Genomic DNA, 144,179 nt, shown 5'->3' on the forward strand with positions numbered 1-144,179 from the left:
GACAATTAAAAGGAATTAAAATATTGATTATAACATATGAAACTAAACATTCTTCAAGTTTGCCACTTGAATTCATCTTTAACTTCATTTGTATCTCGACGGTTACAATCTGCGTTCAAATCTTTCATGATTCTTGAAACCTCTCAATTAAGAAACAACTGAGAAGATGAACCAACCGCACTTCATCTATGGAAGAAAAGATTGACGCATATAGTTATGCACCTGAAAACTCCTGGACCCTAGGTAAAAGTTTAACACGTGTCTGTGTTAGCTCCTTTGGCATTGTTATTACCAAAAATAACATTGCAACTCTTTTTCAAATTAGCCAATTTTATCACAGCTTCAACAAATCAACTTCAACTTCCATTCGAATTAGCCTTATTATAACCTCGATATATAAGTTTGTCTGTCGTCATCGTTACCGGAGAACCGTTTATATTTCACCACATTAGCAGTAAAATTACCAGCAACTTCAATAAATTTGGACTTTCCGAAAAATCATTATATTCATTGAAACCCCATCTTGTATTCATCTATACCCTGTAACAATAATTGCCATACCAATTACCGGGAATCATTAAAATCAGTATTTCAAATCTCGTAGCATTTCTACATCAATAGTTATATATATACATATAACAATTATCTCCTAGGATTACGATCTTTAATTCTGAAATTTTAAAATATGAAATCTTGTGGTCTATTAAAATGATGGAAATGATTATTTATGTTAAACTAATGAACTCACCAACCTTTTGGTTGACACTTTAAAGCATGTTTATTCTCAGGTATGAAAGAAACCTTCCGCTGTGCATTTGCTCATTTTAAAGACATTATTTTGAGTCGATCATTGCAATGGAACCAGATGTTGGTGACTTCGTCCAGATGGATTAGGACGGGGTATGACAATATATATATATATATATATATATATATATATATATATATATATATATATATATATATATATATATATATATATATATATATATATATATTCTTTTTTTTAATTTTTTAACACTTATAATAAATAACAAAATATTTTTACATAATAAGAAATAATATATTTTTACAAAAATATATTTTTAACAAAATATAGCGTTTTAGCGTCCCCGGCAGCGGCGCCAAAAACTTGATGTGCGAGCGGAGGGGTACAAAATACTATTATTGTTTACTACGAAATACGACGAAATATTACACAAGTTTTATTAATTTACGGATGGAATATACCTAAACCTTGCTACAACACTATAGGCAGTGTACCTAATCGTAGAGTAGTATAGTTTTTAGTAAGTCCGGTTCGTTCCATAGGGAGCTAGTGATTACGTACTATATATATATATATATATATATATATATATATATATATATATATATATATATATATATATATATATATATATATATATATATATATATATATATATATATATATAAAAGTAGTAATATTATAAAAGGGGGGGTTTTACCATTTAATGACCGGTTTGTCGATTTTTAAAAAAGCATAAAGATAAATGACGATAATTAAAGTGCGTAAAATAAATAACAATGACGATATATAAAATTGTGAATAATAAAATGACAATAATTAAAAGTACGATGAGAAAGATAATAAAAGAATTATGCTTATTTAAACTTCCGTAATCATGATGTTTGACGTTTTGATTTTAATTTATTACTCTGGATTAATTGTCCCTTGTCCTGGAATTATTTGAAACCTATCTGGTTTTTGCCCATAATAGTCCATCGGTCATAATTATAAAATGCTCGTCAAATTAACCTTATTCCCGAAGTCAAATATTCCAACTAATTAGGGATTCAAACTGTAACAAGGTTTTAATACTTTGTTAATAATTACACCAGGTTATCGACTGCGTGTAATCCAAGGTTTTAATACTTTGTTAACAATTACACCAAATACCCTTGTATGTAATCCACCCCTGTTTTAATGAGATATGAATATTAATTTACCCACTTGATCAGTTTGAATAATCAATTACCCAACCCGAATAATTAATTAAATGATTGTAAAGGATGTCGTATAAACGTCACTAAATAGGACATACATAATCATTTAATAATAATTAGATTAACTAATTTGAAGATAGGTTCGACAGATTCCAATGAGTTGTCATTCGATTAGACAATACCCCCCATCTATTAATGGTCCATAGTTCAATGTCCACAAGTGTCGGTCTTTTGTCCAAACCCTAATTATGGTACAAAATCCAATAACCCCGTCTTAATATTTAGTCCAACATCACGATTACTTCGGCTCAAATAAGCATAATAATAACTTAGTTACGAGACATTAATTTAAAAAGGAAGAACATAGCTTACAGTGATTATTTATCGCGTAGCGTTACACGGACAGAGTTTCGACTTTAAAACCCATAAAACATTTCTTACAATAACCCAACTAAACCATAACTTATTATTAATCTTAATTATAATTAAAATTATACTTATAAATATATATTACATAGAGAGAAAGAAAGATTGAAAAAGGTGTTTGTTCTCGTCAGAAAACTGGCCAATTATACAACTTTTTTGGATCCTGAAGCTCATGCACTCGCATGAGATTTCAGTGTATTTCCCATGCACTCGCATGGGCAAGCTAGCCAGCTCACATTGATTTGTTTTTTAGTTTGTCGACATAATATTTAATTATATAATATAATATATATAATTTTATATAATTTATATATATATATATATATATTATATTATATTCATGTACATAGTTGACTTGTAACTTTAGATCCGTTGACTCGCGCGTTGATGCTCGGTTCATGTCTCGGTTTTGGATTTTCGAACGCCTTTTCGTATGCTTAGATATCTTGTACTTTGCATTCCGCAACTTATACTCTTGTAATTTTTAGACGTTTCTCATCAATAAATTGAACCACTTGGATTGTAACTTGTACGTTTTAGCTTTTTGGTCATTTGCGTCTTCAAATCGTCGTTTTCTTCTTTTGTCTTCGCACTTATTTATTTAAATGAATATTACTTGAAAATAGAATAATTGCAACTAAAAGCTTTACATATTGGAAGGATATTGATACTAAATATATGTTCATTTAGAGCACTATCAATAAGATTATCAATAGGATTGCTAAAATCTAATGTACATCACATAAAGCCTTCTCTTGATTATACCTCAGCAAGGTCCATAAGTATTCCGTTGACATTTTATGTTGTTGGGCTTTAATTTTAAATGACAAGGGTCAAGGAAACATACATGAAATTAGGTTGTAACCTCTGGTGTTAAGAACTTAAAAGTCGAATAGTTTGACAAATTATATAAACATGTACATACACCATATAAAGCCTTCTATAGTTTAGAACTATTAGTTTATTTTGAAGAATATGTATTGCACAGGCTATAGAGAACTTGGCCAGAAAAATTTACAATGTTGTAAAGATTAGAAAATATAATTAACACCTACATCTATGTACAAAAGGACCAAAACCTTAACAGATTACAACTCCAATTGTAACTCCATTTCAACATCAAGACATACCAATGTGTAACATATTACTTGTGTTATTTTATATATTTACAGGCGCACTTTAAGGCCCAATATCTGTTGGAACAGCAAGTCAAGCCAATTTGTAAATAGTTGCTTACAAAATCCCAAAGTTTAAAAGCATGCATTATGTGAAAACTAGATCAGGGATACACAAGCAAACTGTAGCAATACTTGTTTTCGTTCAAGCTCTTCAATAGGTGCAACACGGTTGTCCTCGAGCCACTTGGTCATGTCAGCAATGGCATTCTTAATTTCCTTAATACTATTTGATTCCACTTCTGATTCGTTCTTGATATTGTATTCATTGAGTTTACTCTTCATGTTGTACACGCAATCCTCTAATGCATTGTACGCATTCATCTTTCTCATGAATTCTTGATCCTCAAGTTTGTTCTTCTCAGCATCTATTATCATATTTTCAATCTCTTCCTTAGACCATCTCCAGTTTTCATTATTAACGACGAGTTTCTGTTGGTGCATAATCCCGAGTTCTATCATGTAATAAGTTCTATTGGTATTATCGTTTACATTTCAGTCGTGTATAAACATAGTCATTGATACTGTGTGTTTGAATTGATTAAGCAATGACGTAAAATGGTTCGAGCTGTTTGGTTGGCAGCTCAGACCATCGACCGATGGTAGAGACCATCGGTCGAGGGACTATCACCATCGGCCGTAGGTCAGAGACCACCGGCCGATGGTCGCTGTAACTATATATAAATATGGGTGTTGGGTTACATTGTTAGGTTACACACCCTACACCCTCTAGCCGTCGTTATTCGCTGTTACTATTGTCCCAGACCATACCTCAACCGAATACAATCATCTAGGCATCGATTATATTAACAAATAGTTGGTTAGATTGATCCCAAAGTGAAACTCGTATTCGAGTCATCCTAGTTTATTGTTTTTCGCCCTTAATCTAGGTATAGCGTTTGATCTATGGTCCCAGATCATCTACAAAGTGGTATCAGAGCCTAGGCTTGCTGATCTAAACGTTTTTGAGTCGAATTATTTGTTTTCAATTTTAGGGTTTTTGGTCAAAACGGGTTTTTGATTAAAAGTTGATATTTTTACGTTCAAATCTCGTGTTTTTGTGTCTTTGGGTGTATTTTCTAGGTTTCTACCGGTTTGGTTTAAGTCTAGAACGTCAAAATTTGATCAAAATTGAAGTTTTAGTGAAAACCCTAGTTTTTCCTGCCAGTATTCGTAAGAACTACCCTCGGCCGATCGTCTTTGACCATCGTCCGTTAGTCCCGACCCTCGACCGTTCGTCAGACACAATCGACCGATCGTCTCATATTGAACTGGAGGACAGTTTTTCATATCATAGAACCGTTTGTCTTTACCATCGGCTGTTCGTCTCATGACCATCGACCGACCGTCTACTACCATCGACCGATAGTAGCTTCCATCGACCGAAGGTCTTAATTCTAAGATTCAGTTCCAAAGTTAACACCATCGGCCGTTAGTCATAGACCTCCAACAGATTGTCCTAGACCTCCGACCGATTGTCTTGTCCGTCGGCCAATCCTCTTTTGAGACAGAATCTTATAACTACATTTAATTTAATACTCAATCAGTTAAAATGTCTGACACAAACGAACAAGTGACAAATGAATACAGTGCATTAGCTGGACTACAAAAACTATTACTTAATGAAAGTGAATCTGGTTCATCAAATAAAGTACCTAAACTTGACAATCTTAAAAACTTTTAGACTGGAAAGTTAGGTTTGTTATTTACTTAAACGGTGTCGATTCTAGACTTTGGAAATGTATTGAGAATCCGTATGTATGGCCATGCAGAGCAGATGGTGAACCCAAAGAAACTACACAGTTTAGTCCTATAGAGCATGAAGAGTACAATCTTGAGTGTAGATGTTATGCTCAGCTAACCCAAGCTTTGTCTAAGGAGATTTTTCAGCAATTTAAAAACAGAAACAAAACCTCGTATACTATCTGGTTGGCTCTTTAATCTGCAACAGAGGGTACAGCTACTTATCGTGCGACTAAGGGTAAGGTTTTGAAGGATGAATGGAGGGTGTTTGCAGCTCTTCCATCAGAATCTCTAGGACATACTTTGGAGAGATATCGGTTATTGGTTGCAGAGATGGCAGATTATGGGATTGAGGTGCCTGATGATAAGGCAGTCAGGGTGTTGAAAGATGGTCTTCCAGAAAAGTAGGATCATGAGATAGAAAAGATTCAGAACAGGTACAGTTCATCAGGTCGTACGTTAACACTGACAGCTTTTACTTCGAAGTTGATGGAGAATGACATTCAGGATGAAGCAAAGAGAAAGAGACTTGGTTCTGTAGCTACTGCGGCATCCATTATTGGGACATCTTCTGGTACTCATGCTCCACTATAGACAGCATACATAACAGCCAATGCTTCACAAATGTCTGCACCATCGTCTCAGTCCGGCTACTTTAATGCTAAATTACAAGCTCAGAATTCTACAATTAAGATGATCGAGGCTTCTCTGATTCAATAGACTCAGACTCAGACTCAGACTCAGACTCCTGTGTTTCAAACTGAGAATATCAAGAAGAGATCTATCGAATCTATTCAGGAAGATATGGCTTTGGCAGCTATCGTTGTTAACTCATACAACGATATGATTAGTAGATAAGTGCTTAATAGTCATCTTCAAAACAAAGACTATGATCAGATTGATGAGGACGAGCTTGAGAGGATGGATATACTCTACTGTATGGGTAGCATTGTGAGATGTGCTAGAAAGTACTTGAAGAGAACAGGACAAAGGTCGTTGAGTTTAAATCACGATTCAAAGTTTGGTTTTGACATGTCAAAGTTTAGGTGCTACAATTGTGATGAATATGGTCACTTTAAGAAAACTTGCACGAGACCACCCAAGCCCGGTTTTCATGATCCTTTTCACAATACAACCATCTCAGTTACTCCACAACATGTAATTGTAGAGAAAGAATCTTCGGGTTCTGTTTAATCTAAGGCTTTGACTACAACGTATGCTGATGAAGTATGTGACTGGTCCATCTTGGTAGATACACAGAAAGCTAACGTTGTGTTTGTAGGTAAAAGTGAAGCCGAAATTGAAGAAGAAAGAATTGTTCGAAAAAATGCAGGTTGTACTGGTAAGGATAATCTAAATTGCACATGCTATGTGTGCAAATGTGATGCTAGGTTGAAGAGAGCAGAAGAGCTTATGAAACTGTGCTTCAGGAAGAGGATCAGTTGTATGATAAGTTTTGCAAAGCTAAGGACTTATCAGATCTTGAGTTTACTACTGATTCGTCTGATGAAGAGGAATGGATGAGTTGTCATGTTGGTACTTGGTTCAGGAAAGAGCTGGAGCATTTGCTCAACTGTGATCTTAAGAGTGGTGATGAGAAGATTGTTACGGTTCAGAGTCCAGTTTGTTCATATCAAGGTGAGGGTAAAGGAGGTTATGAGGCTGATTACTAGGATAGTACGAGCTCAGAGTCCAAATCAAAATCAGATGCAGATTCTCAGGTTGGAAGAAATGACTATGCATTCATGGCTAACACGTCCGGTAATGATAAGGTATGTAATGACTCAGTTTCTAATTGTTCTGAATGCATTAGTTATGAACAGGAAATTGAGAGGCTTGAATGTATTATCAATAAGCTTAATGAGATATCTGTTACATGTGAGACCTGCCCTAAGCTTAGAATTGATCTTAAGAACCTAAGCTTAGAGAATCAGACTAATAAAAAGAACTATGAGGATGCACTTTTCTACCTTAATAAACAGAAATACTATGTTGATGTGATTAAGCCTTTAGAAAATCAGGTAGGTCACTTAAAATCAACTGTTATAGATGATGGAAAAGTGATTACTATGTATTTGGGACAGATAGAGACTCTTAAGGCAGAAAAGGATTCCTTTAAGTTGAAATATGAGTCTGAGAAAGCTAGGATTGACAATTGGCAGAGGATGTCTTTTGTGAAACAGACTCTTAATCATCCTAACCAGTAGGGTTTAGGTTATGACCAGGTTTCCCCACCACTTATGGGTGAGTATATTAACAAACCAGTTGAGAAATGTAAGGGTCCGGTTGTAGAACCAGGATATGGTAAGCCTAAGAAAACACCTGTTAAGAGTTCTAGTAAGGTGGTTGAGTCAAAGAAACCTATAGATGTTGTCTATGAAACAGAGTCAGATACTGATATCGACACTGAGAAAGACAGCAAACCTTTTAAGCTTGTCACTAAACCGATTACCATCATGAAAAATCCTGCTAATGCTAGTAAGGTGACTGAAAGTCAAAAGGCTCAGTCTAAGAGCACTGTGACTCCTAAACAAAATAAGCAGAAGAACACTCAAGGAGTGTCACCTAAGTTTGTCAGTAAGGGAATGTTAGACGGAACAGGTCCTAAGGTAGAACAACCACCAAAAGGTGAGAGTTCCAATTCTGGTAATGTGTCCAAATATGTTCCGCCTAGTCGTCGACAGACTTTAAGCAACAAGTCTTGTCACCCCCTACGACTAGACAACATGCTGAACCGCCTAGGAGACAGTATTCACCGATTAGACGCAAATTGTTTAATTCTCATGATTTTGATAATGTTAACTACTTCAATTGTGAGATGTTGGGACACAGGGCTGTGAATTGTAGACCCATTCGACAGACACCCAGAAGGAAGGTTGATCTTAGTCCAAATCGTTCCTTTAATAGGAGATCACCTTCACGAGTGTTTAAATCTTCTTCTGTGAAAACAAATGAAACAAAGATTTTTCAAACTAATGATTACTATAGAAAACCATTACCGAAAAACACAGTTTGGAAACCTAAATCAGAAGTTAAGGGTGTTCAAAATCCTGAAGGTCCTTCTGGATCTAAAGGACAATGGGTGGAGTTGCCAGTTGTTGGCGTTGATGGGAAACCCACTGCCATAAGGGCATGGGTGGCCCTTTCTAACTAATTGTAGTGACCCGAACTTTTCCATGTTTATATATATTAAATGAAATTGATATTTATATGATTAAGTGTTTCCAACATGTTAAGCAATCAAACTTGTTAAGACTTGATTAATTGAAATAGGTTTTATATAGACAATTGACCACCCAAGTTGACCGGTGATTCACGAACGTTAAAACGTGTAAAAACTATATGATGTCATATATATGGATATATATATAGTTAACATGGTATTATGATAAGTAAACATATCATTAAGTATATTAACAATGAACTACATATGTAAAAACAAGACTACTAACTTAATGATTTCGAAACGAGACATATATGTAACGATTATCGTTGTAACGACATTTAATTGTATATATATCATATTAAGATATATTAATATATCATAATATCATGATAATGTAATAATTTAACATCTAATTTGATATAATAAACAATGGGTTAACAACATTTAACAGGATCATTAACCTAAAGGCTTCAAAACAACATTTACATGTAACGACTAACGATGACTTAACAACTCAGTTAAAATGTATATACATGTAGTGTTTTAATATGTATTTATACACTTTTGAAAGACTTCAAGACACTTATCAAAATACTTCTACTTGACAAAAATTCTTACAATTACATCCTCGTTCAGTTTCATCAACAATTCTACTCGTATGCACCCGTATTCGTACTCGTACAATACACAGCTTTTAGATGTATGTACTATTGGTATATACACTCCTATGATTAGCTCTTAGCAGCCCATGTGAGTCACCTAACACATGTGGGAACTATCATTTGGAAACTAGCATGAAATATCTCATAAAATTACAAAAATATTAGTAATCATTCATGACTTATTTACATGTAAACAAAATTACACATCCTTTATATCTAATCCATATACCAACGACCAAAAACACCTACAAACACTTTCATTCATTAATTTTCTTCATCAAATTGATCTCTCTCAAGTTCTATCTTCATGTTCTAAGTGTTCTTCATAAATTCTATAAGTTCTAGTTTCATAAAATCAAGAATACTTCCAAGTTTGTTAGCTTACTTCCAATCTTGTAAAGTGATCATCCAACCTCAAGAAATCTTTCTTATTTATAGTAAGATATCTTTCTAATACAAGGTAATACTCATATTCAAACTTTGATTCAATTTCTATAACTATAACAATCTTATTTCCATTGGAAATCTTACTTGAACTTGTTTTCGTGTCATGATTCTGCTTCAAGAACTTTCAAACTATCCAATGATCCTTTGAAGCTCACTACAACAAAAGTGTACATATAGGACACCCAAATTGGTCATATAATGTCACTTTATAGGACCTTTTGGCCTGATAGGACCAACAGGAGATGTGTACCAACTAAGGCGGTCGTATAAAGTATAGACGCAAAAAAGTGTTCTAAAAGGTAATAAGATTATGAAACCAATTATCGGGTCCTATAATATAATTAACGACCACATAGAAAAGTCCTTACAAGTACATATCGAGTGACTTTTTTTTATTTGAGACATACAAAAGGGTCCCAAAAGTAAAAAAAGATTATATTAGTACCAACAAAAGGGTCCTATTTAAGTTTTATATTTCTTAAGGACTAACAAAAATGGTCTCATTATTATGTTAGTACCCAAATAAGAGTCCTATCATAAAAAAATACTACATTAGTACCAATAAAAAAGGTCATAATGTATCGATATCCGTGTTTAGTACAAAGAAAAAAGGTCCTAATATGCACAAATGTTACTTTAGTACCATATAAAAAGATCCTAATATAATAATTTTTAAGGTTAGCACCAGTAAAAAAAGTCCTAATATAAATATCTTAAACCTTAAACCCACAAAATGGGTCCTAATATATAATGATATGTTACTTTAGTACCACATACCGAGTCCTAATACAATGATTTTCAAGGTTGTTACCATTAAAAAAGGTCCTAATACAAATATTTTATTAAACATTAAAATCACAAAATAAGTCCTAATATATAGTGATACGTTACTTATATGACGTCCTATCAAGTCATAGTATTAAAACCACAAAATGGGTCCTATCAAGTCAGAGTAATTCCGAATAGGTTTCGAATCGATATTCGGATCCGATTCAGATATTCAGGTCCGGTTCGGTTTCTTTTACTATTCAAGTATTCGGATCGGTTTGATTATTTGGCCTCGTATCGGATTATTGGATCCATATATTCGGTCCTCGTTTTTATTTAATTCAAATTTTTAGTAGTTTTATCGGATTCAGTTTTTATTTAATATGATTATGGACATCCAATTAATAATTTCTACTAAAAATTAATATAAATTAAAAAATAATTATATTTTAATAAATTGTTCTCATAAATTAAAAAACATTAAATATTTATAGATAATCCAACATATCAACATATCAAGACTAAAATAACATTCGAGACAAAGAAAGCGCAAAAACACACTGCTACAACAGCTTTGCTTGCACTAAGGAGCATTAATGAAGGCATGCAATATCAACACGCAAAACATAAAAACATATAGGAGTACCAACTGTTGACTATAACCAATTGTTTTAAGTCAAAGCAAATCGATTCTAAAAAGATGTACACAATATTGAAACAAAAGCTTTTTGAGCCATTACCAAACCCACCCAAAAGCATACCCTTAACTGTGTGACGCATACACTACCATATTCTACAATAATGCATTAGCAGTTTGCCACAATATGTTTGATTTAATCATAAGATAAAAGAACACCTTTTGTTCCAAAACGACAGTGGTTACTCAAAAAAAAAATAAAAAAATAACATGTCGTATAAGTATATCATATATGATCTCTCCACCTATCAATCTATTATTGAGACTGAGAAAATGTAACAATGAAATTGGGACAAAACAATTCACTCTTATGTCAAGACCTTTTAATCCGAATGTTGCCTCTCTATCACAAACGAAAAAAAAAATTGACCCATGACCCAACACAACCCAACCTGAACCATTTGGACCTATTCAAAAATCTGACCTGTTTGACCCAAGACCTATTTCAACCCAAAATCATTTTTACCCGTTAGCCAACCTGACCGGTTTGCCAGGTATAGGTTCATATTATAAATAAACTAGTGAAGTGAACGAACAAGTGAATGATAGTGAGATAATGACGTACATGTCTATTATAAGTTTTATTATAATGCTCACAGCCACATCCCAGGATGGCTTTCCACAACTGCTACAAACTTATGTTTATATCAGACTGTCATTACATTAGCAATTGATGATGACCTTTCTAAACGAACTGCACTTATAACTTCACCTACTTCAACAAGATTTAAACACGAACTAAAAGTTAAGTTCGTAAAATACCCAGAAATTTACCCTAAAGAAAAGTAAAGAAAAAAAAAGCTTGTAAGGGAGTTATACTTGTAGTGCCGATATTGGAAAAGTGGTCGTGAACGAGGACTGAAGGTTGTCAATCGGAGAATCTTCCCTGCAAAACAAGAATAATTACAGCACTATTTTATTTACAATGAAGTTGATAATATTGATGACTATTAATTAAAAGTATCATGCAGCAGTACAAACAAGTATCAATATACAAGCATACCAAATCTAATTGGGGCCTATTTTGGAGTGTTTAGAAGATGTTATGGTTCTCAAATGGGCCCGAGCAGAGTCAGAATTGGTAACAGTTGTGAGTAATGAAGGCTGTAGTAGTAGTAGATCATGGTAAGGCATGTCTATGCTGACCGCCAAACAACTGTGGTTTTGGAACCACTGTGTCAGTTTGAATACAAAAAAAAACTAATAAATTAATATACTAAATCCATATCAATTTAGACTTTTAAGAAATCAATGGTGACAAACAATGATGGCGACAAATTATGCTTACCTTATTCATGTAGCGCTTTGGTTTGACATCTACGAAAAGGGAGCCTGCAAGAGGTTTTCGGCTATAAAGAACCTCAGAAAAACTAAAGTTCAACATTTCCCCAGTCTTGTTAACTCCTAAAACAATTGTTTCCCCTATAATATTACAACATATTGTTTAATCAGAAACATTTACAAAACCAAGTCCTGGACAAATTGTGTCATCCTGAAGTTTTTACCTAATTGGTATTCCCACGTTACCACAAATAAATAATTTGTTGAAAGATCTTCAACCCAAATAGATATGTTGACCAACTTTGACTATTACCCAACCCATATGAACAGCTACCAATGCCACAGACACAATTTAACACCTAATTTTAATAATACATTGTCAAAGAACATGCCACCTTACCCTATTGCCTTGTCTAAAACAGGATCATCAACATCAATCATATGATATACTTTTGGCAAAATGGTCTTTTTAAAACATGGATTTTGTAGCGACCCCGACAAATCGTCAAGTGACGGCGTCGTCTACGTAGGTCCCATTGCATGGTCATAAGTCTTTAAGACAAAGTTTGACCAAAATATGTCGCCTTCATTTCAAAATAAAGATTGTTTCCAAAGTTTACAAGAATTGTTCAACCAATAGTTAAGTTACAACGTTATAATACGAATGAAATCTAGGCGACACGGTTTAAAGTAAAGTCAAAAGACGCTCCATGAAATGCACGTATACTCGACATCCAATGCAAGTATCAAATAATGAGCGGAAGCATGTTTCACATATCGTGTAAGACCTGAGAAAAACATAGAAATCTGTCAACGAAAACGTTGGTGAAATCATAGGTTTAAGTAAGTAAGTGAGTAAAAGTAAGTAAGTCGAACCACAAGGTTTGCAAAGTTGAAATAATAGTAACACATTCTAAAAGTTAATATTCACGAGCACCCAATTATCAAAGCTTAACATTCCGTCCGTTGAATACCCCAGTAATTAGTGCTAGAACAAACACTGTTTCCCGAAAATATATTTCACCCGTAGACGGTAGCGAACCGTCAAAGATGAGGGTTGTCAAACCCATATGGCCATATAACATAAGTTCTCGCTTACACCATCTGATGTAACTAATGATAATCGGATTGAGGATTTTCGTTCTAAACTCGTATGTAGAATGTTTGTTTTCCCGTTCTTGTGTTCACTTAGTTCAAAAGAATCGTTTATGTTTTCTCATCCCAAAAGTAAGTTCAAAAGAGTAAAAAGTGGGACTATGATCTCACCTTGAGTGCAAGAGTTAATAAAGTACTTCGACAAGTACACGCGTGCAAAGACAAAGCTAGTCTTGACCTAAACATATAGGTTATATCAATAACGATAGTCACGAAGGGTCAAAGATGTTCAATTAGTCCTATGGCTCGACACGACTCGATTATGTAGCATGTGAAGAAAATTGTCAAGTTTCATGCAAGATACAAGTATGGAATCATGTTAGAAAGATTGCATAATTAATTGGTTAAGTTTGACAAAAAGTCAAACTTGGTCGGGTCAAAGTCAACGAAAAAGTCAACATGTTCGGGTCGGGTCCCGGACTATTTTTCTATGCTAATTATTCATATACAAGTATATTAGAACAAGTTTCATGTGAATCGGAGGTCGGTAGCTAGTCAAACATTTCACGTGAAATGGGACAAAGAGGTCAGAATCTGACCAGGCCAATCCGCGCGCCGCGCAGGGATGGGGCGCGCCGCGCCACCATCTGGGCAGAGAATTCTGGTCAGTTTTTCAAAGTATGCACGAACCAAAACCTTTTCCAACCCAACTCTTGACCCGCAAACACTTATAATGCCTATCATATATCGTTGGAAAGGTATTTTGACGAGGAATACAACTAAGCACTTATGGTCCAACAATAACATCATTTACAATAGCCGAAAGCTCATCAAGCGAACAATAAAAGTCCATTTTCAAAGTTTCAAGTTCATCAATTGCATTTTGAGTTTCGGGAAATCAATTCACACATATGATATGCCGTTTTGAAGGTAATGAAGCATACATTACTACTAAACACTAACAATTAACATTCCATGACATTCAAGCATTCAAAAATTCATGTCAAGAACTATCAAACCCTAGTCAAACATCTCAAAATCAATAATCATGTTTTTGAAGTTTTCTTAATCAACCTACACATCAATTTGAAGCTAATAATGCTAGTAACACATTTAATACATGAACTTTAACAATTAAACAACTTTTAATCATCCAAAATCAAAGATTAAGCAAGCAATTTTCATATTCAAGCTAGTTACACCAAAAACAACAAATCGAGCATACAAATTACATACACGACATCACAATGAGCCATAAACACTAATTAACACACTTTCAAGTCAAAAACACGAATTTAGAGAAATCTAGAGTTTTAGAAATGTTACCCAAACTTGATGATATTGGTATCAAAATGTAGAGGATGAAGAGAGGATCACGAAAATGTAATTTGTTTTGATGTTTGCTTCTCCAATCGGATTTAGATGATGATTTTATGTTTGAGGGTTTTGAGTTCAAAAATGGGAAGTAGAGAGAAAGAGGAGGATGAAGGTGGGAGGTGGAGATGAAATGAATGGATGTGGTAAGTGGGTTGACTAGTTGACCTAGTCAACTAGTTTGCCCATTTGGCAATCTCGGTCCCTCGAGTTTCAAAGCGGGTGCGGGAATTAACCCAACGAATATTTTAAAAACGTTCGAGTAACGGATGACTTTATAATTAGATAACGAGAATATTATAAACGTTAGTTAACGAAAGATACAAATTTGAATAACGAAAGATATTATAATAAAAAAAAAGACGGTGTTAAAATAAATTTAACGGAAAATCACGGGATGTTACATTATCCACACCTCAAAAGAAATTTCGTCCCGAAATTTAGTTGGAAGTAGTAGTCGATGTCTCTTACTCGAGACCTAGCGTTGTTCAATCTACGGAGCAGTGAAGATACATCCTTAGGCATTTCCACGAATCTGAATAGTCGGGGTGTTACGTAGTAGTAAGGTTTGGTTTTACGATCCACAAGTTCAGCCGGTTTTCCTATGAAGAGTAGTTTGTCATCAATAGTTGGTGCATCTAGAAGGATTGCAAGTTCCTGTTCCGCAGGACACGTTTCTAAGTTTGTTACACGAAATGTAAGGTAAACGGAAACTTAATTGAGTCGGCAGTTCTAAATGGTAGGAAGCGGCTCCAATACGCCCCAAGGTTTCAAAAGGTTCAATATTGCGGATATAACCTTCCTCGATTTCCCAAAATGAATTACACCTTTCCAAAGTGTGGTTTCCCAATACTACGCGGTCACACACTGTGTTTGGTGAGGTTTTCATCTAAGTTCGGCATAACTCTTCTGGCGACAATGGGTTGTCTCGAGCCCTTCTCGGACTTGAACGATCTCAATTGTTGTTTCTTGATGGAGTTCAGATTTCGGTGGTTGATGCTTTGGTTAAATGAACAGGGGTATGACATTAGCGGTCATATAGGGTTTCGGAAAGTGCGCGTGAACACACGAGTGGTAACTACTGTTGTAAGAGTGATCTACTAAAGGTGACAATACGAGTTTGTGACATGTCTTTCCAAGACGTAAATCGTTCGTTTGCTCGGTTCGCCAGTTTGTGGGTGGTACGCGGTACTCATGTCTAAGCGGGTTCCCAAGGTTCCTTGTAAAACTAGAAGTGAAACGAGTATTTCGATACGGAATAATTGACAAAGATACACCGTGTTGGAATAGAATCTCTTAAGGTACGTTTGAACAAGTTAGTTAGGGTTCGAAAAATGTTCGTTAGGACTATTCACCCTCGTGGCGAATACTAATGTAATATAAGGAGTTTCTCTATCCATGGAGAAATGTTACAAGGAGTTTCCTTAAACGGAAATGCGAGCGATAAAGATAGGAGTGAAATGAGGACCTAGAATAGGATGAGCTTACATCTCGAGGTTGCCATAACGTGCCTCTAGTTGTCAAAAGTTGAAGTCTGAAAGAGAAACGAGGTAGTACACGTAGTTGTATAGTTCGGGGTTGAACAATAGTTGACCGATTATCAGGAACACAAGGGCGTTAAGTCAAAGAAGGGTGAAGTATCGTTGGATTGTGTGTTATCTTAAATTCCAGTAATATCAGACGGTGATGGTGAAATAACAGAGGTAGGTAGTGTGGTACGGGATGACGAGAAATTGATTGGATCCACAATTTAGTATTTGAATTCTTCGTGCAAAATAACGAATTTTAGTTATGTTGATTTTTGAGTCGAGAGAGTATGCCTTTCGGCGTTCAAGTAGAAATATTTCCATGTTTGAGTTCCATCTGTTGCTATACGATTTTTTTTTTTTTTTAACTAGAAATGTTGGTGTGAAGAATCACGCTCAAGGTGCGAACACGAAGAGGTTTAAAGTTTTCCTTAGTGAGTTAACGAGTTTAAAAGTCGTGTAACACGAGAAAAGTCAGAAATGAATCTTTGGTAATAACAGACGAGATCTAAGATTTTTACGAATACAAGTCCGAGTTGGTAGAGTTTCCTGATTACATGTGGCTTGATTTCGAGATTGATTGTAATGCCTTGACCATTAACATCATGGTCTAGAAAATTGGACTTCGTTCAACAGAAATTCTCACTCGGAGAATTTGGTATAGAGTTGCTCTTTTCTCAAAAGTTCGAGCGCAAGATGGTGATGTTGTTCGTTTTCCTTCTTTACTTAAATAAGTTAAGATGTCATCCATAAATACGATAACAGATTTGTCTAAATAAGTTGCATACGTGGTTTAGGAGGTTCATGAATACGGACGGAGTCCTAAATAAATCGACGGTACTAAGAGAGATTTACAACTAACGTTACGAGTTCGGAAGATGGCTTAGGAGACATCGTCTCCCTTAACCCCCAATTGATGATAACCGGAACGGAGGTCGATTTGGAACATACGGGATTCGTGCAAATAATCATGAGGTCATGGATACGAGGAAGAGGGTATCAGTTTCCAACCGAAAATTACTTAGTTCCCAATATTCTATACATAACTATAGGGGAATAATTTCTCCTTAACGAATAGGTTCCGAGCTCCCTAATTCTATAGGTGTCAAGTCAATATTCTTAACGTATATCCTCCGATAGAATTTATAGACACACAATATCTTTCCGTTGGTCGCTTAAATTGCCTAAGTAGTATCTAAGGGAAAAAGGTGGAATGTAATGAGTACAAGTCAAAGTCTTGGTTGTAAAACGTCTAGCGGTAATTGAATCGAATAAGTATGAAACATACGGTTTGTTGTGAAGAAACGTACCCGTGACTAGTCCATCGTCGTCTCGGGCATCCTAGGCGTTAATGTTGAAAGTTCAACGGCGTGCGTTGGGGTTGATTTTCTTATTTGGGCATTCATTCCTAAAATGTCCCGTTTGGCCACATGCGTAGCAAGTGACCAACTTTCGTGGGTTGGGTCCCTTTTGAGTGATGGGGGTGGCACTTCCACAATGTTTGGCGATGTGACCACTTCCTTGGCGCCGGTGGCGGAACCTGCCACATCCTTCAAAGTGATGCTTGCGGCATTCGTTACAAAAAGGTAGTTTTCCGGTATAGCCTTTCTTGTCGTTGGAGGCGAAAGGCTTCTTGGAGAGGTTGTTGTGGTTGTGGTTGCTTGATTGAGAGGCTTCCCATGTTCTTTTATTGCCGCTCGATTGGTTCTCGACCATTGGTGCCGGCGTTTCCATTTCATTCGCCGTGTCTAAAGTATGGCGGGCCATTGTTAAAGCCTCTTGTAGGTTAGTGGGTCGAGGTGTCATTACCCTGTGTTGAATGCTCTTAGGGAGGCCATCCATGTAAAGTTCGACTCTTAGGGATTCGGGAGTCATGATATTTGGACACATTGAGACTAGTTCGGTAAACCGTTGATTATAAGCTCCGAGGTCATTCCCGACCGTTCTTAAATTCCTTAGACCCTGTTCGAGCCTTCGAGTCTCGTCGCGCAGAAAATATTCGGTGATCATTCTCTCTCTTAATTCGGTCCATGAGAGTGTGTGGGCTTCATCGATACCCACCGATTGTACGTACTTGTTCCACCACGAAAGAGCAATGCCGGTGAAAGTGAGGGTGGAAAACTTGACCTTATCTTGGTCTCAACAACCGCTTGTGTTAAAAACGGTCTCCATTTGTTCAAACCATCGGGTGAGAACAACCGGTCCTCCGGTTCCATCGAAAGTGGGAGGGTTGTACTTCATGAAGTTCTTGTAGGAGCAACCTTCGCTTGAATTACCGGCTCCACGATTGGTGTTGTTGGAAAAGTGATCGGCCACGGCCGTACCCACGGCGGTGGTTATCATTCGTTGAAGAGCTTGTTCTAGAGTTTCGAGAGGGGTATTGTGTTGACCTTGGTGAGCCATTGTTCCTTCATGACACAATAATATCGTTGGTTAGTATTTTCAACAATACTAACCGGAGTATGGAATAAGGATAGAGAGAAAATTTTCCTTGACTCGCCTTAAATTCTTTATGTCATAATGTCGGAACGTCCATGTGAATCACCGTAATATAATCCCGGAAATTATATTACCCTGATTCTCATGTGCATTTAACATTACTTCATAAAGTCAAGGTGGCGCATCAACAAAATTTATCAACGTAAGATCAAGATCGAATACGAGTTAGATATGATAGAAGAGTTCGAGTATAAATGCACAAATAGTCAAGTAATTCCTACTTTAGTCTATATGCCGGTTGTAGTCTAGATTCACCTATGTACCCTATGACTCGGGGTGGACACAAATGAACTCTAAATCCCTACAACCAAAGCTCTGATACCACTTGTAGCGACCCCGACAAATCGTCAAGTGACGGCGTCGTCTACGTAGGTCCCATAGCATGGTCATAAGTCTTTAAGACAAAGTTTGACCAAAATATGTCGCCTTCATTTCAAAATAAAGATTGTTTCCAAAGTTTACAAGAATTGTTCAACCAATAGTTAAGTTACAACGTTATAATACGAATGAAATCTAGGCGACACGGTTTAAAGTAAAGTCAAAAGACGCTCCATGAAATGCACGTATACTCGACATCCAATGCAAGTATCAAATAATGAGCGGAAGCATGTTTCACATATCGTGTAAGACCTGAGAAAAACATAGAAATCTGTCAACGAAAACGTTGGTGAAATCATAGGTTTAAGTAAGTAAGTGAGTAAAAGTAAGTAAGTCGAATCACAAGGTTTGCAAAGTTGAAATAATAGTAACACATTCTAAAAGTTAATATTCACGAGCACCCAATTATCAAAGCTTAACATTCCGTCCGTTGAATACCCCAGTAATTAGTGCTAGAACAAACACTGTTTCCCGAAAATATATTTCACCCGTAGACGGTAGCGAACCGTCAAAGATGAGGGTTGTCAAACCCATATGGCCATATAACATAAGTTCTCGCTTACACCATCTGATGTAACTAATGATAATCGGATTGAGGATTTTCGTTCTAAACTCGTATGTAGAATGTTTGTTTTCCCGTTCTTGTGTTCACTTAGTTCAAAAGAATCGTTTATGTTTTCTCATCCCAAAAGTAAGTTCAAAAGAGTAAAAAGTGGGACTATGATCTCACCTTGAGTGCAAGAGTTAATAAAGTACTTCGACAAGTACACGCGTGCAAAGACAAAGCTAGTCTTGACCTAAACATATAGGTTATATCAATAACGATAGTCACGAAGGGTCAAAGATGTTCAATTAGTCCTATGGCTCGACACGACTCGATTATGTAGCATGTGAAGAAAATTGTCAAGTTTCATGCAAGATACAAGTATGGAATCATGTTAGAAAGATTGCATAATTAATTGGTTAAGTTTGACAAAAAGTCAAACTTGGTCGGGTCAAAGTCAACGAAAAAGTCAACATGTTCGGGTCGGGTCCCGGACTATTTTTCTATGCTAATTATTCATATACAAGTATATTAGAACAAGTTTCATGTGAATCGGAGGTCGGTAGCTAGTCAAACATTTCACGTGAAATGGGACAAAGAGGTCAGAATCTGACCAGGCCAATCCGCGCGCCGCGCGGGGATGGGGCGCGCCGCGCCACCATCTGGGCAGAGAATTCTGGTCAGTTTTTCAAAGTATGCACGAACCAAAACCTTTTCCAACCCAACTCTTGACCCGCAAACACTTATAATGCCTATCATATATCGTTGGAAAGGTATTTTGACGAGGAATACAACTAAGCACTTATGGTCCAACAATAACATCATTTACAATAGCCGAAAGCTCATCAAGCGAACAATAAAAGTCCATTTTCAAAGTTTCAAGTTCATCAATTGCATTTTGAGTTTCGGGAAATCAATTCACACATATGATATGCCGTTTTGAAGGTAATGAAGCATACATTACTACTAAACACTAACAATTAACATTCCATGACATTCAAGCATTCAAAAATTCATGTCAAGAACTATCAAACCCTAGTCAAACATCTCAAAATCAATAATCATGTTTTTGAAGTTTTCTTAATCAACCTACACATCAATTTGAAGCTAATAATGCTAGTAACACATTTAATACATGAACTTTAACAATTAAACAACTTTTAATCATCCAAAATCAAAGATTAAGCAAGCAATTTTCATATTCAAGCTAGTTACACCAAAAACAACAAATCGAGCATACAAATTACATACATGACATCACAATGAGCCATAAACACTAATTAACACACTTTCAAGTCAAAAACACGAATTTAGAGAAATCTAGAGTTTTAGAAATGTTACCCAAACTTGATGATATTGGTATCAAAATGTAGAGGATGAAGAGAGGATCACGAAAATGTAATTTGTTTTGATGTTTGCTTCTCCAATCGGATTTAGATGATGATTTTATGTTTGAGGGTTTTGAGTTCAAAAATGGGAAGTAGAGAGAAAGAGGAGGATGAAGGTGGGAGGTGGAGATGAAATGAATGGATGTGGTAAGTGGGTTGACTAGTTGACCTAGTCAACTAGTTTGCCCATTTGGCAATCTCGGTCCCTCGAGTTTCAAAGCGGGTGCGGGAATTAACCCAACGAATATTTTAAAAACGTTCGAGTAACGGATGACTTTATAATTAGATAACGAGAATATTATAAACGTTAGTTAACGAAAGATAAAAATTTGAATAACGAAAGATATTATAATATAAAAAAAAGACGGTGTTAAAATAAATTTAACGGAAAATCACGGGATGTTACAGATTTGCATCAAATAAATGCTAAAACTTGAAACCGGAATCTTCGATAACACCACTTGATATCCTTTAATCACTTGAGAACTTCTTGATCTCATTCACATGATCTGGATGAAAACCACAAATAAATCAATGCACTTTAATGACAAAAATGCATACAAAAGCATAACATATTAACATGTTACGTACATCTTCTGCTAAAATTCTGTTAGCGTTCATTTTAGTCTTTTCTTCAAGTATTTTTCATAGCAAGTTAATTTTACTTAGATGAAGAGTTCACAAGTATTATAGTCATAAAATCCACGAAACGGGAAATTTAACAGATATATCATGACATTCGGATGGTATAAATATAAGAAACAAAACCAAGATAAATTGTTAAGCATTAAAACGAAGACCGTGCCCTTGGATCGGTTTCAAGGTTTCCTCCCGGGCAGCGATGGGGGCGGGCTTTATCGCTGCATCGGCATAGTCGAAACGGGAGATGATCGCAACGGGTGGTTAAAGTCCCCCACAGGTGATCCCAATCGCTGTTAAAAAAAACGAAGATGTGAATAAAAATAATGTAATGAATAGAATCGAAATCAATACTCAACTTATCAATATGATCGCCACATATACCCCAATTCAAATATTGGGTATCGCATATCGAATAGTTAACATAGAAAGTGAGATTGGTGCCTTTTGCATATCTTTAATTTAATCGAATCGCTATATGTATCAAATGTTGTGTCAGCTGATCGTTTAACCTTAAATCCTCAAAATATGTACAAATATATTATCTAAAAAAATCGTCTGTTAATTATAAACCCTAACATTAACTTTAACAAAAACAAAAAATTACCATGCCGAATTGAGATCATTTAATTGGAATACGGAGGTAGAGATAGGGTTTTACGAAATATAGAATACGGAGGCTGAAGTGAACCGACGAAGGTGGTGGAGGTAGGTGGTGCGATTCAAAGATGATGCCTCTGCTGAACGAGTGAGTGTTGGAGGCAAAAGTGTGGATTTTGGTGAATCTGTGAGGAGGTAGTAAGCCCGCTCAAAAAAGTAAAGGGATTTTTCTTTTCCCGCTAGGCTATTATCAAAAAATTTAAAATGGATGTACGCACTTTTCAAAAAATTTAAACTAGAAAGAGGTTTTTAAAATTCACATATTGAAATTTTTTTTTTTTAATAAAAAGAGACTCCACGAAGATGCTTCAAAAGTTAAAAGCGGTTTTGTTAAAATTTGTTAAAAAGTTTACAAATTCACGAATTTGTAAAAAAAAATTGTAACATCCACATTTTAAATTATTTGTACTTAACGAAATTTCTTCAAAAAAATATATTAGACTTTAATACAAAAATACAAAACTCTAGCAATAACAAAAAATGATATCAAAATCGATGACCCGTGTTTAAACGCCGGTGTTTGCTAGTTTTACAAATAATATAAGATAAAATCATAATCAAAATTATAACATCAAAATTATACTTATAAACTTATTTTGATTATTATTTACTCAATTGTTCCTAAACTTTGATATTTTAATAAACCACAATGATTACTACTACTATTATATATATTGAAAATTAACTAGATCTGGATCGGGCTCGCGCGATGCGGCGGGACCTTTTGGGTTGCATACTCATATTTAACATAGCGTTATGTATTTACATAATTAAAAACACGTTGATGCAGGTGTGTTTGGATACACGTGGGTCGTACATAGTATACCTAATACCCTGCGTGATTTTAACGCTGGGAAAATCGCGTAAAAAAGGGGGAAGGAACCATCGATATGATTTAGTTAGTTAGAGTTGTTTATTATACGTGTATATATATGTATGAAAGATAGCCCGAAATATTTAGCGTTTTTTTAAAAAAGCATCATCGTTTTGCGTGTAGTTAGTTGCGTTGTGATCGTGAAATTATTTCGAGTTGAACGGTGGCGTTAGATAAATTTAACTCGCGGCGAGCAGCAAGATACGGCCCGTTAAAAATTTGGATGAAGTTTGTTTAAGTTTTTTTATGTGAAATAAGAAATTTACATTATTTACCCCTCAAAAGGTGACAAATGTAACATTTTTTTGGGGTGTTTTGTAACTTTGTTGGAGTGTTGTTTGAGAAACATGAGATTGTCAGAATGACCAAAATTCCAAAGTGTTTTAGTATATAAGGATAATAATAAGCTTGATATATCTGTGTCTGTAATACAAGGGTCGTCGGTTGTAAGCAGTTATTGCTAAAAAGTTCATACTAACAAATAATCCTACAACCGCTAAATATAAACATGATTTGACGCAGGCATTGCTAAGTTCCTTTAATAAGTAAAGGTTTGACCAAAGAGCTACGGAATGGTATGTGATCTAATACCCTTTAAATGAATTTTTGTCATCGGGAAGAATAACATGATTTGGCAGGGACACCCTGACCCTACTCATCTTTAGAAACCATCAATCTCTAGACCCTAAACCCCATACTATAAGCTCTAAACCTTATACCCTAAACCCTAGACAATAGACCCTAAACCCTAAACCATAAACTCTATACCTTAAACCCTATACCTCAAGCCCTATACCTCAGACCCTAAACCTTAGACCCTAAATCCTATACCCTAAACCATAAACCTAAACCCTAGACCCTGAATCCTAAACCCTATACCTTAAACCATAAACCATAAACCATAAACCCTATACCCTAAACCCTAAACCCCAATCCCGAATGAATCCGGGAAAACCCCCCATATGGGTCAATATGGAGCGTTATATTTTAGGCAGGTTAATTAAGAGGGTGAGTTAAGCGAGACTCGAACTCACGACCTCAACCCAAATTCCAAACTGCATAATAGTTTAAGCTAACGAGTAAAGTGACCATTAGACGATAAAAGAATATTATCGATCTTCAATCTACCGTTTTTAACTTGATATATACCATTTTTTGATATAGTGCATATCCATGAATTTGGATGATCATTCAGTTTTAACAAGTATAATAACAACTTTAAATCTTCCAAATTAGTAAGGTGACGACAAGATGTTTAATGATTAATATAGTGTTTTAAATCTGAATTGTTCAATACTTAATGCTAGAGCGGATAATCTTTGCAGCAGGAGCACTAACATGTCTAGACCCATGAGTCCCAAATCTACCCTTAATCAACAAATCCACGATATTGGACCAAAACCATCACAAACCACCAACCATGCCCACCACCAACCACCACCACTACCCACCTCACATCATTACCGCAACCACCCGCAACCACCACCCGCAACCACCACCAGCCATCACCACCAACTAGCAACCACCAGCCATCACCACCACCAGCCACCACCACCAACCACCACCACCACCCATCACCACCAACCACAACCACGACAACCCACCACCCATCACCACCACCCAGAACCACCCAAACCACTTAAATTAAACAATTATTGTGGGACGGAGCAGTGTTGTAAAAAATGGCAGGTGAGTGTTTATTACGGAGTATTATATTATTATTTATTATTTACTACCGAGTAGTATTTTGCCATTGAAAATAAGGAAGGTAATGAAAAAAATGACGGGCTGGAGTATTTTGGTTTCCCTCTCAACTTTCGCTAACTAATCAAAATGTAAAGATTTTCCCTCCTCTCTTTACTGATCTCCTAAATTATTTATTCTAAACCTAATTGCAAAATTGATGAACTCCCAAAAAAACTCTGTAGAGTGCCTCTGAATTATAATCATGAAGAAAGTCTTATACGATTCTTTATACAAAGATTAATCTCTCAAATATGCAGGTTATTCAAATTATATTTCTTAATTTAGGTTAATTTTGTTCACTTCATTTTGTACTTTGTTGAAATTCAGATTTAGGGTTCTTATCGTTTGTATGACCCTATGTGTGCGGTTAGAATGTTACTAAGCTTTACCAGCTTTATGTTTATGTCTGGATTCAATTCAAAACCTAATTTTAGTTAAGAAACTAATAAAGTGTTTAAAATGATGATTAGCTATTATAATATGTGATTATGTTAAATGATTTAAATCATGATATAGTTGACTAGTGTCGATATATTTAAGAGGAAAAGAATACTGGATATATGTTTAATACAACACATATTTTTCTTGTCTATATATCTGAAAAAAATTGGGGGGATAAATTCCGAGACATCGTCTTAATTTATAAGTAGCTAGTGATGTTATCAAGCTTGCGAAGAGACTGGAGAACATATGCAAACTTATTTCGGTAGGCATTATTAGTCTTTGTTATGCTGTTATATATGTAAGTGATTTAAGGGTGTGAATATTTATACTTTGTTGGTGATTGTGATTTATAGTTGTAAGCTTTAATTGTATAAATAATTTAGGGTTCATATTGTTTGTCGATTCACTCTTATATCATTACTGTGAATTGACCATTTCCTTCAATTCAATCTACAAATCACAAACTCAAAAGCTCTTATAACACTTAATACACTCCTCTCTTGGGACGAATCCATACTATCTAATAAAAAGGAGTTGGTGATTATTTTGTTATATGTAAGTGTTAATCATGAATAAAATGATGTTGAGATAAAGATTTCATGAATATTTATATTATGCACGTCAACCGTGTGTTTAAATGCATGTGTGAGATGTGGCATTTTACTTTTGTGTGGGATATGTTATGCAACACTCTATATAACATATCTTGTGGTTAGCTCAACATCATTAATAGTTGTTATCTATATTTATAGGTTTTATGAAGATTGTTGTAAGTGAAGAAGGGTTAGCTCAGCATCATTAATAGTTGTTATCTAATTCATAATGTGAAATTCTTTATTCAGATTGTCAACATCAGTTAACGCACTTCACATTTACAAGGTTAGTGACCTAATATTCAAGATCTTTGCCATTTCTATTTTTTCATTTTTTTTAATATATATTATAAACTTGAAGCTTAATTATATCTGGGTATGTTTATATTTTGATTTATTCGAATAGGTGTTTGTTGAATTCTTCAATTGATTTTTTGTATGAACTCCGAGATTGTGACATTAATGTTGTAAATTCATACATGAAGTTTAATTTACCTATGTTTTTAGTGTGTTTAATTTGTATGTAATCTATGAATCACTATTATATAATCTACCTATTTGTAGTTGTAATTCTTCACTAAACAAGCGATATATATATATATTTCTGACTGCAGATCTCTCTTTGCTTGCTTCCGAATTTTTTCCGTATTCCGTTGACTTTCAGTCTTCTCATGAATCTCTTGTATGCAGACCCTAGTCGAGTGAGTATTTTCTAGATATTGCAATTATTATTGTGTATGTTCAATTAATTTATAAATAGGTTCTATCTTTTAATTTGTACAAATTTTTGATTATTTTGAATGTGTGGATCTTACGAGACATGTACTAACCGAATGTTTGTAATGTGAAGTTGTCACCGAACCTTGGTATATGCTCGTGTTACTACTACAGCCTGTTTCATATGAGCATTTTCATTTTGTTATAAGCTTCCGAGTGTCACATACTGCATGCACACATCTTTTAGGTAGATGTGCTAAAATGGGTAAATTTACAGCTCATGTCAAAGTAGTCAGGTCAGGTTGACCACTACTACTTTATCACCTACATACCATCTTTTAGATTGAAAGACCTTGTATCTGTTTACCCGTTAACCCATTTACCCTCTAGCCTCGACCCTTGGGAGATGTTATATCTTTGGGTCTGAGATAAATGGACACTAGATACAACTTTTGTATGGGTAATCACATCACCATCTGCATCTGGTATAAGGACATGTAACATGATAGGAAACAAAAAAATAATGTCTCACAAAAGAGCTCTTGAGGACCCCACTCTAAAAGTGTATATCATAATGGGACCCTAAATATTGTCTGGTCCTATCTAATTAGCTTTTACGACCCTATTTTACTAGGTCACAGGAAAAAAGGTCATTTAAGTGCACTTTTGTTGTAGAGGGTCATGTTGTTGGTCAATCTGCCCGTAAATTCATAAAATAACTGCTGCTCGTTTTTAACTTAAGGTACTTCCATTGGGTCGTCTTCAGGTAATTCCAATGTCTTGTAATCAACTGGTGTTCATTTTGGTTTCTGTTCTTTTGTTGCTGATCAAACTAATGTTAAATTTGGGTTATGTACTTTGTTTGTGATGTTAAATTCAGTACTGTTTTATAACTAGTAGAATACTTTGGAATTACTGTGTGTTTTGGATATTTTGTTTACAATCAGTATTATATGTTGTCTGATCTTGAAAAAATTTCAGTTGTAGTTGTATATGATGTATTATGATGTACTTTTATTTGTAATAAACATTTCGTGATCATTTGTACACAATTTGTACCATGAGAACTGTGGTTTGAAGGCTGTAATGTTGCATGTCATCCACTTTGCTGTATATACTCATATATTTATATATAAAAATCTAGTGGAACGGATGAAATGACAACGAACATGTAGAAGGAAGGGAAAGAATCACCGGAGGGTTCAAGATTAAAGTGGTGATGGAATGTACGGGGTGAATGATCGGGTTTGGTAGACTCGGGCGATAAATATCTCCTAACAAGTTGCTAATGGATAATACCAATGCTAGATATCCGGATTTTTCGGAAACCTCTATAACAAAGTTGATTAAAATTTAAACGGGAATTGTCCCAATCTTAACATGAATTATCAATGTAATGTATTTTATATCCATAATTTTATGATTTTAAAAATGTGTAAACGGATAGATCACTGAATTCGATTCTTATAACTCCTTTTTATAATATTAAGACACAAAAAAATTCATCCGTGTTATTAAACAATCAGCGTTCCTAATTGCTTACACTGATATGACTTACGTATCAAATGTCTTACTATGTTTCGATCTAATACGACATTCACAAACAAATGTCCTATGATAGTATATTTAATACGACTTTTAAATAAGGGGTCCTCTTAAAATAACACTTAATGTGACACCAAACCGTTAAATGTCTTATAAAGTCTCATTTAATGAGTCACTATTAAAGTGTCATGTGAAATCATATGATAATTAAGACCTAAAAAAAACTAAAAGTGTACTAATATTTACAATGATACGACATAAGTATGACATGTCCTATTAGCTTAAGAAATGATACGACTAGGACAAATAAATGTCCTATGATACTATATTTAATATATCTTTTATATAAGGTGTTCTATTAAAATAACACATAATGCGACACTACACTGTTAAATGTCTTATAAAGTACCATTTTATGATTCACAATTAAAGTGTCCTATGAAACCATATGATAATTATGACCTCATAAACTATAAGTATCCTAAAAATTGACAATGATACGACATAAGTATTACATGTCTTATTAGCTAAATATATAATATGACTAGGACAAATAAATGTCCTATTATAGTTTATTTCATATGTCTTTGATATAAAGTGTCCTATTAAATTAACACATAATACATCACTAAATCGTTAAATGTCTTATAAAGTATCATTTTATGATTCACAATTAAAGTGTCCTATTAAAACATATGATAATTATGACCCCAAAAACTAAAAGTGTCCTAAAAATTGACAATGATACGACATAAGTATTACATGTCCTATTAGCTAAATATATAGTACGACTATGACAAATAAATGTACTATGATAGTTTATTTCATATGACTTTTATATAAAGTGTCCTATTGAATCAACACATAACGCGACACTAAACCGTTAAATGTCTTATAACGAAACATTTGATGATTAACAATTAAAGTGTCCTAGCAAATCATATGATAATTATGACCTCAAAAACTAAAAATGTCCTATTAAAGAATTTAAGTGTCCTATTATATCTACTATGATATGACTCACACAAATAAATGTCTTATAAAGAGTATCTTTGATATGACCGATTGACCGTCATATCATGTGTCCTATTAATCTACCAAATAATAAGACACATACAGTTAAATGTCTTATAAAGCCCTTTTATATGGTACACAATTTAAATGTCCTATTATATCATATTAATTATTATGATAATTAGGACTCTAATAACTAATTCGTCATAATAACATACATTTATAGGACATATGTACAAAATGTCCTATTATACTACAATATAATAAGACTCTCGAAAATAAATGACCTCTAAACGTATATTTTATATGACTTTCATAAAAAGTGTCCTATTACATAAACACATAATGAGACACTAACGAATAAAGGCCTTATAAGCCCCTCTATTAGGATCCACTTTCTAAGTGTCCTATGAAAATATTTGATAATAGGACACAAAAAAATAATGTGTCCCAGAAAAGAGCTCTTTAGGACCCAACTCTAAAAGCATGGGCGTTCCTACGAAGAAACACTTATGATATTAGAACTCATGCCTTATCGAGCATGTTATCCTATTTTTAAATTAGTTTATTCTGCAGCAGCAAATGCTAGTTTCAATTTGGGTTCAAATGAAGCAAATTTAGTCATTAAACCTTTATTTATGAAATAAAGGTTATGGTTTGTTTTAAAAATGAGTGCAGTCTTTGAAAAACGTCTCATATCATAATGGGACCCTAAATATCGTCTGGTCCTATCTAAGTAGCTTTTACGACCTTATTTTACTAGGTCCCAAAAAAAAGGTCCTATATTCCCACTTTTGTTGTAGTGGCTAGATCCATTTTTCTTTTCCAGTAGATTTGTCCACAAAACTTGAGATAGTAATGATGTTCATAACATCATTCGATTCATACATATAAAGCTATCTTATTCGAAGGTTTAAACTTGTAATCACTAGAACATAATTTAGTTAATTCTAAACTTGTTCGCAAACAGAAGTTAATCCTTCTAACTTGAATTTTAAAATCAACTAAACACATGTTCTACATCTATATGATATGCTAACTTAATGATTTAAAAAATGAAAACACGAAAAACACCGTAAAACTGGATATACGCCGTCGTAGTAACACCGCGGGCTGTTTTGGGTTAGTTAATTAAAAACTATGATAAACTTTGATTTATAAGTTGTTCTTCTGGGAAAATGATTTTTCTTATGAACATGAAACTATATCCAAAAATCATGATTAAACTCAAAGTGGAAGTATGTTTTCCAAAATGGTCATCTAGACGTCGTTCTTTCGACTGAAATGACTACCTTTACAAAAATGACTTGTAACCTGTATTTACGACTATAAACTTATACTCTTTCTGTATAGATTCATAAACTTAAGTTCAATATGAAACCATAGCAATTGGATTTACTCAAAACGAATTTAAAACGAAGAAGTTATGGGTAAAACAAGATTGGATATTTTTACTTGTTGTAGCTACGTGAAAATTGGTAACAAATCTATACAAATCATATCCTAGCTAACTTATATTGTATTATACATGTATTCTAATATATTATGTAATCTTGGGATACCATAGACACGTATGCAAATGTTTTGACATATCATATCGACCTATCTATATATATTATTTGGAACAACCATAGACACTCTATATGCAATAATGTTGGAGTTAGCTATACAGGGTTGAGGTTGATTCCAAAAATATATATACTTTGAGTTGTGATCTAGCCTGAGACGTGTATACACTGGGTCGTGGATTGGGTCAAGATAATATATATCAATTTATTTCTGTATATCTAACTATGGACAACTAGTTGTAGGTTACTATCGAGGACAGCTGACTGAAAATATTTAAAACATTAAAACGTATTAAAAAATGTTGTAAATATATTTTGAACATACTTTGATATATATGTACATATTTGTTATAGGTTCGTGAATCGACCAGTGGCCAAGTCTTACTTCCCGATGACGTAAAAATCTGTGAAAGTGAGTTATAGTCCCATTTTTAAAATCTAATATTTTTGGGATGAGAATACATGCAGTTTTATAAATGTTTTACAAAATAGACACAAGTATGCGAAACTACATTCTATGGTTGGATTATTAAACCGAATATCGCCCTTCAAGTCTGTAGCCTAAGAATTAGGAAAATGGCCCCTAATTGACGCGAATCCTAAAGATAGATCTATTGGGCTTAACAACCCCCATTCAGGTTATGGATGGTTTAGTACTTCGAGATTATTATACAGATGAGAGGTTCTGTTTTGGGGATATTCTATGCATTAAGTTAACATCGGTTACCAGGTGTTCAACATATGAATGATTTTTATCTCTATGCAGTTTGCGAAATGCCTAATAAGAAGAGATGTATTATAAAAATGAAATCTTGTGGTCTATTATTATGATTTAATAATATGTAGGTAAAACCTATAACTCACCAACAATTTTGTTGACGTTTTAAGCATGTTTATTCTCAGGTGATTATTAAGAGCTTCCGCTGTTGCATACTAAATTAAGGACAAGATTTGGAGTCCATGCTTGTATAATATTGTTTAAAAACTGCATTCGAAGACTTATGTTGATGTGTAATATTATTGTAAACCATTATGTAATGGTCTTGTGAAAAACGCTATATTTTAGATTATCATTATTTGATAATCGTCGTAATATTTTAAAGGTTATGGTTTGCTTTAAAATCGAATGCAGTCTTGGAAAAACGTCTCATATAGAGGTCAAAACCTCGCGACGAAATCAATTAATATGGAACGTTTATAATGAATATGAACGGGACATTTCAGTTGGTATCCGAGCGTTGGTCTTAGAGAACCAGAAAATTTGCATTAGTGTGTCTTATCGAGTTTGTTAGGATGCATTAGTGAGTCTGGACTTCGACCGTATTTTCTTTAAAAATGATTGCTTAACATTTTTGTTGGAAACTATATATTATTAACATGTTAATATTATGTGGTATATTAATCTCTTAACATGTTTGATATTGTGTGATAGATGTCTACCTCTAGCACGAATCCCATTGACTCACCTAATAATAATGAAGAGTCGAATATATATTGGGAAGATTCACAAATTCTCGAAGAACCGGAAGAAGAAGAACTGGAAGAAGAAGAACCGGAAGAAGAGGAACCGGAAGAAGAGGAACCGGAAGAAGAAGAGGTTCCGGAGGGGGAATTATTAGGAACCACAGAAAAACGATCAAATAAAAGAAAATCCTCAACCAATGGACCAAAGTTAATAATGGTCAATGGTGTTTCCGCTAAGGAAGCAAAATATTGGGAAGATTACCAATTCTACGATGAATCGGATCCCGATGATGTTATAGAAATTACCTCGACCCAATTTAATAAAGTGAAAGAAAATAATAAGGGAAAAGGTATAAAAATAGAGAAACCCGATTCCAACCCCGATGAACTTTATATGTATCGGCAACATCCGTATTTCCTAAAATGTAACAATGACCCGGGAACCTCTAAACCACCAGGTTTTTCTAAACCATTGTGGAAAACGACAGCTCGTATTAGGGGAGCATCATATATCCCTAGGAAATTAGCAAAATGAACCAAGTCCGAAGAAGAAGAAACGAGTGAGTCGGATTAAAGAGTTGTAATCATGTTGTGTAATATATGTAATATAGTGTGCTTGTACTTTTATGTTCTATGTAAAAATTGCTTGTATTGTTTGTTAATTATCTTTTACGAATCTAATCCTTGTCTATTTTACAGTATAAAAACAAAATGGACGTTAAGGGTAGACAACCGAATATTTTAGAAGACATACCAAAGGATATGATTGAGGAAATCTTGTCTAGAGTCGGTCAGAATTCATCAGCACATTTAGTTATGGCGAAATTAACTTGTCAAACATTTGAAAGACTTTCCAGAAATGCCTTAGTTTATAAAAGGCTTTCCTTTGATAGGTGGGGTATATCACATTGGGGAGACCGTAAGTTACGCCGTGTTTTCTTTAAAGCGTTAAATGCGGGGAACCCAAATGCAATTTTATGCTACGGGTTAAGAACCTATTTTGACTCAACATATCCCAACATAGGATTTTGTGAGTTAGAAAGAGCTTCTAACATGCAACATAAAGAAGCATGTTATGCTTACGGGTTAATAATGTTCGCTTCTCATCAAATTGAGAAAAAGAACATTGGGTTGCAACTTTTAAATAAAACATTCCCACAAGTGATGGACTCGGTAGTTGAGATGAGAAACAAGGTTTTTAGATTATTACGGGGCTGTTGGACATTACGAAACCCTCGTCCTTTTGACGACATTACAACATGCTATCTTGTCAACGGTCACAACAGTTATGTTCCACAAGACCAAGGATGGGAAGTAGTCATAGTAAAACCAGAATGCATGACTTGTTTCTGGACGTATGAATTACGTGTCTTTATTGCCTTTGTTGAACGACTTGTGTATTAACTAGAATTGTCTTCGCAACTGTTTTGTATCAGAGTTTTTATGTGCTATATTTCATGCTATATGTAAAATAGCGGTATTGTAAGTTTGCAAAATATTGTATAAAAGTTTGAATGTGAAATATTATTATAATCAGTTTTCATATAGAATTGTAGTAGTTGAATTGTATGTTAGCTACTAAGTATGAACTTAACGGGTAGGTATTACCCGAATTAAAACTTATAAAATGCTAATATGAAGAAAAAGCTTTTATAAATGAGTTCATATTATGCTACGGAATACTATTAACTACTCTTAATATTCTATAGGATTAACTTAATTCTTTTGGCTATTTTTGAAGGAAATGGCACCGACTACTCGTCAGAACTTGAACATGAGTGAGGAAGACTTCCGTGCTTTCCTTGCAGCAATTATAGCCGCAGTACAGGCTGCAATGCAAAATAACAATAACTCAGGGTCTAGCAGTGGAGTTAACTCCACAGGAAACCATGTAGGATGCTCCTACAAGGTTTTCATTGCCTGTAAACCTCTGGAATTCGATGGAACTGAAGGACCAGTCGGACTGAAATGATGGACCGAAAAGGTCGAATCTGTGTTTGCTATAAGCAAATGTGCTAAGGAAGATAAGGTAAAGTATGCCAAGGTACTGCGTTAACATGGTGGAATACCTATCTCGAACAAGTGGGATAAGATGCTGCTTACGCACTACCGTGGTCAGCATTCAAACACTTAATGAACGAGCAGTACCGTCCCAGAAACGAGGTCAATAAGCTCAAGGTAGAGCTTAGAGGGTTACGAACACAAGGGTTTGATATTACCACGTACGAACGACGATTCACAAAGTTGTGCCTATTGTGTCCGGGAGCGTTCGAAGATGAAGAAGAGAAAATCGACGCATTTGTAAAAGGGTTACCGGAAAGGATCCAAGAGGATATAAGTTCACACGAGCCCGCCTCCATACAAAAGGCAAGTCGAATGGCTCATAAACTTATAAATCAAATTGAGGAAAGGATTAAAGAACAGGCGGCCGAAGAAGCCAATACGAAACAAGTCAAGAGGAAATGGGAAGAAACCAGTGACAAGGGTCACAATTTCAATAATCAACCCAATAATCATAACTACAATCGCACCAATTTTCGCAACAACAAACGCAACAACAACAACCACCCCAGCAACAACTACAACAACCGCATCAACAACAATAACAACCGCAACAACAACAATCCCAACAATAACAACAAGAGGCAGAAATTCTGCCAGAGATGTGAAGGATACCATCCAACTGGGCTTTGTACAGCAGTGTGTACTAAGTGTAATAGAAAGAGCCATGGTGCGACAAAGTGCGAAATCTACGGATCAATGGCTAAGGGAACAAATAATGCCTGAACAGGTTATGCAGACATTACCTGTTTTGGATACGGGAAGAAGGGCCATTACAAAAATATGTGTCCAAATCAGGGGAATAATAATGGGCAAGGCCGAGGAAGAGTCTTCAACATTAATGCGGTTGAAGCGCAGGAAGACCCGGAGCTTGTTACGGGTACATTTCTTATTCACAATACATCTGCTTATGTTTTATTTGATTCGGGTGCGGATAGAAGCTATATGAGTAAGGATTTCTGTGCTAAATTAAGTTGTCCATTGATGCCTTTGGATAATAAGTTTATACTAGAATTAGCAAACGATAAATTAATTGTAGCAGATAATATATGTCGGAATCGAGAAATTAAACTGCTTAGCAAAACATTTAAGATTGATTTGATACCAGTAGAGTTAGGGAGTTTTGATGTGATAATCGGCATGGACTAGTTGAAATAGGTGAAAGCAGAGATCGTATGTTACAAAAATGCAATTTGCATTGTACGAGAAGAAGGAAAACCCTTAATGGTGTACGGAGAAAAGAGCAACGCGAAGCTAAATCTTATTAGTAATTTGAAGGCGCAAAAGCTAATAAGAAAGGGTTGCTATGCTGTTCTAGCACACGTAGAGAAAGTACAAACTGAAGAAAAGTGCATCAATGATGTTCCCGTCGCAAAAGAATTTCCCGATGTATTTCCGAAAGAATTACCGGGATTACCTCCACACCGATCCGTTGAATTTCAAATAGATCTTGTACCGGGAGCTGCACCAATAGCTCGTGCTCCATACAGACTCGCACCCAGCAAAATAAAGGAACTTCAAAGCCAATTACAAGAACTTCTAGAGCGTGGTTTCATACGACCAAGTACATCACCATGGGGAGCTCCTGTTTTATTTGTCAAAAAGAAGGATGGTACATTCAGGTTGTGTATCGACTACTGAGAGTTGAACAAACTTACCATCAAGAACCGTTACCCACTACCGAGAATCGACGACTTATTTGATCAATTACAAGGCTCGTCAGTTTATTCGAAGATTGATTTACGTTCTGGGTATCATCAAATGCGGGTGAAGGAGGACGATATTCCGAAGACTGCTTTCAAAACGCGTTACGGTCATTACGAGTTTATGGTTATGCCATTTGGATTGACTAACGCACCAGCTGTGTTCATGGACCTCATGAACAAAGTGTGTGGACCATATCTTGACAAGTTTGTCATTGTCTTCATCGATGACATACTTATTTACTCAACGAATGATTAAGAGCATGAAGAACATTTGAGGAAAGTACTGGAATTGTTGAGGAAAGAAAAACTGTACGCTAAGTTTTCAAAGTGTGCATTTTGGTTGAAAGAAGTTCAATTCCTCGGACATGTTGTGAGCAAAGAAGGTATTTAGGTTGATCCGGCAAAGATTGAAACCGTTGTAAACTGGGAAACCCCAAAAACTCCGAAACATATACGTCAATTTTTAGGATTGGCTGGTTACTACAGAAGATTCATCCAAGATTTTTCCAAATTAGCAAAACCCTTCGCATAAAGGAAAAAAATTTGAATGGAAGGATGAACAGGAGGAAGCGTTACAATTGTTGAAGAAAAAGCTAACTACGGCACCTATATTGTCATTGCCTGAAGGGAATGATGATTTTGTGATATATTGTGACGCCTCAAAGCAAGGTCTCGGCTGTGTATTAATGCAATGAACGAAAGTAATTGCTTATGCGTCTAGACAATTGAAGATTCACGAGCAAAATTATACGACTCACGATTTGGAATTGGGCGCTGTTGTTTTTGCATTAAAGACTTAGAGGCATTACTTATATGGAGTCAAAAGTATTATATATACAGACCACAAAAGTCTCCAACATATATTTGATCAGAAACAACTAAACATGAGGCAACGTAGGTGGATTGAATTGTTAAATGACTACGACTTTGAGATTCGTTACCACCCGGTGAAGGCGAATGTGGTAACTGACGCTTTGAGTAGAAAGGACAGAGAACCTATACGCGTAAAAGCTATGAACATAATTATTCGTACTAACCTTACTACTCAAATAAAGGAGGCGCAACAGGGGGTTGTAAAAGAAGGAAAGTTGAAGAATGAGATACCCAAAGGATCAGAGAAACATCTTAAAATTTGGGAAGACGGAACCCGATATAGGGCTGATAGAATTTGAGTACCAAAGTTTGGAGATGTTAGAGAAATGGTACTTAAGGAAGCACATAAAACCAGATACCCAATACATCCCGGAGCAGGAAAAATGTACAAAGATCTCAAGAAGCACTTTTGGTGGCCGGGTATGAAAGCTGATATTGCTAAATATGTAGGAGAATGTTTGACGTGTTCAAAGGTCAAAGCTGAACATCAGAAACCATCAGGTCTACTCCAACAACCTAAAATCCCAGAATGGAAATGGGAAAACATTACCATGGATTTCATTACTAAATTTCCAAGGACTGCAAGTGGTTATGATACTATTTGGGTAATAGTCGATCGTCTCACCAAGTCAGCACACTTCCTGCCAATGAGAGAAGATGACAAAATGGAGAAGTTAGCACATCTATACTTGAAGGAAGTTGTCTTCAGACATGGAATACCAGTCTCTATAATCTCTGATAGGGATGGCATATTTGTTTCAAGGTTTTGGCAGACACTGCAACAAGCATTGGGGACTCGTCTAGACAAGAGTACTGCTTATCATCCACAAACTGATGGGCAGAGTGAAAGGATGATACAGATGCTTGAAGACATGCTACGAGCATGTGTTATTGATTTCGGAACCAGTTAGGATCGACACCTACCGTTAGCAGAATTTTCCTATAACAACAGTTATCATTCGAGTATTGAGATGGCGCCGTTTGAGGCACTTTATGGTAGAAAGTACAGGTCTCCAATTTGTTGGAGTGAAGTGGAGGATAGACAGATTACGAGTCCGGAGATAATACAAGAAACTACCGAGAAAATCATCCAAATTCAACAACGATTGAAAACCGCCCAGAGTCGACAAAAGAGCTATGCGGACAGTAAAAGAAAAGATATAGAATTTGAGATTGGAGAGATGGTCATGCTTAAGGTTTCACCTTGGAAAGGCATTGTTCGATTTGGTAAACGGGGGAAACTAAATCCAAGGTACATTAGACCATTCAAGATTATAGATCATGTCGGACCAGTAGCTTACCAACTGGAGTTACCTCAACAACTTGCAGCTGTACATAACACTTTTCATGTCTCGAATCTGAAGAAGTGTTTTGCTAAAGAAGATCTCACTATTCTGTTAGATGAAATCCAAATCAACGAAAAACTTCAATTTATTGAAGAACCCGTCGAGATAATGGATCGTGAGGTTAAAAGGCTCAATCAAAACAAGATACCAATTGTTAAGGTTCAATGGAATGCTCGTAGAGGACCCGAGTTCACCTGGGAACGAGAAGATCAGATGAAGAAGAAATACCCGCACTTATTTCCAGAAGATACGTCAACACCTCCAACTGCTTAAAATTTCGGGACGAAATTTATTTAACGGGTAGGTACTGTAGTGACCCGAACTTTTCCATGTTTATATATATTAAATGAAATTGATATTTATATGATTAAGTGTTTCCAACATGTTAAGCAATCAAACTTATTAAGACTTGATTAATTGAAATAGGTTTTATATAGACAATTGACCACCCAAGTTGACCGGTGATTCACGAACGTTAAAACTTGTAAAAACTATATGATGTCATATATATGGATATATATATATATAGTTAACATGGTATTATGATAAGTAAACATATCATTAAGTATATTAATAATGAACTACATATGTAAAAACAAGACTACTAACTTAATGATTTCGAAACGAGACATATATGTAACGATTATCGTTGTAACGATATTTAATTGTATATATATCATATTAAGATATATTAATATATCATAATATCATGATAATGTAATAATTTAATATCTCATTTGATATAATAAACAATGGGTTAACAACACTTAACAGGATCGTTAACCTAAAGGCTTCAAAACAACATTTACATGTAACGACTAACGATGACTTAACGACTCAGTTAAAATGTATATACATGTAGTGTTTTAATATGTATTTATACACTTTTGAAAGACTTCGAGACACTTATCAAAATACTTCTACTTAACAAAAATGCTTACAATTACATCTTCGTTCAGTTTCATCAACAATTCTACTCGTATGCACCCGTATTCATACTCGTACAATACACAGCTTTTAGATGTATGTACTATTGGTATATACACTCCAATGATCAGCTCTTAGCAGCCCATGTGAGTCACCTAACACATGTGGGAACTATCATTTGGAAACTAGCATGAAATATCTCATAAAATTACAAAAATGTTAGTAATCATTCATGACTTATTTACATGTAAACAAAATTACACATCCTTTATATCTAATCCATATATCAACGACCAAAAACACCTATAAACACTTTCATTCATCAATTTTCTTCATCAAATTGATCTCTCTCAAGTTCTATCTTCAAGTTCTAAGTGTTCTTCATAAATTCTATAAGTTCTAGTTTCATAAAATCAAGAATACTTCCAAGTTTGCTAGCTTACTTCCAATCTTGTAAAGTGATCATCCAACCTCAAGAAATCTTTCTTATTTACAGTAAGATATCTTTCTAATAAAAGGTAATACTCATATTCAAACTTTGATTCAATTTCTATAACTATAACAATCTTATTTCGAGTGGAAATCTTACTTGAACTTGTTTTCGTGTCATGATTCTGCTTTAAGAACTTTCAAGCTATCCAAGGATCCTTTGAAGCTAGATCCATTTTTTTCTTTTTCAGTAGGTTTATCCACAAAACTTGAGGTAGTAATGATGTTCATAACATCATTCGATTCATACATATAAAGCTATCTTATTCGAAGGTTTAAACTTGTAATCACTAGAACATAATTTAGTTAATTCTAAACTTGTTCGCAAACAGAAGTTAATCCTTCTAACTTGACTTTTAAAATCAACTAAACACATGTTCTATATCTATATGATGTGCTAACTTAATGATTTAAAACCTGAAAACACGAAAAACACCTTAAAACTGGATATACGCCGTCGTAGTAACACCGCGAGCTGTTTTGGGTTAGTTAATTAAAAACTATGATAAACTTTGATTTAAAAGTTGTTCTTTTGGGAAAATGATTTTTCTTATGAATAATAAGCTATATCCAAAAATCATGATTAAACTCAAAGTGGAAGTATGTTTTCCAAAATGGTCATCTAGACGTCGTTCTTTCGACTGAAATGACTACCTTTACAAAAACGACTTGTAACCTGTATTTCCGACTATAAACTTATACTTTTTCTGTATAGATTCATAAACTTAAGTTCAATATGAAACCATAGCAATTGGATTCACTCAAAACGGATTTAAAACTAAGAAGTTATGGGTAAAACAAGATTGGATATTTTTACTTGTTGTAGCTACGTGAAAATCGGTAACAAATCTATACAAATCATATCCTAGCTAACTTATATTGTATTATACATGTATTTTAATATATTATGTAATCTTGGGATACCATAGACACGTATGCAAATGTTTTGACATATCATATCGACCCATCTATATATATTATTTGAAACAACCATAGACACTCTATATGCAGTAATGTTGGAGTTAGCTATACAGGGTTAAGGATGATTCCAAAAATATTTATACTTTGAGTTGTGATCTAGCCTGAGACGTGTATACACTGGGTCGTGAATTGGGTCAAGATAATATATATAAATTTATTTCTGTACATCTAACTATGGACAACTAGTTGTAGGTTACTAACGAGGACAGCTGACTGAAAATATTTAAAACATTAAAACGTATTAAAAAATGTTGTAAATATATTTTGAACATACTTTGATATATATGTACATATTTTTTATAGGTTCGTGAATTGACCAGTGGCCAAGTCTTACTTCCCGACGAAGTAAAAATCTGTGAAAGTGAGTTATAGTCCCATTTTTAAAATCTAATATTTTTGGGATGAGAATACATGCAGTTTTATAAATGTTTTATAAAATAGACACAAGTATGCGAAACTACATTCTATGGTTGGATTATTAAACCGAATATCGCCCTTCAAGTCTGGTAGCCTAAGAATTAGGGAAATGGTCCCTAATTGACGCGAATCCTAAAGATAGATCTATTGGGCTTAACAACCCCCATTCAGGTTATGGATGGTTTAGTACTTCGAGATTATTATACAGATGAGAGGTTCTGTTTTTGGGATATTCTATGCATTAAGTTAACGTCGGTTACCAGGTGTTCAACATATGAATGATTTTTATCTCTATGCAGTTTGTGAAATGCCTGATAAGAGATGTGTTATAAAAATAAAATCTTGTGGTCTATTATTATGATTTAATAATATGTAGGTTAAACCTATAACTCACCAACAATTTTGTTGACGTTTTAAGCATGTTTATTCTCAGGTGATTATTAAGAGCTTCTGCTATTGCATACTAAATTAAGGACAAGATTTGGAGTCCATGCTTGTATAATATTGTTTAAAAACTGCATTCGAAGACTTATGTTGATGTGTAATATTATTGTAAACCATTATGTAATGGTCGTGTGAAAAACGCTATATTTTAGATTATCATTATTTGATAATCGTCGTAATATTTTAAAGGTTATGGTTTGCTTTAAAATCGAATGCAGTCTTGGAAAAACGTCTCATATAGAGGTCAAAATCTCGCGACGAAATCAATTAATATGGAACGTTTATAATGAATATGAACGGGACATTTCACTAATCCTCTTACTTTAATGTGCAGGTCGCCTACAATCCACGCTGCAGTACTTGGATTGTTGATAGTGGGGCGTCCAGGCATATGACAGGGAACTTGTCTTTGCTTTCTAATGTGAAAACAGTGGATGGAGGACCAGTTTCTTTTGCAGGTAGTGAAGGAGGATTTATTACTGCTCAGGGAGTTATTGCTAATGAGAACGTCAGCTTTGATAAAGTTAATTATGTAGAGCAAATGTCGAACAATCTGCTTTCAGTTTCACAAGTTGCTGACAAAAAGTATACTGTTGCTTTTGATGATAAGTTTTGTTATATTTTGAGAAAAGAGTTTGTAATTCCGGAAGACATGATTCTGATGACGGCTCCAAGGTGCAAGGATCTCTATATCCTTGATATGCGTAAGGCTCATGTTAAAGCAAAAGTAGCTACAGGCCATCAAGCCTTCGTTTCTAAAGCTATTGAACAGGAGTCGATTATCTGGCACAAGCGTATGGGTCATCTGAGTCTAAGGAAGATGAATAATCTAGTCCACAATGAATTAGTTGAAGGTGTGAATGTTAAGAGTTTTCATATTTCTGAAGGTTGTCTTCCGTGTAAGCAAGGGAAACAGACTAAAAAGTCACATACTGCCAAGAAGCATCATTCAGTTAATATTCCTTTGGAGTTGTTGCACATGGATCTCTTTGGTCCAGTTAACTATGAAACTGTCACCGGAGAGTCTTATTGCTTGGTAGTTACAGATGAATATTCCCGTTTCTCGTGGGTTGTGATGTTGAAACACAAGTCAGATACTTTCGATCATATTAAAGTTTTGATTCTGAAGCTCGAAAGCTTATATAAGTTAAAGGTTAGGAAGATTCGTACTGATAATGGTACGGAGTTTAAGAACAATCAGATGCTGCTGTTTTGCAATGAGAAGGGGATACAACAACAGTTCAGTCCTGCCTATACACCACAGTCAAATGGCATTGCTGAAAGAAAGAATAGGACTCTAATTGATACCGCAAGAACAATGCTAGCTGATTCATGTCTTCCAATTATTTTCTGGGGTGAAGCAGTGAGTACAGCATGCTATGTGATGAACAGAGTTCTAGTGGTAAAGAGACACGGTAAAACGTGTTATGAACTGTTACACAAGAGAAAGCCTAATATTAAGCATTTTGAACCTTTTGGTGCTCCTTGTACTATTCTGGTACGAGACGCCGGAGGGAAATTTAATTCAAAGGTTGTCTCTGGTATCTTTTTGGTATATGGGAATCCGAACAAACGGGTGTATAACACTGAGTCAAAGTGTGTGGAAGAACATTATGAGGTTGATATTCAACGCAATGCTCCACCTCGTGTTAGTAAAGGGTTCGCATGGCAGTTTGAATATGATAAGTTATTTGATTCCTTCAATCTTCCACCAGATGCTACAGATGAAGAAGTCCTGACTCAGATATTGTTTGATTCTCAAAACTCTTCTGAGAATGTTATCACTATTCCAGCGCAGGTTCAGAATCCGGTTTCTAGCTTGCAACCAAGTCCAAAGAGTGTTAGAGGTAACCTTGATTCAAATGAGGACGGGGTAGTATATACAGATGAAGATAGTGAGCTTGAAGATGACGAGGAAGTTAGTCGAATGCAACTGACAGAGGAACATCTTAATCCTCTATATAATCAACCACCAACTGTAACAGTACCTGAACCGCCAACTGAAGTAGGAGGTGTACGCAGATCCAATCGTGTTATTCTACCACCTAAACGTCTTGATGATTATTATGTGGATTCTAGAGGCATTCCTCACATTAGTATTCCTTAAGCGAAGTCTAATGAAGCTTCTACATCTGGAGTTCCGACTACATCAGAGGTTCGCGTGACAAGTGTAAGCTCAACAGTAGCAGACGATGTTCAGACAGAGAGTGCAAATGTAGTGACAGCCTTTTATTCATCACTAAATAAGACAGGAAAAATATTTATGCATGCTCACTCATGTTATGTGTGTCAAATCGAACCTAAAGATGCTTATGAGGCATTGAAGTATGACGAGTGGGTTAGTGCAATGTAAGAGGAGCTGTTACAATTTAAATAATTAAAGGTTTGGAAGCTAGTCAATCCACCTCATGGTTGTGTGCCCTATGGTCTTCGATGGGTTTTGAAAAATAAAAAGGATGAACAGGGTATTGTTATCAGAAACAAAGCTAGATTGGTATCCCTGAAATTGACTATGATGAGGTATTTGCTCCGGTAGTGAGACTGGAGGCTATTAGGATTTTCTTGGACTTTGCATCCTTCATGGGATTTAAAGTTTTTTAGATGGATGTTAAAAGCACATTTTTGTACGGCGAGATCAATGAAAGAGTGTTTGTTAAACAACCACCCGGTTTCGAAGACCCGCATTTCCCAGAAAAGGTTTATCGACTTGAAAAGGCACTTTATGGTCTTCACCAAGCTTCGAGAGCATGGTATGCAACGTTGTCCAACTATATGCTTGAAAACGGTTTTAGGAGAGGTGTCATTGATCAAACACTTTTCATCAAGAAGAAGGGACAACATCTTATGTTAGTGCAGGTTTATGTTGATGATATTATCTTCGGGTCAATAGATCAGGGAATGGTTGATGAGTTTGAGAAGGTCATGCAGCAAAAGTTCAAAATGAGTTCAATGGGAACGATAAAGTTTTTCTTAGGTCTGCAGGTAGCTCGGACGGATAAAGGCATCTTTTTGCATCAAACCAAGTATGTTGCTGATATTCTGAAGAGGTTTCAAAAGGAAGCAGAAAGACCTGCTAAGACTCCGTTGTCTATGAATCATGGGATAACACCTGATTGTGAGGGTGCTCCAGTGGACCAAACGTTATACAGGGCAATCATAGGTTCTCTAATGTATCTTATAGCTTCTCGAGCAGATATCATGTTTGTGGTTTGTTTGTGTGCCCGTTATCAGGCGAATCCTAATGTTCATCATATGTTGGTAGTTAAGAAGATTATGAGGTATTTGAAAGATACATCGAGTTTAGGGTTATGATATCCGTGTGAGGATGGTTTTGATCTCACAGCGTATAGTGATTCTGACTATGGAGGTTGTAAGAAAGATTTTAAGTCAACATCAGGGCGTTGTCAATTTCTGGGTAGCAAACAAGTTACCTGGCAGTGTAAGAAGCAGACAGCAGTGGCTCAGTCCACTTATGAAGCAGAATACATTGCTGCGGCCAGCTGTACATCACAGGTCATCTGGATTCAACAACAACTACGTGACTACGGTTTGTAAATTTCTAACACTCCTATTTATGTTGATAATGTAGTGACCCGGAAATTTCCGACTAAATTTAAACTTAATCTTATATGATTTCGATACGATAAGCAAAGTATGTAGAAATGAGTCTAGAAAATTTTGGAACAATGTTCATATATTCAATTGACCTTCGACCAATCCCGACGATTCACGAACAACTATTTGTAAATAAATACATATATAATTAAATGTATATATAAATAATAATTTGGAATATTATTTGAAATATTATATGATTTAATGGTAGGAAATAAATATGTAAAATAATATGCGATGTAATAAAAACTATTATGTTATTAAATACATATATAGATATTTATATTTATATATAATAATACTTGTAAATATATAATATTATATTTATTTGTTTAAAAAGATATAATTAATATAATTACTTACTTAAACTTATTAATTAAGATTGGTAATATATATAGAAAGATCATGTATTAAAGAAAAATGATTTTTGAGCTTAATTGGTAAACGTCGGTAACACTCAGTTGATTTTTGTTAGTTTTAATATAGATATGGTACATGTTCATGAAGAATTGAAATAAAAGTTGGAGTGTAAATTGATTACGAAGATTTTAGATTTGTTAAAAGTATTTTTACCTTTTTAAGTTTAAATATTAGTACCCCGTACATATAAATCGAAACAGAAAATAAATAATTTTAGAGCCTTTTTGATCAGGTTTAAAACAGGTAATGAGTGAAATAATTAATTATGTTTAATCTAAAAATTTGGAATTTTTAGAGACACTTTTATACGTTAACTGTTTAGCAATGGACACACCCCGTGAAAACTGTCGGCACAAAAATACAATTATCCGGCTGCTTAACTGGTGTTGATTAATTATCCTATTTTACTTTTTGCTAATTGATTTACTGTACCAAATTTGTGACTTAGTAGTCAAATATGTTATATTATGTATACAGTTACACATGTGTTAATATTAAAATAAAGCATCATCTCTTTTTCATTGCAAGATCATCTGCATTTTTTTTATCAACAACCCAAACCGAGCAACACCATGATCACCGATCGCCACCACCTTCGACCACTTATCTCTCTTGTTTTCTCTCTCTTAATGGAAACCGAGACCACCATCATCATCGAGAATCATAACCATACAACAACCATCACGTTGTGTTTCGTTATGATTATTCGATCGTCATCTTCACCTATACGTGAACAACTACACCACCGGTACCACCGGCCGACACTCATGCAACCACCACAACCTCCACCATACCTCTCTCTTGTTTCGGTTTTCGTCGATCACCATTATCAATACCATTGTGAACCACCCAACCATACGTCATTACCAACTTTCTGAAACCACCCTAGATAACTCACCACCTTCAACACCTTCGGCCACCATAACCTCCCACCACTGATTGTTACTTCCTGTTTCCATTTATTTTTTTTTCTTTTTCGACTACCGCTAAACTGCACTGTTATTTTATAAAATTTTTTCTTTTTACCGCCACACCCATCCAACCCCTTGCTATACTATTGCTTATGTTTCCTATTATTCTGTTAACAACGATAACCAGTGATGATTCAAAGATGATGAAAACCATGAATGGTGATGGTGACCGTTTAATGATGATATTGGTTCTGTGTAATGATAACGATGAAAGAGACGATGAATAGTGTATTAAATGATGGCGAGGATAATGAAGATTGATGATGACTGACGATGAATCAAAAACCCAACTGTTGTTTTATTGTTTGCGGTCACACCTGCCTGTTCCTTTTCGCGTTTAAGAAGAAGAAGAAACCGATTAATTTTTTTTTATTTAATGAATTTGGACTTCGGTTTTTAAAATAATTGGGTTGTGTAATTCGCTATTGGGCCGAGACATTTTGGGCCGGGTACTGGCTATACTAGTTGGGCCAAGATCATTATAGGGTTGCTGTTGTTGTCGATGAAAGAAGATAGAGGAGGAAATCGGTGCTCATGGGTTAAATAAATTAGGTGTCTTATTAAATCAGAAAAACACGAAACACTTGGGTGGTTAGGGATGTTATCATTATCCGGGAGGTCATGGGTTCGAATCTCGTCGGTGGCGTTCTTTTTATTGAGATTTTCTTCAAGGTTGTAACTCTTTATTATTATTATTATTATTATTATTATTATTATTATTATTATTATTATTATTATTATTATTATTATTATTATTATTATTATTATTATTATTATTATTAAAAATTTTATCGTCATTATTACTAAAAACATTATTATTAGTAAACTTATCTTTACATTAAACTTATTATTATTATTATTATTAGAAGTATCATTATTATTATTAATATTAGTATTAACATTACTTGTATTTTTAACATTATTATTATTATTATTATCATAACAAGATATAAACTTTATTTTAGTTATAAATATTACTATTATTTTACCAAGTAAATACTAATCATATAAACCTATATAATATAACAAATTATGGATTTTTATAAATACTAATCATATATATACATATACATTAATAAAACTATATAAATATTAATTACATTAAATATATATATACAACTTAAAACTATATAACATATAAATTATGATATGATATATGAATTTATTCGATTACCATTTTATGTGTTAATATATATATACATGATATAGGTTCGTGAATCCGAGGTCAACCCTACATTTATTAAACGATGTCATATGTATTTTTACTACAAAATACAGTATTGTGACTTTTATTTGCTCCCTTTTACTCATTACATTTTTGGGCTGAGAATACATGCAATGTTTTAATAACTATTTTACAATATTTATATGCGTGAGTTTCATTTGCTCCCTTTTACTCTTTACATTTTTGGGCTGAGAATACATGCAAATGCTTTATTAACTGTTTTACAATAATTATCTGTGTGAGTTTCATTAATCCCTTTTTAAATGCTTTTGCAATATATATTTTGGGACTGAGAATACATGCGCTGTTTTTATAACTGTTTTACGAAATAGACACAAGTAATTGAAACTACATTATATGGTTGAATGATCGAAATCGAATATGCCCCTTTTTATTAAGTCTGGTAATCTAAGAATTAGGGAACAGACACCCTAATTGACGCGAATTCTAAAGATAGATCTATCGGGCCCAACAAGCCCCATCCAAAGTACCGGATGCTTTAGTACTTCGAAATTTATATCATGTCCAAAGGAGGATCCCGGAATGATGGGGATATTCTTATATGCATATTGTGAATGTCGGTTACCAGGTGTTCAATCCATATGAGTGTTATTTTTGTCTCTATGCATGGGACGTATGTTTATGAGAAATGGAAATATGAAATCTTGTGGTCTATTAATATTATGAAATGATTATTTATGATAAACTAATGAACTCACCAACCTTTTGGTTGACACTTTAAAGCATGTTTATTCTCAGGTATGAAAGAAATCTTCCGCTGTGCATTTGCTCATCTTAGAAATATTACTTGGAGTCATTCATGGCATATTTCAAAAGACGTTGCATTCGAGTCGTTGAGTTCATCAAGATTTTTATTAAGTCAATTATAGGTTAGATATATTATAAAATGGTATGCATGCCGTCAACTTTTGATGTAATGAAAGATTGTCTTTTCAAAAACGAATGCAATGTTTGTAAAATGTATCATATAGAGGTCAAGTACCTCTTGATGTAATCAACCGATATGAATCGTTTATAATCGATATGGACTTCATTCGGATGGATTAGGACGGGTCTCTACAGTTGGTATCAGAGCGGTGGTCTTAGCGAACCAGGTCTGCATTAGTGTGTCTAACTGATAAGTCGTTAGGATGCATTAGTGAGTCTGGACTTCGACCGTGTCTGCATGTCAAAAGTTTTGCTTATCGTTTCTAGTCGAAAATCATCTGCTTATCATCCTTAGGAAATTACCTGCTTATCATTCTTAGTCTAGACACGTTTTACTGCATTGACTGCATGAATAGTGTATAGAAAAAATTCATATCTTAGCCTATCTGTTACTGTAGACTTTGCCTGACAGCTTCCGTTGAATCCTCCGTAACTTATGGAATTTTAGTATTATATATGCATATGTAAATTATGTATTGCAGGGTACTAATCTACATCCTATAATCTATTTCTTATCGAAAATCCTTCATCTGATTGTACGAGATGAATCCCTCAACCAGTTCGAGTCCCTCAAATTTCGATAGCTATTCCGATAGTTATTCCAACAGCTATTTCGACATGGATATTCACCTAAGCTCCGAAAGCGGTGTCACCAGAAGGAATCAATCAATCAACTATCCCCAATTCATCTGATGCATTCGTAATTGACTTAATCAATGGAGACGCGAAGAAGGCGATCCCTTCCACCAACTGAATTCACCTCTTGACAATGAACCTGAAGCGCTTACCGGCGAACCTATGTGAAACACCATTTTTAGCCTCATTTCCAGGGTTGCTCGTTACGATTATATTCTATCTAAAATTCTAAACCTTATTCATCCACTCGTTCTGACCGACAATCATCTTGGAATAATAGGCGAAGTCAACGAACTTCGCGCTCGAGTAATCAATCTGGAGAATATGGTACAAAATGTACCAGCTTCAGCAACATCACCGGCACCAACAGTACCATCGGTAATAGCACCAGTACCATCAACAATCCATGCCTCAACATCTCATCCTATACCTCGAGCATAATCATCGTTCTACATGACATTCTATACCATTTATCTTTGTTCGACATGCGATTATGTAATCCTTAATGTTTTAGAGATTATGTATTCTAGTTCAAACGGTAAACCAAATGAGTTTAAGATCATATTAACTCAATGAATCCATGATTATATCTGAAGAAAATATATATGTATATATGTTTTCATAAAGATTGTAATTAAAAATTCTTTTGTACAAACTGTTAATGGTGAGAATATTTTAACGGGTAGGTAATACCCGAGAAATATTTAAATTTCACATTAATAAGTACACTGTACATTCTTTCAAATCTAATTCAACAGTCATTTACTATCCTATTTACAACCACAGATATACGTATCCGTTCACCGTAGAATATCCATTTTCATTCAATTTCATAATTTGACTTTGACCTATCAGAATATAACAAGTGGCCTAATGAAGAAAACATTTGACAAAATAAAAATTTGTTAGAAACAAACAAATTAACTATGAGAAATTTTGTTAAGAATCCACGCTAACAAAATCCTAGCTAACTGTTCCTAGCTAACTGATTACATTTTATTTATCGCAGTTTATTTATCGCAATTTAATTATCGCAATTTTATTTATCGTCATTTAATTTTTGTTATTTACTTTACGCATTTTATTTATCGTCATTTAATTTCTGTATTTATTTTACGCACTTTAAATATCGGGACACGTATACAAGGTTTTGACATATCATATCGACGCATCCATATATATTATTTGGAATCACCATAGACACTCTATATGCAGTAATGATCGAGTTCTCTATACAGGGTTGAGGTTGATTCTATAATAATATATATACTTTGAGTTGTGATCGAGTCTGGGACATGTACACGGGTCACGATACGTATTAATTAATTCGAATATTATATATGAATTATTGAATTGCTAACTGTGGACTAGTAACTGTGGACTACCAACATTGGACAATTAAAATGAATTAAAATATTGATTATAACATATGAAACTAAATAATTCTTCAAGTTTGCCACTTGATTTCATCTTAAACCTCATTTGTATCTTGACGATTACAATCTGCGTTCAAACCTTTCATGATTCATGAAAATACCTCAATCGAGAGGATGAACCAACCGTACTTCATCTACGTAACAAGAGATTGATGCATATAGTTATGCACCTGAAAAATTCTCGGAACCTGTATAAACGTTTAGCACGTGTCTGTGCTAGCTCCTTTGGCGTTGTCATTACCGAAATTAACTTTGCATTTCCTTTTCAAATTAGCCAGTTTTGTCACAGCTCCAGCAAGTCAACTTCAACTCTTCGTTCGAAACATCCTTATTATAACCTTGATATATATGTGTGCTCTTTTATTGTTACCAGGGAACCTTTCATATTCTACCATAGTACCAGCAGACGCACCAGCAATCTCGTTGCTTCTTATTTTAAATCTCTCCAATAAATCATTATATTTATTCATTGAAACCTTATCATATACTCATCCGCATCTTGTAACGAGAACTGCCATACCAATTACCGGGAGTCAGCAAATCTGTATTGTGAGCCTCGCAACGTTTCCACATCAACAATTATATGTAAACATATAACATCTATCTCTTAGAATTATGATCTTCCATTCTGAAATTCTGAAAAGTACCCAGTCTGCGAATTAATACTCTGAACTTTGAAAAAGCTGAATACGGCAGTAAAAACTGTACACGACTTTAACCGTCGAAAGTTTGATGATAAAGAATGGAGTATTGAAAACACTCAATAGAAAATTAGTACTGAAAAGCGGATTATGCGAAACTATGAAAGAAGCCGTGGACAAATCACAAAGAATAAGTTTGACTTCAAAGAATCTAAATGATTCAATGTATGCTGAAGTCTTTAGCGAATATCTTGCTCCTTACTCTAAACCCTTGCGGACAATAGTCTCCATCATCCTCTGATCTTAGATAATCAAAGATATTATCGTATCTTTCATTATAAATATCCTCGATATTTCTGAATATATTTTTATAACAAATCTTATCTGAAATCATTTATCTCTTCGTGCTATCAGTGTTACATTATATAGAAACTATTAGTTTCTATATTCTTTAAACTTTCGAGCTTAAATATGAATGTTATTGAAGTAATGTTGGGAACTGATGCATGAGTTAGTATAATATAATGACACTTGATCAACGTGATTATATTACAGTAAGTCATTCTGAGTTTCTAATGAAACATGATGATTCACAGACCATAACGTCATCATGTGCCATGTTACATGACTCTTACATTCTATCTAATCTATAAACATATCAAAAACATATTTTCTTGATAGTCTTATCTTTTCCATTGAATTCTGGTAATTTGACAAATCAAATCGTGCTATCACGTTCCTTCCTGCTTAGAACATTATAATCATTCGAAACTCTATATCTACAAATTCTGGACTATTATTCGCTTGATGTAGAATCGGGACGAGAAAACAAGAGCATGGAGTTCTGAAATATAAAGGAAAATATAAAGCCCAAAAACAACATGGAGGTCATAAACCGTGGATATTAATACGAATAGCAATATAAAGACTCGGGAGAACTAAAAACACTATAAACCCAAAAGCATAGTAGAAGTAGACAGATTCCTCCGGTGATAGATGAAAAAGGAGAATGACAGAGATGAAAGTCAGGAATATATCCAGAATTAAAAAAAAAAACTGGATGAAGCATATTGATTGATGATTTGGAAATATGAATTAAAGTATAGAAAATGGGAGTAGTGAAAAAAATATTGGAATGGAAGAGTTTAATTTATAATAGGAATATCAGACGGAGTAATCGAGGCAGAGCACCGTATTTAAAATTAGAGATCTTAATTTCCTTACACACCGAAGAATCAAATCTTTTAGATTTCAAAGATTTTCTTTAAATCCCTTGAATTCTGGAATTCAACCCTGACTCTGTCTAAAGTTAAGATGAATCTTTATTTTTCTATTTCACCCTTTGATGATAGCATCATTCGTACTCTTCAAATAATCGAATTATTTTTATCCATATTACTCAATGATGATAAAACTCAATTTATCAACTCATATTCGTCATGAAAATATTTTTATTGTTAGCCATGACCACCTCACTCAAATTTCGGGACGAAATTTCTTTAACGGGTAGGTACTGTAGTGACCCGGAAATTTCCGACTAAATTTAAACTTAATCTTATATGATTTCGATACGATAAGCAAAGTATGTAGAAATGAGTCTAGAAAATTTTGGAACAATGTTCATATATTCAATTGACCTTCGACCATTCCCGACGATTCACGAACAACTATTTGTAAATAAATACATATATAATTAAATGTATATATAAATAATAATTTAGAATATTATTTGAAATATTATATGATTTAATGGTAGAAAATAAATATGTAAAATAATATGCGATGTAATAAAAACTATTATGTTATTAAATACATATATAGATATTTATATTTATATATAATAATACTTGTAAATATATAATATAATATTTATTTGTTTAAAAAGATATAATTAATATAATTACTTACTTAAACTTTTTAATTAAGATTGGTAATATATATAGAAAGAGCATGTATTAAAGAAAAATGATTTTTGAGCTTAATTGGTAAACGTCGGTAACACTCGGTTGATATTTTGTTAGTTTTAATATAGATATGGTACATGTTCATGAAGAATTGAAATAAAAGTTGGAGTGTAAATTGATTATGAAGATTTTAGACTTGTTAAAAGTATTTTTACCTTTTTAAGTTTAAATATTAGTACCCAGTACATATAAATCGGAACAGAAAATAAATAATTTTAGAGCCTTTTTGATCAGGTTTTAAACAGGTAATGAGTGAAATAATTAATTATGTTTAATCTAAAAGTTTGGAATTTTTAGAGACACTTTTATACGTTAACTGTTTAGCAATGGACACACCCCGTGAAAACTGTCGGCACAAAAATACAATTATCAGGCTGCTTAACTGGTGTTGATTAATTATCCTATTTTACTTTTTGCTAATTGATTTACTGTACCAAATTTGTGAATTAGTAGTCAAATATGTTATATTATGTATATAGTTACACATGTGTTAATATTAAAATAAAGCATCATCTCTTTTTCATTGCAAGATCATCTGCATTTTTTTTATCAACAACCCAAACCGAGCAACACCATGATCACCGATCGCCACCACCTTCGACCACTTATCTCTCTTGTTTTCTCTCTCTTAATGGAAACCGAGACCACCATCATCATCGAGAATCATAACCATACAACAACCATCACGTTGTGTTTCGTTATGATTATTCGGTCGTCATCTTCACCTATACGTGAACAACTACACCACCGGTACCACCGGCCGACACTCATGCAACCACCACAACTTCCACCATACCTCTCTCTTGTTTCGGTTTTCGTCGATCATCATCATCAATACCATTGTGAACCACCCAACCATACGTCATTACCAACTTTCTGAAACCACCCTAGATAACTCACCACCTTCAACACCTTCGGCCACCATAACCTCCCACCACTGATTGTTACTTCCTGTTTCCATTTATTTTTTTTTTCTTTTTCGACTACCGCTAAACTGCACTGTTATTTTATAATTTTTTTCTTTTTACCGCCACACCCATCCAACCCCTTACTATACTATTGCTTCTGTTTCCTATTATTCTGTTAACAACGACAACCAGTGATGATTCAAAGATGATGAAAACCATGAATGGTGATGGTGACCGTTTGATGATGATATTGGTTCTGTGTAATGATAACGATGAAAGAGACGATGAATAGTGTATTAAATGATGGCGAGGATAATGAAGATTGATGATGACTGACGATGAATCAAAAACCCAACTGTTGTTTTACTGTTTGCGGTCACACCTGCCTGTTCCTTTTCGCGTTTAAGAAGAAGAAGAAACCGATTAATTTTTTTTATTTAATGAATTTGGACTTCGGTTTTTAAAATAATTGGGTTGTGTAATTCGCTGTTGGGCCGAGACATTTTGGGCCGGGTACTGGCTATACTAGTTGGGCCAAGATCATTATAGGGTTGCTGTTGTTGTCGATGAAAGAAGATAGAGGAGGAAATCGGTGCTCATGGGTTAAATAAATTAGGTGTCTTATTAAATCAAAAAAACACGAAACACTTGCGTGGTTAGGGATGTTATCATTATCTGGGAGGTCATGGGTTCGAATCTCGTCGGTGGCGTTCTTTTTATTGAGATTTTCTTCAAGGTTGTAACTCTTTATTTTTATTATTGTTATTATTATTATTATTATTATTATTATTATTATTATTATTATTATTATTATTAAAAATTTTATCGTCATTATTACTAAAAACATTATTATTAGTAAACTTATCTTTACATTAAACTTATTATTATTATTATTAGAAGTATCATTATTATTATTAATATTAGTATTAACATTACTTGTATTTTTAACATTATTATTATTATTATCATAACAAGATATAAACTTTATTTTAGTTATAAATATTACTATTATTTTACCAAGTAAATACTAATCATATAAACCTATATAATATAACAAATTATGGATTTTTATAAATACTAATCATATATATACATATACATTAATAAAACTATATAAATATTATTTACATTAAATATATATATACAACTTAAAACTATATAACATATAAATTATGATATGATATATGAATTTATTCGATTACCATTTTATGTTTTAATATATATATATACATGATATAGGTTCGTGAATCCGAGGTCAACCCTACATTTATTAAACGACGTCATATGTATTTTTACTACAAAATACAGTATTGTGACTTTTATTTGCTCCCTTTTACTCATTACATTTTTGGGCTGAGAATACATGTAATGTTTTAATAACTGTTTTACAATATTTATATGCGTGAGTTTCATTTGCTCCCTTTTACTCTTTACATTTTTGGACTGAGAATAAATGCAAATGCTTTATTAACTATTTTACAATAATTATCTGTGTGAGTTTCATTAATCCCTTTTTAAATGCTTTTGCAATATATATTTTTGGGACTGAGAATACATGCGCTGTTTTTATAACTGTTTTACGAAATAGACACAAGTAATTGAAACTACATTATATGGTTGAATGATCGAAATCGAATATGTCCCTTTTTATTAAGTTTGGTAATCTAAGAATTAAGGAACAGACACCCTAATTGACGCGAATTCTAAAGATAGATCTATCGGGCCCAACAAGCCCCATCCAAAGTACCGGATGCTTTAGTACTTCGAAATTTATATCATGTCCGAAGGAGGATCCCGGAATGATGGGGATATTCTTATATGCATATTGTGAATGTCGGTTACCAGGTGTTCAATCCATATGAGTGTTATTTTTGTCTCTATGCATGGGACGTATGTTTATGAGAAATGAAAATATGAAATCTTGTGGTGTATTAATATTATGAAATGATTATTTATGATAAACTAATGAACTCACCAACCTTTTGGTTGACACTTTAAAGCATGTTTATTCTCAGGTATGAAAGAAATCTTCCGCTGTGCATTTGCTCATCTTAGAGATATTACTTGGAGTCATTCATGGCATATTTCAAAAGACGTTGCATTCGAGTCGTTGAGTTCATCAAGATTTTTATTAAGTCAATTATAGTTAGATATATTATAAAATGGTATGCATGCCGTCAACTTTCAATGTAATGAAAGATTGTCTTTTCAAAAACGAATTCAATGTTTGTAAAATGTATCATATAGAGGTCAAGTACCTCGCGATGTAATCAACTGATGTGAATCGTTTATAATCAATATGGACTTCGTCCGGATGGATTAGGACGGGTCTCTACAGATAATACTGCTGCCATAGCTGTCACTAAAAATCCCGTAAATCATTCTAAAACGAAACATATAGGGATTAAATACCATTTCATTAGAGATTGCTATGAGAAAAAGTTGATAGATGTAGTGCAGATAGAAACTACAGCCCAAAGGGCTGATCTCTTCATAAAAGCTTTTGATAAACCACGCTTTGATTTTCTGTTAAAGGAAATATGTATTAAATTGCTTACTGATGTGGTTCCTGAAACTGAGGTTCCTAACACAGAGGAACCTAACCCAGAGACTGAGTTGTGAAGAACTTGAAACTACTTGTATAATATGTGTAGCTTTGCATGGTAGTTTGTAGATCATTTGCATGTTTACTTTCCATTTGCATGATAGGTTAGTTTTTGCTGATAATTCTGAATGTTTGCTTATGTTTTTAGATAGTTTTATGCTTTTGTACAGAGAAAATCAAAAAGCTATAAAAATCAGAACAACCAGAAAAACAAATAAAAATTGAAAAATGGAAAAGCCATTAAAATCAGAAAAACCAGAAAAACTAATAAAAATTGAAAAATGGAAAATCCATAAAAATTGAAAAGCCTAAAAATGAGTTGCTTATTATGTTTGTGGGGAAGTGATTGCAATACTGAACTGACATGTAAGTTGTGAAAAATAAGTAATACAGGATGACTGATAATGTGTTAGTGGACTTTATTGGCCTAATTCTAGATAGAGATGATCACACTAACAAAGCGTAAATATCATGATGAAGAAATCATGGACAGATTTATAGCGGTTGAGGGTAGTCACCTACTTATCACTGAACATGTACTGAGAAATGATTGTTCAGAAACTCAACAGACGGTTGAGGTCTCCCCTACTACGATTTATACTTGGTAGCAATGGATAATTTTGTGAGTCCCCAAGGTGAGCATACTTTGTCTAGGATGCATACTTGTTTCTATTTACCTTTATTACTTGGACCGAAATTTAACAACATACATATCGGGTACCCAAAGGGAGGTGTGTTCTCTTTAAGGGTTGAGAAGTGCAGTCTTGTATCACAGACACAGAATGATTTGTGAAATGCAACGTCATCGGGTTCTAGATTTCAACATCAGAAGATTGGTTTTCCGTGCAGTTACAATAAAAGTCAAAGACAGTGGTGCATCATCATCATGTATAGTTGTATTTGTTTGTTTTATTTATGGAGAAAAGGCAATATCAGAAATTCCAAAAAAAAATAAATAAATAAATAAATAAATGCAAGTTATGTTTTGTTTATGTTTATTTATTTGAAGTTGTAAATAACATGATGCACCACCTAACTGTAAGAGAATCATGGATCAAGAATTGAACAAAGCTTCAGCGATTCCTATGTTATCGAAGTCTGAGACAACAAATATTCCAATCGAAGAATTATTTGAACGATTTAGTTATCTACATCTGAGGGGGGGAAATTAATCAGATCATCAGATATTGAGAACTTAAATCATTCAGTCCACATCATTAATTTGATGGACTTTACATCTTTTGTCTGTGGCATGGGATTGTACCGATTGACCTGGATAGAGGGAATATCTTCTAGAGGATATCTTAGCATTCCATCACTCAAATATATATATCACTTCCATCCATCCAACATCATACATCATACTATTTCCGTTTAAGTATGGGGTTTATAGCGGCCGGTATGCGCCTTAACAAAGTATGCAATAAATTTGAGACAAACAATGCTATCTGAAACGAAAAGTGTAAGTTTAAGGTAGAAGCTCATGGCTGACAGGGTTGCTAGAAACATTGTGAGATGGTTCTGTCCAATCAAATTGAAAGTACATTGATGTGATAAGAGGACAGCGTCAACATGTTGTGCTCAATTGTTCTACCTGAAACATCGTGCGATCTCAAATGAGGACTGACTTCGTGATCAAAATCTGGCATTGAAAAATGTTAAAGTAATTAATATAATGTGATCATCGAAGTCTAGGGTGAAAGTTGGTAAATGTTTACTGATATATTTGAAAGTTGTTTTGTATTTGCTTTATCAAATAAGTTTCTGAATGAACTGTGAAATAACATGTCAATATAGTTTAGTTCTGATCCTCGAATCAAAAGATTAAATCAATTTGATATGATAAATCACAAAAAGATGTGTTATGCTCCTTGTAGTGCGATTCATAATAAGCAATATTACCTGTTCCTATGATGATAACATCATGTATCTGTTTATGATGTTGATAACATCATGTATTTGTTTAAGCTATTGATTAATGAAACTGATGTTAGAAGTTAATTTATTGCAGACCTAAAAGGTTAAATGTTACTGAATATGTCTGTTATAATATTGCTAATCATGACACACTAGATCTTGTACAGTAATTTGCTTTGTGTATTTGCATGTGCATACATATCTGAGATTGCTTGCATTCATAAGTTAGTTGCATGTGCATTTCTGTTTCATATATAAGCTTAACAACTCAGTTCTCAGAAAGATTTACTGTGAAAGGAATCCTATGTTTTTTTTATTAAATTTGAAAACAAGTTGTTTAGAGCTTAAAGGAACAAATCGTGTTTGATTTATACTGTGGAGATCAGTCCCAGGGGGAGTGAATGTGAAAAGAAGGTAAAGTTTGAGTATGTAAAGTGTTAAGTTTTTAAATTTTTTCAAGGCCAAGACAGCCGGCCGACTGTAATTACCCTCGGCCGAAGGACTTGGACACTTGACCGAGTGTCTGGACCATCGGGCCGAAGGATTAGACCATCGGCCGATGGTCACTGACAGAGTATAAAAAGACCCAAAGTCAATCGGGTCAGTCACTTTGTACAAATTGGTGATATTTTACCTTTGATTTTCAAGTATGTGCGATAGGAGTTTTTTCTGATAGTTTTGTACATCTTTCTCTTGTGATTTCAGCACCACTAACGAGGTAACCTAACTCATTTTCATTTGGCTTAAATCGCTGATTTTATGTTCGTTGTATAAAACTTTTATTGAGTGATTTTTGGACATAAACTGTTGAAATTGATGATACAAATGTGTTAATTGGCCTCTTTAGATGATGTCGTAACCAGGAATTGAATCAAAAACAACAGATTTGATTGATTTGAAAGTTGGGTGAACCCAGATCTGATGAATTACCCTCGGCCGAAGGTCTTTGACCCTCGATCGATGGTGTCTTACACTCAGCCATAGGTTGTCACCCTCGGCAGTAGGTTCCTGAACTGAACCGATGATAAATTTTAGCATTTTGTTTAGACCAACTGCCGTAGGTCTAGACCATCGAACCGATGGTCTAGTCCATCGACCGATGGTCACTTAATTAGACCGATGGTGCAATTTTTTTTAATCTGAATAAATTTTAGGTATCTGGTAATCTTTTCATGCCTATCTAATGCTAGTGCTTGTAGTTTATATTAGAATGTCAGGTGGTTCTTTTGTTTGGCAATGGATGTTTAACATCGACCGTAGGAGAATTTTAGCTAGTGGACGACCCATCTTAGTGGAACAAAAGGTCATTGCGACTCGACAGACCTATAGCCTTTGGGAACAAATTGGATGTCAAGCATTCTTAGACATTGGGGATTATTTTTGTCCTGATTTGTTGTGGGAATTTTATGCCAATGTTGCCTTAGAAGATAGCAAGAAGAAATTTGTCCACTCACGCTTATTTGACCAACAGTATAAGTGGACCATGGAGGAATTCTCAAACCTGTTAAATGTTCCTTACACTGGGGTTAAAATACTGTATCCTAGCAAAGATCTTCGAAAGATTCCCAACAAATTCAAACTGTCTGACATAATTGCAAGGTTATGCAAGCCAGGGAAAGTAGTTAATGCTGGTAGGGTTGAGATTTGTGATAACGAGGTGTCACAACAACATGAGATACATTTGAGAATAATCAAAAGTAATGTTACTTTTAGGAGAGAAGGAGATAATCTGTTGTCTGGTACTGAAGCTTTGCTTTTGTATTGCCTACTAGAGGGAATTCAAGTGAATATGGACCACTTTCTCATTCATGTGATGAGAGATTTTCTTGAGATGGAAGAACCATTTCCGTATGCAGCCTTATTGTATAATTTGTTTGAGAAACTTGGTGTGGTTCAATATGAGGAAAAGCTAGTGCCAGAGAATCCCAATGTGGGATAAATGATTCTGAGTTTATGTTTCTGTGTTTGTTTTTGTTATTATGTATTTTCAGCATGGTATGTAATTTGATGATGCTAGCCTGTTAGCATTGATACACTATTCTATGTCTGTAATAATCTTTCTTTGGACGTGTAATTGTGATCTGGATCTTATGGACTAAATGATGTAATAGATTCTGTAATGATCACACTGTGTTATCTAATAATTCATGAATACATGATGCTGATTTGAAATTGTGTTTGCAGTTATTGTTAATCATGTCAGGTGTACAAATAGATCAAGAGCAGGTAGTACATGGATCTGAAACTGAATCATCAGGTGGACCAAAATCAGCTGATCTTCCAGGGTTGAAAGCCTGCAGTGGTTCTAATTTGACTGCTTGTTTGAACGAGAAGGGTCCGAATGCTGGAAAATACAAAGGAGTGATAGAGTTTCTGAATCGTTCTAGAATCTTTGCTGCTGTATCCATGCCGTGTACTGCTTATTATTCTCATCAGAGAGAATTCTGGGAGAAGGCAAGAGTTGAGACTGTAGATGACCGAAAAGTGATTGTGAGTTCTGTGTGTGGTCAAGAGGTTAAGATTTCCGAAGACACGATTCGCAACACATTTCTGTTTGAGGATGATGAGGATATGCCCAAGAAGTTGGTCCAAGACAAAGATTACTGGATGTGTGTTAAGGTGCAAATATACTGGTGATATCACGAGAGCAACGATTAAAAGAAGTGGATTCACTCCACCATATAGATATTTGTCGCTTGTTGTGCTGAGGTGTTTAAGCCCATTACAAGGTGGATTTGATGAGTTGAGTGAGATCTATCAGGGAATGTTTGCTGCTTTGGTGTTGAAGGCTGATTTCAATTTCTCTGGAGTTATCTTTAATTTGCTGGTGGAGAATGTGAGCAGCAAGTTATATTTGATTTATCCGAGGTTCTTACAAATTATGATCAACCGTCAAACTGTTGATCTACCAAGATTGAAGAAAGATGTCATTGATTTGAAGCATATGACAGATCTTACTTTCAATCGACTGAATCAGAAGAAGAGTGCTGATGATGGCAAGCTAGGTTGTCATCTTGCGAGAGAAACCTATCAGTGTCCTCCAGGAAAGAAATGGAGAAATGAGACTAGTGTTTCTGATAGGGAGCCTGATTTTGAGGTGGCTAATAGCGATGAGGAAGTGAATCAATCGATAAATACTCAGACTGTTGATGGATCTGGTACGGGTGCGTTAGTTGATGAGACAGGAGATGTTCGTCCTAATGTTGGTTTTGATGATGTTTCTAGGGGATGAAAAAGGAGAATGGTTGAAGATGAGAACTCTCAGGTCTCAACAAAGCTGAAATTGAAAAGGAGGTTCAAGGTGGTTTATAAAGATGCTGGTGGATCATCTGCTGGAACTCAACCGGTGACACCGACACCGCAGACTCAAGGACAACAAACTTCACCACAACAACAACATCCATCAACACAACAGTCACCACCTGTGGTTCAACAAGTCTCTTAAGAGACTGTTTCTACTCCAACTCCTGATGCTCCTTCACATACTGGGGCAGAAGGAGGTGTTAGCTCCTTGACTCTCCGCAATTTGAATGATTTATATGTTCAAGCTATGGCTGATAACTTGAGAATGAGAAAGGAAATGGATGAAAAGGTTGAGCAGCTGAAGGAGGAGAATCATGTTAAGTCTGAGGATGTTACACGGTTATCATTGCAAGTTGACCTGTTGCAAAGGAAAGTTGGTGATCAATCGTTGTTATTGACTGATGCGAAAAGAGAAGCTTCTCAAGCTAAGGAGTTGGCTGCATCAACTCTTGCTAAGGTGATTGCGTGGGAAGATAAGTTTGATCTGGTTGAGATGCCTGAGGATGAGACTGATAGCAGAATAGTGGAGGCTCCTGGTTCCTCCAAAGTTACAGCACTGTCAGTAATTCCTCTTAAAATTGATTATAGTTTTAGTGATTTCTTTTCTAAACAGGATGAGCTTAAGCATTCTGTTGTTTATGATGAACTAGAAGAGGGAGAGATCCCTCACAACCTCTCTAGAGAAGAGCTGGATGAACTGGTGCGTCTAGAGAAAGAGGAAGCTAAAGCTGCTGACACACAGTCCGATGATCCTCCATCTGAGGATGACTCTTTTGGCCCTAAGGTTACAGAGGGTTTTAGCGATAGAGATGTAGATGATTTAGTTGAGGATGTTACTCATGAAGATTTTCCTACATATCAAAATGATAAGAATGAAGATCTTCCTGGTTTTGATGAATTATTTAAGACTGATGATGAGATTTTGAATAGAAGGTGTAAAGAGAAGGAGAGAAGTGAAGTTTTTCATGAAGGTTTCTTGCCTGTTAAATATAATGATAAATCAGTTGAGAAGTTGGAAGCTGATTGGAGAGATATCTTGAGGATTAGAAAGTATTGTGAGAAACCGAAGCTTGAGCCGACGTATTTGAAGATGATTAATCTGAGAAAGAGTACGAAAGAGAGAATTCTAGCCTGGGCTTATATTGAAGAATTCAACATGTTTACAGTTAAACGAGAATTTGATGTTGATTATTTTAAACATAGACATGAATTCAAGTCACTACCGTATTTTGAGCTAATGCAGATTGCCAGGTTAAGGATGTTGTATTGTGGAATGAACGATCGATCTTCGTTACTGGTGAAGAAGATTCGAATTGCATTTAATTCAAAGAATTGGGAAGGTTTTAGGCCACAGTTTCCTAGGATCAGTTACAAAGTTAATCCTAGAACTGGTGAATCTCGAAGAATTATAAAGTACAAGCGGGCAAAGACTATGAAGAAGGTACCATTGAGGAAATTGCCGCAAAATTGGAGTCAGAGATTCAGATGGTGGTTTTACGATGATCGTTCTAAAGAAGCTGTAATTGTTTTGGATAAGATGAAAGAGGATGATATTGAGTGCATTCATGTGTTGGATCCGATTTGGTTAAGGAACTGTACAGAGGCTGATATTTTCACGTTGTATTATAACCGTATGCTCTATCGACGAGAGAACAAGGTGCGGGCTGAATAGTATGTGAAAGTAGCTAAGCTATGCTACTTGAACAACATGGTAATCGATCCATACGAATGAATTAGATGACGAATGAAAACTTTTGATATAGAACTAGGTCTTAGGGGGGAGTTTGTTGGTGCATAATCCCGAGTTCTATCATGTAATAAGTTCTATTTGTATTATCGTTTACATTTCAGTCGTGTATAAACATTGTCATTGATACTGTATGTTTGAATTGATTAAGCAATGACGTAAAATGGTTCGAGCTGTTTGGTTGGCAGCTCAGACCATCAACCGATCGTAGAGACCATCGGTCGAGGGACTATCACCATCGGCCGTAGGTCAAAGGCCACCAGCCGATGGTCGCTGTAACTATATATAAATACGGGTGTTGGGTTACATTGTTAGGTTACACACCCTACACCCTCTAGCCATCGTTATTCGCTGTTACTATTGTCCCAGACCATACCCCAACCGAATACAATCATCTAGGCGTCGATTATATCAACAAATAGTTGGTTAGATTGATCCCAAAGTGAAACTCGTATTCGATTCATCCTAGTTTATTGTTTTCTGCCCTTAATCTAGGTATAGCGTTTGATCTAAGGTCCCAGATCATCTACAGTTTCTCCGCATGTCCCGTAGATAATATCTTAGCTATCACAGTAAGGATACCATTTGCATCGATTTCCAGACATTCTTTGATTTTGAAAAATCCTTGCGGTGCAGGTGGTATTCCGTGAATACTAAACTTGCCTAAAAGATGGTTATCTCTGGATTTGGCTCTTTCACCTTGATATACACATATACGAAGAGAAGTTTAGTTATCTCTATTTGTAACAAAAATATCGGACTTCTTTGTTGGTATTGGAGTATTTCGCGGGATCACAACGTGCATTTTTTTCTGGTTGTTTCTACACCAAGTGATAAAGGAGTGACATCTGATAACACCATATGATGAAAACTCTCATCATCAACATCAGTTAACTTTGCAGCCATAACGGCTGCACCATATGCAACAGCTTCGTCTGGGTTCACGCTCTTGCATAGCTGCTTTCCGTCGAAAATTTCCTGCAACATAGACTGGATTTTAGGTATTCTAGTTGAACCACCTACAAGAATAATTTCATCAACACAAGACTTTTTAATATTCGCGTCAGTTAAACATTTCTTCACAATCTTAATGCACTCTTCAAATGACTCCATATTCAACCCTTCGAATTTAGCTCTAGTCTACTTCATTGAAAAGTCGATTCCCTCGTGCAAGCAATGTAATTCGATGGAAGACTGAGTAGCGCTTGAGAAAATCCTTTTTACTTTCTCACATGCAAATCTCAACCTCCCAAACCCTCGTTGGTTCGCGGTCAAGTCCTTTTTCCATTTCCTCTTGAATTCTCGAACACAATGATCCACCATTCGGTTATCAAAATCCTCACTGCCCAAATGAGTGTCACCACCAACAGCTTTCACCTCAAAAGTACCACCTTCTTTAATCGTGATCAGAGAGACATCAAAAGTGCCCCCACCTAAATCAAAGATGAGAACATTTACCTTGCTAATAATATCCGCCTTATTGTCCAGACCATAAGCTATCGCAGCTGCTGTAGGCTCGTTGATCATGCGCACAATGTTTAAACCAGCAATAGTGCTGGCGTCTTTTGTTGCTTGACGTTGTGAATCATTAAAATAAGCCGGGACAGTTATCACAGCATTTCTCACGGCTTTTCCAAGGTACGCCTCAGCAATTTCTTTCATCTTTCCAAGAATCATTGATGATATCTCTTCGGCCAAAAATTCCCTTTCTTCACCTTTGTAAATGACTACAATCGTTGGTGTGTCACCTCGCCCTCGTGTCACGTTAAAAGGCCACAACTTCATGTCTTCATGCACTTTGGAATCACCGAATCTTCTTCCAATCAACCTTTTAGCATCTGAAAATTCCACGATGTTACACACATAACAAAATTACATTATACTGAAAAAGGTAGCCACTTTTTGTAATCTTATTAGCATATGAATGTCGGAACTAGTGTGGATGTATTTTGACAGTTTCTAACATGAAGGTGGATAGTTATTTATATAATCAAATCATTTGATTAACTTTTAATGCTTAGTTTTTTCTTTTCTTGGAGCTGTCAGCAAACCACTAGAGTTGTCACAAAATCCAAATCTTGCGAATTTTCTATTATCGGGTGAATTAAACAAAACAAATAGTAGTACCACTTGTGTTATCAGTGGTACCCCGGGGTATCCGGATTCATGGGATGAGAACGTCGTGGGTTCGATTCCAGGGGAAGTCATCTTCAAATTGTGCCTTGTGTGCAGTTAATTTGGGGTTTCTCCTAGAGGTTGTCTCTAGTTTGTGTCTTCTGGGCAGTTAATCTGGGGTTTCACCTGACACGTGGTCCGAATATGATCGGGTGAGTGGCTTATGGCCCCGTAAGTGACTCCTAACATGCTGTTCAAAAGAAGATAAAACAAATAGTAGTAAAGTTAGTAGACTCACCAAATACAGAATTAGCGAGATTCATGGCAACTTAGTTTTTGGCACCGTCACCAATGAGTCGTTCTTCATCAAGGAAAGCCACACATGATGGTGTAGTTCTGTTGCCTTGTGTTGGTGCATAATCCCGATTTCTATCATGTAATATGTTCTATTTGTATTGTGTTTACTATTTCAGTCGTGTAAGGATATCGTCATTAATACATTGTGGTTGATTTGATTAATGTGATGACGTAAAATGGTTCAAGCTGTTTGGTTGGCAGCTCAGACCATCGACCGATGGTAGAGACCATCGGTCGAGGGACTATCACCATCGGCCGTAGGTCAGAGACCACTGGCCGATGGTCGCTGTGACTATATATAAATACAGGTGTTGAGTTTCATTATGAGGTTACTCACCCTACACCCTCTAGCCGTCGTATTTCGCTGTTACCATTGTCCCAGACCATACCCCAACCGAATACAATCATCTAGGCGTCGATTCTATCAATATTTCATTGGTTAGATTGATCCCAAAAGTGAAACTCGTATTCGATTCATCCTAGTTTATTGTTTTCTGCCTTTAATCTAGGTATAACGTTTAATCTAAGGTCCTAGATCGTCTACAAAGTGGTATCAGAGCTTAGGCTTGTTGATCTAATTGTTTTTGAGTCGAATTCCTCGTTTGCGTTTTAGGGTTTTTGGTCAAAACAGGTTTTTGATTAAAAGTTGATATTTTTACGTTTAAATCTTGTGTTTTTGTGTTTATTTTTGTTACTGGGTGAGTTTCTTAGGTTTCTAACGGTTTGGTTTGTGTTTAGAACGTCAAAATCGATCGAAATTGAAGTTTTTAGCCAAAACCCTAGTTTTCCTGCCCAGTATTCGTAAGAACTACCCTCGGCCGATCGTCCCGACCCTCGTCCGTTTGTCAGACACAATCGACCGATCGTCTCATACTGAACCGGAGGACAGTTTGTCATATCATAGAACCGCTTGTCTTTACCATCGGCCGTTCGTCTCTTGACCATCGACCAATCATCCACTACCATCGACCGATAGTAGCTTCCATCGACCGAAGGTCTTAATTCTAAGATTCAGTTCCAAAGTTAACACCATCGGCCGTTAGTCATAGACCTCCGACCAATTGTCATAGACCTCCGATCGATTGTCTTGTCCGTCGACCGATCCTCTTTTGAGACAGAATCTTATAACTACATTTAATTTAATACTCAATCAGTTAAAATGTCTGACACAAACGAACAAGTGACAAATGAATACAGTACGTTAGTAATTGCACCTGGACTACAAAAACTATTACTTAATGAAAGTGAATCTGGTTCATCAAATAAAGTACCTAGACTTGACAATCTTAAAGACTTCTTGGACTGGAAAGTTAGGTTTGTTATTTACTTAAACGGTGTCGATTCTAGACTTTGGGTATGTATTGAGAATCAGTATGTATGGCCATGCGGAGCAGATGGTGAACCTAAAAAACCACACAGTTTAGTCCTATAGAGCGTGAAGAGTACAATCTTGAGTGTAGATGTTATGCTCAGCTAACCCAAGCTTTGTCAAAGGAGATTTTTCAGCAATTTAAGAACATAAACAAAACCTCGTATACTATCTGGTTAGCTCTTCAATCTACAACAGAGAGTACAGCTACTTATCGTGCGATTAAGGGTAAGGTTTTGAAGGATGAATGGAGTGTGTTTGCAGCTCTTCCATCAGAATCTCTAGGATAAACTTTGGAGAGATATCGGTTATTGGTTGCAGAGATGGCAGATTATGGGATTGAGGTGCCTGATGATAAGGCAGTCAGGGTGTTGAAAGATGGTCTTCCAGAAAAGTGGGATCATGAGATAAAAAAGATTCAGAACAGGTACAGTTCATCAGGTCGTACGTTAACACTGATAGCTTTTACTTCGAAGTTGATGGAGAAGGACATTCAAGTTGAAGCAAAGAGAAAGAGACTTGGTTCTGTAGCTGCTGCGGCATCCACTATTGAGACATCTTCTGGTACTCATGCTCCACTACAGACAGCATACATAATAGCCAATGCTTCATAAATGTCTGCACCATCGTCTCAGTCCGGCTACTTTAATGCTAAATTACAAGCTCAGAATTCTACAATTAAGATGATTGAGGCTTCTCCGATTAAATATTCTCAGACTCAGACTCCTGTGTTTCAAACTGAGAATATCAAGAAGAGATCTATCGAATCTATTCAGGAAGATATGGATTTGGCAGCTATCGTTGTTAACTCATACAACGATATGATTAGTGGACAAGTGCTTAATAGTCATCTTAAAAACGAAGACTATGATCAGATTGATGAGGACGAGCTTGAGATGATGGATATACTCTACTGTATGGGTAGCATTGTGAGACGTGCTAGAAAGTACTTGAAGAGAACACGATAAAGGTCTTTGAGTTTAAATCGCGATTTGAAGTTTGGTTTTGACATGTCAAAGGTTAGGTGCTACAATTATGATGAATATGGTCACTTTAAGAAAACTTGCACGAGACCACCCAAGCCCGGTTTTCATGATCCTTTTCACAATATAACCATCTCAGTTACTCCACAACATGTTATTGTAGAGAAAGAATCTTCGGGTTCTGTTCAATCTAAGGCTTTGACTACAACGTATGCTGATGAAGTATGTGACTGGTCCATCTCGGTAGATACACAGAAAACTAACGTTGTGTTTGTAGGTAAAAGTGAAGCTGAAATTGAAGAAGAAAGAATTGTTCGGAAAAATGCAGGTTGTACTGGTAAGGATAATCCAAATTGCACATGTTATGTGTGCAAATGTGATGCTAGGTTGAAGAGAGCAGAAGAGCTTATGAAACTGTGCTTCAGGAAGAGAATCAAGGATCAGTTGTATGATAAGTTTCGAAAAGCTAAGGACTTATCAGATCTTGAGTTTACTACTGATTAATCTGATGAAGAGGAAGGGATGAGTTGTCATGTTGGTACTTGGTTCAGGAAAGAGCTGAAGCACTTGCTCAACTGTGATCTTAAGAGTGGTGATGAGAAGATTGTTACGGTTCAGAGTCTAGTTTGTTCAGATAAAGGTGAGGGTAAAGGAGGTTATGAGGCTGATTACTCTGATAGTATGAGCTCAGAGTCTGAATCAGAATCAGATGCAGATTCTCAGGTTTAAAGAAATGACTATGCATTCATGGCTAACAAGTCCGGTAATGATAAGGTATGTAATGACTCAGTTTCTAATTGTTCTAAATGAATTAGTTATGAACAGGAAATTGAGAGGCTTGAATGTATTATCACTAAGCTTAATGAGATATCTGTTACATGTGAGACCTACCCTAAGCTTAGAATTGACCTTAAGAACCTAAGTTTAGATAATCAAACTAATAAAAAGAACTATTAGGATGCTCTTTTCTACCTTAATAAACAGAAAGACTATGTTGATGTGATTAAGTCTTTAGAAAATCAGGTAGGTCACTTAAAATCAACTGTTATAGATGACGAAAAAGTGATTACTATGTATTTGGGACAGATGGAGACTCTTAAGGCAGAAAAGGATTCCTTTAAGTTGAAATATGAGTCTGAGAAAGCTAGGATTGACAATTGGCAGAGGATGTCTTATGTGAAACAGACTCTTAATCATCCTAACTAGCAGGGTTTAGGTTATGACCAGGTTGCCCCACCACTTATGGGTGAGTATATTAATAAACCAGTTGAGAAATGTAAGGGTCCAGTTGTAGAACCAGGATATGGTAAGCCTAAGGAAACACCTGTTAAGAGTTCTAGTAAGGTGGTTGAGTCAAAGAAACATATAGATGTTGTCTATGAAACAGAGTCAGATACTGATATCGACACTGAGAAAGACAACAAACCTTTTAAGCTTGTCACTAAACCGGTTACCATCCTGAAAAACCCTGCTAATGCTAGTGAGGTGACTGAAAGTCAAAAGGCTCAGTCTGAGAGCACTATGACTCCCAAACAAAATAAGAAGAAGAACACTCAGGGAGTGTCACCTAAGTTTGTCAGTAAGGGAATGTTAGACGGAACAGGTCTTAAGGTAGAACAACCACCAAAAGGTGAGAGTTCCAATTCTGGTAATGTGTCCAAGTATGTTCCGCCTAGTCGTCGACAGACTGTTAAGCAACAAGTCTTGTCACCCCCTACGACTAGACACCATGCTAAACCGCCTAGAAGATAGTTTTCACCAATTAGCCGCAAATTGTTTAATTCTTATGATCATGATAATGTTAACTGCTTCAATTGTGGGATGTTGGGACACAGGGCTGTGAATTGTAGACCTATTCGACAGACACCCAGAAGGAAGGTTGATCTTAGTCCAAATCGTTCCTTTAATAGGAGATCACCTTCACCAGTGTTTAAATCTTCTTCTGTGAAAACAAATGAAATAAAGGTTTTTCAAACTAATGATTACTATAGAAAACCATTATCGAAAAACACAGTTTGGAAACCTAAATCAGAAGTTAAGGGTGTTCAAAATCCTGAAGGTCCTTCTGGATCTAAAGGACAATGGGTGGAGTTGCCAGTTGATGGGAAACCCACTGCCATTAGGGCATGGGTGGCCCTTTCTAACTAATCCTCTTACTTTAAATGTGCAGGTCGCCTACAATCCATGCTGTAGTACTTGGATTGTTGATAGTGGGGCGTCCAGGTACATGACAGGGAATTTGTCTTTGCTTTCTAATGTGAAAACAGTGAATGGAGGACCAGTTTCGTTTACAGGTAGTGAAGGAGGATTTATTACTGCTCAGGGTGTTATTGCTAATGAGAACGTCAGCTTTGATAAAGTTAATTATGTAGAGCAGATGTCAAACAATCTGCTTTCAGTTTCACAAGTTGCTGACAAAAAGTATACTGTTGCTTTTGATGATAAGTTTTGTTATATTTTGAGAAAAGAGTTTGTAATTTCGGAAGATATGATTCTGATGACTGCTCCAAGGTGCAAGGATCTCTATATCCTTGATATGCGTAAGGCTCATGTTAAAGCAGCTTCAGGCCATCAGGCCTTTGTTTCTAAGGCTACTGAACAGGAGTCAATTATCTGGCACAAGCGTATAGGTCATCTGAGTCTAAGGAAGATGAATAATCTAGTCCACAATGAATTAGTTGAAGGTGTGAATGTTAAGAGTTTTCATATTCCTGAAGGTTGTCTTCCGTGTAAGCAAGGGAAACAGACAAAAAAGTCACATACTGCCAAGAAGCATCATTAAGTTAATATTCCTTTGGAGTTGTTGCACATGGATCTCTTTGGTCCAGTTAACTGTAAAACTCTCACCGGAGAGTCTTATTGCTTGGTAGTTACAGATGAATATTCTCGTTTCTCGTGGGTTGTGATGTTGAAACACAAGTCAGATACTTTCGATCATATTAAAGTTTTGATTCTGAAGCTCGAAAGTTTATATAAGTTAAAGGATAGGAAGATTCGTACTGATAATGGTACGGAGTTTAAGAACAATCAGATGCTACTGTTTTGCAATGATAAGGGGATACAACAATAGTTCAGTCCTGCCTATACACCACAGTCAAATGGTGTTGCTGAAAGAAAGAATAGGACTCTGATTGAAACCGCAAGAACTATGCTGGCTGATTCATGTCTACCGATTGTTTTCTGGGGTGAAGCCGTGAGTACAGCATGTTATGTGATGAACAGGGTTCTAGTGGTGAAGAGACATGGAAAAAAGTGTTATGAACTGTTACACAAGAGAAAGCCTAACATTAAGCATTTTGAACCTTTTGGTGCTTCTTGTACTATTCTGGTACGAGACGCTGGAGGGAAATTTAATTCAAAGGTTGTCTCTGATATCTTCTTGGGATATGAGAATCCGAACAAAAGAGTGTATAATACTGAGTCAAAGTGTGTGGAAGAACGGTATGAGGTCGATATTTAGCGCAATGCTCCGCCTCGTGTGAGTAAAGGGTTCGCATGGCAGTTTGAATATGATAAGTTATTTGATTCCTTCAATGTTCCACCAGATGCTACAGAGGAAGAAATTCTTACTCGGGTATTGTTTGATTCTCAAAACTCTACTGATAATGTTATTACTATTCCAGCGCAAGTTCAGAATACAATTTCTAGCTTGCAACCAAGTCCGCAGAGTGTTAGAGTTAATTTTGATTCAAATGAGGACGAGGTAGTATATACAGATGAAGATAGTGAGCTTGAAGATGACGAGGAAGTTAGTTGCTGTTTCTCAATCCTCTATATAATCAACCACGAACTGTAATAGTGCCTGAACCGCCAACTGAAGCAGGAGGTGTGCGTAGATCCAATCGTGTTATTCTACCACCTAAACGTCTAGATGATTATTATGTGGATTCAAGAGGCATTCCTCACATTAGTATTCCTCAAGCGAAGTCTAATGAAGCTTCTACATCTGGAGTTCTGACTCCATCAGAGGTTCCTGTGACAAGTGTAAGTTCAACAGTAGCAGACGATGTTCAGACAGAGAGTGCAAATGTGGTGACAGCCTTTTATTCATCACTGAATAAGACAGGAAAAATATTTGTGCATGCTCACTCATGTTATGTGTGTCAAATCGAACCTAAAGATGCTTATGAGGCATTGAAGTATGACGAATGGGTTAGTGCAATGCAAGAGGAGCTGTTACAATTTAAACATTTAAAGGTTTGGAAGCTAGTCAATCCACCACATGGTTGTGTGCCCTATGGTAACAGGGTATTGTTATCAGAAACAAAGCTAGGTTGGTGGTGAAGGGATATCAACAGATCCCTGAAATTGACTATGATGAGGTATTTGCTCCGGTAGCGAGACTGGAGGCTATTAGGATTTTCTTGGCCTTTGCATCCTTCATGGGATTTAAAGTTTTTCAGATGGATGTTAAAAGCACATTTTTGTACGGAGAGATTAATGAAAGAGTGTTTGTTGAACAACCACCCGGTTTCGAAGGCCCGCATTTCCCAGAAAAGGTTTATCGACTTGAAAAGGCACTTTATAGTCTTCACCAAGCTCCGAGAGCATGGTATGCAACGTTGTCTAACTATATGCTTGAAAACGGTTTTAGGAGAGGTGTCATTGATCAAACACTTTTCATCACGAAGAAGGGACAATATCTTATGTTAGTGCAGGTTTATGTTGATGATATTATCTTCGGGTCAACAGATCAGGGAATGGTTGATGAGTTTGAGAAGGTCATGCAGCAGAAGTTCAAAATGAGTTCAATGGGAACGATAAAGTTTTTCTTAGGTCTACAGGTAGCTCAGACGGATAAAGGCATCTTTTTGCATCAAACCAAGTATGTTGCTGATATTCTGAAGAGGTTTCAAATTGAAGCAGAAAGACCAGCTAAGACTCCATTATCTGTGAATCATGGGATATCACCTGATTGTGAGGGTGCTTCAGTGGACCAAATGTTATACAGGGCAATCATAGGTTCTCTAATGTATCTTACAGCTTCTCGACCAGATATCATGTTTGCGGTTTGTCTGTGTGCCCGTTATCAGGCGAATCCTAATGTTCATCATATGTTGGTGGTTAAGAAGATTCTGAGGTATTTGAAAGATACACCGAGTTTAGGGTTATGGTATCCATGTGAGGATGGTTTTGATCTCACGGCGTATAGTGATTCTGACTATGGAGGTTGTAAGAAAGATTTTAAGTCAACATCAGGGGGTTGTCAATTTCTGGGTAGCAAACTAGTTACATGGCAGTGTAAGAAGCAGACAGCAGTGGCTCAGTCCACTTGTGAAGCAGAATACATTGCCGCGCAGCTGTACATCACAGGTCATCTGGATTCAACAGCAACTACGTGACTACGGTTTGCAAATTTTTAACACTCTTATTTATGTTGATAATACTGCTGCCATAGCTGTCACTAAAAATCCCGTAAATTATTCTAAAATGAAACATATAGGGATTAAATACCATTTCATTAGAGATTGCTATGAGAAAAAGTTGATAGATGTAGTGAAGATAGACACTACAGCCCAAAGGGCTGATCTCTTCACAAAAGCTTTTGATAAACCACGCTTTGATTTTCTGTTAAAGGAAATAGGTATTTGATAACGCCCAATTTATACACATTTTTATACGCGTTATCGGTTCTTTACTTTATTACTTTGGCTTATATTTGAAGACTTTAGAGTTTGTATGGAATTAAAATGAAGATTTATGCTCAATGGAGTGTTAATGGTATTTTGTTATGAATTCATCAAGATTTTAGCACAAATCGACATCAATGAAGACAAGCAACAAGAGAAAATTTTTAGTTGCTGTTTCTGGGAGATTTTTATGGTGGCGAGCCAAACTTCGCGGTCGCGAGATGAAAATAATCAGTTGGGTTGGATCCCTTTGTTGGGCTTATGCGAATTTTGGATTTTAATATCCATCCAAGTCGACTAAAATAAATGGACAAGATCAGTTTTTTTAAATAATTATTATTAATTTGAGATGCAATATATCTCATGTTTGACTTGCTCTGTACGTTTGGAGGCTTGGATTTTATTTATTATATATACTTCTGGAGCGTACGAATAAAGGCGGAGACAATTTTAAGACTAGGTTTATATTTTATGTTTTTCGCTGGGGAATAGCAGCGCCACACTTTGGTGGTCTGAGGTCACTACAAACACCAAGTTGTCGATCAAGAAGGAATTGAGGTTTATTGGAGATTTATTTTATTATTTTCCTTGTGATCCCCACCGTGGGAATTATTTGTGGTCTGCGAACAACAACAGCAAAATACATGAGGTTTACTTGTTTTAATTCTAGTTCATAATTTATATTGTTTAGTATTTTAATTCATACTTTTGGTTTTGTCTATGAACACAAAAATATTGTTAATTTGATTTAATTATTTGTGTCTATGCGAATGATTAATTATTTGTGCCTTATTTATTTGTGTTTGTGCTCAATCCATAGTATGAACTAAATATTTTGTATTCACTTAGATGATTGAACTTAGGTGATGGATTGCTTGATCTTTTATATGTATTGATAATTACTTTTGATTGTGATTCTTAATTACTCCCATTAATTGATCTCATTGATTATTAGTCTGTTGGTTGATGTAACGAGAGTTACTAGATTAATTAATTTATCGAGGTTATTGAGAAATAATTAGATAGGTTGAATTGCATGCGGACACGGGTGTAATTAGACTAGTAATCAATCCCATCAATTGAGTAGGTAATTGTGAAGCCTAAAGAGGGACACCGATTTACCCTTCAACTGAATCATAATCTTGAGTAGTTAATATTGATTGATTGTGTTCTTCAGAAGCGTATGGGAGACCAACGTGAAAAACCGACACTTTCATGATAGAATTAGTATCTAAGTGAGGGACACCAACTTATCTTATTAATTGATTAATGAACTTAGTTAACGAGAGTTATACTTAGGGATTTAATTACATTGTTCTTAATAAAAGCAATCCGGATCCTAGGGAATTGAATCTAAGTGAATACCCCTTTATCTATTTGAATTTGTATTTACTTTGTTTGTTTTAATTAGTTTTAATCGAAACCCATTTTTACAACTTAATCTTCAGAATAATTATGAGTTTTTAAATCTTAACCACTCGCTCTCTATGGACGAATTCGTAATCATATTACAATAAGATTAGGTGTGCTTTTCGCATATCAAATTTTTGGCGCCGCTGCCGGGGAGCGGTGTGTCTTAGGATTTTACAAGCTTTTAGTTATTCGATCCTTTCGTGGAAACTTGTTTTCGCGAAAGTTACTTCTCTGTTATTTTTATTTTCAGTTTTACACTTTGGTTTTGTGGTGGTGTGATCGCAGGTTAGGTACTAATAACTCTAGAACCGTCTAGAGTTTATCATACACGCAACAAAGCTAAAGTTGAGCAAGAAATCGCTGAAGGTTTCACTGAATTACCTTTTTATATTCCGGATTTCCAATATATATCAAGAAGGAAGAAGATACAATGGGTTATCCAGCGCGAGGTCAATCCATGGAAGCTTTAATGAAAGCCACGAGGGCTGGTAATGGACATGCCATTAGACAACCGGCAGTCAACACAGATTTTGAGGTCAAGGGGCAGATTCTTAACATGATAACTCATCAATGTCAGTTCAGGGGTACACCGAAAGAAGATGCATTTGAGCACCTTCGAAATTTTAAGAGTATTTGTAATTTGTTTAAGATTGTTGAGGTTGAAGATACTGTTATTTATTTGAGGGTTTTTCCTTGGTCTTTAAAAGATGACGCCAAGGACTGGTTAGAATCATTGCCTGAAGGTGATATTAATAGTTGGACTATGATGGAAGATAAGTTTCTGTTGCGTTTCTTTCCAGCTTCTAAGGCTGCTCAATTGCAAAGTGACATTAATCACTTCACTCAAAAGCTATATGAGACACTTTATGATGCATGGACACGGTTTGGTAAGATGTTACGTAATTGTCCTCAACACGGGTTGAACAACTTCAATAAGGTCCAGATCTTCTATAAAGGTGTTAATGTGCCGACGAGGAAAGAAATAGATATTACTGCAGGTGGTTCTTTGATGAAAAAGACTCCGGATGAATCTTATGAAATCATCTCTGAAACAGCTACACACTCTTATGATTGGCATCAAGAGATGGATATTTCTCGCTCTTCTCATGTCGCTAGTACCAAAACTAGTGATGAGCTCGCTTCAGTTAAGGCACAACTTGCAACCATGAAATGACAGATGGAATCTATGACTAAGGAGATGCACGCTATGAAGGTTGGTTGTGAGTTATGTCAGGGACCACATCTTACAAAAGATTGTAATCAGGCAACTATGGAAGAGCAGGTGAACTACTTGGGTAATCAATACAATAATCAGTATCAAGGAGGTAGTTCGGGTTATCAAAGAAATGGACCACCGGGGTTCGTTAATCGAAATCAAAGTAAGTCATATGTGGATAAGGGCCCTTCATTAGAGGAGTTGTTGCGGGGTTTTGTAATAAAGACGGATGAAAGCATCACGTCGTTGAGGCAAGATAGTGAATCAACAAAACAACAAGTGAGAAGTCAACAGGCCTCGATTCAGAATTTAGAACAGGACGTGGGGCGTATAGCTCAGTCGCTCACGGAGAGACCACCGGGTGCTCTCCCTTCGAATACGCAAGCCAATCCGAATGTCAATGGGCCACCCCGAACAATCTTGACTAATAATAACCAAAGTGATGCGAAGAATAAAGAGCCTCAGGATCCTACCTATTCGCATGTTAATGCTATTTCTGGTGATGAGGGTTATGATTCCGATGAGGTTATTCCTACTTATACTCATAATGGTGTAGATGGTTGGATTCGAGTTAGTGATATTACTCCCGCTTATGGCGATTACTTAATGAGTTTGATGAAGGGGAGTTCTTCTAGTTCGGATAATCAAGAGTTGGAGGTGAATAGTGTTGAGACTACCAAGTCTCCTGAGTTTAGTGTTGATGAGATTAAAGTAGAAGAAGAGGTGAAACCGTCACCTAAGTTGAAAGTTTACAAGCCACCCATTCCATATCCAAGAGCTATTCAATCCGAGCAACCAAATGACACTATTTGTAAGTCTATTAATTTTAATGAAAATATTTGTGTGCATGTACCTTTGGTTGATGTTCTTGTAGGTATGCCCAATTATGGGAAATTTTTGAAAGATTTAATGGCAAAGAAGGGTGAGCATGAGCAGGCATCCTTTGCATTTTTTTGAAGCGGAATGTGCTGCTATTTTGGAGAAGAGTGATATGCCACCAAAGTTAGGTGATCCTGGGCCATTCATAGTGCCCTGTAGGATTGATGACTCTGAAATTTTTAGGTGTTTAACTGATTCAGGTGCGAGTATCAATATTATGCCATTATCTGGTTATTCACGTTTGGGTTTAGATGAACTTAAGTCGACTAATACTGGAGTTAGATTGATTAACCAGTCAATTAGTAAACCCATAGGGATTGCTGAAAATTTGGTGATTAAAATAGGTGAATTAGAGTTCTCAGCAGACTTTGTGGTTGTTGATATGCCAGAGGATAAGGTTGTACCTATTGTTTTAGGTAGATCATTTTTAGCAACTGCAGGTGCATTAACTGACTGGAGGACTTGTAAGTTGATTTTGAGGGATAGAGGTAAGACTTTGAGTTTTCAAACAAAGTTTAGTGTTAAACCACCACCCACACCCATTGATTCTGTGAATGTGTTAACTAGTGAAACTAATAATGTTAAAACGGAGACTAGTAAAAAGCCTAAGTGTGAGGGTGGAATTGTTAAAGAAAAACCCGAGGTTAAATTGCCCGATGATAGTGTTGTTGATAGGTCTATGAGAAGGTTATTCGGGCGGGTTAAGAAAGCGATGAATGAGAAAGATGAGCAGTTAAGACTCTGATTAGTTTCTAATTTATCTGAAAAAGAGAAAGAAAAGTTGAGGGAACTGACTAGGGAGTCAAGGGTCGCGGATGATTGGTTGATAAGTGTGACCGGTAATGGTATTGAAAGTGGTGGTTCCCATGGTTTGAAGAAGGAGGGAACCCACCATCCGGGCATCAGTTGAGAGGAAGGTGGAGTCTAGTGCAAGACTCGTTAATAAACTTGCACATGTAAAATTTGTATATTGCGTGAGTTTTAAAACTTAAAAACCCTAAAAAAAATTGAAAAAACCAAAAAAAAAAAAAATCATAAATAAAAAAAAAATTCTTATTGTGTTTTGTTCTTGTGTAATCATTGCAGGTACTATAATGTGATGATAATCGAGGAATGGCCGTCAGTGCAGAGCCGTCTGTCACTCCGTTTCGCGATTATATTGCTCTACATCTGGTTATATTTTTCTCATTCACTCTATTGTCCTCTCGAATTTATACTTTATATTTCTGATTTCATGTAAATGAGGGCATTACATGATCTTAAGTGTGGGGGGAGAGATATAAATTCTCACGGATGTAATACACTTGGCTTGAGTCATATTTTTGATTGAATTGTTGAAAAATTTGGGAAATTTTAAAATTTTTGACTCATTCAAAAAGCCAAGTGTAGTTGTTTTATGAAGCAAATGTTATCACTTTTGTAAGTTAAATTATGCAGGTACCTCTATGATTTTGGTGAATTTGGTGTTTTGCATTTTCTTTTGTTCGTGAGTGTGTGATTAATAAGGAAGCAATGTCTTCCAGGGACATAAAAAACCCAAAATTGTAGGATGATTCAAGTCCATCCATAAAGGAAGTCAAGTCTTCCGAATGCCCGTCTTACTTGGTGTAGGAGACTTCCTAATCTACATCATTTCATACTGACATTGGTTAATTCATCATTTCACGATGTTTTACACCGATGTATCGTACTGTGGGAAGAGGAGCCTTGAGCTTCAACCGTGCTATCTTTTTATGTAAGAGCAATGGCTTCGTGCTAGCGTTTGCTTAGACAATGCACGCCATGGCTAAAATCTATGGTAACCTTTAAAATACGAGAATGTAGTATCTGCTTTCTACATTTTCTTAAAATTAGCATAAAAGCTAAGATACGTGGGAAGTGGGGTCCAAGGACCTTAAATAAAACTTTAAACAAGTGTTTAAACACTTCTGGGAGAATCGAGTCCTCCCATGTTGTTCTTAGGAAGTAAAGTCTTCCGAACTTATAAGTAAAGTCTTACAAGTAAAGTTTGTTTCAAAAGACCATTGCTTGAAAGTAAAGTCTTTCAGATTTCGTGCAATAGATCCTCCGAAAAATTTACACCCAAGGTAGGTCGCTTAAGTGCAACTACCCGTGCGGCTGTCCCATAATCGGAAAGGCTTGTATGCACACCGGCTTTTGAGCAAATCATGGAATTGATGGACCTCTTAATTAGCCACGTGGGGCACTAATTCCACGAACCTTCGTCAATGCTTTCGCCCTACTATGAGAGAAACCATAGAGTTGTGATAGAAAGCTTGATGAGTGCCGGTCATCCTGTGCCCGGATTGACCATAAAGATAGGGGTAACCAGTCCCCTACGCTTTGGCACACCCACCTTAACCCAATTTTTGGAATTGACGATTTTATACGGAATTGATGAATCATTGGTGTTTTGGGGGCATGGAGGTGAAAGAGGGATAGCAATAGCGGGTTGATGAAAGAAGCATACTTTTTGAAGGCATATACTTTGTGCACGACAGATTCCATGGTGAACGGTAATTTTTTGTGATATTTATAGCCTTGTTCATTTTGGCGGTTTACATTGTGATTTTCATGGTGATTGGAGCTTATGATTTATATATTGTTGATAATTTTGAGTTAATTTTGGTAAATTGATGGCTATCCCGTGAATCCTACATAATTGGTCAAAGTCAAGGAGGTCAAAAGTTCGAGTTTGATTGAAGGCTTGAATCTTGCAATTGCTTGTTGGAGATCACACGTTCTTTTATGTACTTGTGAAGATTATAATGGTGTATCTTAACTCTATGATTATTGAAGATGCTTCGGGTATGTTTACTTTTGCATTAGATTTTATTATTTTGAAGATGAGCTTACTTGAGGACAAGCAAGGTTCAAGTGTGGGGGAATTTGATAACGCCCAATTTATACACATTTTTATACGCGTTATCGGTTCTTTACTTTATTACTTTGGCTTATATCTGAAGACTTTAGAGTTTGTATGGAATTAAAATGAAGATTTATGCTCAATGGAGTGTTAATGGTATTTTGTTATGAATTCATCAAGATTTTAGCACAAATCGACATCAATGAAGACAAGCAACAAGAGAAAAATTTTAGTTGCTGTTTCTGGGAGATTTTTATGGTGGCGAGCCAAACTTCGCGGTCGCGAGATGAAAATAATCAGTTGGGTTGGATCCCTTTGTTGGGCTTATGCGAATTTTGGATTTTAATATCCATCCAAGTAAAATAAATGGACAAGATCAGTTTTTTAATTAATTATTATTAATTCGAGATACCATATATCTCATGTTTAACTTGCTCTGTACTTTTGACAACAAAGGAGGCTTGGATTTTATTTATTATATATACTCCTGGAGCGTACGAATAAAGGCGGAGACAATTTTAAGACTAGGTTTATATTTTATGTTTTTCGCTGGGGAATAGCAGCGCCCCACTTTGGTGGTCTGAGGTCACTACAAACACCAAGTTGTCGATCAAGAAGGAATTGAGGTTTATTGGAGATTTATTTTATTATTTTCCTTGTGATCCCCACCGTGGGAATTATTTGTGGTCTGCGAACAACAAAAGCAAAATACATGAGGTTTATTTGTTTTAATTCTAGTTCATAATTTATATTGTTTAGTATTTTAATTCATACTTTTGGTTTTGTCTATGAACACAAAAATATTGTTAATTTGATTTAATTAATTGTGTCTATGCGAATGATTAATTATTTGTGCCTTATTTATTTGTGTTTGTGCTCAATCCATAGTTTGAACTAAATATTTTGTATTCATTTAGATGATTGAACTTAGGTGATAGATTGCTTGATCTTTTATATGTATTGATAATTACTTTTGATTGTGATTCTTAATTACTCCCATTAATTGATCTCATTGATTATTAGTCTGTTGGTTGATGTAATGAGAGTTACTAGATTAATTAATTTATCGAGGTTATTGAGAAATAATTAGATAGGTTGAATTGCATGCGGACACCGGTGTAATTAGACTAGTAATCAATCTCATCAATTGAGTAGGTAATTGTGAATCCTAAAGAGGGACACCGATTTATCCTTCAACTGAATCATAATCTTGAGTAGTTAATATTGATTGATTGTGTTCTTCAGAAGCGTATGGGAGACCAACGTGAAAAACCGACACTTTCATGATAGAATTAGTATCTAAGTGAGGGACACCAGCTTATCTTATTAATTGATTAATGAACTTAGTTAACGAGAGTTATACTTAGGGATTTAATTACATTGTTCTTAATAAAAGCAATTCGGATCCTAGGGAATTGAATCTAAGTGAATACCCCTTTATCTATTTGAATTCATATTTACTTTGTTTGTTTTAATTAGTTTTAATCGAAACCCATTTTTACAACTTAATCTTCAGAATAATTATGAGTTTTTAAATCTTAACCACTCGCTCTCTGTGGACGAATTCGTAATCATATTACAATAAGATTAGGTGTGCTTTTCGTATATCAGTATTAAATTGCTTACTGACGTGGTTCCTGAAACTGAGGTTCCTAACACAGAGGAACCTAACCAAGAGACTGAGTTGTGAAGAACTTGAAACTACTTGTATAATATGTGTAGCTTTGCATGGTAGTTTGTAGGTCATTTGCATGTTCTCTTGTCATTTGCATGATAGATTAGTATTTGATGATATTTCTGCATGTTTGCTTATGTTTTTAGATAGTTTTATGCTTTTGTACAGAGAAAATCAAAAAGTCATAAAAATCGAAAAAACCAGAAAAACAAATAAAAATTGAAAAATGGAAAATCCATAAAAATTGAAAAATCTGAAAATGAGTTGCTTATTCTATGTTATGGGGAAGTGATTGCAATACTGAACTGACATGTAAGTTGTGAAAAACAAGTAATACAGGATGACTAATAATGTGTTAGTGGACTTTATTGACCTAATTCTAGATAGAGATGATCACAATAACAAAGCGTAAATATCATGATGAAGAAATCATGGAAAGATTTACAACGGTTGAGGGTAGTCACCTACTTATCACTGAATATGTACTGAGAAATGATTATTCAGAAACTCAACAGACGATTGAGGTCTCCCCTACTACGATTTATACTCGGTAGCAAAGGATAATTTTGTGAGTCCCCAAGGTGAGCATACTTTGTCTAGGATGCATACTTGTTTCTATTTACCTTTATTACTTGGACCGAAATTCAACAACATACATATCGGGTACCCAAAGGGAGGTGTTTTCTCTAAAAGGGTTGAGAAATGCAGTCTTGTATCACAGACACAGAATGATTTGTATATTGCAACGTCATTGGGTTCTAGATCTCAACTTCAGAAGATTGGTTTTCCGTGCAGTTACTTCTAAAGTCAAAGACAGTAGTGTATCATCATCATGTATAGTTGTTTTTATTTAATTATTTTGTTTGTTTTATTTATGGAGAAAAGGCAACATCAGAAAATCCAAAAAAAAAAAAAAAAAAAAAAAACATGATGCAAGTTATGTTATGTCTCTGTTTATTTATTTAAAGTTGTAAATAAAATGATGCACCACATTACTGCAAGAGAATCATGGATCAAGAATTGCATATAGCTTCAAAGATTCTTACGTTATCTAAGTCTGAGACCACAGATATTCCAATCGGAGAATTATTTGGACGATTTAGTTATCTACATCCGAGAGGGAGAATTTATCAGATCATCAGATATAGAGAACTTAAATCATTCAGTTCACATCACATGTGGTGGACTTTACATCTTTTGTCTGTGGTATGGGATTGTACCGATTGACCTGGATAGAGGAAATATCTTCTGGAGGATATCTTAGAGTTTCATCACTCATATATATATATATATATATATATATATATATATATATATATATATATATATATATATATATATATATATATATATATATATATATATATATATATATATATATATATATATATATATATATATATATCACTTCCATCCATCCAACATCATACATCATACTATTTCCGTTTAAGTATGGGGTTTATAGCGACCGGTATGCGCCTTAACAAAGTATGCAATAAATTTGAGATTAACAATGTTATCTGAGACGAAAAGTGTAAGTTTAAGGTAGAAGCTCATGGCTGACAGGGTTGCTAGAAACATCGTGAGATGGTTCTGTTCAATCAAATTGAAAGTACATTGATGTGATAAGAGGACAGCGTCAACATGTTGTGCTCAATTGTTCTACCTGAAACATCGTGCGATCTCAAATGAGGACTGACTTTGTGATCAAAATCTGGCATTGAAAAATGTTAAAGTAATTAATATAACGTGATCATCGAAGTCTAAGGTGAAAGTTGGTAAATGTTTACTGATATATTTGAAAGCTGTTTTGTATATGCTTTATCAAATAAATGAATGAACTGTGGAATAACATGTCAATATAGTTCAGTTCTGATCCCTGAATCAAAAAGATTTAATCAATTTGATATGTCAACTCACAAAAAGATGTGTTATGCTCCTTATAGTGTGATTCATGATAAGATCATGTATCTGTTTATGCTATTGATTAATCAAACTGATGTTAGAAGTTGATTTATTGCAGACCTAAAAGGTTAAAAGTTACTGAATATGTCTGTTATAATATTGCTGGTCACGATATGCTGAATCTTGTACAGTAGTTTGCTTTGTGAATTTGCATATGCTTTCTTATCTGAAAAATCCAAAATCATTTGCATTCATAAGATTAGTTGCATGTGCATTTCTGTTTATGTATTAAGTCAAGCAACTCAATTCTCGGAGAGGTTTACTGTGAAATGAATCCTATATTTTTTATTAAATTTGAAAACAAGTTGTTTAGAGATTAAAGGAACAAAGCGTGTTTGATTTATACTGTGGAGATCAGTCCCAGTGGGAGTGAATGTGAAAAAGAAGGTAAAGTTTGAGTATGAAAAGTGTTAAGTTTTTTAAATTTTTCAAGGCTAAGACCACCAGCCGACAGTATTTACCCTCGGCCGAAGGACTATGACACTCGATCGAGTGTCTGGACCATCGGGCCGAAGGATTAGACCATCAGCCGATGGTCACTGACAGGGTATAAAAAGACCCAAAGTCGATCGGGTCAGTCACTTTGTGCAAATTTTGTGAGATTTTACCTTCGATTTTCAAGTGAAAGAGAAAGGAGTTTTTGTCCGATAGATTTGTGCATCTTTCCTTTGTGATTCCAGCGCCGTTAACAAGGTATACTAATTCGTTTTCATTTATTTTAAATCGTTAATTTTAGATTCGAGGTATAAATCGTTAATCGAGTGACTTTTAGACATAATCTGTTATGATTGATGGTATATTTGTGTTTATCGGTCACTTTAGAGACTATTGTGACCTGGAATTGACTCAGAAACAACAGATTGATCGAATTGAATTATTGAGTAAAAACATATCTGATGAACTACACTCGGTCGATGGTCTCTGACCATCGACCGATGGTGTCTTACACTCAGCCGTAGGTCCCCAAGTTGATCAGTTGTTAGATTTTTGGTGGTGTGTTTAGACCAACTGCTGTAGGTCTAGACCATCGGACCGATGGTCTAGTCCATCGACCGATGGTCACTTAATTGGACCGATGGTGGATTTTTATGTTTAATCTGAATGAATTTTAGGTCTCTGATAATCTTTGTTATGCATATATAATGCTAGTGCTTGTAGTCTGTATTAGAATGTCAGGTGGTTCCTTTGTTGAGCAATAGATGTTTAACATCGATCGTAGGAGAATTCTAGCTAGTGGACGACCCATCTTAGTGGAACAAAAGGTCATTGCGACTCGACAGACCTATAGCCTTTGGGAACAAATTAGATGTCAAGCATTCTTAGACATTGGGGATTACTTCTATCCTGATTTATTGTGGGAATTCTATGCCAATGTTGCCTTAGAAGATAGTAAGAAGAAATTTGTGCACTCAGGCCTATTTGGCCAACAGTATAAGTGGACCATGGAGGAATTCTCAAACCTGTTGAATGTTCCTTACACTGGGGTTAAAATATTATATCCTAGCAAAGATCTACGAAAGATTCCCAACAGATTCAAACTGACTGACATAATTGCAAGGTTATGTAAGCCAGGGAAAGTAGTTAATGCTGGTAGGATTGAGATTAGTGATGACGAGGTGTCACAACAACATGAGATACACTTGAGAATAATCAAAAGTAATGTGACCTTTTGGGGAGAAGGAGATAATCTGTTAGCTGGTACTGAAGCTATGTTTTTGTATTGCCTACTAGAGGGTATTCAAGTGAATATGGGTCACTTTCTCATTCATGTGATGAAAGATTTTTTTGAGATGGAATAACCATTTCCTTATGCAGCCTTATTGCATAATTTGTTTGAGAAACTTGGTGTGGTTCAATATGAGGAAAAGCTAGTGCCAGAGAATCCCATTGTGGGATAAGTGATTCTAAGTTTATGTTTCTGTGTTTGTTTTTGTTATTATGTATTTTCAGCTTGGTATGTAATTTGATGATGCTAGCCTGTTAGCATTGATACACTATTCTATGTCTGTAATAGTCTTACTTCGGACATGTAATTGTGATCTTGATCTTATGGACTAAATGATGTAATATATTCTGTGATGATCATACTGTGATATCTAATAAGTCATGAATATATAATGCTGATTTGAAATTGTGTTTGCAGTTATTGTTAATCATGTCAGGTGTTCAGATAGATCAAGAGCAGGTAGTTCATGGTTCTGAAACTGAATCATCAGGTGGACCAGAATCAGCTGATCTTCCAGGGTTGAAAGCCTGCAGTGGTTCTAATTTGACTGCTTGTTTGAACGAGAAGGGTCCGTATGCTGGAAAATACAAAGGAGTGATCAAGTTTCTGAAGCGTTCTAGAATCTTTGCAGCTGTATCCATGCCTTGTACTGCTTATTATTCTCATCAGAGGGAATTCTGGGAGAAGGCAAAAGTTGAGACTGTAGATGACCGAAAGGTGATTGTGAGTTATGTGTGTGGTCAAGAGGTTAAGATTTCTGAAGACACAATTCGCAACACATTTCTGTTTGAGGATGATGAAGATATGCCCAAGAAGTTTTCCAAGACAAAGATTACTGGGTGTGTGTTAAGGTGTAAGTATACTGGTGATATTACTCGAGCTACAATCAAGAGAAGTGGGTTCACTCCACCGTACAGATACTTATCACTGGTTGTGGTTAAATGTTTAAGTCCGTTACAAGGCGGGTTTGATTAACTGAGCGAGATCTATCAAGGAATGTTTGCTGCGTTAGTTTTGAAAGCTGATTTCAATTTCTCGGGGGTTATCTTTGATCTACTGGTGGAGAATGTGACGAGCAAGTTATATTTGATTTATCCGAGGTTTTTACAGATTATGATCAACCGTCAAACTGTTGATTTGCCAAGATTGAAGAAAGATATCATTGAGTTGAAACATATGACAGATCTTACTTTCAATCGACTGAATCAGAAGAAGAGTGCTGATGATGGTAAGCTAGTTTGTCATCTTGCGAGAGAAAACTATCAGTGTCCTCCAGGAAAGAAATGGAGAAATAAGACTAGTGTTTCTGATAGGGAGCCTGATTTTGAGGTGGCTAATAGCGATGAGGAATTGGATCAACCGATAAATACTCAGACTGTTGATGGATCTGGTACGGGTGCGTTAGTTGATGAGACAGGAGATGTTCGTCCTGATGTTGGTTTTGATGATGTTTCTAGGGGATCAAAAAAGAGAATGGTTGAAGATGAGAGTTCTCAGGTCTCAACAAAGCTGAAATTGAAAAGGAGGTTCAAGCTGGTTTATAAAGATGCTGGTAGATCATCAGCTGGAACTCAACCAGTAACACCAACACCGCAGACTCAAGGACAACAAACTTCACAACAGCAACGTCCATCAACACAACAGTTACCACCTGTGGTTCAACAAGTCTCCCAAGCGACTGTTTCTACTCCTACTCCGGAAGCTCCGACTCATGCTGGAACTGAAGGATGTGTTAGTTCCTTGACTCTCCGTACTCTGAATGATTTATATGTTTAAGCTATGGCTGATAACTTGAGAATGAGAATGGAAATGGATGAAAAGGTTGAGCAGCTGAAGGAGGAGAATTGTGTTAAGTTTGAGGATGTTGCACGGTTATCGTTGCAAGTTGACCTGTTGCAAAGGAAAGTTGGTGATCAATCGTTGTTATTGACTGATGCGAAAAGAGAAGCTTCTCAAGCTAAGGAGTTGGCTGCATCAGCTCTTGCTAAGGTGACTGCGTGGGAAGAGAAGTTTGATCTGGTTGATATACCTGAGGATGAGACTGATAACAGAATGGTGGAGGCTCCTGGTTCCTCCAAAGCTACAGCACTGATTATAGTTTTAGTGATTTCTTTTCTAAACAGGATGAGCTCAAGCATTCTGTTGTTTTTGATGATTTAGAAGAGGGAGAGATCCCTCACAACTTCACTAGAGCTGAGCTGGACGAACTGGTGCGTCTAGAGCAAGAAGAAGCTAAAGCTGCTGACGCACAGTCCGATGATCCTCCATCTGAGGATGACTCTTTTGGCCCTGAGGTTACAGAGGGTTTTAGCGATAGAGATGTAGATGATTTAGTTGAAGATGTTACTCATGAAGATTTTCCTACATATCGAAATGATAAGAATGAAGATCTTCCTGGTTTTGATGAATTGTTTAAGACTGATGATGAGATTTTGAACAGAAGGTGTAAAGAAAAGGAAAGAACTGAAGTTTTACCTGAAGGTTTCTTGCCTGTTAAATATAATGATAAATCAGTTGAGAAGTTGGAAGCTGATTGGAGAGATATCTTGAGGATCAGAAAGTATTGTGAAAAACCGAAGCTTGAGCCAAAGTATTTAAAGATGATTAATCTGAGAAAGAGTGTGAAAGGAAGAATTCTTGCCTGGGCTTACATTAGAGAATTCAACATGTTTGCGGTTAAGCAAGAGTTTGGTGTTGATTATTTCAAACATGGTCACGAATTCAAGTCACTACCGTACTTTGAGCTAATGCAGATTGTCAGGTTAAGAATGTTGTATTGTGAAATGAACGATCGATCTTCGTTACTAGTGAAGAAGATTCGAATTGCATTTAATTCAAGGAATTGGGAAGGTTTTAAGCCACAGTTTCCTAGGATTAGTTACAAAGTTAATCCTAGAACTGGTGAATCTCGAAGAATTGTAAAGTACAAACGGGCAAAGACTATGAAGAAGGTACCGTTAAGGAGGTTGCCGCAAAATTGGAGTCAGAGATTCAGATGGTGGTTTTATGAAGATCGTTCAGAAGAAGCTGTGATTGTGCTTGATAAGGTGAATGAGAATGATATTGAATGCATTCGTGTGTTGGATCCGATTTGGTTGAGAAACTGTACCGAGGCTGACATTTTTACGTTGTACTATAATCGTATGCTCTATCGACGCGAGAACAAGGTGCAGGCTGAACAGTATGTGAAAGTAGCTAAGATGTGCTACTTGAACAATATGGTAATCGATCCGTACGAATGAATTGGATGACGAATGAAGACTTTTGAAATAGAACTAGGTCTTGGGGGAGTTTGTTGGTGCATAATCCCGAGTTCTATCATGTAATATGTTCTATTCGTATTGTGTTTACTATTTCAGTCGTGTAAGGATATCGTCATTAATACATTGTGGTTGATTTGATTAATGTGATGACGTAAAATGGTTCGAGCTGTTTGGTTGGCAGCTAGACCATCGACCGATGGTAGAGACCATCGGTCGAGGAACTATCACCATCGGTCGTAGGTCAGAGACCAAGAGACCACCGGCCGATGGTCGTTGTGACTATATATAAATACGGGTGTTGGGTTTCATTGTGAGGTTACTCACCCTACACCCTCTAGCCGTCGTATTTCGCTGTTACCATTGTCCCAGATCATACTCCAACCGAATACAATCATCTAGGCGTCGATTCTATCAATATTTCATTGGTTAGATTGATCCCAAAAGTGAAACTCGTATTCGATTCATCCTAGTTTATTGTTTCCGCCTTTAATCTAGGTATAACGTTTAATCTAAGGTCCTAGATCGTCTACACCTTGTTCATTGGATGTGATTTCTATTCGATTACGGATCCATACTGCCACACATGAGTATGTTGTTCCAAGGTCTATACCGATCGCTGGTACTTCCTTTACTTCTGATCCCTCCATTATATTTAACACTCTACTTAAACTGATTCTGAATTAGTTCCCCCTACTCTTCGTTTTATTTTGTGTGATCTGTCTATCAATATTTTGATGATATATAATATATCGATACAGAATATAGATACATATATAGTAGATAGCATAGCAATATTGTAAATTTATTGATAATAATTGTAAAAATTTAAAGTCAGAAAGACAAAGTAAACCACAAAAGTCGTCTCTTTATAATACATCAACCTCTATCATTCTGTTTGCTTTTGGAATTCTATTGTTTGTTTGTTTTTTTAAATAATGTGGGAACCTACATGAAATTAAATGGTAACCTCTAAACATTGAAAACTGAACAAGTCTAACAGTTGGGGAATTGTCGAATTTTTATATCAATCATTGGCCCTAAACACTCATTACCTACACATTGCTTAAACATGGCGAAATACATGACATCACTAATTGTTCATTTTAAATTTAAATGTATGTGTTATGCGTGTAGATACTAAATGCACCTTAAAAATCCACTGTATGAGAACTATATATAAGTAATAATTCTTTTGTGGCTAAAGTTGAAAGATCAAAAAGTTTGTTAGAGTTGTATTAAAAGATTGTATCATCTTTCAATCAAACTTTCGGGTAGGAGTAAATTGTAATACATCTTGATCTTCATATGTCTATTAATTTAAATTCTTGTTTTTCGCCCGAAAAAAGCAATAAATCTTTTGTGGCTAAAGTTGAAAAATTAAATAGTTTGTTTACATTTTTAAAAGATCTAAATTTCTTTTGTGGTAAGACATTAAACATCTTAGTTTATTAGTAGTTGACTTTGTTTTCAAGTTCAGTTTGGATCTGGACTGGACTGGATTGGATTGGTTGCTTGAAGTCATTTTATGATCGATGATTGATGTTGATGACAACCGATACTATGCCTATATATATGTAGATATATATGTGTATATTGGACTCACTAAGCATTCACTTTTCACTTACCTGTTGTTGTTTAATATTTCTTTTTAGGCTCTCAAGTGGATAAAGGGAAGGGTAAGGATGTGCATTATCTCGAGTAGCTACATTGCTTATGTTATGACAATTTGCCTAGCGCACCCACACCAGCGGAAGTGAGGATATAATTTGTTTGAGACAAACTTGCGAGAAATAATAGAAAACAAATAAGGTAACTGATAACACGACGGTTTAACGTGGTTCGGCAAAACCCTGCCTACGTCCACCCCAAGAGTCTCATTTATTCTTATAATATAAAAGAAACCGGTACAAGAAAAAGTACACTATGAGTTAAACCCAAACCCAAGCCTCTTAGATTTTAGTATAAAATCTAAATTTCCCGTACACTCTTTTACACTCCTTACAAGAATAAAACTCTCAACCTCACAAATACACTCTCCGTTGATATTATTGATCAACTGTGTTTTTCCTTTGTGATCTTATTTTGTGGATGATTTTAACTCTCTCCATGAGACACCTATTTATACATGAAACATTTACATGCATACACTTGCTAGGATACTTCCAGGCCACACCTACCTCCATGTGAAAGCAACTATGATAAACATGCCAACATAGACTTGTGATCATGCCAAATCAAACTTGTCTTGGACTATTTCTAGCAACCCACATGTTTTCATTGCAAATAATAAACTATCACATTTAAATGTGAGTTAATTTTGGACATCCATATAACAATCTCCACCTTGACGAACATTTATCTTCTTCATCACCGAAAATACTATCACCGAGTACTTTCACCATTGGCCTCCTTATCCCCGCTGCACACACCTTGAATCACCTCGGTCCTGAACCCTGATTCAAATAAAACGGCCAATAATCATGTGCAGCTAACCCTGTCAACTTACATAGTTGACTCCGGAGAGGAGTCTCGAATCACCTCTCCCTTAGTAGGATTTTTCTTCTCACCATCGTCTAACTTGATCAAACATGTCGTCACATATTCCCGATCAATTTCCCGTGTGCACACTTTCAAAACCTTCGAGACACTAGTACATCTTGTACTCGCCACCAGATGATATAAACCTTCATACTTCTCTCCAATCATCAGGACCTTCACGCCACGTGTGATTTTCATAAATCCACCTACGGCCGAATAGCCGTATCCTTGAGGATCTAACTGGCTTAAGGAAATTAGATTTTTGCACATCTTTAGTGCGTACGCCACACCACCAAGAGTGTAAGCAACTCCGTGAAACAATTTTATTTTCACCATGCCAACACCCTCAACATCACATGTTGAACCATCACCAAAAGTCAACACCCCTGCTTTCTTTAATATTAGCTTATCAAAATAAGTTTTCTTGGAACATACATGCATCGTACAACCAGAATCTAAAATCCATTCATCTTGAGCAGAAGTAGAACTTTTGGAGACTGTGAGAACATCTCCCGAATTAACCGACTCATTAACTGCTACTGCAGCTGATGAACCCCCAGATTTATCTTCACCATTCTTCCAGAGTGGACAATCCTTCTTGTAGTGACCCCACTCTTGACATTTGAAGCACTGGATACCCTTCATGCCGTCTCCTGATCTAGACCTACTCTTATCACTAAATCTCTTCGCGGCAAACCTTCCCCTTCCATGACCAACCATAGCAAACTCATGCTCAAAACGGTCATCAGATCTTCGTCTCTTATCCTGAGATAAGAGTGCCAGTACTACCTCCTCCATCTTTACAGTATCCTTTCCGTAAAGAACAGTAGTAACCAAAGTATCATACGAACTGGGAAGAGAGGTAAGAAGAATAAGGGCCTTATCCTCTTCCTCAATATTAACCTCAACTTTTGCAAGTTGATCCACCAGACCATTAAACACGTTCATGTGTTCAATGATATTCCCGCCTTCCTCCATCTTCAACCGATAAAGATCACGCTTCAAGTTCAGTTTTGTGGTCATATTCTTCCCGAGATATAACTTCTCGAGGGCCACCCACAACCCTGTCGCGGTTGTCTCGCCACTGACATTATTGATGATCTTATCACTGATGGAAAGGCGAATGGTACTGACACATCTTTCCTCGATGTCATTCCAATCGTCATCCGTCATCTTTTCTGGTTTGCCGTCCTTTTTACCCTTCAACGGCTTTGCCAAGCCCTGTTGAACCAGAACATCCTTCACCCTTGCTTGCCACAAGGTGAAATTCCCGGTTCCATTAAATGGCTCCACCTTAAACTGCATACCGCTATTTCCCGCCATCTCAAACCAAAAAATATCCGATAAACCTGGATACGCTCTGATACCACTTGTTATGACAATTTGTCTAGCGCACCCACACCAGCGGAAGCGAGGATATAATTTGTTTGAGATAAACTTGCGAGAAATAATAGAAAACAAATAAGGTAACTGATAACACGACGATTTAACGTGGTTCGGCAAAATCCTGCCTACGTCCACCCCAAGAGTTTCCTTTATTCTTATAATATAAAAGAACTCGGTACAAGAAAAATTACACTATGAATTAAACCCAAACCCAAGCCTCTTAGATTTTAGTATAAAATCTAAGTTTCCCGTACACTCTTTTACACTCCTTACAAGAATTAAACTCTCAACCTCACAATACACACTCTCCGTTGATATTATTGATCAACTGTGTTTTTCCTTTGTGATCTTATTTTTTGGATGATTTTAACTCTCTCCATGAGACACCTATTTATACATGAAACATTTACATGCATACATTTGCTAGGATACTTCCAGGCCACACCTACCTCCATGTGAAAGCAACTATGATAAACATGCCAACATACACTTGTGATCATGCCAAATCAAACTTGTCTTGGACTATTTCTAGCAACCCACATGTTTTCAATGCAAATAATAAACTATCACATTTAAATGTGAGTCAATTTTGGACATCCATCTAACAGTTTATGACTTGAAGATTTGACTTTATGCTTAATGTATTACTTAGAGTTACTTTTGAATGGGTAGATATGACCCGAAAACTCATGCACATGATACTTGGTAGTCTTTGAGTCATGTGTTAAAGTTACATTTTGTATATGTAATGGGTCTATATAACCACCTTCTTTTGTAATGGGTCGTTATAAAACAAGATTGTAATTGTGAATCTTAAAATTTGGTTGTATGTTGGTTTGTATATGAAGGAAGTGGTAAATGATTGGTCAAATTGTTGGTGTCAAAATGGATAATTAAAACGGGTCGAAATTTGTCTAAATTTTTTTTTCGTTTTTCAAAAATGAGTTGTGGTCGTTTCAGTTAGTTCTTCCAACTTTCTACTGTAACTGGTAAGTGGTAACCATAATTTTTGACCATATCCAGTATCTACCATATTACGTAACTCTTAACGGGTCAAATGGGTCATAGTTAATGTGTGATTTATGGTTTTATGTGTAGCTTATGGAACCATCAGGTTTGGCCTCTCGACCTACATTTTAGCATTTCTGGTCCCTTTTTATTATCCCCGAGGGTATGTTTCATGTCAGGCTGTTTGAGACTTGCAGATGGCTTATTGTTGAAACTGCCATTCACAACCATCTTTACATATCTTCAGGTTAGCTGTTAGCACAGTTAATCATTGAATGGGTCGCTCTATTGATTTCCACAATGAAATTTTACTTGAATGTAAATTATAATAGATCTATTGAGATACAAAATGTTTCATTGACAACCAGGGACGTTTTTATTAAGGGACCGGGGGGCACCCTCCCCCAGTCGATTTTGAAATTTTGGTGGAAACTTTTTGGATTTTTCAACTTTGCCCAGTAGATTTTTTTTTTTTGCCCCATCACCTATATATTTTGCTCAAAACCTTCAAATTTTGTCCAAAATTCTCCAAATTTTGCCCCAAAACCTTCGAATTTTGCCCCGAAACCTTCGAATTTCGCCCCAAAACCTCCATTTTTTGCCCAAAAAAGTTGCTACGGTTTTAAAAAAAAATTTGTCTCCGGTGAAAAAAATCCTGGCTCCGCCACTGTTGACAACATCAATCTATCTATATGATACTAACAATTGACTATTGACCATTGACCACGACCCGACCGAACATTGCACAATGCTAAAACCAACAGACAGGGGCGAATTTAAGGGGGGGGGGCCTGCCCCCAGTCGATTTCGAAATTTTAGTGTAAAAAATTGGCTTTTTTTTATTTTGCCCCCAACTCAAAAGTCATTTGCCCCAAACCCAAAAGTCATTTGCCCCAAAACCTACATATTTTGCTTTAAAACCTTCAAATTTTGTCTACAAATCTCTAAATTTTGCCCCAAAATCTTCAAATTTTGACCACAAACCTTCAAATTTTATCCAAAAACCTCAATATTTTGGCTAAAAACCTCCAATTTTTGTCCCAAAAATTCCGTATTTTGCCAAAAAAATTGCTACGGTTTAAAAAAAAAAATTTCGCCCCCGGTGAAGAAAATTCCTGCTTCCGCCACTGCCAACAGACATTTGACATTGACACAATCGGACAAATTTGGATCATTGCACTTCACGAACATCCATGAAAAAGTAGATCACATGCTTGCAATTGATGGAGAAGGCCTGACAAAATTTGATGAAACGGATTGAACAAACAAAAGAAGCCCAACACGCCATTTCAAAAACCAGAACCAACCTACATATATCATGGGTCGCTCCATGATATATGCTTTGCTTCCATCATATATATTTCGTTATTTGCAGGGTGTTTGCCTCCAATGCTAGTCAGAGATTAGCATATGACATACTCTAAGACTTGATTCACTGATTCATAATTCTTTCAGATGATACATGTTTAACTTTACAACTTTTGAGGTTTTGCATTATGTTTTTATGCCAACACAATGTATTGATATCTCTTTTTTTTTCAAATCTTTTTGTATAGCTGTAATTCCATTTCAACTTAACACATACATACTACCACGTACATATTACTATTTAGTTTACAGACACAACTAAAGGCTCAAAATTTGTTAAAGACAATAAGTCAAGCCAATTTGAAAAGTGATGCTTACAAAATCCCAAAGTTTAACAACATAATTTGAGAACTAGATCAAGGATGCACAAGCAAACTCTAGAAATAGCTTTTTCCGTTGAAACTCTTCAACAGTCGCAACACGGTTGTCCTCGAGCCACTTAGTCGTGTCAGCAATGGCATTCTTGATTTTCTTAATACTCTCCGATTGCACTTCTGATCTGTTCAATTTATTATATTCGTTGATCTTAGTCTTCATGTTGTACACGCAATCCTCTAACGCATGGCACGCATCCATCTTTCTCTTGAATTCTTGATCCTCAAGTTTGTACTTCTCAGCGTCTTTCACCATATTTTCAATCTTTTCCTTAGAGAGTCTCCGATTTTCATTATTAATGACAAGTTTTTCTGTATGGCCTGTAGATAATATCTTAGCTGTCACAGTGAGGATACCGTTGGCATCGATTTCTAAACATTCTTTGATATGGAAAAATCCTTGCGGTGCAGGTGGTATTCCGTAAATATTAAACTTTCCTAAAAAATGGTTATCTATAGATTTGGCTCTTTCACCTTGATATACAGAGATACGAATCGAAGTTTGGTTATCCTTGTTTGTAACAAAAATTTTGGACTTTATCGTGGGTATTGGAGTGTTTCGCGGGATCACAACGTGCATTTGTTTCCCAGTCGTTTCTACACCAAGTGATAAAGGAGTCACATCAGATAACATCAGATCACGAAAACTCTCATCGTCGACGTTAGTTAACTTTGCAGCCATAACGGCCGCACCATATGCAACAGCTTCATCCGGGTTCACGCTCTTGCATAGCCGTTTCCCATCGAAAAATTCCTGCAACATAGACTGGATTTTAGGTATCCTAGTTGAACCACCTACAAGAATAATCTCTTCAACAGAAGACTTTTCAATATTCGCGTCGTTCAAACATTTCTCCACAATTTTAATGCACTCTTCGAATGACTCCATGTTCAGCCCTTCAAATTTAGCTCGAGTAAATTTCATTGAAAAGTCAATCCCGTCGTGCAAGCAATCCAATTCGATGGATGACTGGGTAGCGCTTGAGAGAATTCGTTTTACTTTTTCACAAGCAAATCTCAACCGCCCAAATGCTCTTTGGTTCCCTGTCAAGTCCTTATTCCATTTCCTATAGAATTCTCGAATGCAATGATCAACCATTCGGTTATCAAAATCCTCACCTCCCAAATGAGTGTCACCACCGACAGCTCGCACCTCAAAAGTACCACCTTCTTCTATTGTTAGCAGAGAGACATCAAAAGTGCCCCCACCTAAATCGAAGATGAGAACATTTACCTTGCCAATAATATCAGCCTTATTGTCCAGACCATAGGCTATTGCAGCTGCTGTAGGCTCGTTGATCATGCGCAGAATGTTCAAACCAGCAATAGTACCAGCATCTTTTGTTGCTTGACGTTGTGAATCATTAAAATAAGCCGGGACAGTTATCACGGCGTTTTTTACAGCTTTTCCAAGGTACGCCTCGGCAATTTCTTTCATCTTTCCAAGAATCATTGATGAAATTTCTTCGGCCAAAAATTCTTTTTCTTCACCTTTGTAGGTGACTACAATTGTTGGTATGTCGTCACGCCCTCGTGTGACCTTAAAAGGCCACAACTTCATGTCTTCCTGCACTTTGAAATCACTAAATCTTCTTCCAATCAACCTTTTACCATCTGAAAAGAACATGGTAGATACTAGATATGCTACTCACTTACAAAACAGAATTACATTATACTGAAAAAGGTAGCCACTTTTTATAAACTTATTAGCATATGGAAGTATGCAACTATTGTGGATGTATTTTGACATTTTCTAACATAAAGGTGGATACTAGTTTATTTAATCAAATCATTTGGTTAGCATTTTTATTTATAATTTTAAATGCTTAGTTTTTCTGTTCTTGAGGCAGCAAACCACAAGAATTTTCGCAGAATCCGAATCTTGTGAACTTTCTATTTTCCATATTGATCAATTAAAAAAAGTAGTAAAGTTAGTAGACTGACCAAATACAGAGTTAGCAGGATTCATGGCAACTTGGTTTTTGGCACCATCACCGATGAGTCGTTCTTCATCAAGAAAAGCAACAGATGATGGTGTGGTTCTGTTGCCTTGTTCGTTGGGTATGATTTCTATTCGATTGCGGTTCCATACAGCGGCACACGAGTATGTGGTTCCAAGATCGATGCCGATCGCTGGTGCTTCCTTTACTTCTGATCCCTCCATTATATTTAACACTCAACTTAAACTGATTCTGAATTGAATTCCCCTGCTCTTCTTTGATGATATATAATATACTCCTATATAGATATCGATATTAATTAAAGCATTAATATAAGTTTAACGATAATGATATTAATTGTTAAAATTAAAAAGTCAGATAGACAAAGTAAACCACAAAGGTCGTCTCTTTATAATACGTCAACCTCTAACATTCTGTTAGCTTTCGGTATTCTATTGTTTGGTTTTGTTGAATAAATATGGGAATCTACATGAAATTAAGTGGTAACCTCTAAACGTTGAAAACTGAACAAGTCTAACAGTTGCGAAATTGTCAAATTTTTATATCAATCATTTGCCACATTTGCATACTTCTTATCAGACTAAATGCATACATTGTTTATTTATAAAAAAAATTAGCGAAAATTCATGTAAACATATATAGGACTCGTATTGTTTAAAGTTCTAATTAGATTAAAGGTCAAAACTTAATTGGTAAATAGATATTTACGGAGTATATAAGTTATAAGAGATTTACCTACTAGTGAAATAACCCGTGAAAACACGGGTTTGTTTAAACCAAACAGTTTAATGATATGTTTTAGGTATTAAGTGAATGTAAACGTTAAAGTCATTTAGTTTATTGCCCCGTGGAACCACGGATTCCGACTAAGAAACTTGTCGTTTATTTTACAAACATAAAGTTCGCTCAAAGTTTAATATTTATATTTATTTTTTTAATAATAATAATTATTATTATTATTAGTAATAATAAATGTCTTTTAAATTTTTTTAAAAAATAAAATTATAATTTGGGAGAGATTAATATTTCCTTTTATAAAATATTTTTGTATTATTTTTTAATTAACTTAATATATAATTATGACATCATCATTATGAAAAGTAAAGGGTAATTTAGGTTAATGATGATGTCATTATTTTAGAGGTTTATTAGACTATATAGATTATAAAGAATAAAATCTGGAATGTTAAATTTCGGTACCAAATACCGATTTTCCGAAACAAATAACGGAACCGTACGGTACCGTACGGAAACCAAAAACCTCCGATTCTTGGAACCAAAACCGATACCGAATCCCTTTCGGTTCGGTTTTCGGTACCGGTATCGGTTCGGTACCGGTTCGATTTCGGTATTTCGGTTTATTTGCTCATGCCTAAATTGTTTGACGAAAATTAGGTTTTTGACAATATTAGGTGTGACAAGGACATTATTTAAGTGAAGCGGTCGGTACGGGTTGGGTAACGAAGCATTATCGGATGTAAGAACCGGTATAGTTGAACCATTTCCAACAACGACTGATGAAATAATATTTTTTTATTAAAAACAGTATTTAGTCTACCTGAGTCCGAGGCTAAGTGGGCAGGTGCCCCGGTGTCCATGTACCATCCATCATCACTTGAATCCTGTAAAGTGCAAGTACTGAATGCCTGGGGTATGGACGTGGCATCACCTAAATTATGAGGAGCAAACCAAGTCCAAGGAGGCCCAATAGGTTGATCAGGCCCAGACTGAAATGCTTGTGCATAAGAGGTCTGTGGGCCGGGTCCTAGTGGGATGATGTGTTGAGTGGCGTGTTGTGTTTTTCATGTGCTAGATAAAGCACGTCGAAATTTTTTCAACCAACACGCCGCGCTACGGGGTGTTGGTGGCGTGTTGAATGAGTTCGAGCCTAAACACGTCGTGTCACAAGTTGTGATGACCCGAAAATTTTTGACTTATTTAAACCAATTCTCTATACGATTTATTATTTTAACACGCTAAACAAAGTCTGTTAGATTGAGTCTCAAAATTTTAGAACTGTTTCATATATACAATTACCTTTGATTACTCTCGGCAATTCATGAACAATTATATGTATGTATATATATATATGTACAAGTAAAAACGACTTTCCTACAGTAAAACCCTATTTGCTACAGTAAAACACTATTTGCTACAGTAAAACACTATTTGCTACAGTAAAACACTATTTGCTACAGTGAAACCGTATTTTGCTACAGTGCTACAGTGAAAACCGTATTTTGCTACAGTGCTACAGTAAACCGAAAATCCCTTAGCTTTGGTAACTAGTAGCTGCCAGTACATAGGATATGGACTGGTGGGCGCGAATAATTGTATATGGATCCATAGGGCTTGACATCCCCGTCCGAGCTAGAGCACTAGCCTTTTAACGGACGTATGTTATTTGAGTTTAAGACACGTTGGTTTGCGTGTATTAAAACGAATGGGGTAATTATCACTATAGCGTTAAGTTTAGTTACCAGGGTGCTCTGTTACGTAGAATCTATTGATAAACTTTTGATGAAATCTTGTGGTCTATCTTTATATATGTTTATGACTCGAGCAATTAAACCTATAACTCACCAACATTCGTGTTGACTTTTTAGCATGTTTTATTCTCAGGTCCTTAGAATGCTTCCGCTGTGATGTGCTTGTTGCCTGCATGGAGTCTCTCATGCTTTGTACAAAGTTTATTGCATTCAAAATAAAACTGCGTTGTGTAATAAATAATTGGACTGTGATGTCAACCTGTAAATTAAAGACTTATGTATTTCGGGGTTTTGCTTATACCTAAGCACTCGCCCACATGTTTATAACTTTCTATGTTTAGAAAGTCACTTATTTTAATGAATGCAATATTTTATCAAAACGTATCATATAGAGGTCAAAACCTCACTGTGGAATCAATGATTAACGTGCCGCGTCAATAGCGATTTTGACGGGTCGTTACACAAGTGGTCTTAGTTTGGACTGGATTGGATAGATCATATTCATAAATCCTTTTGTGGCTAAATTGAAAGAGTGAAACTTCAAATAATGGATGCTTCAAGAGTTTGATGACTTACTTGATACAAGCTGAAAGAACAAGGACTAAACGTTTAAATTCAATATCAAAGTTTTCTTTTTGTGTTGGAGAAGTTACCGTTATGTTCCAGTGCGATTTCGTTCCATAATTTTAGTTTTATTCAATAAATAAAATAAATAAATAAATAAACATATAGGTATATCAGATCCTTTTGTGAGATTCGGATGTGATCAAGTTTAGTGGTCGCATTTCGTTTTGATCGATTTAGGATCTATAAACTCTATTGAAACCCTAGATATATTAGGAGGGGTTTCTTGATTTGCAGAACAAATAATTCGTCTGGTTAGGGTTTCAGTTTTCTTTTCCCGTAATCCTCCAAATAACAAATCACTATACGGTACTATTTCTCACCTACTTTTTTTTTTTTTTTTTTTTTTTTTTTTTTTTTTTTTTTTCATGTTTGTATTTTTGGTCATCTCAACATTATGATTCTTCATAATTATAATATAATTGTTATCATGTTATTTAGTTTAAAGGAGTTTTTTTAGTAAATTATTTATTCTCGGTAATTGTATTCTTTTGAGGCAATTGATAAATTTAGCTTATGTGTTCGTCAACATGTACATGTTTTAGAAAGATAGGTTAAGTAAGATATGGAAGAAATTAGTACTCTGTATTTGTAAGTAAATATTCGGTTATCTACCACCACCCAGATCAAAGATGAGTCCGTTTGTATTGCTAGTAAAGTAGTAATAGCAAAAGTTTGATCATAACCATATGCAATCACAGCTGCAGTAAGCTCGTTGATCATGCGGATGACATTTATCCAGCAGTTGCACCAGCATCAACATTGTGAATCGTTAAGAGAAGCTGGGACTGTTATAACGACATTTTTGACAACTATCCGAGGTACGACTCTTCAGTTTATTTCATCATTTCAAGCATCATTGATGATATTCTTTCAACCATAAATTCCCTTTCTTGACTTTTGTTGGGAGACAACAATCTTTGGTGTGTCATTAAAGCCTAATATGACCCTAAAAGGTCACAACTTTAGGTCGTTCTGCGCATTGCGCTTTATAATCATTGCATCTCCTTCCAATCAGCCTTTTAGTAGCAGCTAAATAATATCCATGTTAAAATATGAATAGAGATTTTATTTGTATTACCTGAAGCTGTAGACAGTAAATTAGTATTTCTCAGAATCCTGAATAATGCTTGAATAGTATGTGTAGTCTGTTAATTGTGAAGTGGCGCAGTTTATAAAAACTAAAAAGTGATTTTAGAACTGTAAGCTGATTGTATAAAATCCATTTGATTAATATTGTTGATGAAACAACTATGTATCCGAAATCTATAAATAGACTTACCAAAAATGGTGCCAGCAGGGTTTTGACTATTTGGTTCTTGGTACCATCAGTGATGAGATGAACATGTTCTTCTGCATCACTTAAAGCAACGGTAGGAGGTGTGGTCCCGGATTTCCGTAATTCCGTTCAATCATCCTACCAAACAGCAATACACGACGAGTTTGTTGTTCCGAGGTAAATATCTATCACTGCAGCTTCATTCCATTTTCCCTCCATTAGATTCAGTACTCTTGATCAAACTTCTTTTTGCTCTGTTCCTATTTAAATGTGAGTGAAGCTTCATTCAGAAATAGTCAATATTTTTCTTAGGTAAAAAAGTTCATTGTATTCTTTGTACCAAAGCATGAAAATAATAAGAAAGGACTCTAGTTGGCTGTGGACTAAACCAATCACCCTGATTGGATATAACCACGTAATACATTGTGTTGTTTGTTTTTCGCACATAATTCCTTCCGTTTGTTTTTTGTGAGATCATAATTTTCTAAAATCGTTGTTAGTGTTTGGGTCCTATCAATTCTAACATCTGTTTACTGTTAGTGAGTACTGGTAGATATCCATACATACTTATTTACTTATATCAGATGTAAAATTTGATATCCTAGGCTCACTATGTTATTCATTTTATTTTCTTTATAACTTTATTAATATTAATATACACGAAAAACAGATAGTACAGTGTAGTCAATATGTCAGGCTGTTTGAGACTTGCAGGTGGCTTATTGTTGAAACTGCCATTCACAACCATCTTTACATATCTTCAGGTTAGCTGTTAACACAGTTAATCATTGAATGGGCCGCTCCTTTTTTTCCGGACGAGATATATAATTTACATTTAATTTTCTGGATCTAAAGATCTATTGAGATACAAAATGTTTCATTGACAACATCGATCGATCTGTTTGATACTAACAATTGACTATTGACCATTGACCACGACCTAGCATACATTGCACTAATGCTAAAACCAACAGACATTTGACATTGACACGAACGGACAAATTCTCATCATCACACTTCACCAACATCCATATCGCATGCTTGCAATTGATGGCGAACATCCATAACCTTACAACTTTTGGGGTTTTGCGTTATGTTTTTTATGCCAACACACTATATTGATATCTCTTTTTTTTCATATCTTTTTGTATAACTGTAATTCCATTTTAACATCATACATACCACTGTGTAACATATTATTATATATTTTACAGACACAACTAAAGGCCTCAAATTTGTTTGAAACAGCAAGTCAAGCCAATTTGTAATGTGATGCTTACAAAACTCTAAAATGTAACAACATAATCTGAGAACTAGATCAGGGATACACAAGCAAACTCCAACAATAGCTTTTTCCGTTGAAACTCTTCAACAGGTGCAACACGGTTGTCCTCAAGCCACTTGGTCGTGTCAGCAATAGCATTCTTGATTTCCTTAATACTCTCCGATTGCAGTTCTGATCCGTTCACGTGATTGTACTCGTTGAGCTTAGTCCTCATGTTGTACACACATTTCTCTAATGCATTGTAGGCGTTCATCTTCATCATGAATTCTTGATCCTCAAGTTTGTACTTCTCAGCGTCTTTTATCATATTTTCAATCATTTCCTTAGAGAGTCTCCAGTTTTCATTATTAATGACGAGTTTTTGTGTCTGGCCCGTAGATAATATCTTAGCTGTGACAGTGAGGATACCATTGACATCGATTTCTAAACATACATTGATTCGTAAAGTTCGTCGCGGTGCAAGTGGTATTCCGCGAATACCAAACTTGCCTAAAAGATGGTTATCTGTAGATTTGGCTCTTTCACCTTGATATACAGAGATACGAACAGAAGTTTGGTTATCTCTACTTGTAACAAAAGTTTTGGACTTTTTTGTGGGTATTAGAGTGTTTCGTGGGATCACAACGTGCATTTGTTTTCTATCTCTAGTTGATTCTACACCAAGTGACAAAGGAGTGACATCTGATAACATCAGATCACGAAAACTCTCATCACCGACATCAGTTAACTTTGCAGCCATAACGGCCGCACCATATGCAACAGCTTCATCCGGGTTCACGCTCTTGCATAGCTGTTTCCCATCGAAAAATTCCTGCAACATAGACTGGATTTTAGGTATCCTAGTTGAACCACCTACAAGAATAATCTCGTCAACAGAAGACTTTTCAATATTTGCGTCGTTCAAACATTTCTCCACAATTTGAATGCACTCTTCGAATGACTCCATGTTCAGCCCTTCAAATTTAGCTCGAGTAAACTTCATTGAAAAGTCAATCCCATCATGCAAGCAATCCAATTCGATGGATGACTGAGTAGCGCTTGAGAGAATCCTTTTTACTTTCTCGCAAGCAAATCTCAACCGCCCAAATGCTCTTTGGTTCCCTGTGAGGTCCTTATTCCATTTTCTATTGAATTCTCGAACACAATGGTCCACCATTCGGTTATCAAAATCCTCACCTCCTAAATGAGTGTCACCGCCAACAGCTTTTACCTCAAAAACACCACCTTCTTCTATCGTTAGCAGAGAGACATCAAAAGTGCCCCCACCTAAATCGAAGATGAGAACATTTACCTTGCCAATAATATCAGCCTTATTGTCCAGACCATAGGCTATCGCAGCTGCTGTAGGCTCATTGATCATGCGCACAATGTTTAAACCAGCAATAGTACCAGCATCTTTTGTTGCTTGACGTTGTGAATCATTAAAATAAGCCGGGACAGTTATTACAGCACTTTTCACTGAATTTCCAAGGTACGCCTCGGCAATTTCTTTCATCTTTCCAAGAATCATTGATGAAATTTCTTCGGCCAAAAATTGTTTTTCTTCACCTTTGTAGGTGACTACAACTGTTGGTATGTCGCCACGCCCTCGTGTGACCTTAAAAGGCCACAACTTCATGTCTTCCTGCACTTTGGAATCACTAAATCTCCTTCCAATTAACCCTTTACCATCTGAAAGGAACATGGTTGATATGCTCGTTACACCCACAACAAAATTACATAATAACAAAGGTAGCCACTTTTTTGAAATTTTACTAGCATATGAAAGTCTTAACAGTGGCGAAGCTTGAACATGCTTTTTTTTTTTTTTTTTTTTTTGTGGGGGTGGGGGGGGAGCGGGCAATAGTATACTGTGAAAGATGTTTTATCTTGTTCGATTTGAAAGATGTTTTATCTTGTTCGATTTGAAAGTCTGCAACTATTGTGGATGTATTTTGAAAGCATCCAACATAAAGGTGGATACTTTTTGATTTAGTCAATCATTTGGTTACTCTTGGAAACCAAAATAATGTTCACAGAATCAAAATTATTTTCAAATTAAATGAAGAAAGTAACCAAAGTAGTAAAGTTAATAGACTGACCAAATACAGTATTAGCAGGATTCATGGCAACTTGGTTTTTGGCACCATCACCGATGAGTCGTTCTTCATCAAGGAAAGCGACACATGACGGGGTGGTTCTGTTGCCTTGTTCGTTGGGAATGATTTCTATTCGATTACGGTTCCATACTGCCACACATGAGTATGTTGTTCCTAGGTCGATGCCGATCGTTGTTGCTTCTTCCCTTACCTTTGATTCCTCCATTACACTTAATATAAAAAATGAAGGTGAATTAACGTCCCCTGCTCTCCTTTTTATTTAGTGTGATCTGTCTATCCATCTTTGATTCTTTGATGATATGTAATATAAAAGTCAGATAGACAAAGTAAACAATAAAAGAAGTCTCTTTATAATACATCAGTGACCATTATTTTATCTATAATAAGTTGTTAATTAGCTTTTGCTTATCTATTGTTGGGTTTTTATATTATAGGGAAACCCACATGAAATTGAGTGGTAACCTCCAAACGTTGTAAATTGAGCAAGTCAAACGGTTCGAAATTATCCAATTTTTATATCAGTTATTGGTTTAAACAATCACTAATTAGTAATCACTAATTAGTAATCACTAATAATAAATTATATGTATGTGTGGATTGTGTGTGTATGTGTAGTAATTACATGAGGTGTAAAATAGAATAAACTATGTTGTTAGACTCCAAGGTTCGTTTCATATTTCACGTTCGGCTCTATATTGCACGTTTGGGACTCAACTTTCTTTTTTGAAGTGCTTGATCCAATAAGTTTGTAATTATGTAGTTAGTCCTTCCATTTAATGACCGTCAGAAAAAACTTGTTAAGTGTTAACATGTTGCCATGCAAGGGTATGAGACAAACCGCGTAATATAAGAACTTTATAGGACAAACCTCGTGATTTAAGTTTATTGGACCAACCGCGTCGAAAAAAAGTTTAGTGACAAACGTATGAGACGAAAACCAACGACGTAATCTTTTCTTCAAATTATTTATGTATGATATTCAAGCAAAAAATCTTTACGTGGCTAAAGTTGAAAAAGTTAAAGTTTGTTAACATATTGAAATAGCTAAAATCCTATTGTGACTTGAAATTTTACACGTTTTATAGTTAACTTTCTTTCAAGTTTAGTTTGGATTTTATTCACAATAAATCCTTTTGTGGCTAAATTATAAAAATGGATGCTTCAATTTTAGGTTTACCAATATGCCATGCATATAAACTTATGAGTCCTTCTTTTCTCTAAAACCAATTGGTGATAGAGGAAGGTTCCCCTAAGCTTATATATGCACATTTGTTTATATCACTTTCCGATGTGGGACACAATGAATCAATTAGCTCCAACAGCTTCATGAGTATGAGGACTTATTTGATACAAGTTGAAAGGTTAAGGACTAGAATTTAAAACTTAATAAAATGTTTTTTTGTAGGGGAACTGGCGAAGTTACCGTTATGCTCCAGTATCTTCGAATGAGAGTTCGTTCCATGTTATGGGAGGTGATCCGGTATCTGCATCCTCAATTTGTACCTTAAAGTTTTGAATGAACAAGTTTGGCCTATCAAATTGTTTGGAGAAATTCACCACTTTATGTGATCGCCTTTCATTGAGGGTTTATCGATTTAAGATATATAACCTCTACTGAAACCCTAGATATATTTGGGGTTCTCGTTTTGGGCGGCCGTTTTCGGCGCGTGTTTTCGGCGCCCGATTTCGGGGCCCGTTTTCGGCGCGCGATTTCGGGGCCCGTTTTCGGCGCGCGTTTTCGGCGCACGTTTTCCGTCGCCCGTTTTCGGCGCCCGTTTTTGGCGCGCTTTTTCGGCGGTCGTTTTCGGCCCGCGTTTTTCGGCGCGCGATTTCGATCGCGTTTTCGGCGAGCGTTTTCGTCGCGCAATTTCAGGGCCCGTTTTCGGAGCGCGTTTTCTGCGGCCGTTTTCGGCGCGCGTTTTCGGCGGCCGTTTTCGGTGCGCGTTTTTAGCGCGCGTTTTCGGCGCGCGTTTTCGGCGCGTAATTTCGGGGCCCGTTTTCGGGGCTCGTGTTCGGAAGAGATACATCAAAAAATACAAACAAGAAAATTTTTACTAGCCCGACCCAACCGACCCGGGTCTTGACCCAACCGACCCGGGTCTTGACCCAACCCGACCCGGGTCTCGACCCAACCCGTTCGACCCATTTTAATTCTGACCCGTTTCGACCCATGACCCATTTCGACCCGAACCCATTTGATATTTGACCCAACCCGACCCATCTCGACCCATTTGCCAGGTATAGATAATAATAAATCATCATAAGGTATCTCCTACCTAATTTTATAATGTTATATGAAGTTGTTTATATTTTTGGTTATCTAAACATTATGATTCTACATTAATATAAGATAATCGTTATCATGTTACCTATTTGTTTATAGTGTAATTTAGTTTAAAGGAATTACTAAATAATTGCTTTTTTTCTTGGGTTCAAACATCCCTACCATCATATCTTTGTATGGCTAAGGGGGTTGAAAAAGGTCACGGGATAACCCAGCTCACGTACATCTGATTATAAACTCTCCTTCACCGAGTAGCCTTAACAGGGAAAACATTCCCTTTAGAAAGATATCAAAAGTATTACCTTTCAAATCAACGATGAGTGTGTTTCTCTTGCTAGTAATAGCTGAATTTTCGTCAAAAACATATGTAAATGCAGCTGCAGTAAGCTCGTTAATCATTCAGATGATGTTTAATCTAGAAATGGCACCAACATCCTTTGTTGCTTGACGTTGTGAATAGTTAAAAGAAGTCAGGCTATTGTAAAAAACTTTTTTGACAATTTTCCTAAGTAAGGCTCCGCAGTCCAAGCATTATTGATAAATTTTCTTCAGCCATAAAAATGCTCCTGTCTGACCTTTATAGGAGACAACAATCTTTAGTAAGTATGTCATTAGGGCCTTCTATGACCATAAAAGGTCACAAGTTCGTCTGGCACTTTCGAGTCACTGTATGTCCTTCCAATAAACCTTTTAGCACTTTAACTAATATCAATGTTAAAATATGAGTAGAGATTTTAGTAACTGGAGGAATAGATTAGTAAATTGGTATTTTTCACAATCCAGAATAATGAGTGAATATGTATTTCTAGTCCAATAATTGTATGCATAAAAATTTTCTTCTCATTTTCAATGTAGGACCTTGGCTTACACCCCAACAAACCTCCCCTCAAACATAAGTTCCTCATAAGCCTCCCCTCAAATGACAGTTGGGGTCCATTCATCGTTAATAGGTTGAGAGGGGTGCGCCCACTGCGCAGTCCACCACATTTGGGCTATAGCCTGGCTCGATAGGGTCATATCCCAAATAACATATTCTGCACATAAGCCCAAGAATCTCTTATTACTTCAAAATCAATTGATAGTCGAGGGAGACCCGCTAGACTTACATGCATACATTTATTTCTTCCCATGTACAATGTGAGACTTTGTTTGCACCCCAACAGTTAGTTACCAACAATTGTTGGTTGGGAATCCCCCGACCACACAACCCGACCAATGGCAGAGTGTGCAACTTGGTCGGGCAATGGACGTTTTCAAGGTGCACCTTGTTGTTGATATCATTTGGTGTAAAAGTCATATGACACATATTTGATGTTTCGATCCCGCAGAACACTCCCAATACCTAGGAAGAAAACAAATATTTATCGTACAGTATCTGATAACCAGTCGAGTACGAGAACCAATGTGTATCAAGGTGGAAAAATCAGTACTATTGACAACCATTTGTTGGGGAACTTCATAATTTCTGGAATATATACCACCTGCTCCCAAAGGAGTTGCAAACATTATGGTCTGCTTTGAAATAGAAAAAAAAAAAATGTATCTTCATGTACGGTAACAACTGAGATAATGTCAACCGGTGAAACTGAGAAACTTATCATCACAAACAAAAATGGAAGAGTAACTACTTAAACGCCCTTCAGATCGTAATCAAGATGTCCAAGATTGAGGTGTGGTTATCCGACACCCGTCTACCAGATATGAAAAGAAATGTATATGATTCGAGAGATGGAGACCAAGTCATAATAGTTTATACCCATAAAGTTCATTCTGGCATCTGGATTGGTTTGCTCAAAATAACACTTAGGGAGTTTATAGGTCGTTTTACACGTAAGACCTTTAGTTTGGGTATTATATATGCTATTCGATAACCGCTAATGTAAATCCCAATAATATATGTATGGCGATGTACACACGAGTGAAGCGTATGTGCCACGTAATCCCCCTTTATTCGAAAAGTTTGTTACGCAGATGAGTGGTACGCGTGCCACGTCAGCCACACTCATGTAACAAACTTACTACCTATAAATAGACCCAATGGCGACTCTATTTGTGTACCCGTGGGATCACGGGACACCGCTAGTTTGAAAATTTTTAGTATAAAATACTCTTTAAATTGTATAGGATACCACTAAATTTAACTCCATGACCCCATATATTTTTCAAATTTATAGTTTTTCTTTTAAATTGTTTAGGACGCCACTAAATTTAACTACTCGGACACCATATATTTGCCCAGTTTGTAGTTTTTTGAAAGTAAATTATCACTAAAATAGCATTCAAATATAACTAGTAGTGAAAAAAAAGTTCGGGACCCCATTGCGTTTTAATCCTGGAATCGCCACTGAATAGACCCTTTGGTCATTCATTGCAGGGTCTACACTCACACGCTAAACTTCTTACTATGCGGAAATTCACTTTGAGGTCTAGGTTTACAAATTCTGATTGCCTCAATCGGAATTCATTGCTTAAGATATGATTTACTCAACCATTCGAGTAGATTAATCAACCGATTGTTTTACACCCTCACGAATCCAGATATCGATCGAGTTTGCACAATTTTTTTCTTTTTATTTCTTTTTCGCAAAGCAAGTGGATTTTATTAATAACTTCAAATATTTTCACGATCGTGTTTGCACGATTGACAGAGATAAAACGATTGGATAAACCATTTCCCCTTTAATTTTACCTTCGAGCTTATTAACATGGATACTAGGTTCGATCAATACCCATGCGATCCATTATGTTTTCTAATGTGTATTCACAGGCAAACAAAAACCTGATAACTAAGGTTTTTCATCAAAAATGAAAGCACCTATGAAGAAAGGGGACAAGCAAACGCACCAACGGGCGAGCTATGCACCTACAAAACCATAAACAAACCAAACCAAACCGAACAAGTAACTAGGCAACCTAGACAAAGCACAAACCGAGGACGAGCCTTGCCGCAAGCCACATAAAACACCTAAACCAACAAAAAGAACATTGAAACAACTAGCAAACCCCAACCAAAGCAAAGAACCCAATACTAAGGTAAAAACCAAACAAACTAAAAAGCCGAAATTAACGCAACCCACTATTTACGTCTTATGGATCCAAGTTTATCCCCACAATTGAGGCCTTCTTGCTCTTCTTCCTAATTTGATCAACTTCTCTTCAACACGTTAAAGTGAACTGCTTTGCCAGACGAGAATGAATAAGCTTATGGAGACGCATTAGGAAAGAACAAAGTAGAGGTTGACTCGTGACAAACAGAACGCAGGCCTTTAAAGGCATCGAAGTTGGGAAAATCTAAAGAAAAAAATAAGATTCATTACCAAGAACAATATCGTCTTCAAAATCTCGGAGACGAATCGCCACAATGCTCTTACCTTTTTTTTTAAATATCCTCCTTAACATTAATTTTAACTTTATTAATTCCTGAAGACAAAACCATAACCTTTTAACAATTCTGAAAATTACTCTACTCATGTCCACATTGTGTTTCACAAACTTTACCATCACATGGAAAATCACTTGGTTCTTTATCTGAATCGACATGACCAACACCAAAAGGGAATATCAAACGCATGAATAGCTGCAGCATTCTCCACTTTACCCATCGTAACATATATATCTACAGAGACCTCAGCCTGAACGAGCGAAAATAGCGCACCGGCATCATTCATCAACACACCATTCGAGCATTGAGCATCGTCAACGACCCCTATAGGTAGGGGTGTTGAATCTTTGGTTAGAAACCATTTAAACCGAATCCAAATCAAATCGAAAAAACTGAATCAAATTTGAAACATGGTTTTAGGATCGAGCAAAACCGAAATCGAATTTAAATTTGGGTTTAAGGTTTGGTTTTAAATTTTGAATTTAGTTAACCGAAAACCAATTATAAAACCAAACTCAATCTATACAAAATTAAATAAATATATTAAGTTATTAGTATTTATCACACCCCTAGTTAGGGCCTGGGCGAAATGTGATTCAATATCATAATACATACCAACATATTATAAAATGAGAACAAATACTATATGAATAAAACCAAATTTGCAGCGGAAGGATTAATAATGTCGTTACAAGAATTATAAATTGTTCAAATGCAGAAAAGTAAATATGCGATAAGTCTTGATCCTAGCCAAGTAAGTCATCACATAAGCAGTAGATATAGAGGTCCTGATCATTCAGTACCTGTGACAAACATGCTAAAAGTGTCAACCAAAAAGGTTGAGTGAAATTCATAGGTTTAACAAATATGATTGACCGTTTGTTCTTAGACCACAAGATTTGTTATAAAAGTAGATCACGCAGATCCAAAAGTAGTACTGATTCGTGATATTTTAGACTAAACGTTTGTTTTGTTGCCCCGATGATAAGTTGACAGTACCTTATCACCATGTTTAAATCATTATTAAGTAATACAAAGACATCGCGGTCAAATGTATCGGGGACGTTACTCCAGATAGGCCTACCCCCAATAATTAAGAATGCCTTATCCTGAAAGCAATTAAAAAATATCACTGTGGGGTCTTAGTAGCATAAGCTAGTCATAGTACAGTTTAGGTTCGTACTTGTGTCTAAGTTGTTTAAAGTATAAAAGCAGCATGTGTCTCACCCCAGTAAGTATAAAAAGTGCTATAGCAATAAGAGTGGGGCTATGAAAGTCACCTTAGTAATTCGATGAGATAAAGTAATCCTTAAAGAGGAAGTATGGATGATTGAAGCACGGAATAAGTCAACCTAAGAATAAGTTGAAAATAGTTTAGATGTTTTACCCGTATTATGATAAGTGTAAGTATTTTCTTTTATAGTAAGTTTAAAGAAGGTTTATCATTTTGGAAAGGCTTTTCATACTAGACAAGCTTCCAATCTAACACTTTCAATTTAAAATGGCCTTTTCAGGTCATAGGTTTCTGAGCCACAGGATCCTTTAACTCGGTAATCCAAACTCTCCGCCTAGACTTTCGAGCGTCCATCCACTCGAGAAAGATCAAGATCTATACCCATCTAATATACCGTTCCAATACGTTTTTAGGTGCGTATAGGAATACAACACTTTAAATACTTTATACAATAAGTATTTACTTAAGTTCGATTGTATTATCGTTATTAAGATTGTTTGGTTTTTAAATCCTAATAATAAGTAGGATATATTTAAGTAGGTAAACAAGTGTTATACATAGAAGTTGTGTTTTATGAATGGGTATGTATTAATATCAAGTTAATATGTATATATATATATATATATATATATATATATATATATATATATATATATATATATATATATATATATATATATATATATATCTTATATTTAAAATATGTATAGTTTAATTTTAAGTTTTATGTCAATATAAGTACCAATAATTATCTGAAAATGCTAACAAGTGTTTTATTGATTTCATAACAGTAAGTGACATGTATAAAACAATATAAAAATTTTCTATACATAAATATTAAGTTTTATGTATTAAATATTAAATTTTTTTATAGCTAAAATACAAATAAATAGATAAACAAGTTTAATAACACATTTTATATTTTTCTTAGGTTCTACTGACCAAAATAAACTTAGTAAAAATTTATAAATTTTTTTTATGGTGTAAAAGTATTTATTTCTAATTTCTTTTTCGGTTCAAGATAAATCAAAGTTTATAAAGTAATAATTATTATATCAACTCAATTAATTCATCTAAAATTTTCGTATGCCTAATATAGTGTATTAAGCTTAGAAAAATTATTTGTACATTTATATTAATAGTTTAACTATTTAATTCAACTTTTGTATTATTTTTAGTTTAAATTCAGAATTAAATAGAAATATATAATTATTAATTCTAAAAATAATTTTTATAACTTTCTTATTAGTTCCTAAGTAATTTCCCTTGATTATTGTAGTCATAAACATGTTATATCATTAAATTCTATTTTTCTTTTTAAAACAGATTTTCCGGTACTGTAGCAAAAGTAGAAGAAAAAATACAAATTAATTATTTAAAATGACAAATAATCAAACATAAATTTTTATAATTACTTTTATGACCTAAGGAACAATCGAAAATTATAAAACATAATATATAAAATTGTTTACTATTTATTTCTTCATTATCTATATATACCGAATATAAAAAAAATCAGTTTTTGATTTTTAATAAATATAAATTCGAATGTATAATTCATAAAAATAATTTTTATAGTCATTAGGATACTTAATACTAATTATCATATATTTACATTATTTATTATAATTAATTTCGTATTTATTTGGTATTTAACATAAAACTAGCACAAAAATATGATAAAAACTAAATAAAAACTATAAAAATAATATAGAGAACTTACAAAAATAATTTTTGCAGAGGTTTGAGAGAGAATTCTTCAAGTTTTTGGTGTACAAAATTTGTGAACTAGGCTATGGTATTTATAGTTACAATTTTTGGTAAAGAGAAAATAAAAAAATACAAAAGTTTATATAAAAAATAACTAGTGTCTTGTAAAAAAATTAAAAGTATTTATGGCCAGTCATGCCACCATTTCAAAATATAAATAAATAAAAGTAAAGTTAAAAGTAGGAATAAAATAAATAAAAGTAGATCTAGATCTAGTTTATATATAAAAAAATACTACTTTTTAAAAATATATATATATATATATATATATATATATATATATATATATATATATATATATATTTCATAGTTCTAAAAATGTTAACTAACTAAATTTCTATTTTTATTTAATTATTAAATACTAATTTTGATAAATATAAATATATATTTGGTATTTATAAAATTATAATTACTAAATGTGGTTTTTATTTAATTAAATTATTACTTTATAATTTTATTAGTTTTATATATGTTACTACATTTATATATACTTGTATTTATTAATTGTATAATATATTAACTAAATACAAAATTAATATAAGTATTTTATATGTAATCATGTTATGACATAATTTTTTTTTTATAAAAATTCTTACGCGTACGTTGTTGAATAAAATTTATTATTCGTTTAACGTTCGTTAATTTTGTATGTATATAACGACCTTTTATTAGTACTTAGAGTTTATTCATTATACTTAAATCTTTTGTTCGGGCATTATATAGATGGAAAAATGAGGGTCGTTATAGTACCTCCCCGTTAATGAAAACTTCGTCCCGAAGTTTTAAGTGGAGTTCCCGTCTGCTTCATCAACAGTTGGGAAGAGATGGGGGTATTTTCGTATCATTTGGTCTTTGCGTTCCCAGGTATATTCGGGGCCTCTACGCGAATTCCAACGGACTTTAATAATAGGTATGTTGCTCTTACGAGTCTCTTTGACCTCTTCTTTCATAATCTCTATAGGTTCTTCGACAAAGTGCATTTGCTCATCAATGCGGATATCATCCAAAGGAATAACAAGAGTATCTTCGGTGAGACACTTTTTCAGATTTGAGACATGAAACACATCATGTACTTGACTTAGTTCAGCTGGAAGTTCTAATCGATACGCAACGGGACCGATTCTTTGAATAACTTTGAAAGGTCCAACATAACGCGGACTGAGTTTACTTCGTTTACCGAAGCGGATAACACCTTTCCAAGGAGATACTTTTAACATAACGTTATCTCCAACTTGGAATTCTAACGGTTTTCGGTGAGGGTCGGCATAACTCTTTTGTCGACTACGAGCGGTTTCTAAACGCTTCTTGATTTGCACGATCTTTTCGGAAGTTTCATGAATAAGTTCAGGACCAGTTAATTGTCTGTCCTCGAGTTCATCCCAACACAACGGAGATCTACATTTGCGACCGTATAAAGCTTCGAATGGTGCAGCTTTAATACTAGAGTGATAGCTGTTGTTGTAAGAAAACTCGACTAAAGGTAGGTGTTTATCCCACCCTTTACCGAAATCGATAACACATGCTCGTAGCATATCCTCCAAAGTTTGGATAGTTCGTTCACTTTGACCGTCCGTTTGCAGATGATAAGCTGTACTCATGTCGAGTCGAGTTCCAAGAGACGCTTGCAAGGATTTCCAGAAATTGGAAGTAAATCGACTATCGCGATCCGAGATAATAGAAGTAGGGACACCATGACGAGTAACAATCTCTTTAACATAGAGTCGAGCTAACTTTTCCATTCTGTCAGTCTCTTTGATTGGTATGAAATGTGCAGACTTAGTGAGACGATCAACTATGACCCAAATCGTATCATTGCCATTTGCAGTCTTAGGAAATTTTGTGATAAAGTCCATAGCTATACCATCCCACTTCCACTGTGGAATATCGGGTTGAGTTAGAAGACCAGAAGGCTTTTGGTGCTCGGCTTTGACTTTCGAACAAGTAAGACACTTACTCACATAAGTAGCAATGTCGCCTTTCATGTTGGGCCACCTGTAGAACTCTTTCACATCCTGATACATTTTACTAGAACCGGGATGAATAGAATACCTAGTCTTATGTGCTTCATCCAAGACTAGTTCACGGAGATTACCATAACGAGGAACCCAAATTCGATTACCAAAGTATCTTGTACCATTGGACTTAACTTGCAGTTGGTTTTCGAAATTTATAGGTCCTTCTCCTTCGATAAGTGTAGGTTTGATAGCTTTAACTTGAACTTCGCAGATTCGAGAGATGAGATTCGATTTGATCTTAAGATTCAAGGCACGAACACGCCTAACTTCGTCCTTTCGACTTAGAGCATCGGCAACTACATTTGCCTTTTACGGATGATACTTTAGTTCACAATCATAATCATTTAACAATTCGAGCCATCGTCTCTGTCTCATGTTTAGCTGTTTCTGATTAAAGACATGCTGAAGACTCTTATGGTCGGTGAATATCGTAAACTTAGTACCGTATAGATAATGTCGCCACATCTTCAGAGCGAATACCACAGCACCTAACTCCAAATCGTGTGTGGTGTAATTAACTTCATGTTTCTTTAATTGTCGGGAGGCATAAGCGATAACCTTCTTGCATTGCTTTAGAACACAACCGAACCCTTATTTCGAGGCATCGCAGTAGACAACAAAATCGTCGGAACCTTCAGGTAAAGATAAGATCGGAGCAGTGGTCAACTTCTCTTTCAGAATCTTAAATGCAGACTCTTGTTCTTCGGACCACTCGAATTTCTTCCCTTTGTGAGTTAACTTGGTGAGAGGCTTTGCAAGAAGAGAAAAATCTTTAATAAATCTTCGGTAGTAACCGGCAAGTCCCAAAAATTGGCGAATATGCTTCGCAGTCTTTGGCACTTCCCAATTCTGAACAGCGGTGATTTTAGCGGGATCGACATGTATTCCATTACTATCTACCACATGTTCAAGGAAGTGTATGGTTCTAAGCCAAAACTCACACTTAGAAAATTTTGCGTAGAGTTTTTCTTTTCTTAAGAGTTCAAGAATCAATCGTAAATGTTGCTCATGTTCTTTCTCGCTTTTAGAATAGATCAAGATGTCGTCAATGAAAACAATAACAAATTTATCAAGGTAAGGCTTGCAAACACGATTCATAAGATCCATAAATACGGATGGATCATTGGTTAAACCGAAAGTCATAACACAAAATTCGTAATGTCCGTATCGGGTGCGGAATGCAGTCTTAGGAATGTCGGACTCCTTGACTCTGAGCTGGTGATAACCGGATCTTAAATCAATCTTAGAATAAACGCTTGACCCTTGAAGTTGGTCGAATAGATCATCAATGCGAGGTAACGGGTAACGGTTCTTTATGGTAAGCTTGTTGAATTCTCGGTAATCAATACACATTCTCAACGTACCATCCTTTTTTTTGACAAATAAGATAGGAGCTCCCCACGGGGACGAACTTGGACGAATAAAACCTAGATCCAAAAGTTCTTGGAGTTGGTTAGAAAGTTCCTTCATTTCGGAAGGTGCTAAACGATACGGTGCTTTAGCAATGGGTGCAGCACCAGGAGATAAATCGATTTGAAATTCAACTTGACGAGGTGGTGGAAGACCAGGGAGATTTTCGGGAAACACATCGGGAAAATCTTTAACAACCGGGACGTTTTCAATACGCGTTTCTTCGGATTCGATCATTTTAACGTGAGCTAGTATGGCGGAGTAACCTTTCACAAGGTACTTACGGGCTTTAAGACATGAGATGATATTAAGATTGGAACAACTTCGTTTGCCTTGGATAATAAGAGTTTCTCCACTTCCTAACGGAATTTGAACGGTCTTATCGAAACACATGATGGCTGCTCTCAATGGACCTAACCAATCCATTCCAACCACTACATCGAAACTACCTAGCTCGACCGGCAAAAGGTCTATCTTGAATTCCTTATCAGCTAGAATTAGGTTGCAGTTTTTATATATTTTATCAACTTTCATTAACTTCCCATTAGCCACTTCTACTAATCGTCTGGTTTGTAGGGTTTGGGGCTTTTCAGTAAAAAGGGTGCAAAACTCATTTGACACATAACTCTTATCGGTTCCCGTATCAAATAAAATAGTGGCATAACAATTATTGACGAGGTACGTACCGGTAATGACCTCATCCTCATCACTAGCTTCTGCAGCAGTAATCACAAAAGCACGACCTTTGGCAGTAGCATTTGCTCCAGTAGCTGGAGTATCTTTCTTCTTTGGACAATTCGGGCTAATATACCCCTTTTCACCACAAGTATAGCATGTTGGAGGAGCTCTAGCTGGAACAATGGCTCTATTCTGAGGTAGGGTTCTACAAGTCTTTGCAGCATGACCTATCTTCTTACATATTGTACACACAGTAGTGCACTTTCCCGGATGATGCCTTTCACATTTAGAACAAAACAGACTAGTACCCTGATAACCGGGTCTCGTACCATTCGCCGGTTTCTTATTAACATTTTGAGCTGAACCCTGAGATGGTTCAAATTTCCTCTTATTGTCACCGTTTTTAACTTCGACTTGTTTATTAACCGAAACTCTCCTACGTTTAGCCATCATTAAACTCTGTGCCATGTGGATCACAGCATCCACAGTAACCTTTTCGGCAGAAATCACATTCCTTTGAACATCCTCGGGTAGACCCTCGATATACCGCTCTATCCTGCGGGCTTCGGTTGGGAACATTTCGGGACATAAGGTAGAAAGCTCCAAAAAACGATTGGAATAGCTTTCGATATCGGTTCCTTTAACTCTGAGTTCCCAGTACTCAGCCTCGAGCTTTTGGACTTGACTTCTTGGGCAAAACTTAGTGATCATCATGCCTTTGAGTTCATCCCATGGGGTAGTATTAGCATTATCTATTCCCACAGATTTGGCATGAGCAGTCCACCATGTCATAGCATTGCCAGTGAGTGAACTTGTGGAAAACTTCACTCGATCATTATCTCCACAGTTACAGATACGGAAGATTGATTCTAGCTTTTCAAACCATCGGACCAGTTCTACGGCTTCTTCTTTTCCACTAAAAGTGGGTGGGTTACAGTTCTTAAAATCTTTATAGGAGCAAGTTTTAGAAGGAACATTATGATTGTTGTTGTTAATGTTATTGCCTTCGGCGGCCGCTAGCAGCAATTGAAATTGCTCAGTAGAAAGAGTGACATTTGGTATAAGATTGTTGTTGGTGTTGTTGTTGTTACCACGAGTTGAGTGAGCCATTGATCTTCAATACATAAATACATTATTAGTTGAAGAATCAAGATGTTACAAGTTTACAATCATGATTTATAACGTTTGCACAACACACATAGGTGAATAAGACAATATGCTTAAATAAACACTTAACATTATTGGAAACGAGGCATTATATAAGCCTTTATTACACGAGTTTGGAATGGAAAAAGTTTAGGCATAAGCCTTTACATAGATGGGTAAATGGAAAATAGGAAAACAAAAGGTAGGTTTTAGTTCTTCTTTTTCTCGTTCTCAGCTTCCTTCATAAATTTCTCTATCTTTTCATTTTTCTCCTTTTGTTTCTCGTGGAGGTATTCAAAATTATCGTAGAGGTTAGTGATGCGGCTGTTGACAAAGTTGTTGTTGAAATCCTTGATAGCCAGTTGATGATTGATTCGGTTTTTCTCTATTTTCATCTTAGACTCAACTAGTTCTTGGAGGTAGGCAAGAGATTGCTTTCCCCAACGGGTATTCCGTTCTTCCTCAGTCTTCACTTTCATTACTGTCTCCATTACTTTGTCCATGTTATTTTTCACAAGTTTTTCTAGTTTTTCAGTTTGAGAGTCGAAGGACTCTTTGATGATTTCTTTCAAGATTGTGTTTTCTTTTTCTAGGTTGTTTAGACGCATTTCTATCCGAGCAACTTGGCGCCTACTATACTCTTTATTCTTATCACAACTTCGCTGAAGGTTGAGGATATCAGACTTCACCCTTACGTGTTCCATGTTATTACAAAATAATGGATCGGCTTCTCTAGTGGCGGCGGGTTCGGGTTGTTTTCTCTTTCGAGATGAGTATTCAGATGATTCTTTAATAGGCTCTTCTTCAGGCTCATAACCTGAGAAGTCACTATCGTAGTTAGGGAGGTCTTGAAGAGCATTCCGTTTGGGAGTATTCATCGGTTGATGAGAGTCAGCAGTATTGGCATGATGTTTTTCTTTGCTTTCATTTCTCGGGGTTGGATAATATTCGGGAGACCCACGCGAGTTGTAACGAGTGTTCGGGCTATAGTTCATTGGTGGTGAAGGAGGACTATAAAGTGGGCTTCGAACTGATTTTTCGGTAGAAGATCCTTCAGTATCTTTCTCAGCTGGTTTGAAAAGAGTCATTTTGTTTATTTGATGATAGCTTAACATCCTAACATTAAGATAGAGATTTTGATTAGATTTTTAAGCTAGGATTGTAAAGAATGAGAGGTAGGGTTGAACTCTTTGCTTTAACATTCTAAGGTAATCCTAAGTGATTTAAAGTCTAAGGCAGGAAAGGTTATAGTTTCCTAGATCGCTAAGGTACCCTAGCTAACAAGTAAGGCACACATAAAATGCAATCCTGGTTCTCTATAACAGCCTGGTTATGCTCTGATACCAATCTATCACACCCCCAGTTAAGGCCTGGGCGAAATGTGATTCAATATCATAATACATACCAACATATTATAAAATGAGAACAAATACTATATGAATAAAACCAAATTTGCAGCGGAAGGATTAATAATGTCGTTACAAGAATTATAAATTGTTCAAATGCAGAAAAGTAAATATGCGATAAGTCTTGATCCTAGCCAAGTAAGTCATCACATAAGCAGTAGATATAGAGGTCCTGATCATTCAGTACCTGAGACAAACATGCTAAAAGTGTCAACCAAAAAGGTTGAGTGAAATTCATAGGTTTAACAAATATGATTGACCGTTTGTTCTTAGACCACAAGATTTGTTATAAAAGTAGATCACGCAGATCCAAAAGTAGTACTGATTCGTGATATTTTAGACTAAACGTTTGTTTTGTTGCCCCGATGATAAGTTGACAGTACCTTATCACCATGTTTAAATCATTATTAAGTAATACAAAGACATCGCGGTCAAATGTATCGGGGACGTTACTCCCGATAGGCCTACCCCCAATAATTAAGAATGCCTTATCCTGAAAGCAATTAAAAAATATCACTGTGGGGTCTTAGTAGCATAAGCTAGTCATAGTACAGTTTAGGTTCGTACTTGTGTCTAAGTTGTTTAAAGTATAAAAGCAGCATGTGTCTCACCCCAGTAAGTATAAAAAGTGCTATAGCAATAAGAGTGGGGCTATGAAAGTCACCTTAGTAATTCGATGAGATAAAGTAATCCTTAAAGAGGAAGTATGGATGATTGAAGCACGGAATAAGTCAACCTAAGAATAAGTTGAGAATAGTTTAGATGTTTTGCCCGTATTATGATAAGTGTAAGTATTTTCTTTTATAGTAAGTTTAAAGAAGGTTTATCATTTTGGAAAGGCTTTTCATACTAGACAAGCTTCCAATCTAACACTTTCAATTTAAAATGGCCTTTTCAGGTCATAGGTTTCTGAGCCACAGGATCCTTTAACTCGGTAATCCAAACTCTCCGCCTAGACTTTCGAGCGTCCATCCACTCGAGAAAGATCAAGATCTATACCCATCTAATATACCGTTCCTATACGTTTTTAGGTGCGTATAGGAATACAACACTTTAAATACTTTATACAATAAGTATTTACTTAAGTTCGATTGTATTATCGTTATTAAGATTGTTTGGTTTTTAAATCCTAATAATAAGTAGGATATATTTAAGTAGGTAAACAAGTGTTGTACATAGAAGTTGTGTTTTATGAATGGGTATGTATTAATATCAAGTTAATATGTATATATATATATATATATATATATATATATATATATATATATATATATATATATATATATATATATATATATATATATCTTATATTTAAAATATGTATAGTTTAATTTTAAGTTTTATGTCAATATAAGTACCAATAATTATCTGAAAATGCTAACAAGTGTTTTATTAATTTCATAACAGTAAGTGACATGTATAAAACATTATAAAAATTTTCTATACATAAATATTAAGTTTTATGTATTAAATATTAAATTTTTTTTATAGCTAAAATACAAATAAATAGATAAACAAGTTTAACAACACATTTTATATTTTTCTTAGGTTCTACTGACCAAAATAAACTTAGGAAAAATTTATAAATTTTTTTATGGTGTAAAAGTATTTATTTCTAATTTCTTTTTCGGTTCAAGATAAATCAAAGTTTATAAAGTAATAATTATTATATCAACTCAATTAATTCATCTAAAATTTTCGTATGCCTAATATAGTGTATTAAGCTTAGAAAAATTATTTGTACATTTATATTAATAGTTTAACTATTTAATTCAACTTTTGTATTATTTTTAGTTTAAATTCAGAATTAAATAGAAATATATAATTATTAATTCTAAAAATAATTTTTATAACTTTCTTATTAGTTCCTAAGTAATTTCCATTGATTATTGTAGTCATAAACATGTTATATCATTAAATTCTATTTTTCTTTTTAAAACAGATTTTCCAGTACTGTAGCAAAAGTAGAAGAAAATACAAATTAATTATTTAAAATGACAAATAATCAAACATAAATTTTTATAATTACTTTTATGACCTAAGGAACAAGCAAAAATTATAAAACATAATATATAAAATTGTTTACTATTTATTTATTCATTATCTATATATATCGAATATAAAAAAAATCAGTTTTTGATTTTTAATAAATATAAATTCGAATGTATAATTCATAAAAATAATTTTTATAGTCATTAGGATACTTAATACTAATTATCATATATTTACATTATTTATTATAATTAATTTCGTATTTATTTGGTATTTAACATAAAACTAGCACAAAAATATGATAAAAACTAAATAAAAACTATAAAAATAATATAGAGAACTTACAAAAATAATTTTTGCAGAGGTTTGAGAGAGAATTCTTCAAGTTTTTGGTTTACAAAATTTGTGAACTAGGCTATGGTATTTATAGTTATAATTTTTGGTAAAGAGAAAATAAAAAAATACAAAAGTTTATATAAAAAAATAACTAGTGTCTTGTAAAAAAATTAAAAGTATTTATGGCCAGTCATGCCACCATTTCAAAATATAAATAAATAAAAGTAAAGTTAAAAGTAGGAATAAAATAAATAAAAGTGGATCTAGATCTAGTTTATATATAAAAAAATACTACTTTTTAAATATATATATATATATATATATATATATATATATATATATATATATATATATATATATATATATATATATATATATATATATATTTCATAGTTCTAAAAATGTTAACTAACTAAATTTCTATTTTTATTTAATTATTAAATACGAATTTTGATAAATATAAATATATATTCGGTATTTATAAAATTATAATTACTAAATGTGGTTTTTATTTAATTAAATTATTACTTTATAATTTTATTAGTTTTATATATGTTACTACATTTATATATACTTGTATTTATTAATTGTATAATATATTAACTAAATACAAAATTAATATAAGTATTTTATATGTAATCATGTTATGACATAATTTTTTTTTTTATAAAAATTCTTACACGTACGTTGTTGAATAAAATTTATTATTCGTTTAACGTTCGTTAATTTCGTATGTATATAACGACCTTTTATTAGTACTTAGAGTTTATTCATTATACTTAAATCTTTTGTTCGGGCATTATATAGATGGAAAAATGAGGGTCGTTATAGTATTATTGTATATATGAATGAGATATTTTGATTTAAGTAGATATCTTAACTTTTCAAGTCAAATTATATTTCTTCGCTCCCCGTTTTTGAAACCGTAACAATTTCAAGTTGACTTTCCTGTTCAAGCCAATACATGTGTATATGTATGTTGAATCAATAACATTTATGTACAACATCTTTATAATTTAACATTTTATTATTGAAAAGTATAAACTATAACTAAGTCATATGTAGTTTTAGAGGTGCTATTGGCTAATGATTTTGTTTATTTACTGATTTAATATGTATTGTATTATGATATTCTATAAATTTATTATATTTTGAAAATTTGTACATATGTTCCATATATATATATATATATATATATATATATATATATATATATATATATATATATATATATATATATATATATATATATATATATATATATATATATATATATATTACAAAGTTAATAATATAATGTTTATTCATCTCGTAGGGAAAAATTAGAAAAATCAATTTGGAAGTCGAATATGGTTTAAACCGAACCGAATGGAATTCAAATTCGATTTTCAAATTGGCTTCGGTTTCGGTTTGGATATTTGAATTTGGTTTTGGATTGATTTTCAGTTTTGATTTTTAAATTTTCAAAACCGAGAAAACTGAACCGAATAAACCAAACTGAACCGATGAGCACCCCTACCTACATTGTGATGACCCGAAAATTTTTGACTTATTTAAACCAATTCTCTATACGATTTATTATTTTAACACGCTAAACAAAGTCTGTTAGATTGAGTCTCAAAATTTTAGAACTGTTTCATATATACAATTACCTTTGATTACTCTCGACGATTCATGAACAATTATATGTATGTATATATATATGTACAAGTAAAAACGACTTTCCTACAGTAAAACCCTATTTGCTACAGTAAAACACTATTTGCTACAGTAAAACACTATTTGCTACAGTAACACTATTTGCTACAGTAAACACTATTTGATGTCGACGAACTAGCAAACAAAAACAGAAAAGGCGGCCATGCGATCGCATGGCAAAAACACAGAAAACTCATGCGATCGCATGAGCTACAGTAAATCGAAAAGTACTATAAAAGGTCAGTTTTGCTCGACGATATTTTTCATAAATATATCTGTAACTTAAGTTTTAATTTATAATTATAATTATAATTTAAGTTTAATAATAATAAAGTATATTCGAGGGTGTTTTAATTCGGGTTTCAAACCGCTTTAAGCTAAGGAAATATTGGGTATTGTTCGGGGTATTGTTCTTGAATCCAAGGCCAACCATACAGTCGTCTACCATCATTACGTCTACGCAATTTGCCAACAATATTGAGTCTCAATATTGAACTGTGAGTTATAGATCCCTTTTTAAATACTTTAAATATTTTTGGGCTGAGAATACATGCAATTTATTTTAAACGCGATAAGACACAAGTACATACTAAATTCTACACTGAGTTAAACCGGAAATCCCTTAGCTTTGGTAACTAGTAGCTGCCAGTACATAGGATATGGACTGGTGGGCGCGAATAATTGTATATGGATCCATAGGGCTTGACATCCCCGTCCGAGCTAGAGCGCTAGCCTTTTAACGGACGTAAGTTATTTGAGTTTAAGACACGTTGGTTTGCGTGTATTAAAACGAATGGGGTAATTATCACTATAGCGTTAAGTTTAGTTACCAGGGTGCTCTGTTACGTAGAATCTATTGATAAACTTTTGATGAAATCTTGTGGTCTATCTTTATACATGTTTATGACTCGAGCAATTAAACCTATAACTCACCAACATTCGTGTTGACTTTTTAGCATGTTTTATTCTCAGGTCCTTAGAATGCTTCCGCTGTGATGTGCTTGTTGCCTGCATGGAGTCTCTCATGCTTTGTACAAAGTTTATTGCATTCAAAATAAAACTGCGTTGTGTAATAAATAATTGGACTGTGATGTCAACCTGTAAATTAAAGACTTATGTATTTCGGGGTTTTGCTTATACCTAAGCACTTGCCCACATGTTTATAACTTTCTATGTTTAGAAAGTCACTTATTTTAATGAATGCAATATTTTATCAAAACGTATCATATAGAGGTCAAAACCTCACTGTGGAATCAATGATTAACGTGCCGCGTCAATAGCGATTTTGACGGGTCGTTACAGTTGGTATCCGAGCTTGAGGTCATAGGGAACCAGAAATTACATTAGTGTGTTTAACTGGTAATTGTTAGGATGCATTAGTGAGTCTGGACTATGACCATATTTGTTTTTACTAATTTTTGCTTATCATTTGGTCAAAAATATTATATGTGATATATTTATATGCTAACGTAATTGTTGTTTCAATTATGTGATAGATGACTTCCTCTAATCCTATCATTTTGTATGACTCGGAGTCGGACACTGAATCTATTCTATCCACAACTGAAAAGGACGTTCCAATACCTATTAAAGAAGAAATTGTGTTAGCCGGGGAATCTCAACTCCCGGTAAACCCAGAGGAGGTTCCAGCTCCACCCAGCTTTAGTTTTCCGGAGCCACAGTATCGTTGGCATGGACCCATGATCCCTGGAGTAAACGAGGATCGTCCATTTCTAAACAAATATGGACATTGGTCCAGATATACCGCCGACGGGCGGGTTGTGCCGATTACGCCTGGCAGATTTCGGTTCATGACCACCGGTACATATTCTTGCAGTTCGTCATCATATTCTCCTACACATGACTCAGACAGTTCGTCATCAGACGAGATCAGTAAGGAGGAGGATTTCGCTAATGAAATAAAATAGATCACTAAGGAGAAATTCCAACTTGCTATAGATAATAAAAACAACCACAATAATAAAATGTCCTTAATTATTAAAAAAGAACAGGACCATTCGATCCGTAACCACCCTTATTGTATTAAACCCACTGAGGCAACGGGTACCTCAAAACCCCAACTAAAAATAAAATACACTGCCAGAATGTCTGTCGGACCATGTGCACACAAACAATTGGCAGAGAGAACCAAATGGGAAGAAGTTTCTGATAGTTCTGAATAAACGACCTCGCAACCATAAATCTTCCATGCGCTATTTTATTGCTTATGTGTGCTACTCTATCTTGTTATGTAAAATAAGCATATGTAAAATATCAGTATTGTATGGTATTGTATTATTTTGGTTTATTAATAATAAATGCATGGAATGATTATTTGTATTATTACTACTTCTTATTATTATTACATAATAATGTAGTAACTCGCTATAATTTTTCATAGTGGAATATTATTAGGATATTAGTAGTTAATTCCTTGTACTAGCTATTATGTATGAACTTAACGGGTAGGTAATACCCTAGAAATAATTATAAAACGCTAATAAGAAGAAAAGGCTTTTATAATAATCGGTTCATATTATTAATATGCTACGATTAACTATTGACAACTCATTTTACCTATAATATTCTATATGATTAAATTATATCTGTTGTGTTTATTGAAGAAACATGTCTCAAATGTCGGATGCTGAGTTTGAGCAACTAGTCGAGAAACGTGTGAATGAAAGAATTGCTGCAGCCGAGGCAGCAAAAGCAACAGCCGAAGCAGCAGCCAAAGCAGCAGCCGTAAACACAAACTCACGAAACGGATGCTCATACAAAACTTTTCAAGGATGCAAACCACAGACGTTTAGTGGAACCGAGGGACCAGTCGGTCTAACCCGATGGTTTGAAAAGATGGAGTCCGTTTTCAAAATCAGTAATTGTGCAAACGGAGACAAGTCAAAGTATGCTTCGTGTACGTTGCAAGACGGTGCACTTACTTGGTGGAAAATTATGCTAAAGCAGAAGGAATAGATACGGCATATGATATCTCTTGGGAAGAACTGAAAAAGATGCTAATCGAGGAGTACTGTCCTCGAAACGAGATCAGAAAAATGGAATCTGAGTTACGTAATCTGAAGGTTATCGGCGCGAATCTCAATAACTATGAAAAGCGTTTCATGGAACTAGCCTTGTTGTGTCCCGAATTGGTGCCAAACGAGAAACAAAAGATAGAAATGTATATTGACGGTTTATCGATCAATATCAAAGGAAATGTTACAGCGTCCAAACCGAATACGATGCAGGAAGCCATGACAATGGCACACCAACTCATGGACCAGATCACAGAGAGTTCGATTAAGGCACCAATTACCGAAGTCAAGACAACTGAAGGAAAGAGGAAATGGGAAGACTATAAGGGCAAAAGTACTCACCTGAAGAAACAAGAAACTTTTAAAGGTAAACAAGATGGGGCAACTGCAAGTCCAAACTATAAGGGACCCCATCCGTTCTGCAAAAGATGTTACACACATCATGCAGGTTATTGTCAAGTGGTCTGTGATAAGTGCAACAAGAAAGGACATGTGGCGAAAGATTGTTATGCCACCGTTTCTGAAGTAAAGACAAAACTGACCGATGTCAAGAAATGTTTTGGATGCGGGAAGTCTGGTCACTTTATAAATCAATGCCCTGATAAGGAGAAGAACAAAGAACCCACGCGTGGGAGGGCATTTAATGTTAGTGCCAGTAAAGCACGTGAGGATCCTAATCTTGTCACGGGTACGTTTACCGTTAATAATCAACTAGCTTCTATTATGTTTGATACGGGTGCTGATAGAAGTTATATGTGTAAAGACTTTAGTTTTAAACTAAAATGTGCATCATTACCTCTAGACGATAAATATACTATTGAATTAGCTAATGGTAAACTGATAAAAGCCGATAAAATTTGCCATGGTTGCGAAATGAATCTCGCTGGTGAAACCTTCAAAATTGATTTGATACCCGTAGAATTAGGAAGTTTTGATGTAATCGTTGGCATGGACTGGATGTCCAAAACAAGAGCGGAAGTTGTTTGCGCTGAGAAAGCAATCCGCATCCCTCGTAAGGATGAAACGTCATTAATGATTTATGGGGAGAAGAACAACTCAAAACTGAACTTTATCAGCTGTATGAAGGCCCAGAAACTTATAAGAAAAGGTTGTTATGCTATTCTGGCACACGTAAAGAAGATCGATACTGAAGAAAGAAGCATTGATGACATGCCGGTTGTAAGAGAATATCCCGGAGTATTTCCAGAAGAATTACCGGGGCTACCTCCACACAGATGTGTAGAATTCCAGATTGATCTCATACCAGGAGCTGCACCTGTAGCCCGATCTCCATATAGACTTGCACCTTCAGAAATGCAAGAATTACAAGACCAGTTGCAAGAATTATCGGACCGTGGATTTATTCGTCCTAGTTTTTCACCTTGGGGTGCTCCTATTCTGTTCGTCAAGAAGAAGGATGGATCTATGAGAATGTGCATAGATTACCGAGAATTAAATAAATTAACGATCAAGAATCGGTACCCATTACCGAGGATTGATGATTTGTTTGATCAATTGCAAGGATCAAGTGTTTATTCTAAGATTGATCTACGCTCCGGATATCATCAGCTGAGAGTGAAGGAAGAAGATGTTCCTAAAACAGCGTTCAGAACCCGTTACGGTCACTATGAATTTTTAGTCATGCCTTTTGGATTGACTAATGCTCCAGCAGTATTCATGGATCTAATGAATCGCATCTGTAGACCGTATTTAGACAAATTTGTCATTGTTTTTATCGACGACATATTGATTTACTTGAAGAACAAGGAAGAACATGAGCAACACTTAAGACTGGTACTAGAGATACTCAAGAAAGAAGAATTGTACGCAAAATTTTCGAAGTGTGATTTCTGGTTACAAGAAGTACAATTTTTGGGCCATGTTGTCAGTAAACATGGAATTAAAGTTGACCCCGCCAAGATCGAAGCCATTAGTAAATGGGAAACACCGAAGACTCCAACACAAATCCGCCAATTCTTAGGTCTTACTGGTTACTACCGAAGATTCATTCAAGATTTCTCTAGAATCGCCAAACCCTTAACTGCATTGACTCAAAAAGGAAAGAAGTATGATTGGTCCACAGAACAGGAATCCTCTTTCCAGTTATTAAAGAAGAAGTTAACGTCTGCACCCATTTTGTCATTACCGGAAGGAAATGATGATTTCGTGATCTATTGTGATGCTTCACGCCAAGGTTTAGGATGTGTATTAATGCAGCGCACAAAAGTCATCGCATACGCCTCACGACAACTAAAAATTCATGAAAAGAACTATACGACGCACGATTTAGAACTTGGAGCAGTAGTTTTTGCACTCAAAATATGGAGACACTATCTATATGGCACCAAGTGTACAGTGTACACCGACCATAAGAGTCTTCAACATATTTTTGATCAAAAACAACTCAATATGAGGCAACGTCGCTGGGTAGAGTTGTTAAACGATTACGATTGTGAAATCCGTTACCACCCTGGAAAGGCTAATGTTGTAGCTGATGCCCTAAGTCGAAAAGAAAGAGTAAAACCTCTTAGGGTCCGAGCTTTGAATATTACAATTCGTACTGATCTAACAAAGCAAATTCAAGCAGCACAGTTAGAGACTTTAAAAGAAGAAAATGAAAAAGGCGAAATGAGCAGAGGGTTAGAAAAACAGCTTGAAGTAAAAGCCGATGGAACCCTGTATTTTGCTGATAGGATATGGGTACCAAAACATGGTAATCTAAGGCAACTAGTACTAGATGAAGCACACAAAACGAGGTACTCAATTCACCCAGGAGACGGGAAAATGTACCACGATCTCAAGAAGTTTTATTGGTGGCCTAATATGAAGACAGAAATTGCTACTTATGTAAGCAAATGTTTGACGTGTGCAAAGGTCAAAGCTGAGCACCAAAAGCCGTCAGGATTACTGCAACAACCAGAAATTCCGCAGTGGAAATGGGAAAGAATAACTATGGATTTCATTACGAAATTGCCAAGGACTGCAAGTAGTCATGATACTATTTGAGTGATAGTTGATCGTCTAACTAAATCAGCTCACTTTCTACCAATAAAGGAGACAGACAGTATGGAGAAATTAGCACGCCTATATTTGAAGGAAGTAGTTTCCAGGCATGGTGTACCCATCTCTATCATATCTGATCGCGACACCCGATTCACATCACGTTTCTGGCAGTCATTACAAAAAGCATTGGGAACTCGATTAGATATGAGCACCGCTTATCACCCACAGACAGATGGTCAAAGTGAAAGAACAATACAAACATTGGAAGACATGTTACGGGCATGCGTAATTGACTTTGGAACCAGTTGGGATCGACACTTACCGTTGGCAAAATTTTCATACAATAACAGCTATCATACGAGCATCAACGCAGCGCCATTTGAAGCACTTTACGGTAGAAAGTGCAGATCTCCTATATGTTGGAGTGAAGTAGGAGAAAGACAACTTACTAGACCAGAAATTATTCACGAAACCACCGAAAAGATCATTCAAATACAACAGCGATTGAAAACGGCCATGAGTCGCCAAAAGAGTTATGCTGATGTAAGAAGAAAATCGCTAGAATTTCAAGTGGGCGACAAAGTCATGTTGAAAGTGTCACCCTGGAAAGGTGTTGTACGATTCGGTAAACGAGGAAAGCTAAGTCCTAGGTACGTAGGACCCTTTGAAATCACCGAAAGAATTGGAACAGTTGCTTATCGATTAAAGCTACCGCAAGAACTTAGTAGTGTTCACAACACATTTCACTTGTCAAATTTGAAGAAATGTTTAGCTGAAGAGGATGTCGTAATTCCTCTTGACGAAATACGAATCAATGATAAACTCCATTTTATCGAAGAACCTGTTGAAATCATGGACCGTGAGGTCAAACAATTAAAACAAAGCAAAATACTGATAGTTAGGGTTCGTTGGAACGCAAGATGAGGACCCGAGTTTACTTGGGAACGTGAAGATCAGATGAAGCAAAAGTATCCACATTTGTTCACTGATATCGCTCATGAAACAGGTACTACTCAAAATTTCGGGACGAAATTTTCTTTAAGGGGGAGGTACTGTGATGACCCGAAAATTTTTGACTTATTTAAACCAATTCTCTATACGATTTATTATTTTAACACGCTAAACAAAGTCTGTTAGATTGAGTCTCAAAATTTTAGAACTGTTTCATATATACAATTACCTTTGATTACTCTCGACGATTCATGAACAATTATATGTATGTATATATATATATGTACAAGTAAAAACGACTTTCCTACAGTAAAACCCTATTTGCTACAGTAAAACACTATTTGCTACAGTAAAACACTATTTGCTACAGTAACACTATTTGCTACAGTAAAACACTATTTGATGTCGACGAACTAGCAAACAAAAACAGAAAAGGCGGCCATGCGATCGCATGGCAAAAACACTGAAAACTCATGCGATCGCATGAGCTACAGTAAATCGAAAAGTACTATAAAAGGTCAGTTTTGCTCGACGATATTTTTCATAAATATATCTGTAACTTAAGTTTTAATTTATAATTATAATTATAATTTAAGTTTAATAATAATAAAGTATATTCGAGGGTGTTTTAATTCGGGTTTCAAACCGCTTTAAGCTAAGGAAATATTGGGTATTGTTCGGGGTATTGTTCTTGAATCCAAGGCCAACCATACAGTCGTCTACCATCATTACGTCTACGCAATTTGCCAACAATATTGAGTCTCAATATTGAACTGTGAGTTATAGATCCCTTTTTAAATACTTTAAATATTTTTGGGCTGAGAATACATGCAATTTATTTTAAACGCGATAAGACACAAGTACATACTAAATTCTACACTGAGTTAAACCGGAAATCCCTTAGCTTTGGTAACTAGTAGCTGCCAGTACATAGGATATGGACTGGTGGGCGCGAATAATTGTATATGGATCCATAGGGCTTGACATCCCCGTCCGAGCTAGAGCGCTAGCCTTTTAACGGACGTAAGTTATTTGAGTTTAAGACACGTTGGTTTGCGTGTATTAAAACGAATGGGGTAATTATCACTATAGCGTTAAGTTTAGTTACCAGGGTGCTCTGTTACGTAGAATCTATTGATAAACTTTTGATGAAATCTTGTGGTCTATCTTTATACATGTTTATGACTCGAGCAATTAAACCTATAACTCACCAACATTCGTGTTGACTTTTTAGCATGTTTTATTCTCAGGTCCTTAGAATGCTTCCGCTGTGATGTGCTTGTTGCCTGCATGGAGTCTCTCATGCTTTGTACAAAGTTTATTGCATTCAAAATAAAACTGCGTTGTGTAATAAATAATTGGACTGTGATGTCAACCTGTAAATTAAAGACTTATGTATTTCGGGGTTTTGCTTATACCTAAGCACTTGCCCACATGTTTATAACTTTCTATGTTTAGAAAGTCACTTATTTTAATGAATGCAATATTTTATCAAAACGTATCATATAGAGGTCAAAACCTCACTGTGGAATCAATGATTAACGTGCCGCGTCAATAGCGATTTTGACGGGTCGTTACATACATGCTCATCATGACCCACCCCTGCACCATTCAACATGGCTTGGATATTCCCAATGTAGCTCTAATACAATTCCGAGATCGTCTTTCGAAAAAAAAATACAATTATGAGATCGGAATTTCAGCTTCAGAATCTTCGACAACCAAGTCAACCCCAACACCATCACCCAAATCAGAGCCCAAAAGAACTACCCGGATGAATGATGCAACAACAGCTGCAGCAGATAAACCATTAAAACAAATGAACGATGTTATCCGAACCATTGAATTCATCAGGGCCGGTCCCGAGTGTTCTGTTGCTCGGGGCGAATTGATCAAATAATGCACCCTACTCTATTTATAAACAAGTGTTCGAAAGCTAACCAACTTGTATAACTCATTTTCACGTTAATTTTTTTAAATAAATTTAGTGTGACAATTTGAAGAGATAAACTGCGATAAAGGTGATGACTTCGAGTCTAGTTAAAAAAATTATAGTGTCTTTTTCTTTTTCATACTTGATTTAATTAATGCGTAATTTATAAAAGAAAAATATCAAGTTAATGTAACATGTGTCTAAATTATTACACTATTACTTGATCTATCCCGAAATATGTGTCTATAGTTTTATTTTTCTTTTATTTCAAAATAATTGTCTACCTTAAAAAAGACAATCAACTTTACATTTTTATTCTTAAACATTTTCTCAAAAATTGACATTTTAAAAAGATTCATTTTTATAATATACCAAAATTTGCCTATGACACAACAATAAAATAGGACTTTCAAAAAATGACTTTTCTTCTCTGTAGAAATAATTAAATTAAATTAAAGAAAATATAAAAATCAAGTAGTGTTATGGAGTATTATATAAAGAAATCAGTAAACTTATTTTATGAATTCACATTATTATCACACCTTTTTTGCTAGATTAGAATTTCAAAATCCATGCGTGATTGTACAATACACTACATCTGTTGTACGATATACTGGATTTTAATAAAATTAACACATCTAACAAAGGAAAACTTTTTTACAATATAAAGGAATAAAAGATTTTTTTTTCTTTCCAACTTTTGACATTTTCTTCTTCCTCTCCCTTCCTCCATGAAATTTCTCCTCTGAACTTACAAAAAAAACTCAACTGCACTTAAAAAACTCAGAACTCCAGATTTGATTCCACTTAAAATGTGATGCCCGGGTGCGGTCGCCCCTGTGGCCCTACCCTAGGGCCGGCCCTGAAATTCATTAACCCAATTCTGGGTATTTGAAAGCCCTGGTGCGGCCAAACTTGCATCAACAAATTAGTGAATGTATCTGACCTTAGAAGTTTTAATAAAAGCAAAAGACGAACCAATGTTTCTTAAGGACAACGAAGAAGTAATTACTCATTTATTCTCACTTATTACTCTAAATCATTTATTTATATCATTAAACAAAGTAATTACTCCTTTATTATTTCTTATATATCATTAAATTCTCATATTTATTTTCATTTATTACTCTAAAAATTATTTATTTCTTAAATAATTTCACTATTTCAGTTAAGCTTACCTTAATTTTTTTATCGGAACTATGTTGAATCCAACAAAAATGTTATGAAGTAGGAGACTAATATTGGAGAGTTATACGTTTGTAGAAAGGTAGACAACGAAATGATGTCAATGAATTGAATTGAAGTATAAACCTAACCAAACTTATAATCAAGAAGTGGTCCAATCAAGAAGATTATTTTTATTTATTTAACTTGATAACCCGCTAAAAACCGAGTCCAAGTTTTTATAAAGAAATTGTCAACGGTCAAATTTCATGTTCTTGTTTCACTCAAACTCAACACAAAATCATACCTTCCAAGAACCCAACAAAACTCCCATATTCAAATCATTTAAAAGGGAAACGGATCCCAAATCTTCCAAACCATAAAAAAACAAACACGATCAACGCATCTCTCTATAATCTTTGTCTTTATAAATCTTTGACTTTTTTGACTTTTATACAAAAGAAGACAAAACAAGCATGAATTCTTCAGGTGGAAGGTTAAACATGAATGAAGAAATGAACTGGGGCATGTTTAATTATTTTAATGATGAATCTTTCATATCTTCAAACCAAAATCAGTTCTTGAATTCTCCTTCTTTTCCCGTAAATTCCAATGTATGTTTTCTGCCTCTAAAACACAAAGATGTTTATCAATTAATAATGTGACTTTAGTCAACGGATGTTTTATGTTTTTTTTTGCTCGTTGCAGATTATATCGTCACCAGGGAGTTATTATGACTTAGTTTTTAAGGAAGAAGAGACGAACGTTTCTGATTTTAAATCCCAAATAAGGCCTAGTACCTCTTCATCCATTTCTGGAATCAGAATGGTATATATGCAATATCCATTGTTTTCAATTGTGTGTATAATTTTGTACGCGCTTAATCTTGCTAAATTGCATAAATGGTAAAACAGTGTGATGGTTAGAACGTAGAATAGAATTTGTATAGGACGCTAGCACAAACTTGAGGTACAAGTCAACGGTTTGGCTTAACCGTATAATGCAAATTTTTGTCTGTAAAATATACAACTATTTTGATGCCTTTAACATAAGAATTTTTCAATGACCATATATAACGGTCGTCATTAACGTGAATTATAAAATTGTTGTACATAGTGGCAATAAATTTACTTTATAATGACAGTTATTAAATTATGTAACACTATTGTATATGCAACTTTAGAAAAATCCTGATTATAATTACAATAGAATTACTATATAATGACAGTTATTAAAATTAAATTATACTGTAGTAACTATATATGCAATGGTAGAAAAATCCTGATTATAATCACGAAACCTTCCTATTTTTAGTAAAACTTTAAACAATCAGCAGCTATAGCTAGTAAGTATATGCTTTGTATTCATTATGACTACTTTAGGATGCTGAACTTTTTAGCATTATTGGTACAGGAGCTGGAACCTGTGAAAAGTCAAGTTGTAGAATGGGATGTCAAAAGTCAAGTCAAACAGATTGACTTCTCTAAGGATGCCAGAAAAATAGAACCTGAATTAGCACAAAATCTTCAAACCCATAGCAACTTAGACCCACTTCAAGCTACCAAGGAGCAAAGCAGATTTGAAGATGGTTATAACTGGAGAAAATATGGTGAAAAACAAGTCAAAGGGAGCAAGAGATTTCGAAGTTACTATAAGTGTAATTATCCTGATTGCCCAACCAAGAAGAAAGTCGAAAAAGATTTGAACGGATACATCACCGAAGTCATTTATAAAGGAAAACATATTCATCCAATGCCACGAAGCACAAAGAAATCTTTATTAAACACTTTTCATGACACGATATTGGAAAAAAGCCGGTTCGAGTCCTTTACTCAAAGTTCCTTGGCTTCCACCGGAGAAGACGAATATGACTCTTCAATTAGTAAATCAGGCAATGACTACGAAAATGAGCCAAACGCTAAAAGATGGTAAGGTCTCGTTCTATCATTTAAAACTTAATCACACGTTGAAAATAGCCTGCATATAAGCTCACTCATCCTAGTTATATATATCACTAGTTGATTTTACAGTGGAATATATGTTAGACTTGTTGAGCTAATGGATAATACAAAGTTGAAACCTACAAAATAGAGAATAAAAAGAGTAAAAAGGGTACCTGGGAGGCCGAGTAATTCGACATCATACTCTGATGTACGCAGATTACTCCTGGCTATTTCCAACCCATCCCTGAGCACCTCTAAATATCCGTCTTATACGGTATTCGTACCTGAGACTTCTTGCAAGGAACTTAGGGCCCCAACACTAGGCTATCTAGTGATGGTTAAAAAATAAAAAAAAGTCATTTTATGATATATTTTTTTCATTTCGCAGGAAAGTAGATGAAGCCGAGAGTGAATCAACATCGTCTATTGGGAGTAAAAGTATTCAAGAAGCGAAGGTTGTTATCGAAACCAAAAGCGAGATTGATATTCTTGATGATGGATACAAATGGAAGAAATATGGACAAAAAGTAGTTAAAGGAAATTCAAATCCAAGAAGTTATTACAAATGCACAAACATAGGTTGTCCTGTGCGAAAACTCGTAGAACGAGCCTCACATGATTTTCGTTCCGTGATTACAACTTACGAAGGCAAACACAACCATGGAGTACCAATTCAACGTGGTAGTTTCAAAAACACGACCAAGCAACTATCAACGTTAAACGCCTCTAATACTAGCATGAACTACGTTCCTATGACATATGAGGCTTTGCCAAATAATGTTGGTGGAATGAGGTGGACTAATAACGATGATCAAACCCATCGTATTTCGCAGACGTCAGAAAACTCTAGAAATGATAATTTCTTAGACGATTTTTATCCGAAACAAGATTGGAAAAGAGATGAATTCTTATCAACAGTTAAGAAAGAACATGAAAATGACCTGACCTTCAACTCATATTTATATTTGGATTAATTAAAAGGTTGAGGTGTGTTTTATGTAAAATAATTTCTATTTTAAAAACAATATTTAATATTTAAATTAGGGAAAAAATCGAAAACCAATATGATGCGTTTGAAATTTGTGTATGTAACCCATAACTTACGATAAAATTGAAAGTTACGAGTGAATGTATAATGGGAAATAAAGCAAGGACCAACAAAGAAGAGGTACAATAAGTAATAGATATAAGGAGACAAAAAGAGTTTTGTTGGGTTCAGTTATTAAAGTATGTAAGAAATTCTGGTCTGAAAAAGAAGTGGGATTGGACAAAATTTCAAACTTAGCCCTGGATTTTGGTTATGATGAGATTTTAAGGCAGTGACAACTCGCCCCCACCAAATATCGAACATAGAAGCACGTTTAATGTTTTCACCGAATGATTGAAAAGAGCCGTTTGATGCCATTGAAGCAATAATAACAAATTTATTATAGCAAAAGTAACGGTTTATACATCAATAAGCTTTTTGTTATAATTCAGTAGGCTTATAACTACCTTTAGTGGTTTGATTCTTGATTAAGAATGCTAATAATGAAGTGTAAGAACAAAGATGATAATGGAGAGAAAGAAAGAAACACTTTGTAAGTGTGAGAAAATGGTGCAAGTTTAATGCTTGCATTCATGGCTATTTATAGCAAAAATATCACAAGTTTAGGTAATACAATAATATTACTTTTGTGTATCAATAATTGACTATCCATTTATATATATATTTATATATTATAACACTCCCCCTTGGATAGCAATTTTGTTTGTTTAAGATCAACTGTAAGTTACTGCCTCGTTAAAAACCTTGCTAAATAAAACTCAGTGGGAAAAAAACTTTAGCTAAGGGAAAAAGAGTGCAGCATGGAGTTGACTCCCCCTCAAGTAGACATCGCTTCAGTTGTTACATCTTTTGAACATGTCTCATGTCAATGTTATGAACGTGTGTTCTGAAAATAGCAGTTGGAAGTGCTTTCGTGAAAAGATCAGCAGAGTTTTTGCTGGATTGAACATATCTCATTTCAATCTTGTTGTCCTTAATGAGATTTTGAGTGTATGAGAAGAATCTAGGAGGTATGTGTTTGGTTCGGTCACTTTTGATATACCCTTCTTTCATCTGTGCTATGCAAGCTGCATTATCTTCATAGATAATTGTTGGACTTTTATCGCGTTCTAGTCCACAAGAATCAGTAATGATTTGTGTCATTGATCTCAACTAAAAACATTCCCGAGTAGCTTCATGTAATGCAATCACTTCGGCATGATTTGATGATGTAGCAACAAGTCTTTGTTTTTGAGAACGCCATGATATTGCAGTACCTCCATTTAGGAATACATATCCAGTTTGAGATTTAGCTTTATGTGGATCAGATAAATAACTTGCATCAGCATAACCAACCAAATCTTGTTTTGATTCGTTAGAATAAAATAATCCTAAATCAGTAGTTCCTCGAAGGTATCGAAATATGTGTTTGATCCCATTCCAGTGTCTTTTGGTAGGAGCAGAGCTGAACCTTGCCAACAAATTAACTGCAAAAGAAATGTCAGGTCTTGTACAATTTGTAAGATACATAAGAGCTCCAATTGCACTAAGATATGGTACTTCTGGTCCAAGAATATCTTCATGATCTTCACGTGGACGAAATGGATCAGTTTCAACATGGAGTGATCTAACAACCATAGGAGTACTTAATGGTTTTGCCTTGTCCATATTGAAACGTTTCAGAATCTTTTCAGTATATGTTGTTTGATGTACAAGTAAACCATTAGGCATATGCTCAATTTGTAAACCAAGGCAATACTTGGATTTTCCAATATCTTTCGTTTCAAATTCTTTCTTTAGAAGTTGAATGGCTTCATGGATCTCTTTATTTGTACCTATGATGTTAAGATCATCAACATAAACAGCTATGATCACATATCCGGATGTTGTTTTCTTAATGAAAACACAAGGACAAGTAAGGTTATTTGTATACCCTTTTCTTATCAAGTAATCACTTAATCGGTTATACCACATACGTCCCGATTGTTTTAACCCATATAAAGATCTTTGTAATTTAATCGAATACATTTCTTTGGGTTTTGCATTTGATGCTTCTGGTACCTTAAATCCTTCAGGTATCTTCATATATATATATCACTATCAAGTGATCCATATAGATAAGCAGTCACAACATCCATGAGATGCATTTCTAAATTTTTAGAAACTGCCAGGCTGATTAAGTATCTAAAAGTAATTGCATCCATAACAGGGGAATAAGTTTCTTCATAATCAATTCCCGGTCTTTGAGAAAAACCTTGAGCTACAAGTCTAGCTTTATACCTTGTAACTTCATTTTTTTTCATTTCTTTTTCGGACAAAAATCTATCTGTATCCTACAGGTTTCACATCTTTAGGAGTGAGAATGATGGATCCGAAAACTTTTCTTTTATTGAGTGATTCTAATTCAGCTCGTATTGCTTCTTTCCATTGAGCCCAATCATGTCTATTTTGACATTCAACCATAGATGTTGGTTCTGGATCATCATCATTATTCATGATGTCATATGCAACATTAAATGAAAATTTCTCATCAAGATTTTTCATTTCATTTCGGTTCCATAATATTTTTGAATGTGCATAATTGATTGCAATTTCTGTATTGACATCATCAATCTCCTCTGCAGTAGGAGTACTGATTTGTGGTTCTTCTTGAACACTTTCTTTTACCTTATTATCAGCTGATTTTCTTTTTCGAGAATTTTTATCTTTGGAACCAACTGGTCTCCCACGTTTCAGACGTGGCATATATTCTTGAGTGACTACATTATCAGTTTTCCGATTTGGAATCTCAACTCGAGCTGGAGTATTAACTGCTGGTATATATGATTTAGTCACCCTTTTTGTATCTGTGAATGCATCAGGCAATTGATTTGCAAGTTCTTGCATATGCATTATCTTTTGAACTTCTATCTCGCATTCTTTTGTGCGAGGATCAAGATACTTTAATTGAGGTTCACACCATGAAACATCATTTTCTTTATTTTTTATTTCTCCCCCTAATCTAGGAAACAATGTTTCATTTAAAATGACAATCAGCAAAACGTGCTATAAAAACATCACCTGTCATAGGTTCAATATACCTTTATGATTGAAGATGTTTCATATCCAACATATATTCCCAACCTCCTTTGAGGACCCATTTTTGTACGTTGTGGTGGCGCAATTGGAACATATACTGCACAACCAAATGTTCTAAGGTGGGAAATATTTGGCTCTTGACCAAAAGCAAGTTGTAGGGGGGAATATTTATGAATTGCACTTGGTCTGATGCGAATCAATGCAGCAGCATGTAAAATTGCATGACCCCATATAGATACAGGGAGTTTTGTTCTCATTATCAATGGTCTAGCGATTAACTGTAAACGTTTAACCAGTGACTCGGCTAAACCATTTTGTGTATGCACATGAGCAACAGAATGTTCAACAACAATTCCTATAGACATGCAATAGTCATTAAATGCTTGAGATGTAAACTCACCAACATTATTAAGTCTCACCTTTTAAATGATGTAATCAGGAAAATGTGCTCTCAATTTAATAATTTCGGCAAGAAATTTTGCAAATGCCACATTACGGCTTGATAACAGACAAACATGAGACCATCTACTAGATGCGTCTATTAGGACCATGAAATATCTAAATGGTCCACATGGTGGATGAATTGGTCCACAAATATCACCTTGAATTCTTTCAAGAAACATTAGTGATTCTTTCTTAACCTTAAGTGGTGAGGGTCTAGTTATCAATTTTCCAAGAGAGCAAGATATACATGGAACCATTGTATTATGAAGGATTTTTCTATCCTTCAGTGGATGTCCATGTGTACATTCAATAATTCTTTTCATCATTGTTGATCCTGGATGGCCCAATCTGTTATGCCATAAATTAAATACACCAGAATCAATATACTTTTCTTTAATCACCATATGTGCTTCTGGTACATTTATATGTGTATAATGTAATCCAGAATTAAGTCTTGGCAGTTTTTCAATCACGTGACTCTTGTTAGTGATACTTAAATATTTCTCATTTTCTGCCGTTACTGACTGATAATCATATCCATTAAGGTATATGTCAGAAAAGCTCAATAAATTTCTGCTTGACTTAGGAGAGAATAAGGCATTATTAATTAAAAATGTTGTACCGTTTGGTAATATGAATTTTTCCTTTCCTATCCCTTCTATCAAGTTAGCAGCACCTGATATTGTATGTATAGTTCCTTCAGTTGGTTTCAAATCAATGAAATATTTTTCAGATTTAAGTATAGTGTGTGTAGTACCACTATCTGCTATACAGAGATCTCCACTACTTGATTGATGTTGTGTTCCAGCAGAATTCATAATAAACTTCATATATAAGAAACAAACAGTAAGTATATAATGTTACACAAAATGTTTATTACACACAAATAGATAAAACTGAAACATTTGACATACATAGAATTGAAACATCAAACATAGAACTGGAACATTTGATAAAACATATAGAACTGAAACATTTGAGAAAACATGATGACAAAGGTTAATTCGTTTTATTTATAAAAGAAACATATTAATTTAATTCAAGAAATCTTCATATAAATCAGATGGTTGCTCAGTGGCTGTTGGATCAATATTATCCACAAAATTTACTTCATTTTCTTTACCTTTCAGCGAATCCTGATACATCTTAACAAGATGTTTAGATGTTCGACAAGTATTAGCCCAGTGGCCCATTCTACCACATCTGTAACAAGATTCTTCAGAATTTTTAGAAGAATTTTCTTCAACATCTTGTTTAGTGGGCTTGTTTTGTGGTTGTATTTATATTTTCGTGGATTATTATTTCTTTGACCACCACGGCCACGACCATGGCCACGTCCACGCCCATTCCCATTACCATAAGGATGGTTTCTACCATAGTTATGGCTTTTGGCATGATGATGGCGATGGTTATTATAACCACGACCTTGCCCGCGTCCTTGTCCCTGTTTATAATTATTTGCAGTATTTGCTTCAGGGATTGCAAGTGTACCAGTAGGACGGGATTGCTGATTTTTCATTAATAGCTCATCATTTTGCTCTACAACCAAGAGATATGAATTAAGTTCAGGATATGTGTTGAACTTTAGCATTCTCAAATTTCTTTGCACTGTGATGTTGGCAGCATTCATTGTGGAGAAAGTTTTCTCCAACATGTCTGCATCACTTATTTCATGTCCACAGAATCTAAGTTGTGAGACTGTATTATGCAGAGCTGAGCTGTATTCATTTACTTTCTTAAAGTCTTGGAACCTTAATGTTCTCCATTGATCCATAGCAGCTGGAAGTAAAATTTCTCTTTGATTATTGAATCTGCTTTTGAGACCTTCCCATAAAACATGGGGAACTTCTACAGTCACATAATTATTTTGTAAGCATTCATCAACATGTTGATGAATAAAGCAACATGCCGTTGCTTGTTCTTTTTCAGAACAAGTGTTGTTTTCATTTATGGTTTCAAAATGCCCATTGATTTAAGATGCATTTTTACTTTTATAACCCATGGCATGTAGTTGTTTCCCGTTGATTCTAAAGGAGTAAATTTAAGCTTTTCCAGATTCGACATTTTCTATTATCAAAAATTAAAACAAACAACATGATAAATTAGAGTCAATTTATATTCATAAGTATATAAACATTAAACATAAATTTAATATAACATAAATGATAAGTAAGCGACAGTGTCGACCATATGTAAGCAATCATAAATAAATGTTATATAACATAAATGATAATTAGGTGACAGTGTCGACCATATAAATGTTAGATAATAGAAATATAAATGTTAGTAACATAAATGATAATTAGGCGACAGTGTCTACCATATAAATGTTAGATCATAGAAATATAAATGTTAGTAACATAAATGATAATTAGGCGACAGTGTCGACCATATATTATTC

General features: G+C 35.2%; 3 protein-coding genes and 1 pseudogene across 3 annotated transcripts; 1 reads left to right on the forward strand and 3 right to left on the reverse strand.

The window, feature by feature from the left end:
* Window positions 1-3,668: 3,668 nt before the first annotated feature.
* Window positions 3,669-90,085, reverse strand: LOC139902734 (heat shock cognate 70 kDa protein-like; annotated as a pseudogene).
* Window positions 90,086-96,089: 6,004 nt separating this feature from the next.
* LOC139902735 (heat shock cognate 70 kDa protein-like) lies at window positions 96,090-98,276 on the reverse strand. The gene is made up of 2 exons (XM_071885337.1): window positions 98,057-98,276; window positions 96,090-97,726 (listed from the first exon to the last, which is right to left on the reverse strand). The coding sequence occupies exons 1-2, from the start codon at window positions 98,274-98,276 to the stop codon at window positions 96,090-96,092; spliced, it is 1,857 nt and encodes a 618-aa protein (XP_071741438.1).
* A 5,376-nt stretch (window positions 98,277-103,652) lies between these two features.
* LOC139902736 (heat shock cognate 70 kDa protein-like) lies at window positions 103,653-106,054 on the reverse strand. The gene is made up of 2 exons (XM_071885340.1): window positions 105,832-106,054; window positions 103,653-105,421 (listed from the first exon to the last, which is right to left on the reverse strand). The coding sequence occupies exons 1-2, from the start codon at window positions 106,052-106,054 to the stop codon at window positions 103,779-103,781; spliced, it is 1,866 nt and encodes a 621-aa protein (XP_071741441.1). The 3' UTR covers window positions 103,653-103,778.
* A 29,632-nt stretch (window positions 106,055-135,686) lies between these two features.
* Window positions 135,687-138,529, forward strand: LOC139899510 (probable WRKY transcription factor 3). The gene is made up of 4 exons (XM_071882349.1): window positions 135,687-135,900; window positions 135,995-136,114; window positions 136,700-137,214; window positions 137,618-138,529. The coding sequence occupies exons 1-4, from the start codon at window positions 135,763-135,765 to the stop codon at window positions 138,201-138,203; spliced, it is 1,359 nt and encodes a 452-aa protein (XP_071738450.1). The 5' UTR covers window positions 135,687-135,762; the 3' UTR covers window positions 138,204-138,529.
* The last annotated feature ends 5,650 nt before the right edge of the window (window positions 138,530-144,179 follow it).

The sequence above is a fragment of the Rutidosis leptorrhynchoides genome, chromosome 3 (assembly GCF_046630445.1).
Source record: "Rutidosis leptorrhynchoides isolate AG116_Rl617_1_P2 chromosome 3, CSIRO_AGI_Rlap_v1, whole genome shotgun sequence".
NCBI classification, from domain to species: Eukaryota; Viridiplantae; Streptophyta; class Magnoliopsida; order Asterales; family Asteraceae; genus Rutidosis; species Rutidosis leptorrhynchoides.

What these genes read in the sequence shown, in the direction of transcription:
- LOC139902735 (XM_071885337.1), bottom strand. Translation starts at nt 98,276, where the DNA reads ATGGAGGGATCAGAAGTAAAGGAAGCACCAGCGATCGGCATCGATCTT. An exon ending in TCCTGCTAACTCTGTATTTG is followed by an intron (nt 97,727 to 98,056) that starts GTCAGTCTACTA and finishes TGTTCTTTTCAG; the next exon opens with ATGGTAAAAGGTTGATTGGA.
- LOC139902736 (XM_071885340.1), bottom strand. Translation starts at nt 106,054, where the DNA reads ATGGAGGAATCAAAGGTAAGGGAAGAAGCAACAACGATCGGCATCGAC. An exon ending in TCCTGCTAATACTGTATTTG is followed by an intron (nt 105,422 to 105,831) that starts GTCAGTCTATTA and finishes TGTTCCTTTCAG; the next exon opens with ATGGTAAAGGGTTAATTGGA.
- LOC139899510 (XM_071882349.1), top strand. Translation starts at nt 135,763, where the DNA reads ATGAATTCTTCAGGTGGAAGGTTAAACATGAATGAAGAAATGAACTGG. An exon ending in CTTTTCCCGTAAATTCCAAT is followed by an intron (nt 135,901 to 135,994) that starts GTATGTTTTCTG and finishes TGCTCGTTGCAG; the next exon opens with ATTATATCGTCACCAGGGAG. An exon ending in GAGCCAAACGCTAAAAGATG is followed by an intron (nt 137,215 to 137,617) that starts GTAAGGTCTCGT and finishes TTCATTTCGCAG; the next exon opens with GAAAGTAGATGAAGCCGAGA.